The sequence below is a fragment of the Cibotium barometz genome, chromosome 42 (assembly GCF_041138505.1).
Source record: "Cibotium barometz isolate CiBa-2024 chromosome 42, ASM4113850v1, whole genome shotgun sequence".
NCBI classification, from domain to species: domain Eukaryota; kingdom Viridiplantae; phylum Streptophyta; class Polypodiopsida; order Cyatheales; family Cibotiaceae; genus Cibotium; species Cibotium barometz.
Genome location: NC_141087.1, coordinates 7,008,138 through 7,152,316, shown reverse-complemented (window position 1 = coordinate 7,152,316; position 144,179 = coordinate 7,008,138). Strand labels below are relative to the sequence as shown.

Here is a 144,179-nt window from a genome sequence, read left to right as displayed (position 1 = left end):
AATTTTGTAAATATATGCAGGGGAGGTTGAAATTGAACATCCAAACACGTATACATACCAAAGGCGTGCGCGGGTAAGTAACTACTAGAGACGGCCTAACTTTGTGACGCATTATCTAATCTTTTGGAGATGGCAGCACCGACCAATTAATGTTCTTGGAAATGACAAAAGCAACGTGAAAGGAGCCCAAAAATATGACAAAAGCAACGTCAAAGGACCACCGGGACGACGAGGGCTGCTTGGATTTGTTGATGGACAATGGCGCCAAACAGAGGGCGCTTGCACAAGCAAACAAGGACGGCGCTTGCAGCAGCGGCCGACCAGTCCGTCCACTGTAGGACGCACTCACCTTTTCAGAGCCACATCCAATAATCCAAATCCTATCCCGCATTTTTGATCACATGGGCGCACTCCATATTCCCTCCCCGCTAGCATAAAAGGACCTCCCACGTTCCGAGCAATACACCCCTTGCAATTCGTAAGCTGCTTACTTTAATTCAATTAATTAGTGCTATTGTTTCTCCGCGGTAGCTAGCAACATGCCTGCTCCAGTTTTCTTCACAATTGCCTCCACGCAGTACCCTGGTTACAATGTTGTGCAGCGTGGGTCTCACATTGTGCTTGCTGCAGAGAATCTGGACAACCCTTTCCAGGTTTATAAATCTATGAGCTGCTCTGCTGCACATCTTGACTATAGCATGCGTCCGTGTGTGTGTTTGTGTGTGTGTGTGTGAGAGAGAGAGAGAGAGAGAGAGAGAGAGAGAGCTCTATAAATTGTACTTGTGCGCTAAGTTTCCAGTGTCGCACTGATGTTTTCTGCAGCTGTGGTACAAGGACGATTCATGGAGGTTTTTGAAAGACTCTGAAGGAAACCCAGCATTTGCGCTGATTAATAACGGATCCAAAGCGGCCCTTAAGAGCAATCTGACTGCACCGCTCAAGGTAACCAATGACAAAATTGTGCTCATTGCATTATGCATGGGACGTGCTCAGGCGGCACGTCCCACTCATCAGGACGTAGTTGGTTGCAAGAGCAAATATTACGACTATTTACGAGCTGGTAGCCCCCTCCCCCCCCCCCCCCCCCCCTTTTCCAGGTGTCGCTCCATACAGACTATGGCGCGTCGGAGAGCGCCAATAACACCACACTTTGGACGTTACGCTCTGATAAGCTTGGCAGTGCCATCTCGTCCTTGGAACTGAACCTCTTGTTGGACTTGGGAGTGGGGAAGTCCCCGCCAGAAAACGGAGACGGGGTGGCCGTGATCTTGCAAAAGGCGCCAGCTAACGGCGGGACCAGTAGTACTCAGCGCTGGAAATTGAATGAGTATGGTAAGGCAAATGAAATGGAATTTTAAAATCCGTGCTGTATCAACCAAGTCTTATCATCCTGACGTGCGCCTTATATATTGCAGTACCATCCGTCTATACAATACAATCAGCATGGGTTTCCCAGATTTTGATCGTCAAGAATCCTCACGAAAATCTCACATTCCCGCCTACAAGCGGTACTATCAACGACGAGCTCACGGTTGTCGCAGTGAACTCTCAGAATCAGGATGGTGATCGAGAGGTACGTCATGACCATTAGCCCCCCTCTCTCTCTCTCTCTCTCTCTCTCTCTCTCTCTCTATATATATATATATATATATATATATATATATATATATATGAATGAATATGCGTGTCTAAGCCGTATGCCTCCTCTTTGTGTTGAAGTACACTTCTCACATGAATTCATGTGTTCGTGTTTGTAGGTATGGTATAAAGTTCCTGCTCGTGGCCGGCACGAAGATTCTAACTCTTCCTTTATAGTCATAAGCAGAAGCAATGGAAAAGCTCTGAAAGGCTCTACTAAACCAGGAGATAAGGTATCTCCATTTCATGCATGCATATAAACTACCTCTCATCTCACATAATCTTTTAGCCTCGCTTTGTGTATCATCTACTTTGTTACTAACATTTTATATAACCTTGGCTGTATGTTGCGATGACTAATAGGTCATCGCAACAGAGTTCGATCCTCTGGATGATAACTTTGTGTGGTCAGAGAATCGTAGCGTAGGCTCTCAAAGAAATTATGTTGCGATCAACCTTGCCAATGGAGATAACACACTTAGTTGGTACCTCCCCAGTGATACCGATTACCAAAATGCTGCATATTACCACCCTTTGACAGTACGCGTACCTGTAACTGCTTCAAACGTGCAGCAACAATGGCAATTCATTCCGTTTTCCTCTTCTTCTTGTGAGATCATATTCTTTCATTATATCTCTCCTTCGTTTGAATTGCAATATTTTATCAGAATGCATAAAAGTCACACACTCGGGCATATAAAATGATGTTGTATTGATGTCTCTGAGAACTAACATACGACCGCTAATGATGCTTTTTTTTTTTTGCAGAAGAACAAATAGAAGACAACCAGACGAAAAGGGCCTCTTTAATAATGTAGCCAGTAATCCCGTTTTCACAACGGTGATTCATCATCCTTGTGTACCATCCACAATAATGATGCTTTATTACAGAAGAACAAAAAGAAGACAAACTGCCAAAAAGGGCCTCTTTAATAATACTAGTAATCTCGTTTTCACAATGGTGATTCATCATCCTTGTGTACCATCCATATGCTTGCTTGGTATGGAATAATGAAGCTATATTGTTTTTGTTATTGGAAATAGGTATTATGTCAAAAGCTTCTTGCTAAGAGAAGGACCTTTTTACATTTTTTCAAGAGCTTGCATCTATTAAAATGGCCTGTAAAGAGGGCAAGAACAGAAAAAAATGTTGATATCCACCACCACACTAGATATCAGGCCTCCCTTCCTTTCTAGATTGCAGGTTGCACTTGAAACCTTCGCTTCCCATGAGAAATAATCCCATTTGTAGTAGTATAATGTGCATCTACTGCTAATTTTGGCTACACTCTTCTTCTCTTACTCTTCCATCATAGACTCAAGTAGAAGAACCAAACTAAAATCTTAAAAACAGAGAGTTAAAAACTCCTTCTGAAATCATTAAAATGGTTCTTGTTATGTGACATGTAAAACTTCTGAAAATAGTCATTAGAATCTTCTCATAATACCCATGTTATCCATAAAATATGGATACAAAACATATTCTCCTAATCAATGCTCGATTTGTTGGTCTTTCTAATTCAATGCATCAATGCTTGATTTGTTGGTGTGAGGCTCACGCTCCTGAGGTTCACGCTCATGAGGTTTATGCTTATGAGGCTCACGCCTGTGAGGTTCACACCTCAAGAGCCACACTGAGGAGACTGAGAGGTAAAGGCACAACCCCACTTAGCAACACTCAACAAGTAGAAATATGAGGGGATCAACCTAACGAATCATTATGGATTTAGAAGCATGAGGAACACACCTTGAAGGGAGGAAACACTGAGGAGGCCAGGTAATATTAGGCTCACACAAAACCGAAAGCCCAAGGAAAGAGAACATCGTAGTAGATAACATCAACTAGATAGTACTACAATAAGCGCTAAGGTATCATATTTGGTAAGCAAGAAATATCATCAAACTCTTGCACATTTGTTAGTGGCTCGTGTCCTAACAAAGAAACAACAACAAAAGAGAAGGGAAAACATAGAAAGGAAAATTTAAAGAAGAAGAAGAGAAAGAGCTAGGTTTTCATCGAAGTTCCCCTTGCTCAGGGAGAGCCTGATACAATCACGTGATCTGCCCAAGAAAGTCTATGTGTCCTGAATGTCCACCCCCCAACATGCATACAGTAGGTGCACACTAGCTAACCCTGGCATGCCCATCTTTATAATAAAGTGCACCGACCATCGGCTCTGACGTCCGGCTCAGCGGTGGGCATGGCAGCTTACGGCTGTAGCTGTCTGACCGACACTTGGCACACCCGATGGGTTGTATTCCCAATCGGATGACCCGAGCCCACAATCATAGGATCATGCCACTGTCGTGCACATAACATCATGAATCAAGTGCAAGTATAGTGAAACGATTTTATGGCAACATGCTAGGGCTAGGAACCCATCAGATACAAGGCCATCCACCCATGATCATACAAAATGAAAACAAAAAACCATGTGGTCACAAGAATGTCCACACTCCATTGGCATGGAGTAGACACACAACGTAAACATAACACTGGCCATCAAAAAGATATGTCTACTCCATTGGCATGGAGTAGACACACAACGTAGACATAACACTGGCCATCAAAATGATATGTCGATGAAGCTCCAACATTTGATACATGCTCATGTACCCCAAATGGCATAACACCCCGAGCTCGAATCAATGAACATGGCACATTCTCTCCTAAGAAATCTGTTAAATAGCACAAGAGTGTGTGCATAAGCAACAAATTAAGCACTCTATCCACATCTAGATGATGCTGTGTAGGCTCAACAAGAACACTCAATCCATGCTCCACTGCATCCGGCATACAAGCATAATCTGCATGATCCACATTCTCTTCCAGCAAGGTGTCAAACAAAGCTGCATCAACCTCTACAAGGCTATCACCATGGACAGGCACTCCATCATTGGCAATCAACAGCAATTTTGGGTACGATGGCTTGGAGAAGAGTGGGATTTTCCATGGCCTCTCGAGCACTGAAAGACTTGAAACATCCACACTAGGCACTAATTGCTAATTCAAACTTGCTCTAATGCTGGCCAAACTTTGCGAACATGTGGGGGTGTGTCCCTCCCACATCGTCGCAAAGTTCGTCGCAAAGTTCGCTCACCATCAAAACATGTTTTGGTACGATGGAATGAGGCAAAACGGGATATTCCATGGCCTCTCAAGCACTAAGAGACTTGAAAAATCCATGCTGGGTGAAAATTGCTAACCCAAACATACTCCGATGTGCTGACCAAACTTTGCAAGCATGAGGGGGTGGGTCCTCCCTACATGCTCGCAAAGTTTGGTCACCATCGGAGCAAGTTTGGGTACGATGGCATGGGGAAGAGCGGGATTTTCCATGGCCTTTCAAATACTGGTGGGTCCCCCCTACATGCTCTTGCAAAGTTTGGTCACCATGGGAGCAAGTTAGGGTACGGTGGCATGGGAAAGAGTAGGATTTTCCATGGCCTCTCGAGCACTAGAAAACTTGAAAAATTTACACTAGTGGCACTAATGGCTAATCCAAACATGCTCCTATGCTAACCAAACTTTTTGAACATGTGGGGGTGGGGCCCCCCCATATGCTCGCAAATTTTGGTAACCATTGGAGCATGTTTGGGTACAATGGAATGGGGAAAAGCGAGATATTCCATGGCCTCTCAAGCACCAATAGACTTGAAAATCCATGCTGGGTGCAAATTGCTAACCCAAACGTGCTCTCGTGCTGACCAAAATTTGCAAGCATGTGAGTGTGGGTCCCCTTTACATGCTCTCAAAGTTTGGTCACCATTAGAGTAAGTTTGGGTTTGATGGTATCGCAAAGAGTGGGATTTTGCATGGCCTTTCAAGCCAAACATGGGTGCTAATTACTAATCTAAACATGACCTGATGCTGAGAAACTTTCTAAGCATGTGGGGGTGGGTCCCCCCTACATGCTTGAAGATTTTGGTCACCATCAGAGCATGTTTAGGTGCGATGGCATGGGAAAGATTGGGATTTTCCGTGGCCTCTCGAGCACCAAGAGACTTGAAAAATATGCACTGGTCACACTAATTACTAATCCAAACATTCTCTGATGGTGACCAAACTTTGCAAGCATGTGGGGGTGGGTCTTCCCAAATGCTTACAAAGTTTGGTCACCATTGGAGCATGTTTGGGTATGATGGCATGGGGAAGAGCAAGATTTTCCATGGCCTTAAGAGACTTGAAAAATCTGCAGCACTGGTGGGCACTAATTGGTAATCGAAACATGCTCCAATGCTGACCATTCTTAAGAGAGAGAAAGAGCATGAAAGGGCCCCAAAATAAGCTCATAATTTCCCTAATGAGCATCCTGAAATCATATATTTTTGCATCACTATCACCATTGATGATCAAGTCATCCACATACATGACTAACAACATGATCCCTCTATCTGTCTTTTTCACATAGAGTGAAATCATGCATTGGTGGATATCTAAAATCTTATGGTAACAAGATAGTCATCAATCTTATTCCACCATGCTCTGCATGGGCCTTCTTTAAGACATATAAGGATTTATGTAACTTTCACACAAAATTTGGGGGTTCATTACTCTTATAACCTTGTGGTGGCTACACCATCTTTACAAATCACCATGGATCCATCTGGTATAAAGATCAACCTTTCACAATTGCCATGGCAAAATTATAGCTCTCGTAGAGATACCATTCTTGCAACCATGTTCAATGTCTCCTCTCGTGGATACCATCCTTGGAACCATGTTCAATGTCTCCTCATAGTCAATGCCATATATCCATGCACAATCTGTTCAATGTTGCCTTATACCTGCTCACAAATCCATTTGAGTTATCCATATGAGTGATGCTTCACCTTATAGAGCCACTTATTTATAGTTTCCTTCTTATCCTTAGGTAAAGGCAATAAGTAACTCCCATGTTATATTTGCATCCAATGCAACCATGTCCTCATACATGGCATCTTTCCATTTTGCATTTCCATGTACCTACTCAAAACAAGTGGGCTCTACCTCCTGTATTGCCTTAAGCATGTAGGCATAATGATAGGCTATAAATTCATCATATCTAAACTTATCAATAGGTTATCTAAATTAAGTATACGTGTGTACACATAGATCACTATCGAGTGTCCTCAAAACTATCCTGGTTCTCCGTGCTACACTAAGAGTACAACTGACATGATGCGAAGCTCCTTATGAAGGCTCTACTCTGAGCCATCAAGTTGCCATAGTAGCACCCCTATACTCTACCTCGCCACTTCAACAAGGCAACTATAGGCTGCTTTTGTGCTCCAACTAAAAGCACTCCTAAAAGAAAACACAAATCTACTAGTAAATCTTCTATCTAAGATACTACCTACTTCATTAGCTCATTCTTTTCATACATGTAAGGAGTTATAACTCTATGTAACAGCATGAAAACAATAGGATCTTGCAGAGACAAGAGAGAGATGCTACTTGCCGCTTTAGCCCAAAATTATGAGGCATATTCCATTTATACACGTAATAAATGACAACGCTATGTAAGCATAAACACAACAGGATATTTGTAGATGAGAGAGAGAGAGAGAGAGAGAGAGAGAGAGAGACTGGAGAAACAAAAACTCAGATTACTAAACATTGATAGAGTAGATGATGGCAACTAGGTTGCAGGTGGTGTCTCATTATCATGCTCCATCATGTAAGTGATGAGCCTAGTGTGATCATGTAGATAAAACTTCCTACTATATGCATGTGCATCGTGGGGTCCTCCAAAAGCTCACCTATATATGCAGAGAGCTCAGTGTTCTTGTGCATCGTGGGGTCCTCCAAAAGCTCACCTATATCTACAGAGAGATTAGTGTTCTACCTTAATGGCACATAAATAGCCTTACATACTTTTATACCATACTTGGACAACATGTTCAAGCCATAGTTTCTCTGTAATAGTAAAATACCATTAATTGATCTCGCCACCTCTATACTTAGGAAATATCACAGCTCACCCAAATCCTTCATCTTAAACTTAGGAAATATCACAGCTCACCCAAATCCTTCATCTTAAACTTTGGCATCAAGAACATCCCGATATCATATATGTCTGCATCACTATCATCATTGATCATCAAGTCATCCAAATAAATGATTAATAGCATGATCCCTCTATGTGTATTTTTCATATAGAGTGAAATCGTTCATTGGCAAATATTTAAAATATTATGGTAGCAAGATAGTCATCTATCTGATTTGACCATGCTTTAAGCCATATAAGGCTTTATGTAGTTTGCACAAAAAAATTGGGTGTTCATTACTCTTATAACTTGGTTGCTACACCATGCATACCTCTTATTGAAAATCACCATGTAAGAAGGCATTCTTTACATCCATCTAATATAAAGACCAACCCTTCACAATAGCCATGGAAAAATGATAGTTCTCATGGTTACCATCCTTGCAACCATGTGCCATGTCTCCTCATGTTCAATGCCATATGTTTGTGCATAATCCTTGGCACAACCAACATTGCCTTATATTTTCTCACAAATCCATTTGAGTTATTCATCTGAGTTATCGACCCACTTATATCTAAATGCATTGTTATCCTTAGGCAAGGGCTGTAAGTAACACCCATGTTGCATTTTCATCCAATGTTGTCATCTCCTCATCCATGGCATCTTTCCATTTTGGATTTCCAAGTGCCTGCCCTAGATACCTCTTGTATATGCCTTAACCATCTAGACATAATTATGGGCTAAAAATTCATCATATCTAAACCTATCAATAGGTTATGTAAACCAAGTAGACCTGTACAGTACACATAGATTGCCGAGAAGTGTCCTCAAGACTATCATGGTTCTTTGTGCTACACTAGGAGTACAAAAAAACAGGATTCCAAGCTCCGTATATCAAGACTCTACTCTAAGCCATTAAGTTGATGCATCAAGCTACCATAGCAACACCCCTATACTCTACCTCTCTAGTCAACAAGGTAACTATAGGCTGCTTCTTGTACTCCAACTAAAAGCAGTACTCCTAAAAGAAAACAAAAATCTACTAGTAAATCTTCTATCTAAGATACTACCTACTGTTTTAGCCCAAAACTAATGAGGCATATTACTTTTAGACATGTAAGCAATTATAACTCTATGTAACACATCAGGATCTCGTAGACCAGAGAGAGATACTACCTTCTTCATTTTCCCACAAATAATGAGACATTGTTTTTAGACATGTAAGAAATTACAACTATATGTAAACATAAACATAACATAATATTTGTAGCCAAGAGAGAGAGAGAGAGATAGAGAGAGAGATTACAGGTCTACTTAATACACAACAGAATCTTTGAGGACAAGATTGAGAGAGAGAGAGAGAGAGAGAGTATGGAGAATCAAAAACTCTGATTACTAAAAACTGATACAGTAGATGGCAACTAGGTTGGAGATGCCACCTGCAACTAGGTTGTAGGTCGCATCTCATTATCATGCTCCATTTTACAAGAGATGAGCCTAGTGTGATCATGTAGATCAAAGTTCCCACTATGTGTCTGTGCATGGTGGGGTCCTCAAGAAGCTTACCTATATCTGTAGAGAGCTTAGTGTTATGCTCCAATGGCACATAAATAGACTTACAACCTCTCATACCATACTTGGACAACATGTCCACTCTCTCTCTCTCTCTCTCTCTCTCTCTCTCTCTCTCTCTCTCTCTCTCTCTCTCTCTCTCTCTCTACAAATATCATGTTCTATTTACACTTACATAGATTTTTCATTTCTTATGTGTCTAAAAAGAATATGCCTCAATATTTTTGGGGGCTAAACAGCAGGTAGTATCTCTCTCTTGTCTACAAGATCCTAAAGTGTTTACGTTGGTACATAGAGTTATAATTTCTTACATGTCTGATAAGAATATACCTTATTATTTTTGGGCTAAAGTAGTAAAGTAGTATCTTAGATGGAAGATTTACTGTAGATTTGTGTTTTCCTTTAGTAGTGCTACTTTTAGTTGTATCATAGAAGTAGTCTATAGTTGCCTTTTTGAGTAGAGAGGTAGAGTACAAGGGTGTTTCCCGATAGCAACTTGATGCATAAACTTGATGGCTCAGAGAAGAGCCTTGATAACGAACTTGGCATCATGAGAGTTGTGCTCATGCTGTATCATGGAGAACTAGGATAGTTCTCCGTGATAACGAGCTTGGCATCATGTCAGTTGTGCCCTTGGTATATCACAAAGAACTAGGTTTGTTTTGGGACGAGCGGGATTTTCCATGGCTTGTCATGCACTAAGAGACTTGAAAACTTTGTACTAGGTGCTAATTGCTAAGCCAAATACGCTTCAATGCCGACAAAACTTTTCAAGCATGTGGGGATGGGTCTTGCCTACATGCTTGCAAAGTTTGGTCACCATCGAAGCAAGTTTAGGTAGGATAGCATTGGGAAAAGCGGGATTTTCCATGGCCTCTCGAGCACTAAGAAACTTGGAAAATCTGTACTAGGGGAGACATGCTCCGATGGTGAACAAACTTTGCGAGCATACGGGGGTGTCTCTTGCGCCCACATTCTTCCAAAGTTTGGTCACCATCAAAGCAAGTTTGGGTACGATGGCATGGGAAAGAGAAAGGTTTTCCATGGCCTCTCAAGGAGTAAGAGACTTGAAATATCCACTCTGGGTGATAATTGGGTAGGATGGCATGGGGATTTTCAACAAACAATATAATAGCCAAAGTGTTAATAAAATCCATTAACCATGAATATCAACTAAAATCCAATGATCCTCAATAATGAAAAAACTCATAATGATATAAGTCAACTAAGTACATCATAATCTAAGCTAACCCAGCTACTCTGGGTTTAGCTACTAACTCAATAGATTAGGTCATAATAAAAATGAGATACCCTAGCTAGTATGAGGTTAGTAGCTACCAATAAATCTAAGTACAATGTAAGCGAGCTAACCCATCAAATTTGAGATTAGTCACTATCAATGGGCACCCAATCAATATTGTCATCTAGTGTGGTCGATGTGCACGTCGAGATGGGTGTGCCAGCTATGGGGGTGGTCGAATATCTGTGGGGAGGTCTGCGTCAAAGGCAAGATCATAAGTTGGTGCTGGTGTACTCGGGATCTCACGAGTCCCATAAGCAGCTACATCCCTCTCCCTCTCTCTACGTCGTGCTACTATCAGACCTCCCTGTCTGTAAACCCAAAATCTATCATCAACATTGGTCCATGCTTGCCACTTTGTGTGTGTAAGCTCCTCTATTGTAAGCACACATTGCTCATGTGAAGGAGCACTTCTACCAACACCATCACCCGAGGTGCCACTGGGACCATCACCACCAACACTCGTGTGCTGTGAAATGGCCTCTTTGGTATCCATCGAACTCGTGTACACTCCACTCAATCTTTAGAGGCACCTCAGGCTCCTGATCTTAGTCATCAGCGGCATCGAGTCCTAAGTCACTAGCTGATGTAAAATGAAGCAGCCTTCTAGTCCTAGCATTGACTCGAGAGCGAAGCCTTGGTGAAGATCGTCAATGCCGAGAACTCTGCATATCGCTAGGTCGATTCATGCTCAATAAGAGGGACATCTCGAGAAACATACTAGCTCTTGGCTGATGCAAGAAAAATGGAAAAAATGTCCACATCCCATCCACTAGTACCGCATCACAGAGGAATGGTGGGGCATCTTGAGGGAGAGGTTGCCAAAAAACCTCCGTTAACAAGCCGTGGATATAAGGACAAATAAGGCATTTTCACGTCAGAAAATGCTTAGTGTTAAGAAAATTCTAATGTAGCACTAATGAAGCTATAAAACTACACTAATGATGGATGCAAGGCCCACTAATTGTGCTTCAACCCAAGAGAGCAAGGAGGGTGAAAACGATGTGAGAGAATGAGGGGGAGAAAACTTTGCGGTATTATAATCTCAATCAAGGATATGTGGCATGCATTTTATGATTTTTGGAAGATCAACGACCCGGATGTATGCGTGGTTTTAGGCCTAGTGAAACAAATGGCCCCAATGTTCATTTGATTTTAGGGTTGGTGGTGATCGACGACTTTGATTTGACATAGGTGTATCGCCTATGTATCGATTAAGATAAATGGACGGCTTTGATTTTGAGTACGTACCTCGATGAAGATACGTTGGATGGTCCCTATTCGACTACATATCTGGATCGAGACATGTCGATGGTGGCTGAGATCACATCTCGAAATGGATTTTAATGGAGGGGTTAGATTATATTATCGATGGAGATATTTCTACAGCTTTGATTGCATCTGCGTATCTCGATCAAGATATATGAATGGATTAGATTGCATCTCGATCAATATATATGAATGGATTAGATTGAATAAACATCAGAATTGTTTCTTTTCTAGATTTTTTTTATTTTCAACGTATTTATATCTTAACCAATATATATGGTTTTTTTTCTCACCTTTGGTATATACAAATACTTGTAAAATTAAATGAAACCAACAAAAAAAAGAAAGTTTATCCCCTCCAACAGGTGATTCTTGTAAAAACATATGTAGTAGCACACTCTCTGTCCACCATGTACACACACATGTAGATCATGGTCTTCACACACCCCTTTCCACAAACACATATACATTACCATAAAATCATAGGATGTGAGAATAATTCCATGTTTAAAAAATCATAGTTTATTATTATCAACTCTCTCATCTTCAAAAATATCATTGGCCCCGAAAAGATCTATTTCAAGGAAAATCCCTCCATATTTGAATCTTGTAGGAATAGAAGATGCATTATTTTTTTTGAGACATCTCCTGTGTCTAATTATTCAATCTCTATACCTTCGTCTAAGCCTTGATCTTGTTATACTTTGACATGTAGGTTGTGAGTGTGTGTGTGCTTGCAAGAGCTCAAGCTCTCTTCTCCCCTACATCTTTTCATGGTATCAGAGCCTGGTTCATGCTAAGGGGCTGAGCTGCAACAAGCAAGAGAAGCACAGGAAGCGGTACTACGAGGGTAAGAGCTTCAACTACTCTTCCCTATTTGTGTTGGCGACTACACCCTTATTGGGAGCTCTACGGGAGGCCCCGGTAAACGATCTCTGATTGAGGAGCTTTCTTCGCGGGAGTAAAGCTATAGGGAAACTTTATTGTCCTATCGAACAAACAAAATTTTTCGGGCCGAAAACGTGTTTCGGACACGTTAGAACCTCCGTTTTTTGGAAAGCAGGCGATTTCGAGCAATACGGGTAAGTCATCGATTCTCTGCAGAACTCTGTTTTAAGAACTGCAGGAAGACAGATTGGTTGTGCAAACATTGTGTGTGCTACAAGGAGGTCAAAAAGTTACCATTGGGTGTATGTATGCACATTGAGGTCACTGGTTGTGACATTTGAGTGTAGTACAGTATCGCTGTAGAAAATACAGCAATTTGTGTAGGACAAACCAGAGTGTTGTTTTCTCGTAAATTTGTGTCTGGCAAGATGTCAAATGATGGCATAAACCAGATTGTTGCTGAGAAGCTTGATAAGAACAACTTCCATGCTTGGAGGTTCAAGTTGACAAATTTCCTAATGGGAAAGGGTTATTGGGACTACATAATAGAAGGTGAGCATGAAGAGGCACTGGAGATACCGGAGATCAATCCGACTGCCTGCAGATGTGAAAGAGTTCAAGGATTGGAAACAAGAAGCCAAAAAAGTTATATATTGGCTCTCTATCAGTATACAAGACACCATGATTGGGCACATACAGGATGCCAAGTCCCCCAAGGAGGCATGGGACACCTTGGTAAAACTCTATGAAACGAATACCAAGGCACGAAAGATACAGTTGAAGAATGAACTTCATACTGTGGAGAAAAAGAGTATGTCTGTGAATGACTATGCATTGAAGATCAAGGGTATTGTGGAATCCCTTGCATCTATTGGTGTTTCAGTAGATGATGATGATAAGGTGGAAGTCTGTCTACGTGGTCTCCGGCCACAATACAAGGCGTTCAAGACATCTATTCAGACTCGGGAAAACATTCCCAATTTCACATATTTGGTGTCTATGTTGATTATAGAAGAGAAGAGCTTGGGTGAAGACCAACAGCCTTCACAAAACAAAAACAGTTCAGAGCAACAAGCCTTCTACACAAGTTCAGAAAGAGGACAAGGTAGAGGAGGCCGTGGAAGCGGCCAAGGAGGTGGCCAAATAGGTAATAGAATTATGGTCAGCAGCAGCAGCAGCAACAACAACAGTCCCAGAATTCACAACAACAACAACACGCGGGTAAAGGAGGCCAATTCAGAGGCAGGGGGAGTCAAAGAGGTCATGGAAATTGGCAAAGTTAGTATTATGGCCAGCAGCAGCAACAACAACAGTCCCAGAATTCACAACAACAACACACAGGTGAAGGAGGCCAATTCAGAGGCAGGGGGAGTCAAAGAGGTCGTGAAAATTGGCAAAGGTAGTATAATGATACACATAGATGTTTTTATTGTGGTAAGCCTGGACATGTGCAGGCAGATTGTTATAAAAGAAGCAGGCTGACATGCAAAATGGGAAATTGCAGCAAAACAACTATGCCTCCTCGGGCAGAAACAATGAGGATAATGAAAGGTTGTTTGTTATGCAGCATGTCATTAATGCCATGTCTGAAAATGTTGAAGCAGCACATAAAGATGATGTATTGTACGTTGATCCAGGTGCTTGGAACCCCATGACAAGTCATGGGGAGTGGTTCAAGGAGATGAAAAACCTTGAAAGACCAGGTTTTGTGGAAACAGGGAATTGTTGCAAACACAGACCTTTGGCATAAAAGAATTGGACATGTGAATGTGTAGAGAATGGAGTCTATGCAGACAAAAGGAATTGTGACAGGGCTGCCAAAGTTTAAAGTTGAAGGTATGTAGAAAATATGTGAAGCATGCCAATTTGGAAAGCAAACAAAGCATGTATTTCCACATGATAGAAATGTGAGCAGATATGCACTAGATGTTGTGCATTCAGAATCCAGATGTATGGGGTCCTACGAAGACCATGTCTTTGGGAGGCTGTAGGTATTATGTGACATTTATTGATGACCACATAAGGAAACTGTGGGTATACTTCATGAAGGAGAAGGGTGAGGTGTTCACTCATTTTTAGAATTTCAGAGTTATGGTTAAAAAGCAAACATGGAAATATGTAAAGTGCCTAAGGTCAGATGGAGGGGGAGAGTACTTCTCCAATGAGTTCTCTGAATTTTTGAAGAAGAATGGTATTCGGAGATAGTTTACATGCAGATACACTCCGTAGCAAAATGGAGTTGCTGAGTGTAAAAACAAGCACATTGCTGAGATTGCAAGAGCATTGATGGGAGAGAAGAATATGCCGCATAGCTATTGGGCTGAGGCTGTATCTACAGCAGTTTACATTATGAACGGGACTCCAATTGTAGCCATACATGATGTAACTCTAGAGGAGAGGTTTACTAGCAGAAAACCTGATTTGTTCTCATCTAAAAGTCTTTGGATGCATTGCATATGTGCATGTGCCAGATGAGCTGAGAACTAAGCTGGATCCAAAAGCTAAAAAATGTGTGTTTATTGGGTATTCCCTTGAGCAAAAGGGATACAGGTGTTATAACCCTGCTACACGTGAGTTAAGGGTAAGCAGGGATGTTGTTTTTGATGGGATGAGTAGCTGGTATGCTACTGAAAAAGAAGCTGTTGGGGCTGATGTGAGTGGAAATGTGGTTGCACAGAATACAGGTCAGCAATCACAGTCTTTGACTGGACCAGGAGAGTCCTCATCTAGTGGTTCAGTTGATAGACCATGGAGTGGCAGGCTGCATCATAATACCAGTCCTACAAATATGATTAGTACATCACATAAAGGCAAAGAGAAAGTGGTTGAGCTACATGTACTGTCCAAAAATTGTTCCATGTGTGTTTAGATTAAAAGAGTAGTAAACTTATCAAGTTTTCACACTACACCACTATATTGTAAAAACTATAAGAAGAAGAAAAACCCCTAGTTTCATTCTCCCATAATCCCCTACTCCCCTACTCCCTTGCTCCTTGCCCCACCATAAATACCCCTAACTTATAAGCTTAAGCCCCTAACTTATAAGCTTAAGCCCCCCCTTCAAAAAGCCCTCTCCCTTACACTCACGTGATACCATAAGATATGGCTTGTGAATCCCTCGGGCTGCAGATATAGTTGAGCTTTTGGAGGACCCCTTGATGCATAGGCAATTGGGAAGTTTGATCCACACGATCACACTACGCTCATCACTTGCAAGATGGAGCGTGATAATGAGATGCCATTTGCAACCTAGTTTCCATCTATTGTGCTAGTTTTTAGTGATCAAAGTTTTGATGCTCGATACTTTCTCCCTCTCTCTCTCTCTCTCTCTCTCTCTCTCTCTCTCTCTCTCTCTCTCTCTCTCTCTCTCTCTCTCTCTCTCTCTATATATATATATATATATATATATATCATCTTACAAATATCTTGTTGTGTTTACACTTACATAGATTTGTTATTTCTTACGTGTCTAAAAAGAATATGCCTCATTATTTTTGGGCTAAAGCAACATGTAGTATCTTCCTCTTATCTACAGGATCCTAGTGTGTTATATTGTTACATAACCATATAATTTCATACATGTATGAAAAGAATATGCATCATTGTTTTTGGCCTATAATAGTAGGTAGTATCTTAGATAGAAGATTTACTAGTAGATTTGTGTGCAGGGGTTACTTAAAGCCTTATATGGCTTGAAGTAGGGCCACCCAGAGCATGGTCGAATAAGATCGATGGCTATCTTGCTAGTATAAGATTTCAAATATCTGCCAATGCACGATTTCACTTTATGTGAAAAAGACAGATAGAGGAATCATGTTGTTAGTCATTTATTCGGATGACTTGATCATCAATGGTGAAAGTGATGCAGACATATATGATATCACGATGCTCTTGATGCCAAAGTTTAATATGAAGGATTTGGAGGAGTTGTGATATTTCCTAGGTATAGAGGTGGCGAGATCACATGATGGTATTTTGCTATTACAGAGGAAGTATGGGGCTTGGACATGTTGTCCAAGTATGGTATGGTAATGGACATGTCCAAGTATGGGGCTTGGACATGTGATATTTCCTAGGTATAGAGGTGGCGAGATCACATGATGGTATTTTTCTATTACAGAGGAAGTATGGGGCTTGGACATGTTGTCCAAGTATGGTATGACAGTCTGTAATAAGGCTATTCATGTGCCATTCCAGAGTAGAACACTAATCTCTCTCCAGATATAGGTGAGCTTTTGGAGTACCCCACGATGCACAAGAACACTAAGCTCTTTGCAGATATAGGTCAGATTTTGGTGGACCCCATGATGCACAGGCATATAGTGGGACTTTTTATCTACATGATCACACCAAGCTCATCACTTACATGATGGAGCGTGATAATGAGATGCCACCTGCAACCTAGTATATCAGTTTTTAGTAATTTGAGTTTTTGATTCTCCATATTTTCTCTCTCTCTCTCTCTCTCTCTCTCTCTCTCTCTCTCTCTCATCTACAAATATCATGTTGTGTTTACACTTACATAGAGTTGTCATTTCTTACGTATCTAAAAGGAATATGCCTCATAATTTTTGGACTAAAGCAACAGGTAGTATCTCGATCACTCGATCAAGATAAGTCCATATAATCCGACCCGTGCATTAAAATCCATTCCGAGATGCGATCCCAACCATTGTAGTCAAATCGGGACCGTCCCAGCGTATCTCGATTGAGGTACATAAACAAAATCGAAGCTGTCCATTTATCTCGATCGAGATACCTATGTCAAATCAAAGTCGTGGATCACCCCGCCAACCCTAAAATCAAACAAATATCGAGGCTGTTTGTTTCACTAACCCTAAAACCACACATACATCCAGGTTGTTAATCTTGCAAACCCTAAAATGCATACCATAGAACCTCGATCACATGATTATAAAACCATAAAGCTTTTTTTTTCCCTCATTCTCTCACATCATTTTCACTCTCCTTGCTCTCTTGGATTAAAGTGTAATTAGTGGGCTTTGAATCCATCATTAGTGTTGTTTTATACCTTCATTAGTGCTACATTAGAATTTTCTTATCACTAAGCATTGGACCTTTCACATTAGCCTTTCACATTAACATCCCCCTGTGTTAGGCTTAAGGTCTAGCCTGGAGTCATGAGCGAAGGGTTGCTCGTCTATTGTCGACCTTATCTTTGCAGAGATAGACTGTGAGCTAGCGGCTATCCATAGAATTGCTAGAGACACACCGTCTACATTACATATCGTGTTGGAGACTTGGAGGTGATGCTCTCATCCCTTCACAACCTTCACGATATTGTTTATGCAAATGAGTGGATAGCACATCACTGCATTGCTTCAGTATCACATGGCTTGACATAACATCAAGGTCCTGTGAGCTTGGTCCTATTAGGGATGGAGCATACTTGGACCTTTTCCTTGATAGCCATGGGATGTGGCCTGGGGCAAGGAAGCCCCTTACTATTTCGTGTTGTTTTCATCCTCGTATGGCAGCACATATCTATAGTCGATATGTTGTCGCATATGGGAGGATGCCGAACAACCGTCAAATCCCCATATACTTTGCAAAGCAGTTATATGCAGAGTTTGTCTTAGGGGAGCAGGTTGATTAAACTAGCCATTGGCCTAGCGGTACTGGGTCAAGGTCATCTCCAAGACTAGGGGATGCGGCCACCACCATCCCTTCATGTAATTGTTGCTACAGATCCTCCGTCTGTGCCTTTATCTTCTACTATCGAGGCGCTAGGCACTAGGCACCCTGGTGGGGATTGACATGCAGAGTAATTAAGATCTAAACTTATAAATTTATTTAAGTAATACCTAATTAGAGAGACTAAGCAATTATTTGTATGCTTTACTTTTTTAGTAGGCCGCCAGGACTAATATAGAGAGTGCTAGAGTTGAGGCAGAGCAGCACATGATTATGGAGCGGATTGCATAGCACAAGGCATAGCAATTGATCCTTCATGTTTCGGATTTCCGGAAGTTTTCTGACGTGACAGTGCCTTACTTGCCCTTATATCCACCACGGCCAGTTTACAGAGGTTTTTTGGTGACCTCTCCCTCAGGATGCACCACCATTTCTTCGCGATGCCTGCTGTGCTCTATGCCTTGAGGACATCAACAGTACTGGTGGATAAGCTCTAGGATGTGGACCATTTTTTCCATTTGTCCTACATCACCCAGGCGCTAGTACATTTCTCGGCATGTCCCTCTTACCGAGCACGAGTCAACCTAGCAACATAAAGAGTTCTTGTTGGCATTAACGATCTTCACCCATGCTTAGCTTGAGTCAATGCTAGGACTGGCAAGGCCACTTGACTTTACATCAGCTATAGTGACTTAGGACTCGATACCGCCGATGGCTAGGACTGGCAAGGCCACTTGATTTTACATCAGCTAGTGACTTAGGACTGGCAAGGCCACTTGATTTTACATCAGCTAGTGACTTAGGACTGGCAAGGCCACTTGATTTTACATCAGCTAGTGACTTAGGACTCGATGCCACTGATGGCAGAGATTAGGAGCCTGAGGTGCCTCTAGAGATTGAGTGGAGTGTACACGAGTTCTATGGATACCAGAGAGTCCTTCAGGAGAGCCGGCTCATAGCACATGAGCATTTGGATGGTGCTAGCAGTAGTGCTGCTTCACATGAGCAGCATGTCCTTACAACAACAGAGGAGCTTACACGTGGAGAGTGGCAAACATGGACCATTGTCGATTATAGATTTTGGGTTTACACGCAAAGATGCCTTGTAGTAGCAAGACATAGAGAGAAGGAGAGGGCTGTAGCAGCTTATGGGACTCGTGAGATCCCGAGTATACCAGCACTAGCTTATGAACTTGCATGTGAAGTAGACCTCCCCGCAGATATTCGATGACCCCTACAGCCGGCACATCCTCCTCTCGATGTGCACGTCGACCAGCCCCATCATAGATGACGATATTGATTGGGTGCTCATTTTTATAGTGACTAAACTCAAACTAGCTAGGTTTGCTTACTTACATTATACTTAGATTTATTGGCAATGACTAACCTCAAACTAGTTGGGGTAGCTCATTTTCATTATGCCTTGATCTATTGAGTTAGTGGCTAAACCAAGAGTAGCTGGGCTAGCTCACATTCTAATGTACTTAGTTGATGTTTATATCATTTATGCGTTTTTTCATTATTGAGGATCATTGCATTTTATTTGATGTTCATGGTTTAAGGGTTTTTTTAACACTTTGGCTATCATATTGTTTGTTGCATATCCCCATGCTATCGTACCCAAACATGCTCCGATGGTAACCAAACTTTGCGAGAATGTGGTGAGGACCTACCCTACATGCTCGCAAAGTTTTGGGTAGCATCGGAGCATGTTTGGATTAGCAATTAGCGCCCAGTGTGGATTTTTCAAGTCTTTTAGTCCTCAAGAGGCCATGGAATATCCCGCTCTTCTCCAATGGTGACCAAACTTTGCGAGCATGTGGGAGGGACCCACACCCACATGCTTGCAAATTTTGGTCACCATCCGAGCATGTTTGGATTAGCAATTAGCGCCCAGTGTAGGTTCTTCAAGTCTCTTAGTGGTCGAGAGGCCATGGAAACGTGACCAAACTTTGCGATTATCTAGGGGGGACACCCCCACATGCTTGCAAAGTTCGATCAGCATCAGAGCATGTTTTGATGAGTAATTAGCACCCAGTGCAGATTTTTCAAGTCTCTTATAGTGCTTGTTGAGAGAACATGGAAAATCCTGCTCTTCCCCATGCCATCGTAATCAAACATGCTCCGATGGTGAACAAACTTTGTGATAAGCATGTGGGGGGAACCCACCCTTGCATGCTCACAAAGTTTGGTCACCATCAAAGCATGTTTAGATTAGCAATTACCGCCTAGTACAGATTTTTCAAGTCTCTGAGTACTAGAGAGGCAATGGAAAGTCCCACTTTTCCCCATGCCATCATACTCGAACTTGCTCCGACGGTGACCAAACTTTGCAAGAATGTAAAGGGGGACCCACCCCCACATGCTTGCAATGCATATTTTTCAAGTCTCTTAGTGCTCTAGAGGCCAAGGAAAATCTTGGTCTTCCCCATGCCATCCTACCCAAACTTTCTCTCATGGTAGTGACCAAACTTTGCCAGCATGTAGAGGGGATCCACCCCCACATGTTTGCAAAGTTTGGATTAGCAATTAGTGCCCAGTGCAAATTTTTCAACATTAGAGTATGTTTGGATTAGCAATTAATGCCCAGTGCAAATTTTTCAGCATTGGAGCATGTTTGGATTAGCAATTAACACCCAGTGCGAATTTCTCAAGTCTATATTAAGGCCATGGAAAATCCCACTCTTCCCTATGCCATCATACCCGGACATGCTCCAATGGTGACCAATCTTCGTAAGCATGTGGAGGGGACTACCCCACATGCTCGTAAATTTTGGTCACCATCGGAGCATGTTTGGATTAGCAATTAGTGCCCAGTGCATATTTTCCAAGTCTCCTAGTGCTCGAGAGGCCACAAGAAATCCCATCCTTTTCCATGCCATCGTACCCAAACATGATCTGATGGTGACCGAAATTTTTTAACATGTAGGGGGGATCCACCTCCACATGCTTGGAAATTTTGATCAGCATCTGAACTTATTTGGATTAGCAAATTAGCACCCAATGCAAATTTTTCCAATCTCTTATTGCTTGAAAAGCCATGCAAAATCCCGTTCTTTCCCATGCCATCGTACCCAAATTTGCTCTGATGGTGGTGACCAAACTTTGAGAGCATGTAGGGGGGACCACCCCCACATACTTGTAAAGTTTGGTCAATATCAGAGCATTTTTGGGTTAGCAATTCGCACCTAGCATGGATTTTTCAAGTCTCTTTTACAGTTTGAGAGGCCATGGACTATCCCATTTTTTCCCATTCCATCGTACCCAAACATGCTCTGATGGTGACCAAACTTTGCGAGCAGTGGGAGGGAACCCACCCCTACATGTTTGCAAACTTTAGTTAGCACGCATCAGAGCATGTTTGGATTAGCAATTAGTGCCCACCAATGCGGATTTTTCAAGTCTTTTAGTGCTCGAGAGGCCATGGAAAATCCTGCTCTTCCTGATGCCAGTGTACCCAAACTTGCTCCCATGGTGACCAAACTTTGCAAGCATGTAGGGGGGACCCATCCCCACATGCTTGCAAAGTTTGGTTAGCATCACAGTATGTTTGGATTAGCAATTAGCACCTAGTGCATATTTTTCAAGTCTCTTAATGCTTGAGAGGCCATTAAAAATCTCGTTCTTCCCAAACTTACGCCGATGATGACCAAACTTTGCAATGATCCAGGTGCTTGGAACCACATGACAAGTCATGGGGAGTGGTTCAAGGAGATGAAAAACCTTGAAAGACCAGGTTTTGTGAAAACAGGGAATTGTTGCAAACACAGACCTTTGGCATAAAAGAATTGGACATGTGAATGTGTAGAGAATGGAGTCTATGCAGACAAAAGGAATTGTGACAGGGCTGCCAAAGTTTAAAGTTGAAGATATGTAGAAAATATGTGAAGCATGCCAATTTGGAATGCAAACAAAGCATGTATTTCCACATGATAGAAATGTGAGCAGATATGCTTTAGATGTTGTGCATTCATATGTATGGGGTCCTACGAAGACCATGTCTTCGGGAGGCTGTAGGTATTATGTGACATTTATTGATGACCACACAAGGAAAGTGTGGGTATACTTCATGAAGGAGAAGGGTGAGGTGTTCACTCATTTTTAGAATTTCAGAGTTATAGTTGAAAAGCAAACAGGGAAATATGTAAAGTGCCTAAGGTCAGATGGAGGGGGAGAGTACTTCTCCAATGAGTTCTCTGAATTTTTGAAGAAGAATGGTATTCGGAGATAGTTTACATGCAGATACACTCCGTAGCAAAATGGAGTTGCTGAGTGGAAAAACAAGCACATTGCTGAGATTGCACGAGCATTGATGGGAGAGAAGAATATGCCGCATAGCTATTAGGCTGAGGCTGTTTCTACAGTAGTTTACATTATGAAGAGGACTCCAACTGCAGCCATACATGATGTAACTCTAGAGGAGAGGTTTACTGGACAGAAAACCTGATTTGTTCTCATCTGAAAGTCTTTGGATGCATTGCATATGTGCATGTGCCACATGAGCTGAGAACTAAGCTGGATCCAAAAGCTAAAAATGTGTGTTTATGGGTATTCCCTTGAGCAAAAGGGATACAGGTGTTATAGCCCTGCTACACAAACGTGAGTTAAGGGTAAGTAGGGATGTTGTTTTTTATGGGATGAGCAGCTTGTATGCTACTGAAAAAGAAGCTGTTGGGGCTGATGTGAGTGGAAATGTGGTTGCACAGAATACAGGTCAGCAATCACAGTCTTTCACACTGGACTAGGAGAGTCCTCATCTAGTGGTTCAGCTGATAGACCATGGAGTGGCAGGCTGCATCATAATACCAGTCCTGCAAATGTGATTAGTACATCACATAAAGGTAAAGAGAAAGTGGTTGAGCCCCTTAGTATGCCTGACATTTCTACAGGGCAATCTCATGTTGATGGAGAGTCTAGTGGCTCAGATGAGCCTTGATGAGGAGCTTGGGATACCATGAGAACACCTGGTGTAAAGAAGGCTATGGAAGCCATGAATGCAAAGCTGCGAAGATATGGGAGAGTGAAGAATCTTGTGCAGAGGTTTACCTATGATGGTTATGTGGCACATCACTATGCATACATGGAAAAAGTTATCAAGGTTGTAGAGCCCACATGCATTGATGAGGCTATTGGAAATGTGTGTTGGGAGAAAGCTATGGATGAGGAGATGGATGCACTAAATGGAAATGAGACTTGGGATTTAGTGCAATTGCGTGAAGGCAAGAAAGCCATTAGATGCAAGTGGGTGTACAAAGTAAAACATAACAGTGATGGAAGCATAAGCAGGTAAAATGCTAGATTGGTAGTGTGAGGTGAAAAAAAGAAGAAAGAACCTGCCTCTATAGCTCTTCCACCTCCCAAACTTGGAAAAACTACCACGAACGGGGCACCACCAGCCACCGGCTGGAACACTCTCTCAACATTCACCACCCAACCCACGCCAGACAAACAGCATAAAACAGGGGCACCATAAACCAAGACAAACACCCAGCTTTATATTCCCAGATCAAAACATTTCATACAAGCTTCTCTCAACACAGAAGCCTTACTCACACAATCATAAAAGAACTCACTCAGGCCTGTCAGCCTGCCGAGGATACACCACATCCCAGTCACCACGAGATCCACTCGCCTGCCTACTGTACCAACCACACCAGAATGAATCCGGTCACTCTCACTCCAGAAGGCGCCCACACCAGCTTCGTATGACCAACGCAGCCTTTCACCGTTGCTAAAGGCGGCTCACATCCCTCGTCAGCAGTCACCGTTGAATCACCAGCGTGGCCTCCAGTACAAGGCGGCTATCCTCATATGTGTTGGCTCTGCAGATCACCCGCCAGGCGGTCTTCTTCTCACGCCTGCAGAGCAGCTGCGCTGTCTTCTCTTCGCCCGAGAAGCCCCCAGCAACAAGGCGACCTTCACTTGCTTTTGTCTTCGCCAGCTTTACACGCTTACAGCATTCGCCAAGCTTCTGGAGGACGTGCGCTGGCGGCCATTCCAAGCTCCACGCTGCTTTGCCAGCTGGCCACCCACTTCTTTTTTATTTTATTCTTCTAATGCCTAAAGATAGCCACCCCCCATACTTTCTTTTTCACACCAACACAGGCAACATTGGCCACATCAATGGTTGCTTTCCCATGCTCTACACACCTTCACTCTCAAGGCAACAAGGGCCCCTCTTGTCTTTAATGCCCATGCCTCCATACACACTTCACATACAACCTTTCGATGCCCGCTTCATCCTTGGAGACGCACACACAAGAGCTGCCAAATGGTTGAAATCAATCCCAACGAACCTTTCACCGGACAGGCCTGCAACCAGCCCAACACCAATCCGTCCACCCTGTACACCAAGCAACGCCCTCAAAGCCAAAACCCTCACACACGTCACGCATCCATATATACACGAGCCAAAAAGACGTCTCAGAAAAATGCCTGACATACTTTGCCACCCCCCCATCTGCTAGAGCATTCATGCTCAGCAGAGCAAAAGATAATTCCAGTAGTCATCCACCAGGATCAAAAGGAAACAGTAACTCACCATCCCATTCCCCAGTATCCCTCAAACACCATGGCTGCATCACTGCACACCAAACATTAACCACATCCATAAAACCATTTCCATGCACTTCACCCACAACATCATCCTCAATGCTCTGCTCTTCACTCACAACAGACCTCCTCTTCTTCAAAATCTGTGGCATTCCAGCATCTAGCATCCCATGCATCAACACCTGTGAAGGCCAGGTTTCAGCATCTTGACCTTTCTGCACATCAAAATCCACATCTTCTCCATCAGCAGCATCCACAAGCACTTCCAGCTCCACTGGTTCAGAATCCTTGTCATCCATGGACTTTGCTTTCAGCATTTCAGCAATCCGCAAAGAAGCCTTTGCTACACTCTCAGCCATATCAGCATCCATCTCCACCTCTGGCTCCTGTTCATCTAGGCTAGCAATTTCCCAAATATCATCCTCAGGCACAATGCTTACCACACAACGTTCTTCATCAGCCAAATCAGCATGCATACCTTCTTCAGTGTTGCCAACCCCCCTGGTATCATCGTCCAAAGACTCCCCAACACCTAATGCATCCAATGGAACAACATCCACACCATCCATCACAGGTACCATATCATCAAGCTGTCCCAGAAAATCCAGGATAATAGGATCTTCCTCCACGCTCTCCACATTCGCATCACAAGCCATCTTCACTTCATCAGAAGTCTCTACCCCATCCTCCTCCCTTTCTGTATCCAACTCCTCTTCCTTCTCATCATCAGCCAATCCCAAGGCATCATCCTCTTTGCTTCCATGTGCATGCATATCATCCAGATCACTGTCATGTACAGCCACGACCTCCAAATCCAAAGATAAATCCACTGGCAACTCCTCATCTTCACTTTGCTCCTTCACCTGCTTCTCATCCACCTGCACATGCTTTTCAAATTTTGGAAAAAAATCAGAAGGCATATAGAACATACCCCTTTGCACCTGTATCGGCCTTTGAGGTTCCTGTCTAATCAAACTTTGCATAGGACTCTTATCCACCTCAACCAAATTCACCTGCTTATCCCTCATAGACACAACACCTTCATACGGATATATACCCATCTCCATCTGCTTCAAAACCTTGCCTTCCTTTTCCCTAGCAATGCTAACAGCATCATCAAATGACCTGGGATTCTTCAACTCAACCCTGACCCTCAAATAGGGTAGCAAACCATCAACAAACAAGCTCTTCTTCAAAAACATAGGAGGAACTCCCTGCTTCAATGTCATACACCACTTACTCCACGAACATGTAAATACCTTCACAAAATCGTCCAGTGATTGCCCATGTACCTGTCTCAAGACGCTCAGCTCCTGCCAAAGCACATTAGGATCCTCCACTTGCTGAAAACGCTCCAAAAGGCCTTCTTTCAACCTGTCCAAGGTCAGAACACCAGCATTCTGTGCTTCAAAACCCTTCAGCCAGCTTCGGGCATCTCCCTTCAAGAAAATCTTTATCAGCTTCAAAACCTGCTCTTCATCCGTCACATGGTTGCTAATGCATGCCAACTCCATCTGCTCCAAGAAGTCAACCACATCTTCTCCTTTCCGGCCATGAAACTGAGGATAAGACCACATCATGACAACCTATACCAATCCCTGAGCTCTCCTCAATGGAACACACGCCCTTCTAGGCAAAGAACAACGCCAGAGCTATCCTCAGTGGGGGCACCAGAAGGATGTGAGGTGAAAAAAAGAAGAAAGAACCTGCCTCTATAGCTCTTCCACCTCCCAAACTTGGAAAAACTACCACGAACGGGGCACCACCAGCCACCGGCTGGAACGCTCTCTCAACATTCACCACCCAACCCACGCCAGACAAACAGCATAAAATAGGGACACCATAAACCAAGACAAACACCCAGCTTTATATTCCCAGATCAAAACATTTCATACAAGCTTCTCTCAACACAGAAGCCTTACTCACACAATCATAAAAGAACTCACTCAGGCCTGTCAGCCTGCCGAGGATACACCACATCCCAGTCACCACGAGATCCACTCGCCTGCCTACTGTACCAACCACACCAGAATGAATCCGGTCACTCTCACTCCAGAAGGCGCCCACACCAGCTTCGTATGACCAACGCAGCCTTTCACCGTTGCTAAAGGCGGCTCACATCCCTCGTCAGCAGTCACCGTTGAATCACCAGCGTGGCCTCCAGTACAAGGCGGCTATCCTCATATGTGTTGGCTCTGCAGATCACCCGCCAGGCGGTCTTCTTCTCACGCCTGCAGAGCAGCTGCGCTGTCTTCTCTTCGCCCGAGAAGCCCCCAGCAACAAGGCGACCTTCACTTGCTTTTGTCTTCGCCAGCTTTACACGCTTACAGCATTGGCCAAGCTTCTGGAGGACGTGCGCTGGCGGCCATTCCAAGCTCCACGCTGCTTTGCCAGCTGGCCACCCACTTCTTTTTTATTTTATTCTTCTAATGCCTAAAGATAGCCACCCCCCCATACTTTCTTTTTCACACCAACACAGGCAACATTGGCCACATCAATGGTTGCTTTCCCATGCTCTACACACCTTCACTCTCAAGGCAACAAGGGCCCCTCTTGTCTTTAATGCCCATGCCTCCATACACACTTCACATACAACCTTTCGATGCCCGCTTCATCCTTGGAGACGCACACACAAGAGCTGCCAAATGGTTGAAATCAATCCCAACGAACCTTTCACCGGACAGGCCTGCAACCAGCCCAACACCAATCCGTCCACCCTGTACACCAGGCAACGCCCTCAAAGCCAAAACCCTCACACACATCACGCATCCATATATTCACGAGCCAAAAAGACGTCTCAGAAAAATGCCTGACAGGTAGCAAAAGGATATGCGCAGACATATGGCATTGATTATGAGGAAACTTTTAGCCTAGTTGCCAAGATGGCAAAAGTGAGAGTTGTGATAGCAGTGGCTGCGTCAAAGCAATGGTCTTTACATCAGATGGATGTAAAGAATGCATTCTTGCATGGGGATTTGCAGGAAGAGGTGTATATGTTGCAGCCACCTGGTTATGAGGATAAGAGTCACCCCGAGCATGTTTGTAGGTTGAAAAAAGCCTTGTATGGCTTAAAACAAGCACCAAGAGCTATGGCTTAAAACAAGCACCAAGAGCATGGTTTGACAAGATTTCTAAATATCTTGTCACTATTGGCTTACATGTAGCCAATGCAGATTTTTTGCTGTATGTGAGACACAGTGATAGAGGGGTTGTGCTTGTTGTCATCTATGTAGATGACCTGATCATTACGAGGGACATAATGCAGAGATCTTTGATGTAAAGATCTTGCTTAGACAAAAGTTTGAGATGAAGGATATGGGGGAGCTCAGATATTTCTTGGGCATTGAGGTGATTAGGTCACCACATGGTATTGGATTATTGCAAAGACAGTATGGCTTGGATATGTTGTCCAAGTAAGGTATGATAGGCGTAAGCCTATCTCAGTGCCATTGGATCAGAATGGCAAGTTGAGTGCAGATTCAGGAGAGATTTTGGAGGATCCTACTATGTATAGGCTCATAGTAGCAAGCTTGATCTACATGGCGATCACTAGGCCAGATTTGAGCTATGCTATTAGGTTGGTGAGTCAGTTTATGTAGGTTCCTCGGAAGCTGCATTTGAATGCATTGAGATGTATACTGAGGTATGTGAGGTCTACTTTGCATTCTGGACTATTTTATGAAACTGGGACAGAGATATGTGTACATGGGTACACAGATGCTAATTGGGTTGGTAGTATCTCAGATAGAAGATCTACTAGTGGCTTCATGTTTTCTTTGGGGAGTGCTACTGTGACTTGGAGCAACAAGAAGTAGCCTACGGTTGCTCTATCCAGTACAGAGGCCAAGTACAGAGGTGCTGCTATGGCAGCATGTGAGGTAGCTTGGTTGAGAAAGCTACTTTTACAGATTTGGGTCTATCAATCGATAGACAAGTTGTGGGGTCTCGTCCAAGGTTATTTTGTTTTTCTTGTTTGTCTACGCAAACATCATTTATCGTTTCATCTACGGAAATAGAATTCAAAAGAGGGTAACAAGCATATACCTCTGCTATCTGGTCTCTGCGGACCGCTGTACACAGCTCCATAGAGGAAATAAGTGGTGTGGCAGGGACAGTACGGTCGCCCTGCAGGGTGATGACTCTACCTCCGTGCTCAAAACATAGCGTATTATGTAAGTAATTCCGAGCTAGACTAGGGCCCAAGCCATACAGCCACTCCCTGCCTAGATATACGTCTGCTCTCGCTAAGTGCATGACCTGAAAGTCAAGCGGAGCCTCGTAGTCTTGCATAGATAATGAGACCCCCAATACTACGGTATTCCATACCGTTTTGTCATATCCGTTGGCTAGGCCAACATTATACTCATGATCACTCCGGGTCTCAGTCAATCCCAACTTCTTGACTAACGAGTAATTCAAGAAGTTGTGGCTAGCTCCATCATCAATAAAAACTGTGACTCTACGGTCACCTATGGTGCCATACATGCGCACCATGTCATGCGGACCTACAGTAGGCTACCACATCGCTGGTGTCACTGAACAAGCGTGATGCTCATCACAATGACACACTGTCACCTCTCTGAACTCTGTGGAACTGAGAGGGAGTCTCTGCACTGTATGCAACTGCCTAGAAGATTTACCATCTTTTTTGGGCTCGTTGCCACTCGTTGTGCTGGCTTTAGGCTTTGGACACTCAGCCTTCGTGTGTCCTACTTCATTGCAATTAAAGCAGCGATTTTCCTTTCGCGCTTTAATATACTGGTCTTTCTTTTGGATTTCAGTGTCTCTTTTTTTTCTGGATGGTCGCGGTTTTTTAGACCAATGACCACCCTGTCCTTTCCTGGTCCGTCCTATCCCCTTGTTTTTCACTACGGAACCCTTTTGTTTTGAGGCCTGACCTCCTCTTTTCACTACCCTCGGCCCTGCTAGAACCACCACGCGCACTACGGCGCTTGATGTCATCGAATATCTGTGCATATTGAATTGCCTCTGCTAAGTCTTTAGGCTGTAGGGTTTTTACGTACTCAAGGTAATCATCTTTGAGGCCTCTCTTAAAGCCTCGCAATGTCTGGAATGCATCGATTCCCTTTAGTTTGAGTACTATCTCCCTGTAGTTTGAGATGTACTGAGTTAGGGATTTGTTGTCCATCGAGCGCTTGTCCCATAACTCCCAGCTTCTCTCTGCCTCATTAACAGGCAAAAATTCTTTTCGAAACATTGTTTCAAATTCCGTCCAAGTGGCAGGGCGAGTTGTCAAACTCATCCACCACTTGTACGCTTTGCCGGTTAATGAGAGGCTAGCCTCTACGGGCTGTATACGGCTAGGCTGTTGTCGCAGTGCGTGCAAATCTGACCACTTCGCTAGAAACATATTGACTGAGTCCTTGTTTCTCTCCTTTTCCTCGCCACCAAAACTAGGTGGCTTTAAGTCTTTTAACAACGACGAAGCTGTCGCTATACGGACGGCCCCGCATGCACATCGCGGCCTGTACTCCTCCAACCACTGGCGAGGCTACGCTCACCCGTGCTGTAGGAGCTCAGCTACCACGAGGAGTCGGAGTTCTAGCCGAGGCGGCTGTGAGTGCATCTAACCGTGTGGAGATGCTCTGTAGCATCGTGACTAAATCAGCCTATACTTTACCCATAGTGTTCAATTTGGCATTAAGATATTTAAACAGTCCACTAGAGAGCTCCGTCTCTGTCGTCAGGACACCAGCAGGGTCCAATAGGTCATAGTCGTCGTCGCGTCATAATCCAAGAGGTCCTCCTCGGTCCCCTCGGCGACGTCAGTGTTCATGTCCTCTGGCTCATCGGCCAGAAAGGGGTCATCAGCCAATGCGGCCGCTGTGGGCTCGCTGGGTCCTAAGACGGGGTCAATAGACGAGGAGGGCACTGGCGGATCACGCGTGATCGACGAGCGCACTCCGGACCGAACAACGGTCGGGCGTGTACGGCCTGACAATTCGATCGGGGTCAAACCCTGAGGACAAGAGACTGGAAAAACCTAGAGAAGTAGAAGGCGGTGGGGACACACTACGCCTAGCAGACATTTTAATTCTTGTAAAAAAATACTGCGAGAACTCGAAAATTACTAAAAGACGCTAATAAAAATGAGCAGTGGTGGAGAGAGAATAATAGTCACCCCCCTTTACGGTCGCCTGTCGATTTGTGTTGCGTTGCGAGCCTCTACAAGGACGCTTCCGGGATGCTCCGATCCACAAGAAAAATGCCTGCAACTCATAACAAAAATTTAAATGATCGAGAGGTGCCTTGTCGAGATTATTTCTTACGGGGATTATCCTTCCTCCCCAGCCGAGAGAGAGGGTTTCCTTGAATTTTCTCATTTTTAATTTCATAAAAATGAATAATAAAAATTATTTTTAAAAAAATAAATGATTTTTTTTTCTCTGGCCGCTGGTGGGTTGGCTGGCGTTTACTGGCCATTGTGGTCCTTGGCCGCCGCCCGTCGTTGGCTGGCCGGCGCCGTCGCCTGCTGGCCATGGCTCGCCTGACTGGCTGGCCGGCGCCGCCGCCGCTGGCCGGCCTGGCTGGCCGTGGCTCTGGCTTGGCTGGCCTGGCCGGCTGGCCGCCAGCTGGCCGCCTATGCCATTGCGTGGAGGGGCAAGCTACAGCAGTGCGCAAGAGCTTGCCGACGATGCCGCAGAGCTTCGCCCCACAACATTGATTTCGGCAAGTCCAGCGGCCAGCAAACAATGCGAGCTCTCCTGTGTACGCAGACTTTAGTCACGCTCCCCGCAAGGCTGTTTGACGGCGCAAGGGTCAGTGTGTTTTTTGCCTCACACAACAGCTCTTTGCCCCCCACTCTACACACGTGGGTTTTGGGTTGTTTTCAGCAGAGGAAGCTCCTCCCCCCCCGCTTTCTACACAGGTCGTGGGGGGAATGGTCGTCGCGGTGGGACTGTTGCTTCGCCCCCCCACGCAGAGTTTGTTTTAGCTAATGGTAATGGGTTTGTTTGCTCTGGGCATGCTTTGCCCCACACACACGAGCTTCAACCTTCTTTCATGGGGTTTTCGCCGCCCCACCCCCACACATAGCGTGTGTTTTTTCGCCGCCCCACCCCCACACACAGCGTGTGTTTCCAAGGCTTTCGTGGGGCTGGTCTGCGCCCCCCCACTTCAACACACAGGTTTCAAATCCTTTCATAGCCTTTCAACGCAGAGTTTTTCGCAGCCATTCAACGCAGAAAACAAAAAAACAAACAAAAATTTTGCTTACCTGCGATGCTGCTTCCTGTGTGTGACGGGGAGAGAGAGAGAGAGAGAGAGAGAGAGTTCTTCCCTTCAAAACGTATGTTTCGCCTCCCTCCACACTCTCCCTTGAGGAGATAAGGGTGAGAAGATTGTGGATGAAAACCATCGACGGTCCCCCGTTCACGCGTGGAATCTCACGATCCCCTCGAACCACGCTCTGATACCAGTGTTAGATATCCGTAACGCCACTACGGGCGTTACCACGAGAGGGGACGGCCTCTGGCTCACCACCCAGCCATAGAGGAAGAATGAGGATTGCCCCTCATCCCCCAGGCTATATAGTGTGTGGCCTGCCGTCCACACTAGCCTGGCCGCCCATGACTCCGCATGGGCGTCCTCTCCCACTGAACCCCGGATATGGCCATCCGGTCTGCCATCGATCACACAGGCATTACCGCCTACGTGACACTTTGCAAAGCAGTTATATGCAGAGTTTGTCTTAGGGGAGCAGGTTGATTAAACTAGCCATTGGCCTAGCGGTACTGGGTCAAGGTCATCTCCAAGACTAGGAGATGCGGCCACCACCATCCCTTCGTGTAACTGTTACTACAAATCCTCCGTTTATGCCTTTATCTTCTACTATCGAGGCGCTAGGCACTAGGCACCCTGGTGGGGATTGACATGCGGAGTAATTAAGATCTAAACTTATAAATTTATTTAAGTAATACCTAATTAGAGAGACTAAGCAATTATTTGTATGCTTTACTTTTTTAGTAGGCCAGGACTAAGATAGAGAGTACTAGAGTTGAAGCAACGCAGCACATGATTATGGAGAGGATTGAATAGCACAAGGCATAGCAATTGTGATCCTTCATGTTTCGGATTTCCGCAAGTTTTGCCTTACATGCCCTTATATCCACCACCCACGGCCAGTTAAAGAGGTTTTTTGGTGACCTCTCCCTCAGGATGCACCACCATTTCTTCGCGATGCCTGCTGTGCTCTATGACTTGAGGACATCGACAGTACTGGTGGATAAGCTCTAGGATGTGGACCATTTTTTCCATTTGTCCTACATCACCTTGGCGCTAGTACATTTCTCGGCATGTCCCTCTTACCGAGCACGAGTCAACCTAGCAACATAAAGAGTTCTTGCTGGCATTAACGATCTTCACCCATGCTTCGCTTGAGTCGATGCTAGGACTGGCAAGGCCACTTGATTTTACATCAGCTATAGTGACTTAGGACTCGATGCCGCCGATGGCTAGGACTGGCAAGGCCACTTGATTTTACATCAGCTAGTGACTTAGGACTCGATGCCACTGATGGCAGAGATTAGGAGCCTGAGGTGCCTCTAGAGATTGAGTGGAGTGTACATGATTTCTATGGATACCAGCGAGTCCTTCAGAGGAGAGCCGGCTCATAGCACACGAGCATTTGGATGGTGCTAGAAGGAGTGCTGCTTCTCACATGAGCAACATGTCCTTACAACAACAGAGGAGCTTACACGTGGAGAGTGGCAAACATGGACCATTGTCGATTATAGATTTTGGGTTTACACGCAAAGATGCCTTGTAGTAGCAAGACATAGAGAGAAGGAGAGGGCTGTAGCAGCTTATGGGACTCATGAGATCCCGAGTATACCAGCACTAGCTTATGAACTTGCATGTGAAGTAGACCTCCCCGTAGATATTCGATGACCCCTACAGCCGGCACATCCTCCTCTCGATGTGCACGTCGACTAGCCCCATCATAGATGACGATATTGATTGGGTGCTCATTTTTATAGTGACTAAACTCAAACTAGCTAGGTTTGCTTACTTACATTATACTTAGATTTATTGGCAATGACTAACCTCAAACTAGTTGGGGTAGCTCATTTTCATTATGCCTTGATCTATTGAGTTAGTGGCTAAACCAAGAGTAGCTGGGCTAGCTCACATTCTAATGTACTTAGTTGATGTTTATATCATTTATGCGTTTTTTCATTATTGAGGATCATTGCATTTTATTTGATGTTCATGGTTTAAGGGTTTTTTTAACACTTTGGCTATCATATTGTTTGTTGCATATCCCCATGCTATCGTACCCAAACATGCTCCGATGGTAACCAAACTTTGCGAGAATGTGGGGAGGACCTACCCTACATGCTCGCAAAGTTTTGGGTAGGATCAGAGCATGTTTGGATTAGCAATTAGCACCCAGTGTGGATTTTTCAAGTCTTTTAGTCCTCAAGAGGCCATGGAATATCCCGCTCTTCTCCAATGGTGACCAAACTTTGCGAGCATGTGGGAGGGACTCACACCCACATGCTTGCAAATTTTGGTCACCATCCGAGCATTTTTGGATTAGCAATTAGCGCCCAGTGTAGGTTCTTCAAGTCTCTTAGTGGTCGAGATGCCATGGAAAATTCCTCTCTTCCCCATGCCATCATACCCAAACATACTCCGTTGGTGACCAAACTTTGCGATTATCTAGCACATGCTTACAAATTTTGGTCACCATCGAAGCATGTTTGGATTAGCAAATCAATGCCCAGTGTGGATTTTTCAAGCCTCTTAGTGCTTGAGTGAACATTGAAAATCCCGCTCTTCTCCATGCCATCGTACCCAAACTTGCTCCAATGGTGAACCAACTTTGAGATAATGTGGGGGGGGGACCCACCCCCACATACTTGCAAAGTTTGATCAGCATCGGAGAATGTATGGGTTAGCGATTAGCACCCAGCATGGATTTTTCAAGTCTCTTAGTGCTTGAGAGGCCATGGAAAATCCCGCTCTTTCCCATGCCATCGTATCCAAACATGCTCTAATGGTGACCAAACTTTGCGAGCATGTAGGGGGGACCGACCCCCACGTGCTTGGAAAGTTTGCTCAGCATCAAAGCATGTTTAGATTAGCAATTCGCATCCACTAGTGCAGGTTTTTCAAGTCTCTTAATGCTTGAAAGGCCATGGAAAAGCCCCGCTCTTCCCCATGCCATCGTACTTGCTCCGATGGTGACCAAACTTTGCAAGCATGTAGGGGGGACCCACCTCCACATGCTTGTAAAGTTTGGTCAACATCCAAGCATGTTTGGATTAGCAATTTTCACCCAGCATGGATTTTTCAAGTCTCTTAGTGCTTGAGAGGCCATGGAATACCCCTCTTTTCCCCATTCCATCATACCAAAACATGCTTCGATAGAGACCAAACTTTTCGAGGATGTGGGAGAGGGAAAATCTCCATATGTTCACAAAGTTTGGCCAACATCAGAGCATGTTTAGATTAGTAATTATTGCCCAATGTGGGTTTTTCAAGTATTTTAGTGCTCGAGAGGCCATGGAAAATCCCACTTTTCCCCATGCCACCGTACCCAAACTTGCTCTGATACACTGACCAAACTTTGGGAGCACGTAGGGGGGACCCACTCCCACATTCTTGTAAAGTTTAGTCAGCATTAAAGTATGTTTGGATTCGCAAGTGGATTTTTCAAGTCTCTTAGTGCTTGAGAGGCCATGGAAAATCCCACTCTTCCCCATGCCATCATAACCAAACTTGCTCCAATAGTAACCAAACTTTGTGAGCATGTACGCCATACTCACGCCCACATGCTCGTAAATTTTGGTCAACATCAGAGCGTGTTTGGATTAGCAATTAGCACCCAATGCAAATTTTTCAAGTCTCTTAGTGCTTGAGAGGCCATGGAAAATCCCGCTCTTCCCCATGCCATCCTACCCAAACTTGCTCCAATGGTGACCAAAATTTGCAAGCATGTAGGGGGGACCCACCCCCACATTCTTGCGCATGTTTGGATTAGCAATTAGCGCTCAGTGCAGATTTTTCGAGCCTCTTAGTGCTTAAGCGAACATGGAAAATCCCGCTCTTCCCCATGCCATCGTCCCAAACTTTCTCCGATGGTGACCAACTTTGAGAACATTTGGGGGGACCCACCACCACATATGTGCAAAGTTTGGTGAGCATGAGAGCATGTTGGGGTTAGCAAGTAGCACCCAACACGGATTTTTCAAGTCTTTTAGTGGTTGAGAAGCCATGGAAAATCCCACTTTTTCCCATGCCATCGTACCCAAACATGCTTCGGTGAGGCACAAGGCTTGGATCATTGCCAAAACGAAAGGTGTTACTTGTTGATGTGCTCTCCACTCTATCTTTCTCTCACAAGCTACCCTTTTCCTCTCCTCCTCTTGAACTTGGTGGACAGGGTATTCCATGATGTGACATGTCGTGTCACCAAGTGCGAGGTGACATGCAAAGGTGACAAGAAGAGATGGGAAGTCAACTAGGTTGACCATGTTGACATGGACGGTGGAGGTGGCAAGGTGCTTATGTGGATCCTCTCAAAGCTGATGTGGACATAAAGTGGTATATACATATAAGATTTGTGCGTACCCAAGCCTCACACATGGAATGATATCTAGGCTTTGAAGATTACCAAGCCTAGATTTCCAAACCTAACTAGGATTGGTTTTAGACTTGAAAAGGGGAGAGTGAACACAATATGGAAATTTTCACTTGGGAGGATTGAAAATAGACCTTCCCATACTCAAATTAAGCCACATTTTTTTTAATAAATTCATGGTAACAAGTATATTGATCCTTAGAGTTTTTAGATTAAAAGATTCAATATTTGGTTTTCTAGAATTAAATTATAATTTATTTAATGGACCTCAACAGTCAGAATAAATTTTACAAAGTAAATCTATAAAAATCCAACCGTTAGATTTGTAATTTTACCTTACATTCACATTCTACTAATCTTTCCCAATCTAATCACCACCAGATCCATACAAATTGAGCATTTTAAATGGTAGATGTGGTGGGAGGATAAAATAGTATGTTTTTTAACAATTCTAATGTATTTTAAATAATATAAAAAATAGTATAACGTATCAAAAATTACTTGATAAATCAAGTTAAGCTCTATGTTATGTGAATTTGTGATATGCAAAGTGGGAACATCATATGAGTAATAATGTAAAAGTTACAGGAAATTTACTCACATTTAGTGTACCCATCTAAACCTCCAACACAGGGCCTGTATACAATTTTAGTTCCCAAAGAAAAGGGGTTATGCAATTATTGGATATTCAATCATATTATAGTTTTAGTTACCCAACTTTGCGTGTGATGTTTCATTAGAAGACCTTAAAGTGAAACTCCTTGGCTAACTAGGAGAGATTGGCTATTCTTCTTAAAAAATTACCTGTTTTCAGGCTAAACCCAAGGGCACCCACTCAATGAAACTAGATAACCTCATCTTGCAACCACCCTAATATAAAGACCAACCCTTCACATAGCAGCCATGGCAAATGATTACCATCCTTGAAAGCATGTTCAATGTCTCATCATAGTCAATGCCATATGTCTCTCCATAATCCTTGGCAACCAAGCTTGCCTTATACCTACTCACAAATTCATTTTAGTTATCCATCTGAGTTATGCTTCACCTTATAGACCCACTTACATCTAATTGCCTTATTATCCTTAAGAAAAGGCACTAAGTAACTCCCATGTTTCATTTGCATCCAGTGCAGCCATCTCCTCATCCATGGCATCTTCCCATTTTGGATTTCCAAGTGCCTGCTCAAAACAAGTGGTCTCTACCTCCCGTATATGCCTTAACCATGTCATAATGATGGGATATAAATTCATCATATTTAAACCTTCAATAAGTTATCTAAAAAAATAGCTATGTACACATAGATCACTGTCGAGTTTCCTCAAAACTATCCTGGTTCTCTGTGTTACATTAGGCGCACAACAAACAGGACACCAAGCTCCTTATTATCAAGGCTCTCAGAGCCATTAAGCTGACGCATCAAGCTACCATAGCAGCACCCCTTTACTCTACTCAACAAGGCAGATATAGGCTACCTCTTGGTGCTCCAACTAAAAGCAGCACTCCTAAAAGAAAACACAAATCTACTAGTAAATTTCTATCTCTAAGATACTACCTGCTGCTTTAGCCCAAAACTAATGAGGCATATTCTTTTCAGACATGTAAGAAATTATAACTCTATATAACAATATAAACACAGCACGATCTTGTAGACAAGAGAGAGATACTACCTACTACTTTTGTCCAAAAATAATGAGGCATATTGTTTTTAGACACATAAGAAATTACAACTCTATGTAAGCATAAACACATGATATTTCTATGAGAGAGAGAGAGAGAGAGAGAGAGAGAGAGAGAGAGAGAGAGAGAGAGAGAGAGATGTAAGAAATTACAACTCTACATAACACAAAAGAATCTTTCTAGATGAGAGAGAGAGAGAGAGAGAGAGAGAATATGGAGAATCAAAAATTTTGATTAGTAAAAACTGATACAATAGATGGCAACTAGGTTGCATGTGGCGTCTCATTATCACGCAAGTGATGAGCCCAGTATGATCATGTAGATCAAACTTCCCACTATATGTCCCTGCATGGTGGGGTCCTCTAGAATCTCACCCATATCTGTAGAGAGCTGTGTTATGCTGCAATGGCACATAAATAGGCTTACAACCTCTCATACCATACTTGGACAACATGTCTAGGCCATACTACCTCTATAATATAAAAATACCATCATGTGATTTCACCACCTCTATACCTAGGAAATATTGCAGCTTACCCAGATCCTTCATCTTAAACTTTTACATTAATAAGAGCATCCCGATATCATATATTTATGCATCACTATCACCATTGATAATAATCAAGTCATCCCATTGATGATCAAGTCATCCACATAAATGACTAACAACATGATCCCACTATCTATCTTTCTTACATAGATTGAAATCATGCATAATTTAGCAGATATCTAAAATCTTATAGTAGCAAGATAGCTGTCGATCTTATTCCACCATGCTCTGGGTGGGCCTTCTTCAAGACATATAAGTCTTTATGTAACTTGCACACAAAATTTGGGTGTTCATTACTCTATAACCTCGTGGTGGCTACACCATCTTTACAAATCACCATGCAAGAAGGCATTCTTTACATCCATCTGATATAAAGACCAACCTTTCATGGTAGCCATGATAAAATTATAGCTCTAGTGGATACCATCCTTGCAACCATGTTCAATGTGTCCTCATAATGAATGCCTTCCTTGCAACCACGTTCAATGTCTCCTCATAATGAATGCCTTCCTTGCAACCACGTTCAATGTCTCCTCATAATGAATGCCTTCCTTGTTCAATGTCTCCTCATAATGAATGCCTTCCTTGCAACCATGTTCAATGTCTCCTCTCGTGGATACCATCCTTGGAACCATATTCAATGTCTTCTCATAGTCAATGCCATATGTATGCACATAATCCTTGGCAAACCAATCTTTCCTTATACCACCTCACAAATCCATTTGAGTTATCCATATGAGTTATGCTTCACCTTATAGACCCACTTACATCTCGTTGCCTTCTTATCCTTAGGCAAAGGTTGTAAGTAACTCCCATGTTGCATTTGCATCCAACGCAGCCATGTTCTCACACATGGCATCTTCCCATTTTGGGTAAGTGGGCTCTACCTCTTGTATTGCTTAAGCATTTAGGCGTAATGATGGGCTATAAATTCATCATATCTCAACCTATCAATAGGTTATCTAAATCAAGTAGACATGTGTACACATAGATCACTACTGAGTGTCCTCAAAACTATCCTAATTCTCCGTGCTACACTTAGAATACAACTAACATGATGCCAAGCTCCTTATCAAGGCTCTGCTCTGAGCCATCAAGTTGATGCATCAAGCTGCCATAGCAGCACCCCTGTACTCTACCTCTCCACTCAACAAGGCAACTATAGGCTGCTTCTAAGCTCCAACTAAAAGCAGCCCTCTTAAAAGAAAACATAAATCTGCTAGAGTAAACCTTGTATCTAAGATACTACCTACTTCTTTAGCCCAAAAATAATGAGGCATATTCTTTTCAGACATGTAAGGAATTATAACACTATGTAACAGCATGAACACAACAAGACCTTGTAGACAATGAGAGATACTACATGTTGCTTTAGTCCAAAAATTATGAGGCATATTCCTTTTAGATACGTAGAAATGACAACTCTATGTAAGTGTAAACACATGATATTTGTAGATGAGAGAGAGAGAGAGAGAGAGAGAGAGAGAGAGAGAGAGAGAGAGAGAGAGAGAGAGAGAGAGAGAAAATATGGAGAATCAAAAACTCAAATTACTAAAAACTAATAGAGTAGATGGCAACTAGGTTGCAGGTGGCATCTCATTATCACGCTCCATCATGTAAGTGATGAGCTTGGTGTGATCATGTAGATAAAAAGTCCCACTATATGCCTGTGCATCATGGGGTCCGCCAAAATCTAACCTATATCTGCAAAGAGCTTAGTGTTCTTGTGCATCGTGGGGTACTCCAAAAGCTCACCTATATCTGGAGAGAGATTAGTATTCTACTCCAATGGCACATGAATAGCCTTATTACAGACTGTCATACCATACTTGGACAACATGTCCAAGCCCCATACTTGCTCTGTAGTAATAGCAAAATACCATCATGTGATCTCGCCACCTCTATACCTAGGAAATATCACAACATGTCCAAGCCCCATACTTGGACATGTCCAAGCCCCATACTTCCTCTGTAGTAGTAATAGCAAAATACCATACCATACTTGGACATGTCCAAGCCCCATACTTCCTCTGTAATAGCAAAATACTATCATGTGATCTCCCCACCTCTATACCTAGGAAATATCACAACTCCTCCAAATCCTTTATATTAAACTTTGGCATCAAGAGCATCGTGATATCATATATGTCTGCATCACTTTCACCTTGCAAATAACCATGCAAGAAGGCATCCTTTACATCCATTTGATATAAAGACCAACCCTTCAACCATGGCAAAATGATAGCTCTCATGGTTACCATCCTTGTCGACATGTTCAATGTCTCTCCTCATAGTCAATGCCATATGTATGTGTGTAATCATTGGCAACCAATCTTGCCTTATACTTGCTCACAAATCCATTTAAGTTGTCCATATGAGTTATGCTTCACCTTATCAACCCACTTATATCTAATTGCGTTGTTATCATTAGGCAAAGGCAGTAAGTAACTCCCATGTTGCATTTGCATCTAGTGCTTCCATCTCCTCATCTATGGCATCTTCCCATTTTGTATTTCCAAATGCCTGCTCAAAACAAGTGGGCTCTACCTCCTGTAGTATATGTCTTAACCATGTAGGCATAATGATGGTGCTATAAATTCATCATATCTAAACCTATCAATAGGTTATCTAAACCAAGTAGACCTGTGTACACATAGATCACTACCGACGAGTGTCCTCAAGACTATCCTGGTTCTCCATGCTACACCAAGAGGACAACAGACAAGATGCCAAGCTCCTTATATCCTCTCTACTCAACAAGGAAACTACAGGCTACTTCTTGGTGCTCCAACTAAAAGCCACACGCCTAAAAGAAAACACAAATCTACTAGTAAATCTTCTATCAAGGATACTACCTATTGCTTTAGCTCAGAACTAATGAGGCATATTCCTTTGAGACATGTAAGCAATTATAACTCTGTGTAATAGTATAAACATAGCATGATCTTGTAGACAGGAGAGAGAGAGATACTACGTGCTCTTTTAGCCCCAAAAATATAAGACGTTGTTCTAAGACAAGTAAGAAATTACAACTCTATGTAAGCGTAAAAATAACAGGATATTTGTAGACGAGAGAGAGAGAGAGAGAGAGAGAGAGAGAGAGAGAGAGAGAGATGTAAGAAATTACAACTCTACATAATAGTAAACACAACAGAATCTTTGTAGATGAGATTGAGAGAGAGAGAGAGAGAATATGGAAAATCAAAAATTTTGATTAACTAAAAAATAATACAATAGATGGCAACTAGATTGCTAGTGGCATTCCATTATCATGCTCTATCGTACAAATGATGAGTCTAGTGTGATCATGTAGATCAAACTTCCGACTATATGCCTATGCATCGTGGGGTCCTCCACTATATTTGGAGAGTGCTTAGTGTTATGGTCCAATGGCACATAAATATGCTTATAGCCTCTCATACCATACTTGGACAACATGTCCAAGCCATACTAGGTAATAGAAAATTACCATCATATGATCTCACCACCTCTATACCTGGAAAATATCGCAGCTCACCCAAATCCTTCATCTTAAACTTTTGCATCAAGAGCATCCTGATATCATATATGTTGGTATCAGTATCACCATTGATGATCAAGTCATACACATAACTGACTAACAACATGATCCCTCTATCTGCCTTTTTCACATACAGTGAAATTATGCATTGGCGAATATATGAAATCTTATGGTAACAAAATAATCGTCGATCTCATTCGACCATGCTCTCGGTGGTCTTGCTTCAAGCCATATAAGGCGTTATGTAACTTGCACACAAAATTTGGGTGTTCATTACTCTTATAACCTAGTGGCTACACCATGTATACAAATTATCATCATGCAAGAAGGCATTCTTTACATCCATCTGATATAAAGACCAACTCTTCACAGCAGCAATGGCAAAATGATAGCTCTCGTGGATACCATCCTTGCAATCATGTTTAATGTCTTCGAATAGTCAATGCCATATATCTGTTCATAATCCTTGGCCAACCAATCTTGCTTTATACCACCTCAAAAATCCATTAACAATATCCATTGGTTGAAACTCTTATATTGGAACATCCTGCTAAGTCACACTGTCTATGTAGGCAAATAAGCATAAAGGAGGCTCACTATACTGTTGTGAAACAATGCATAGTGCTGAGTGCCTTGAAGGTAGCAAAAGATATGTTTCACTGCCTGCTGCCAATGCCAAGTACCGGGACAATGCATAAACCTGCTCAATTGTGACACTGCATATACTGAACATCTAGACAGGTATTGCAAAGATATGTAAGGTTCCTGACAGCTTGCTGATAGGTGGCTACATCAAAAGGCTCAAAAGAATCCTCAATTAAATGACGGAGACCAAGTTCCACAGGAGTAGAAACAAGTTTGCAATTTGTCATTTGAAAGCATTCCAAGAGTTGTTGAATGTATCTTTGTTGAGATAACATGGTTCCCCCTCAGTCAGAACAAACTAAATACCCAAATAATAATGCAGAAGACCCATGTCAGAAACATCAAATGTATTTTACAGGTCAGCGATAATGAAAGCTGCTATATGTGCCCCTCATCTAGGCCTGTCACACGAGCAGGTCATCCACATAAAGATTGAAGATAAGGATATGCTCTCTATCTTTGCACACATTAAGAGTTCTTTGAGTGGAGGTATTCTGAAACAGGCAAGAGAGTAGGTAGGCATGTATTTTCTGATACCGAGCATATAGTGCTTTTGCGCAATTTATCCTTAAGTCTAGTGAAGAGGCTAAGTGATGGATTGATCCCTAGGATTCATCCTTAAGTCTAGAGCAATAGTGTGCATCGAGACCAATGAGTCAATGCCAAGTGTGATTGTAGACCGATATAAGGGCATGGCTTGAGCATTGTAGACCTATATAAAGGCATGTCTTGAGAATTGTGGGGGGATCTTTGAGTCCACTATAAACAAGATGTTTTCAGCGCAACTCTATGTTTCATGGAGCACCACGTTCATTTCCTTGTAGAAACTTGTACATAAATATAATTAAGTAATCAATGCTCGTATTGTTGTTGCTTGAGTATGATAGAATATGAAGATGGCCGATGGAACATTAGCAAGATAATGTGCTACCTTAGAAGGAATGGATATTATCATGAAGATGGCCAATGGAACACAACCAAGACGACCCATGGGATTCTATTGTAATAACTTAAACAAAAGATCTTTTTTTTGCAATATCATCACATGTTTGTAGTGATGAACTTCTTGCACCAACCAAATTTATATAATGTCAGGGTAACCTCTTTGGGAATGAGTCTGTGATGACTAATTAAACCACTTTGGTATAGGTGTGTAACCATAGATCAATCTAGATGCTAGGGAAGAAGAGGACATGATGTACACATTCCTCTATGCTCCAAATTTCAATGAAAATTGGATGCACATATTCTCAACCATTGATGTACTCCTAAGTCATGTTCAAAGTACACTTATTTGGACTTAGCGGGGTGAAATCCTTCGACCTATATCTTTATAATGAGGGTTGGGACTATTGTTGAGAGTTCAGAATTCGAGTTGTCAACGAGAGCAACAAGTTCAAACAATAATGCATTACCCAAAAGGGAAATTTCTCCGAAGACTACCAGACATTACCAAAGGGGAACTTCCAAAGACAGTGAGGCATTAGCAAAAGGGAAATGCCTCCAAATATGGTTAAGACAAAGACGGAAGCACTATCATGTCAAAGATAACGTGTTATGAAGAAAACCACACACAATGGCTAAGATATGTCGAAGCTATAATAGAGCGTTTTAAGAGTTCTCTAATAATTGGGGCGAGGACTTAGAGAAATTTATTACCCATGGTAAAGAGAAACAAGATTGAACCATACTTTTCTAGATCAAAAAGGCGCACGTGAAATAGAGACTTTTGGCAAAAGCTGAACGAGAAGCCAAGAGGATCATAGCCTAAACACAAGCCAAGAGGATCATGGCCTAAACACAAGCAGAAGAATATGATGGATCGGACTTAAGAGATCAATCCTTGAAAACTACAAATTATTTATATTGGGTGACCAATATAAATGTTTGTCTCAGAGCGTAATGATCTAAGGAAGGCAAGGAAGGTTTAGCAAAGCCTAGGGAGGAACACCAATGCTCATTGATAAGGATCTAACCTCTGAAGAGGAAAAGGAACTTGTCTCTTATCCAATGTGGGGAAAGCAGACACTCACTCTCCATGCCATTGCGCATCCATACATCATGCAATCTCCTCAATCACTATCATACATCACACAATCTCCCCATCAATATCAATTATGAATGGAATTTAAAAAGATTTGGGAATGAAAAATTAGAATCCACAGACTTGCAAGTTCCAATTACATTTATTGCCCCTAGGATTTCCATCAAATCTATGAAATCTCGTGTCTTCTTCTCAAATATCAATTTTTGAGCTTTAAACATAGTCCCATGTCCACCTTTAGAGACTTTTTCCACTACCCTCACCTCCTACTCCAAGCTCCGTGGTGTAGCCTCCTCCAGCTACTTCTCTCGCCTCTGCATACTCCAAAGCCCAGTATTTTGAGTCTACAAAGTTTCATTCATGGCCTTGGGGTGCTCGGAGAAGGCTAGGGGGGCTAGTTTTAGTGGAAAAAGCAAGCAAAGGAATCTTCTCTGGCTCCATAATCCAATTAGCAGAGCTTATTCATAGCATTCTAAAGCGAGCTATAGGTTCCAATGAGTAGAGCTTATCCATAGCATTTTGAAGTAGCCTATTTGTCATAAGTAGCAACAAACCTAGCTCAAAAAAGAAGCCTTATAATTTCATGAAGTTCACCATTGCCTTGAGTCTGTGTTTTGCTTTTTTTCTAGTTGGTTTTATTAAACCCTTAGTTCCAATGATTTCATTCTCCTTTTGTGTTTGCACATGTACAAGCTATATATCTATAAGATTGTAGTAGAAAACATTTTTTTGAAAGACACTTTTGTTTTGAAAACATTACAAGGAGGACTTTATTAAGTTAGGATCCCGCATCTAGGGCATACCTCCCCATCACAAATCAACCATGTGTGCAACCATCAATCATCTTTAGAACTAGTCACGAAGTCATCCTTCATTCTTCTAGCCACGGTCTTTCCAAAGAGTCAACATTTGGTTTTGATTATAACTAAGGTTGTGTTATAGAGCTAGGGTTTTTAAAATGACATGTCAATCCATTTACAACTTGCTCTTGAAGATGAAAGTGTCTTCTTCTAGCCATGAAGAGAGCAAACACCTTTTTCATAGAGAAATACAGAGAACCCAAATCACCAACCAACTATCATCTTTACATAGTAATGCCTTTCACAAAGACATAAGCAATGAAAATTTGCAAATGATGGAACTATACTCAAAGAAGAAAGAAAAAGGGGATTATCTTCACAAGAAATTATTTCCCCAACACCAATAAATCATGCACCATACACATGAAGAATACCAAAAAAAGTAACTATGTATTCACCAAGCTGTGATAGCTCTAGGCCACCTCCAATCATGGGGGACAAGTTTAAGCTTGAGGCAGCACTTTGACCACATAAATCTAGTCTTCCCAACCACATACAAGGCACAAAAAGTCACAAAGCACAACATAGGGAAAGCAATTGACTACAAATGACTACAATATGTGTCACCTAACAAACAGTAAGGGGTTCTAAAGCTGGACTGGATCCAAATCATACACGTTTGGCTTAACTCTCAATGATGTACAAATGCACTCACTATACATATCACATGGCTATATATATGAATACAGAAAAAAGCCTACTCACGAACAGCTTGAGAGGGAAACACCGCTTGGTCACCGTGGCTACTAAGATGATGTAGAAAAGGAGAAAGGGAACGAGACCCTAATGCCATCACTTTAAATCTAACTAGCTTAAAGTTTGCTTACAGTAGAGTAGCTTTTTTGAACCTTCATGCCAAGGTTAGTAATTGATTGAAAAATAGGGCTAGCCTTTATGTTAACAACCTTTTATTTGAATTAGACATTACATTCTAATGGTGCTACCCATGCCAAAGATGCAACACAAGGCCACGCTAATCTTCTATATATTGGCCTAATTTGTACAAGAACTTTACAACTTACTCCATTTATACGTGATTGATGGCAGCAAGGTGTTTTTTTAATCCTATATGCACGTGTAACCCTATCTATTGGAAGACTGAAAACAAAGAGGTTGAGCTTTACAAGAATCAATTCGATGTTAAGGTACCAAATTATCCATCAATGGCAAACATAGAAAACAAAAGTAAAATTGCAAACTACCATTACTTGAATATCTTACTAAAAAGGCCCAATCCTATATTTTACACCAACACTAGAGCACATGCCATTCGCTCTCTCTCATCATCATCATCATCATCATCCAGTAGCAAAGATCATACATGCATGCAACTACGACGAAATAACAATTATGGATAACTCTTGAAGTCTATCATCATCCAGTAGCAAAGATCAGACAGGCATGCAATCAGGGCGAAATAACCACCATGGATTTGTAACATGGAGACAAATAAGGTTCTTGACCATCTAAGCCCTTTACAAGTTTCTATTATCCTCTTCCTTTGTCACTTGAACCTTCCTAAAGCTCATTATGCACAAAACCCAATAAAACTTCACTGGGTGCATGCACCAAATTACAGTCCCTTGAATTTTCATTTCTTTGTTGCAATAGCTGCTTTAGGCCTATTAAAGATAGTGCTATTTTTTAGCCTCATAGGCCAATTTGACCTTCAGCATGCATTAATAACTTTTTCATTCTTTTTCAGAAAACGAATAGCTTACATCAAGATAATTTGATAACACGCAGGCATGGTTCAAAAGAAGGATGCACAAAAGCTATCAGACTTGATACAAAATCTAAAAATCAAATCCTGTCTTAAAGGAGGTACATAGTGTGGGTAATTATGTGCACGCATTACATAAATTGGCCCACTTCCAAACGTAGGATCATTGTCACTTCTATTTTGTTGCATCACAAACCATGCCACAGTTGCTGCTAGCAGTCAGCACTGCACTTAATCAAAAAGGGACCTTTTTCAAGAAAACATACCACATGAAGCCACATGGCATACAGCCCACAATAAAGGCATTCAAGATGTTGAATCCACGCTCGACCGCACCTATTCAGCCAACTTAAAAAAGCCCCTACTGATATCTAAGAAAAAGGTGTTAAACCACAGGATCAAAGTTACCCTGTTCAGTATTGACCCTAATCCACAAAAGCATAAGCTTGAGTGGCTTAACACAAAAGCACCACCCTTGTCAATCTATACCTCGTACTGACAAGACTCCATACAACGGATTTCCATCACCTCCATGATCACCCTTAGACTCCAGTCAAACCCATTCACATTCCAAAATTGTTTAACTTCCTCCATAATACAGCAGTTGCAAGGAGAGCCGAAATAAACCACAAACTTCTACATCTTAGGTGGCCTTCTGATTACCCATATTAATTCAAAATACAAAATATAGTGTTACAGCTGCACTCCACTTCCACCATGCATGAAGTTATTGTATTGCTGCTGCTCTTGAGACATTTAGTGCTGGTACGCGGACAAAACTGGCTATCATGACCAATGCACTCATTTCTTCAAGGCCCTCTAAGTTTTCCACACAAAATTTGGTTTGCCTGCCATTGTGCTGCCATTGTATCTGCAACGTCGATAGCAACAACATTTCAAGCCACTGAAGTATATGTATATCCTGTACTTCCCACTAACGCCTTCTGTTAATAACAATACAGAAAGGTTAAAATGTAAATAGCAGCATGCACCCTTACCCAAAAAATCCAGACTAAACATGTCACTCTACTACACCTCTTGGGACGAACCCTGTCCTCTTCATAGTCCATGACCAGTGCTCCCTCATCAGCAAAACCCACATCTTGTTGCCCCCGTAGATCCATCTCTGCCTGCTTACAAGTTGATGTGTGAAGGCTTCTGCCATCAAATAGACAGAAACTACGGACCACTCTGTCCACATAAAAGACTTCTACTCAAGAGTACTACATTACCAAGCATACCAAAAGACTGCTTCAAAAAATAATGCTTTACCTTGATGGTTTTGCGGATCTCCTCTGCCTTGTCTTTGACCTCTTTCGTGTGCTTGGAGTTGAGCTCATTCATACTGTCAGCCCATTTTATCTTTTCTTGGATGGTTAGCAGAAGATTATCTGAAGCACTCAAACTGTCCACAAAGGTTGTTCCCATGTCAGTTTTTAGTACATCCAACAGATATGAAGAAGTTCAAAACATTAACTAAAAAATCTTAGCAAGACAAGTTTACAGAACCACCTACATTTTCTTTTAGTATGGGATTTAAACAATGGACTAAGACTCAATGTGATGTGGCTCTGGGAAGCCCCAGTAGGTGCAGAAATCTAGAAGTGTCTGCTGCTGTGACACATACCCATTCACCAGGCCCATATTGACATCCAACCTTGTTGGTAGGGGAAGACATCACTGCACAACAAAAGGAACACAGCTTACAGCACAACAAGCCAAGAGGCCATTCAGACTGGTGTAATTGATGAGCAGCTGGGCAGAGTTCATGGCAGAAAATCAGCCCAAGTACTGGGCACATGCTGGTATGGCTTTGTCAACACTGTTGTGGGCACAGTTCCATCACTATATGTATGTACCCAAGACCCTAGGACAACGTGCATGAAATACCAACAGATTCAACACTTATCAGTCCCCCTATCCATACATATGTAATAATGTATGAGTAGCTACTACTCCGTATGTACCCTAGGCCAATCATATGTTGCAGCATGTGCATGGAATGCCTAAGTGTCGCATACGTAATCATATGCAGGGTTAATAGCCTCATTAGACCTGGAAAAGCTGCTCTATGCTAGCGTAATTTTACTAAAGACAAATCTGCACTTGGATGCTTGCAAAGGAGAACAAAATTTGGATAGACAAGTAAAGAAAAGCTAGAGATAATGCACGCAAATAACTTTTCAAAAACAACCTGACCATTCAAAGCCCGGCCAATATGCGTCATAATCAGAGTCTGAAGTCAGCTGTTCAAACTCAGCAAGTTAGCATGTCGCAGGTGCAGGCCAAGAATAAGTGGTGGTTCTCTCTTCTAATGAGGACGAAGCAGGACCTCAACCCAAAGGTTAAGGCCCACATCAGCCAAATCACCCTGGTTCTCTCTGTGCAAGTTTTGCTCGATGGCATGTTACGGTTGCTCTTCCACCTCCCATGAAGAATTTGTAGCCTTGTTGCCTTCTCAATAAAAGTTGCCTTTGCTCTCAAAAAAGGGCAGCAATGTTTTGAATTACAACTATTTACATGAGGACAACCATTAGGAAGAAACGTGTATATAGGGAAAGTTGTTAAGGAAGGTGATGGCATCGTCATATGACATCTAGTGCCACATGGCAGACGCGCAGCCTGCAGGTACTGGTTGTGAGCAGCAAGGGCAGCGCACAGCAGTCGTCGGCCATCTACAGGACAGCTGGGCAGGGCCTGGACAAGGTAGGCAGCCCACACATGTGAAATCGTCAGCCATCACTTGTGCTTGAATTTATGTTGTAATACCTTCTTCTTGTACATAAAATAGAACAGTAGTTTTAGGACTCGTGTGTGCTGTGTGTTTAATTCCGTTGCTCTCTTCTCTATCGCTGCCCTCAAACCTAGCACAAACGCACGAGTGTCCTAAATCACAGCAGCGATTTAAAATAAGAACAAACGACTAATCTTACTATAGCATCCAGCATGAATATCTTGCTCGCAAAGAGGATCAACTCATGGGCACATTTGAGACGATTGTAGTCTCATACACGATTGGACTTGTTTCTCGCATGCAAAAGCTGCTTCAAAATCTCTTAAAATACATACCAAGAAAACCCGCACACATTCCATACTTACCAGTTGGCCAGTGTTTGTATCATGCCCTCTAACTGTCCAGGTCTCAAGTCTCTTCCAGCTGCAAAGTGAACCTGGATGAGAGTTGGGGGGAACAAAGATTCAAGTGAAACTCACAAAGATAACCACAGCATACGATACAAATGGTCAAAAATAACATAAACCATCAAATAAAATCACAACAGCAAGGCTAAATTGGTGTCTAGTGGCATGGTCACATGTTACCCTGTATGCAGCTGCTATATGCATCAGTCCTCAGATGCACACCTACGACTAGGAGAGTTAGGATTTAGCACACCTTTTTGAGCCCTCACAATATGACACAATCAATCTAGTGACTATGAGACTGAGTTAGGGTTCACCACAAGGTAGTTGTAGGTGAACGCCAAGAAATGGAAATGCAAGTATTGCAAGCAAGCAGGTGCCAATTGTGTGCGAGCTCATTTGATGCATGAACCTGGCCATGATGTGGCTTTTGCCAATCCATTCCAACAAACACGGAGGAGTTATAGGAAAAGCTCGATGCACAGGTGTTTCGAGCTCCACCTCCAAGGTCTGTGGCTGTAAATCTCTCTTTTTTGCTTCTAGCATACCCATGCAGCACAAGCTAGGAGTACCAGCTCTACCCCAAGTAATCCTCTCAGGCTTTTGTTGTTCCCACGGCACCATAGAACTATTCCTAGTTCACGGGATCCTTGGAAGCGAAAAGCTGTGGATGTTGCAACGGCCAAGTTTTTCTTTCATGATCACATTGCATTCAATGTGGCAAGATCACCAAATGCTCTGTGCAATTGCTGGATTTGGACCCCCATATACTCCTTCATCAGAGACTCTGAGGTCCACTTTATTGAAAAACGAGAAAGAGACCATTGATGCAGCATCAAAGAATATTCGTGTTGGGTGGAAGAGGAATGGGGTGTCTCTGATCATTGATGGCTAGAGTGACATGTGCTCTCACACCATCTATGGTATTGTGATTTATTCACGAGGTGGAATGCATTTCTTATCCTCACATGATGCATTTGAAATAGGGAAGAGCTCTGATGTGCTTGTGGAGTAGTGGACAAATGCTTTTGACACCATTGGTCCAAAATATATGATTCGGGTCATAGTAGATGGAGAAGCATCAAATAGAGCGGTAGGGACAAACTTGGAGTTGAGGTATCCCCATATCACGGTCACTCCTTGTGTCACCATTTGGCCACCCAATTGGTCCACCCGTGCTTTCTCATCATGTATGTACATTGGACTGGTGTCCATGGCAGTTGTATATGCCGAGGATTGATGCCACTCATGTGATACTGTGGACTTGGCTTTCCGTTGGGACTTGTGCCTCTGTGTACATGCCCGGAAATGCCTGGTGGATTGGTGTTCCATTGGGTCTAGTACTTCGTGTACTTGCCTAGAGAAGGTCTATTTTGGTATAGTCTCATGAACAGGGATTGTCCATACCAATGCTGCATTGCATAGCATCTTTATGTGTTTGCTTGTAATTGAAATTGCATGCTGTTTTCATGCTTGCTTGACCAATGTGTAGTTCCGGGTAAGGATACGCCCGCCAGCGAACCGTGCGTGTGAAACTGTCTGCTAACATGGTTATGTGGCATGTGATAGGTGGTAAGGTATGTGGCATGTGATAGGTGGTAAGTATTGGTCATAAACCTAGCCTTAGGAGTTAGCACAAATTTATAAGTGAGTGTGTACACACTTCATTAAGTTTTGGGCGACCAAAACTCACTTATAAATTATGACCAGCCCGGTGTTCACACACACTGATGTCCCGAGGTGGACATAACCCAATGTCCACCGCCCAGACCTTATCCCCTTTGTACAAAGGGAGTAACCAGCCATGTGTCCACTCTAGCTTGCTCCACAAACCACCTGCCTGCCACCTACACTGGACAACTCACCACCTCACTCCTCTCTCTCTCTAGAGATTGGCGCCTCCTTCATGAGGGCTATTGGGCTGCATTTTCTATACTTTCTCCTTCCCAACTCCATTTCCAAGCTTGCTAAGGTGTTTCTCAAGCTTCCAAGTGTGTTTCCAGATGCTAATCACTCTTATACACACTGCCAATGACTGAAATTCAGCAAAACAGCTCTCTTTATTGCTGTAATTTCTGGTCTTTTTTCTGAAAACCCTAATTTCAGCCCTCCTTTTTCAAGTTGAACCATAGGGGAAGCTTTCCCAAGGTTCCCTTCATCCTCTTAAAGACTTTTGTCGCAAAGAAATGCGACAAATCGAAGATCTCATCACTCCAAGGACTTCCATCGCGAAGACTTCCACTGTCGTCGACTCTACTTACAATTGGTAAGCATTTATGCTTAAATATGGAAGCAAGTAGCAGGAGGGAGGAACCGGATTACAAGATCACATACCCTATGTAGTGTTCTCTTGTCCTACGTGCTCTCTTGCAGATTGTTGCTACCATGTGTTGGTGGAGCAATAGAGAGCAGATGGTAGGGAACATAGGCACTTGAGACGGTAGTGTGGATTGCAAGTCTACATCGACAACCACTTGTTTGCAATACTGTATTCATATGCATTGGTATAAAATCTGGTCAGAAATGCCCATGACACTATGTACTTGATTCTCCCAAGATCAATTTAGTTTATTTGAGAGAGAGGTCGGCCGTTCCGGCTCATTGTGTGTCTCTTGTCAATTCAACAAATTACTTCTTGTGTTTGAGCAAATCTTAGTGTATTTAAGTGTATTGATTTTAGCATTGTGTTCAACCAAGTTACATTGGTATCAGAGCATACGGTTCTCTTTCACTTTTATCGTGAGAGACGATCACCGTGAACACTAGCTATCTCTACACTTAGAACATTATGGATAGCCATACAATGAATGTTGAAAATGCTAACACAAGAGGCAGGGACAATGAAATGCATGCCTCCAATGCTTTACAGGATGAGCAAACTCATGTGGTAAACAATAGGGAACATGAATATGTGGGACAGCCATCCCGTGGTAAAGAGAAGATGTAGGAAGAAGAGTCCGTAGTCTTGAGGACTGAACTTACTGGTATGCAGGCTCTTCTCCATGCACAACAAGAAGAATTGAATCTCTGCCGCCGCGAGGATCCATTGGTACATGACCGTTTGAAGGCCAAGAAAGCTAAATCTTAAATGGATCATGCAATACCAATGATTGCTCAAGAGTTGCACATGCAACCGAGGGATGCAGCACGTGCATACTTGGCTCGTACCAAGGATGCCTATGCAGAAAAGGCAACCATCCCACATGTCTTGGAATCCCCACAGGTGCCCAAACAAGAACTTATGTCTAAGAGGATGAATCTCCATGCTATGGGAGAGGAACAATCAGTGACTTCACGCCATGCAAGAATACCTTATGTAGCCCGTGAAGGATACAATGTTTATGGTAGTGGTCAAAATGTATTTCAAATGCCATTGCCGGCGGCTGAAAATGTGCATGCACAACACATGCAACATGGGCTACAATTTTCTGTTGGTGCAGGTATTCCGCGTATCTCTCATGCCACTCATGCCTTTGATTGTGCTCGTGAGGGAGAAGCTATGGCTGAAAATGTATCAATGCATGTTGAGGGGCCAGCCATGCCTCATGCTTACAGGGCACATGTATCTATGCCTTATGCATCACCTTTTGGTCCTAAAATGATGCCAGTCACAGGGGCTATCCCAATGGACAAACATGGGAAAAACCATGTTGAGATGCAGGCACATGCATCAAAGTCTCGTGACTTCAAAGCTGGAGACAAATCTGTGAAGTTTGACGCATATCATGGGGAATATGATGCATCAAAGGCATTTGCTTTTCTTGCCCAGTTTGATATTGCTTTCAGTGATGAGGATTTCACTCAAAAATCCATGATCCAGCATGTAAGCATGTTCATGAAAGGCACTGTTGTCCATTGGTGGCTCATGGAGAAGCTCTCACCGAATCCTTTTAGATCATGGAAAGAGTTCAAGGAGAGGTTCTATGCTCAATTCTTGCCTCCCAATGCATCAAATGAGATAACAATGAAGTGGGATTGGATGAAGTAAAATGAGGGGGAATCAGTGAATGCATATGTACAAAAGTTTTGGAAAGTGCTTTTGGAGGTATCTCCATTTATGCATGTCACCGAGGCGGAAAGGAAGCGAAGGTTTCAATCGGGATTGCAACCCGTATACAAAGCGGGAGTATAAATGTATCCTGGTCACACCTTAGACCAATTAATCGCAGCCGCCACCACCAAGCAATTGGAACTCAAATTGAGTCGATCCAATAAGGCTAAATCCTCATTTTAAGACAAAGAGAGGGCTGTCCAAAACCTGCAAAATAATGGACAGCCACCTAAAAAGGTCCAAAACCAAGATAAAAATGGTACAAAGGCTGAAAATAACACTACCAAGAAGCGTCCCTTCAAACTGAGAGACTATGGTCTCACTCCAGAGCAGAAAAAGCAATATATGAGTGAGGGGAAATGCTTTACTTGTGGTAGTACCGAGCATATTGCAAAGGCATATCCAAACAAGAAGAAGCGTGATAATGCAAATGCATCAAAGCCTAATGTGCATATGGTTCCGGATGTGCAGGGCAGCACTTCACATGATAGCAAAGACAAGGTTGTATGTAAAGCTTGGGGACAGCTTAAGGATCAGCCTGCTTTATTCATGTTTGATGATTGTGTAGAAATTCATATCTACACAGATGGCAACTACTTTGGGTATTGACATGGAGGACATGGGTCCTCAAATTGAAGCAAGGGCTGCCTTTGGTGGTAGAGCAGTGCAAGTCATGCCTATTTTTGGCAAGTTGTGCATACACATTCAAGGCTATGTGGATCATGAGGATTTTCTTGTGGCGCTTTTGAATGGCTGTGATGTATTGCTTGAAAAGCCTTGGCATACACGTATTGATCCGTGCGAGGCTTACAAGACCAACAGGATCACCTTCATGCATAAAGGCCCAGAGCATAGTCACAGGGGACGGAGGGGACAGACCCTTGGAATGGGGGGACGCCGTCCCGGGAACACTGTGGGACGGGGACAGACGGACGTCCCCAGTTGGGCGTCCCTCACAAGGGACAACGTTCCGGGGACGGATCCAGGAGGGGACGGTTGTGGGGGACGGCTGCATGGGAACGCCGCAAGTTACTGTTTGGGCAATGGTCACATTTTTTACCTTTTTTTTGGGCTGTTTGGGAGGGGCTTTTCATGGGCCTTTAGCCTTGGCCCATAGGCATTGAGCCTTCGAGGCTTTGGGCCTTGGCCTCTCTCTTGCCTCCCTCCCTATAAGAACACACACACAAACACACACACTCCCTCTCACATTTCAAGCTTTATTGTAGCTTTGTGGACTTCCGCAAAGCATTTGATACAGTGCCCAGAGCCAGATTGATGAGGCGATTACAGGAGATGGGGGTACCCACAGAGCTCATATGGGGGATTATGGCTTTATACAGATCAGTTGCAGGACAGGTACGCACCCTAGAGGGGGTCTCTACTTTGGTTCACTCCACTATAGGAGTGAAGCAAGGTTGCCCGTTATCTCCTTCACTGTTTGGTATGTATGTGGATGAGGCTTCTGACTACATTGAGAGATTGGGGGACAGAGGAGCCCAGCTAGCAGGTACATGGATCCCACTATTGTTATATGCTGATGATATTGTGTTGATCTCTGACTCTCCTGAGGGTATGCAGCGTCATCTGGATGCTTTACATGAGTTTGCACATGATAGTGGATTGTCTGTCAACCTTGGCAAAACCAAGGTTATGGTGTTTAACACCACGCCACAGTGGGTTAGGCGATCAGCTTCCACATTTACATATGGGCAGGAGATTGTGGAGTATACAGATGCATATACATATCTTGGGGTAGTATTCAGTGGGCCAGTGTTTTCGATGAGGAGAGCAGCAGAGACTAGATTGACTAGAGCACATGCAGCCCTGGGTGGTTTGGAGAGGATGTGTTCGCAGGTTCAGTTTCAGGAACCTCGAACGAAACTCTGGCTTTTTGACACTCTAGTGACATCAGCTATGCTTTATGGAGTGCAGATATGGGGACCTTCAGTGGGCCATCACAGCGCAGGCGGGTGGAGAGGTATGGAGAGGCCTTTGGTATCTATGATTGCTAGGCTTATTAGAGCCAAGGCTGTGGTACCTCATGAGATTATTCGAGCAGAGCTGGCGGCTGCCCCTTTGGTGATTGAGGCTCTTACGAGATCAGTCTCCTACATACATGGCTTGTGGGATCTCCCCCGAGACAGATATGCACGCCTCGCCCTGGAGTCCTCCCGACAGTTGGCTTTACAGGGAGACACGGCTTGTTGGTATGGACAGATGACATCTTGGTTCCAAGCACATGGTTTTAGCATGGACAGATTGCCTCCCTTCCAGTATTCTCTGGAGGCACCCTCTCTCACTCTTACACGGACAGAGATTACCAGACTCATCCGTCAGGATTTAGTTCAGCTGGACATTAGGAGGACATGGATACAGCCGACTGAGGAGCTGGGCACGAAGATGGCTTTCTACAGAGAGCATTTTCTTCAGCTCACAGCAGATGGTTTTGTGATCAGACCCAGTTACATGGATGTACACTTGTCTCATGCAGTACGATGTGCTATTGGTCAGATTCGTACATCCTCACACCAGCTTGAGATTGAGATTGGCCGATATAGAGGTATACCAGCTGAGGCCAGGATATGCCGAGTATGCCATGGGGAGCCAGAGACAGAGCTGCATTATATATGCCATTGTACTGCATACTATGAGATACGTGGTCGTTTCCACTGTTTATTCAGAGAGGGTTTTGGACCACTTTCCAGAGTCATGGGGTACCAGGACCAGAGGTGTTTGGGATTGTTCTTGCTTGAGCTGCGGAGACATAGAGATAGCCTGCTTAGGCGCACAGAGAGCCAGACTCAGAGGCACATTACAGACTTCTTTAGTCCCGCCATCACTGCGCCAGATGGACCACAGCAGCAGCAGGACATGGATACCGCCCACACCAGGGGTACACTGATTGATCGTGCGATTGAGCTTGGGTGGTCCAGACGCCCACGACTACGGAGGAGGGCATCCCAGCATAGACGGAGGTTGCAGCGGCAGATTCGGATTATTCTTGCGAGGCATGCGAGACACCCAGTCAGGGTGCTGACCACAGAGGATATTGAGGAGATCCGCCAGTGTCCGATGCGGCACATATTATGAGATGGAGGTACCTCCATAGTGTACCTTCCAGTTCCAGTTTCATTTTCTAGGTGCCAGTAGTATCATCTTTATTTTTCATTTTCTGGGGTTTTTTATCCAGACATTGTATCAGATCCACCATGATGTAACTTTTGGTCTCATAGGTCATTATGGCCTTTTGAAGACGTTAATATAACATTTCATTTCATTTCATTTCTCCCTCAAGCGGCAAGCCTCAAGGGCCAAGGTCTCAAGTTTCAAGCTCTCACACAAGAAAGCTGTAGCCTCTCAAGACACTCTCTCTCTCTCCCTCACACACACTCTCTCAAGCTTCACACACACACATACCCCAACCCACCCTCACACTCAACTTCTCAAGTTCTCCCTCAACTTTCAAGGCTCAAGCCTCACTCCCTCTCTCTCTCTCTCTCACACACCGGCATTGATGTATGGAGCAGCAGTATGGGCGCCAGGCCTTGCTACTCATTGGTGGACACAGATAGAGAGACCACAGGCCCTCATGATGGCACGCATGATACGCAGCAAACCGTCAGTACCTCATGACATTATCCGAGCAGAGTTTGCTGCGCCTCCTATGATAGTAGAGGCCATATTTCAGACTATATGCCTGCTAGACAGATTCAGAGAGATGCCACAGGACAGATTATCATACAGAGCTTTTCAGGCATCTAGACAGTTGCTGAGGCAGGAGACAGAGGATCATGGTATGCACAGGTCACACATTGGTTCTCACAGCATGGCCTAGACATGGATCATCTACCACCATTCCAGTATGACAGGGATGCACCACATATCCGTCTCTCTCATAGTGAGAGGAACAGAGTATTGAGACAGGATCTATGGCAGCTCTATACACGAGAGACATGGATATCGCCTACACAGCCTCTTCCACCGAAGATGCTATACTACAGAGATCACTTCATGAGTATCACTGATGATGGATTTATAGAGAGGCCTAGATACATGGAGGGCTTTTTACCACACGGCTCCCGAGTGGCTATTGGTCAGCTCAGAGTTTCATCACACCGATTGGAGATTGAGACTGGCAGAGCAGCACGGATCCCCCGAGAGGAGAGGGTATGCAGATTGTGCAGAGAGGAGGTGGAGAGTGAGGAGCATTATGTATGCAGATGCAGAGCATATACAGCCATCAGAGAGAGATATTCCATTTTATTCAGAGAGCCACATTCCCTACGCCAGATCTTTGAGACAGCAGACCAGCGCATACTGGGGAGATACATTCTAGACATACAGCGCCACAGAGAGACATTATTACAGGCTCAGACAGCTCCAGAGGGGGGGCGACAGACACAGATTACTACATTTTTTCAGAGATCCATACCCCTACCAGCCCCTACACGGCAGGGAATTACTCTCCAGAGAGCAGAGACACTTAGAGCCCGCAGGAGACAGAGGACACCTGGCTTTCGGACACCACGCCTATACCAGAGAGAGATGACAGAGATCAGAGCTCAGTTTCACAGAGAGGGTGCGGAGCGACTGGCTCGCTTCAGAGCACACCCAGGCATGTTCTTCAGGGAGCTGTGGACACCCCCTTCACTGATGTATACCATTTTATACCCCCAGTATGGTACAGGATGGAGCTAGCTAGGTTGCATATCATGATTGTATACTCCATGCATATAGCTTTGCATTCTCCTAGTAATAGAGCTCCATCCCCTGCACACCCAGATTCAGCTTTTTTTATTCAGTACTTTTTCATTTTGTTGGGATGACAGAGGATACCCCATACAGGTACTCCGATTTGTCTCATAGGCCGAGTTCGGTCTTTTGGAAGACGTTAATAAAATCTTTCTTTCTTTCTTTCTCTCTCTCAAGCTATCAAGTGACAAGGAGGCATCCATCATCCATGGCATCCTCCTTGTGGTAGTGGCTCTTCAAGTTCCAACTACCTGTAGAAGGACGACGGGATGGACATGGTAGGATGAGGTCAATCACACCCCATCCCCTCATGGAGGTGGTGCACAGCCATGGACATGCAAGCTTTGCCCGTATAGGTGAGTGGGTGGTACTGACAAAGTAATTTTTAAGTGTCGTACCTACCCCCGTCCCCGTTCCCTACATATGGCCGTCCCCCGTCCCATTCCCGTCCCCGTCCCCGTCCCCCGTCCCTTGTGACTATGGCCGAGAGCATGTAATTGATGCTGGTGAAGAGGGTGATACCATTCCCCTTGTATCTCATGTACAAATTAAGAAAGTAATGAAAAAGAGTGTTTTTGCGTACTTGATTTTTGTACGAGATCATGTTGAGAGGAAAATAATGTACATGTAAACACTCTTAGTAATGATAGGCTGAAATTTTTGCAAGAGCACAATGATTGTTTTGCTAATGAGTTACCAAATGAGTTGCCGCCCGCACGACCGGAAGATCATCGCATTGATCTTGTGCCGGCTAGCTCACCACCTAATAGGCCAGCCTATCGTGTAAGTGCATCCCAAAAAGAGGAGATCATGAAGCAGGTGAATGAGCTTCTTGAGAAGGGTTTGGTTGAGCCAAGCTCTTCCCCATATTGTTCACCCGTTCTCTTGGTTCACAAGAAGAATGGATCCTTTCGTATGTGTGTGGATCATAGAGCTTTGAATAAGCTTGCCATCAAGAATCGGTTTCCGATTCCATGCATAGACGAGATCCTTGACAAGTTGGATGAATCGGCATGCTTTAGCCGAATTGATCTCAAGAGTGGATATCATCAAGTGCGTGTAGTGCCTGAAGTTGTACACAAAACTGCTTTCACGACAGCATTTGGGCTTTATGAGTATCTTGTTATGCCTTTTGGTCTTACGAATGCCCTGGCTACATTCAGTAGATAGAGACACATATACGTGCATGTATCACCTATCAAAAGGTGAAATTTGATAGGCAAAAGGCACCAGGTTTGCTTCAGCCATTGCCTATTTCCACGCAGCCATGGGAAAGTATTACAATGGATTTCATTATGGACTTGCCACGGACCCAACAGGGTAATGATGCAATTTGGACAAGTGTGGAGAGGTTTAGCAAGCAAGCTCACTTCTTGCCAGTCAAAAAGACCATCAAAGCTGAGCATATGGTTAAAATATATCTTGCACAAGTGTTCAAGCATCATGGAATGCCGAAGTCCATTGTGGGGGATAGAGATCCCAGGACAACAAGTCTCTTTTGGCGGGCCTTATTTGATAATATGGGCACCAATTTGGACTTCTCATCAACTTATCACCCTCAAACGGATGGACAAAGTGAGGCTGCAAATTCAACCGTGTTGGATCTCTTGAAATGTTATGTGGCAGATCAGAAGTCTTCTTGGGAGAAGTACTTACCGCTTGTGGAATTTGCATACAACAACACGGTGCATGCATCCATTGGAAAGGCCCCGTTTGAGATTGTTTATGGTAAGGTGGTTTTGCCACCCATCCTTCGCACAAAGGATGAGATATTTGCAGCTGATGAGTATATAAGAGACTTGGATATTGCTTTTGCCCAGGTGCACACAACCATTGCAAGGTCACAAGACAAGCATAAAAAGGCTGCCGACAAGCATAGAAGGCAATTGGATGTTAAAGAGAATGATTGGGTATTGCTGAAATTTGAGAAAGCAAGACTTGCAAAGAGGCCTGGCAAAGAGGGCGCATATCCTAAGCTTGCAACCAGGTACTATGGGCCTTTTCGAGTGATCGAGAAGATCAATGAAGTGGCTTTCAGATTGTCATTACCTAGTCATTGCCACATACACAATGCTTTTCATGTGAGTCTCCTTCGCAAGTATGTAGGACCGGAGCCCAGTGAAACAGTCATTGAGAATCCACCAGAAGTGGATGAGCTTGAGGAGATCTTGCAGCCAAAGTAGATTGTGTATCACAAGAAACGCAAGCTTGCTGTGCAGGCAAAGTTGTGAGACCTTACCTTGTGAAGTTTAAGAACTATCTTTTCATTGATGCTAAATGGGTAGATGAAGAGTTCTTCAGAGATTGCCCGCATGTGCTTCAGACATTTTGGATGCTTTTCAGTTGCGGACAACTGTTTAGAAGCCAAGGGGATGTCACCATTTGGCCACCCAATTGGTCCACCCGTGCTTTCTCATCATGTATGTACATTGAACTGGTGTCCATGGCAGTTGTATATGCCGAGGATTGATGCCACTCATGTGATACTGTGGACTTGGCTTTCCGTTGGGACTTGTGCCTCTGTGTACATGCCCGGAAATGCCTGGTGGATTGGTGTTCCATTGGGTCTAGTACTTCGTGTACTTGCCTAGAGAAGGTCTATTTTGGTATAGTCTCATGAACGGGGATTGTCCATACCAATGCTGCATTGCATAGCATCTTTATGTGTTTGCTTGTAATTGAAATTGCATGCTGTTTTCATGCTTACTTGACCAATGTGTAGTTCCGGGTAAGGAGACGCCCGTCCGCGAACCGTGCATGTGAAACTGTCTGCTGACATGGTTATGTGGCATGTGACAGGTGGTAAGTATTGGTCATAAACCTAGCCTTAGGAGTTGGAATTTTCTTACGGTTAGAAGTTATCTGAAGAAAATCCTTGGAATCAAAGTTAGAAATAAACCGAATTTATAAGTGAGTGTGTACACACTTCATTAAGTTTTGGGCGACCAAAACTCACTTATAAATTATGACCAGCCCGGTGTTCACACACACTGATGTCCCGAGGTTTACATAACCCAATGTCCACCGCCCAGACCTTATCCCCTTTGTACAAAGGGAGTAACCAGCCATGTGTCCACTCTAGTTTGCTCCACAAACCACCTGCCTGCCACCTACACTAGACAACTCACCACCTCACTCCTCTCTCTAGAGATTGGCGCCTCCTTCATGAGCGCTGTTGGGCTGCAATTTCTGCACTTTCTCCTTCCCAACTCCATTTCCAAGCTTGCGAAGGTGTTTCTCAAGCTTCCAAGAGTGTTTCCTGATGCTAATCACTCTCCTACACACTGCCAATTACTGAAATCCAGTAAAACAGCTCTCTTTATTGCTGTAATTTCTGGTCTTTTTGCTGAAAACCTAATTTCAGCCCTCCTTTTTCAAGTTGAACCATAGGGGACAACTCACCACCTCACTCCTCCTCCTCTCTCTAGAGATTGGCGCCTCCTTCATGAGGGCTGTTGGGCTGCATTTTCTGCACTTTCTCCTTTCCAACTCCATTTCCAAGCTTGCTAAGGTGTTTCTCAAGCTTCCAAGCGTGTTTCCGGATGCTAATCAGACTCCTACACACTCCCAATGACTGAAATTCAGCAAAACAGCTCTCTTTGCTGTAAATTTTAGTCTTTTTGCTGAAAACCCTAATTTCAGCCCTTCTTTTTCAAGTTGAACCATAGGGGAAGCTTTCCCAAGGTTCCCTTCATCCTCTTGAAGACTTTTGTCATGAAGAAATGCGACAAATCGAAGATCTCATCATTCCAAGGACTTCCATCGCGAACACTTCCGCTGTCATCGACTCTACTTGCAATTGGTTAGCTTTTATGCTTAAATATGGAAGCAAGTAGCTAAAAGGAGGAACCGGATTACAAGATCACATACCCTGTGTAGTGGTCTCTTGTCCTACGTACTCTCTTGCAGATTGTTGCTACCATGTGTTGGTGGAACAATAGAGAGTAGATGGTAGGAAACAGGGGCACTTGAGAGCGTAGTGTGGATTGCAAGTCTAAATCAACAACCACTTGTTTGCAATACTGTATTCATACGCATTGATATGAAAATCTGGTCAGAAATGCCCATGACACTATGTACTTGATTCTCCCAAGATCAATATACTTTATTTGAGGGAGGGGTCGGCCGTTCCGGCTCATTGTGTGTCTCTTGTCAATTCAACAAGTTACTTCTTGTATTAGAGCAAGTGTCCATCAAATCTTAGTGTATTTAAGTGTATTGATTAGCATTGTGTTCAACCAAATTACACCTTGTATCGCACATGGGCTAAATAATTTGCTGAAGGACATTGGGGATTTGCCATGGGTGGCACCTGTACTTGGAAAAGAAAGAGAGTTCACTCGTCACCACTATATTTTCTCAGAGTTCAAAAAGAGGTCTCTCCAAAAGGATATCTTAAAATACTATGAAACTCGCTTTGCCTACAATTTTATTATGCTGGAGAGACTTCAAAATGTGAAAGATGTTTTGAAACAACTTGCGGTGAGTGATCAATGGATTTGATTGGTCCACCTCTCGTTCAGTTATAGGTAGATCATGCTATAGTAATGTGATTCAAGATGCATTTTGGACTGATGTGGTCCAACTTAATGTTGTGTGAAGCCCATCATTCACATGTTAAAGATTGCAGACAGCAAGCATCCTTGCATTGGCAAGGTTTATGAGAGCATGAACAAGATGATAGAGTACATTAGAGAAGTGGAGCCTCATGAGGAAAGGCAAGAGGAGTTGAAAGCACTTTCCCAAACTCAACGGGATAACTATCATTCACGGTTTCACCCTTGCATGCAACTGGTTTTGTGCTAGATCCAAAGCTCCAAGGGTGCGGCCAAGAGACTCATGAGAAGGTCCATGGTTGTATCTCGTGCCGGTACGAATCCATTCGTGCCATGCGGTATGATACGATATCGTACAGTACGGTCCCCCCCCCCCACCACCACCACCACCACCTTGAGAAAAAAATGCCAAATGCTTTTCGGATGTTTTTATCACCCAAAAACCATTAAAACAGGTTTTATATCAATTTTCTTGCGAGAAAGAGCTTTTCCATGGTTTTCTTCATGGACAAGGCTATAGGAGTTGTGGAGATTACTCATGGGATGAGTGAGTGTTTCTTGGACTCGGACATAGAGCTTGGACATGGAGAACTTGGGCATAGAGCTTGGACATGGAACATGAAGCTTGGACATAAACATGGAACTTGGACATATAGGTTGGGCATGAAGCTTGGACATGAACATGGAACTTGGTTATGGAACTTGGACTTGGATTTGGGTCCAAACTTGGATTTGGATCTCAACTTGGATTTGGACTTGGATCTAGACATAGACTTGGATTTGGATCTGAAACTTGGACTTGGACTTGGATCTGGACTTGAATTTGGACTTGGACTTGGACTTGGATTTGGATTTGGATTCATTGGACTTGGATTCATTGGATTTGGATTTGGTACTAGCCTGGTGAGAGATACGTGTGGGTCATCCCTGTGGTGTGCCCAGCATCAGAGATCTTGTGCCTCGACATTGACATCGATATCTGTCAAAACCCCATAAGATCACCTTGTAGAACGCTCCATGCACAAGACTCGAAACCTGCAAACAAACCAAGCAACCGAAGGGGGTGCAGGCCTGACTCACCTCCCAACCGTGACAGCCGTTGGCAAGCCCACAAGTCTTGGCTACCCACTGAGCCACGAGCTAAGCTAACTAGATGGACGTACTGACCAATCTCACTCTCGTGACGTCCCATACCGCCACAAAGCTACTCTCGCAGGCCTCGAGACTACTACCGGCCTCGATTGCATAAAGCAGGTGCACGTCTGCACTAGATCTAGGCTCCTGACCATAGAGCTCTCACAAAGACACACGAGACTCTACGAACTAATGACTAACCTTGGCCACCCTTTTATAGGCTCTTGGCCAGTCATCGGGCGTCCACACTTGGGCGCCTGCCCGTCCATACTTGGGTGCCCGCCTGTTAGTCTATCCCGAACTCAGCTTGCCAATCAACCTGCCTAGCTCCAAGCTTCCCCAAACTTCAAAGCTAGTCTTATGTGCGTGTAGCACATGGTAGATACACACTGTGCACATGACATACTCCCCTTCCTCTAAGAGCTCACTCCTGAGCTCACTAAAAAGCCAAGGTAATCCCTCTGAAGGGTAGACAGCCGTGGGCAAGCCCACAAGTATTGGTTGTCCCCACCGAGCCACGAGGTGAGCTAACTAGATGGACATACCAACCAATCTCACCCTCGTGACATCCCATACTGCCACGAAGCTACCCTCGCGGGCCTCGAGACTACTACCGGCCTTTGCTGCATAAAGCAGGTGCACGTCTACACTAGATCCAGGCTCCTGACCATAGAGCTCTCACAAAGACACGCGAGACTCTACGAACTAATGACTAACCTTGGCCACCCTTTTATAGGCTCTTGGCCGGTCATCGGGCATCCACACTTGGGCACCCGCCCGTTCATACTTGGGTGCCCGCCCGTTAGTCTATCCTTAACTCAACTCGCCAATCAGCCTGCCTAGCTCCAAGCTTCCCCAAACCTCCAAGCTAGTCTTGTGTGCGTGTAGCACACGGTACATACTCACTGTGCACATGACAATATCCTACATCGACATATGTGTTTATTTTGTATTAATTGATTGTATTGATCCTGGCCAGCATGTCCGTGGATTGTTCTTGAATAAATTCCTGCAAGGGGGCGGGGCTTGTTTCCCACTCAATGTGGTGTACTATGCAAGATCCCCATTCCCTTTTCTCTCTCTCCCCTCTCTCTCTATCTCTTGGACACGTGGTTGAGTCTATCACTGTACGCCCCACTGGGCTTACATGTACCTTGGTTCCTTATCATTTAGATATGGACGGGTTTACACCTCGTCTACGTGCACATATCTCTCAAAAAGCTCAGTAGCTTGAGTTTCAGGTTCAGAAGGCAACATTCCAGTAGGCCACTGGCCAAGGGCTTATTATAGCCGTAAGTTAAATAGCACCGAAAAGAATTATTCGGTCTATGACAAAGAGCTTTTAGGGGTGACGATAGTGCTTAAACATTGGAAACATTTCCTTTACGGGAGAGATTTCACAGTTAAGACAAATCACCATGCACTTAAAGGGTTGCAAACCATGCCGGGTGCCCAATGCCCAATGGAGTGACAGGCAATCCACATGGAATCAATTGTTCTAACAATTTGGGGGAATGATTGAATACGTCCCTGGTAAGAATAACCCAGTTGCCGATGCTCTCATTCGTAAAGGCACGATTCAAACATTGCAAGAGTCCACTATGCAAGGAATTCAAGGAAAAGACTTGGAAAGCATGAAGGCATAGTATCCAGATTCGGAAGAATATGGGACTCAGTATTAGTTGGCCCTCAATTTAGAACCAAGCCACTATAGTATACAGGATGGCTGGTTGTTGTTCAAGAACCGCCCATGTGTACTCCAAGAAAAGCGCCAAGTCCTTCTCCATGATGCCCATGATTCTCTTGTCTCGGTGGTCATAGAGCTAATCTACAGTACCCTAGAGAAGTTAGAGAGGTCATTTTATTGGCCCAAAATGCGACGAGATGTCTACCAATAGATCCAAGCATGCCGGATATGTCAAAAAGTAAAAATTCCACAAATGAAACACCTTATACAAGCCATTGCATCATATTCCAGAAGTGACTATAGCATAACACCTTCAAGGGTCCTTGACTAAACACCTTTTATCTACAAATTCAACTACCAAACCTTAATAGGTTATGGCCGAGACAGAGTAGATTTTTCTTTATCCCTAGAACATACAATACATTTGTCATGCATACATTTGCACCATTGGTTGCAACAAACATGACCTTGCCTATCCCTTTCACTGGATTAGTAGAATGATCTGCACACAATAAAGATGAGATGACGAAACATATTGGCCTTCTCAGGACAGCTTGACCCAAGTGTGAAATAGCAGAAGTGATGGCTTGAAGCACCATATCAAAATACCAAATTACATCCTTACTGTGGGATGCAATCAAAGACATATCCTATTCTGTAGCACTTGGTGTGTCACTAGTGCATGTGACCAAAAATGTCCACGCCTCATGAATTACATTAGCAAACTGCTATTCTTAATACTGCATTACCCGCATCTTTCTTCTTCTCTTTTGCCATCCGTTTTCTACATTCATTTATGTAGTGGCCAGGCTTAGGACAATAGTGACATTTGCCCTTCTTTTTGGGCTTGCTAGCATCCCCTTTTTCAGATGTATCACCTCTAGAAGAGGGCTGTCCATGACCAGCCTTATTGGACTGGTGTCCTCCATGCTTGAAGCTCTTTGCTTTCCCTTTGTCCTTGGTTGAAAATGCCCTGTCACCACCAGGGTTGCTTGATAGATTTGCTCTTGTTTGTTCTTCCTGCAAGAGCGAACCCACCAAGTCTTCAAAAGTGACACGTTCACCACCTCTTCTCATAGAGAGATTGAGAGAGGTGTGAAAGCCTAAATATGAGGGAGGCAAAGAATGCAAAGTACCGGTGACCATCTATTTGTCTAGGATAACCTCATCAATGTTCAGCAATTGTTCCTGTGCAAATCTTTCACTTTGGTGAGGTAATCTGACATAGAGTCACCCTCATCCATAGAAAGAGTATCGAATTGCCTCTTCAAGTAAGCAACCCTTGCCTCGTTACGTGTACATTGCTTCCAAAGTGTCCCTTGCAAGCTTTGTTGTCTTGCAGGACCGAATGTGCTAAATGATAGACCTTTTGAGAGAAAAGGCTATCAAAGAGATGGCATGTGCATCCCTGGAATCCCATATTTTCTGCTCTTGTATAGGAGCAAGATGTTCTACCTTAGCTCATGGGGCTCTTTGAGCAGCTCCCCTTTGAGGTGTTGTTGGCTGCAAGGTAGGTGGGTGTGTGTCATCACCACACAATGCCCCAAAGCCCTTTGGCTACCAACAAATTCCAAATCATGAAACTCAACAAGGAGTAGTTTCATCCATTTAGTTTATCCTCCTGGGTTAGCACACCAAATAGATCTATCGCATTTTGAACCGTGATGTCAGATTCCACACTTTAATACCTATAGGCAAATCAAAAAGCACGTATGTGCATTGCCATGCAATCTAATGTTCCTGTGCAAACTTTCTGCCTGCAAAAATGCCAACCTCAAGCAAGATTATTCTAGCTGTTTTTTGCATACAATTTTGACTTCAATTTGTGCTGAATTACATGAATTTCAGAAAAGCCCCAGAAGTTGTATACAGTGTTCGTATGGATTTGAGAAAAGCCCCAAAAGTTGTCACTTTGTACTGTTGCACCTGCAAGCTTAAAGCATTATGAAATGACTAGATTCAAAGTGCATACCTGCATACGGCGACAATCAAGTCCGGTAGGTACAGCAGTAGGTTGGGTAGGCACAAGCAACTACAGCTAGTTGGAACAACAAGCAACGGCGATGGCGAACAGAGATGGCGGAGCTACTACAGGCCCTGGTCATGGAGATGGGGCGACGGCGAGGGCACGGAACAGCCACAACACCAACGGAACGAAAGTGAAGGAGCCAACGGTGAGGCACGGCACTCTGACCTGAGACGGACGGACGACAACAGCAAGTCGGATGTAATGAAGGCCGGAACAGCAACGGCAACGGAGGGAAGGCCCCAAAAAAACAAGCAAACGAGGCCCCTGCCACGTAAACCACAACTTCAAAGTGGGCAAGGCGCCGCCCGCTTTGCTTGCAGCTCAATGGGCGGCGGCGGTTCAGTGCGCACTAGCGCCGCCAAGGGGGGGCTGAGTGAAGGGGAAATAAGCGAGCAGAGGGTCGGCCACTACAGCAATCGCAGGCGCACAGAGTTCGTCCCCACACAGTTTCGCGGGCAGGTCCAAGCGGTTTCACGGGCGCCTCCCTCCAGGAGAGACCAGCTCTGATACCAAATGTTGGACAGCCACAGCGAGAGAGAGAGAGAGAGAGAGAGAGAGAGAGAGAGAGAGAGAGTGTTAGGGTTTCAGCTCACAGCCAAAACACAAATGGAGATAGACAGAGTACACAAAAGATGAGAGTGAGAATCCGTGAAGGTGATGGAGTCAACAATTATATGAAAGTACAAAGCAATAGATAGTGTCCTTTCACACTAAATATCCAAGTGGGAAATCAAAAATCACATGGGAAAAAGTGCCTTTGGTTAGGTCTTGTTCACACATAGCACTACCATAAGTGTGCATTTGCCTTCACCCTATGCTGGATATCCTAGATGCATGAGGATGATACCCCACACATGATCTTCCTCATGTACCACCATGATATGGAGAGACATTTTTCACATGTATCTAGATATGTCTTTTGTCATCATCATTGCACATGTAGCTAGTTGTCTATGTTTTTCGTTCTTTTCCATGATTGAGTTATCCCATGGAACTATCGTAACACTTTGTTGGGTCTCTCGGTCTTTTGAAGACTCCGCCAATCATAACCGCGGCTTTGACATCTTATCTAAGAAGAAACGCTAGACATTGTCTTTCTCCTGAATACATGCTCTTAAGCATTATGGTTTTCCTAGCAATGTATCTTTAACTTTCAACACTTGTCTATAAACTTTCAATGTTCTACTTCTTGTCTTTTGCTTAATGTAAAGCTATACACCCACTTACAACTCAATAAACCAAATTGCACCATTTAATCATACATCCATCTACAAGCATTAATATTATATATCCAAGGCTCAAGCACATAAATGGACACACTCAATGAAACACATTTCATTAGCCACAACAAGAGTGCACACAAGGTTTGAGTAGAAAAAAAGCTTTAAATTACCTCAAAATAGCGACGACGCTGATCCAGCTTGCCTTTGACTATACCCTGCAAACAAATTATGGTCAGCCTCTTTGAAAAGGGTCTTCATCAGTCACATGGGAAGCCCATCATTAAACTTAGTAACCAACAAGACTTCATATGTCATCATATACCGCAAACACCCACACATCTGGGGATGTTTTTATTAAAAAAATACATAAAAGTTACATCCATGAACAATAAGCTATGTCATCATTACAGATTGAAAAAAACAAAAAATAGAAGTGCCCCAACGCAAGGCTTCAGGAAGAGCAAAGGAATCCAAACCACCAAATGGTGATAGTGTGATGAAACAAGTACTCGCAACAGCAAGTATCAGAATGGAATCGCCTAGGGTTGAGGAGCAACCCAAGACTGAGAGCATTGATCCAAGTGGAGGAGGATGAGTCTAGTCTATTAGTTTCCATGAAGCTTTCAAAGAGTCTTTCCGAGTCCGATACAAAGGAGAATGAGGCTGTATATCTTGTGGAAGATCCAGTAACCAAGCCATGTAAGGAGCTGAGCCTAGTGATGGACCAGAACAAAAGTGGAGCAAAGGTGCGTGATTGGCACCAGTGCTCTTAAGTTTAGCAAGGCCTAATACATGGTTTCAAGTACATCCCAAGCTCCCCGTGAGGTCTTGCAAGACCAGATATGCGGTATGATTGATCACTTTACCAACAAAGCAATCAAAGCCATCGCTTGGGCATTGCGAGTATCCAATCTCTTCTACACTTGTGAGGGAGAAGTGAGTACTCCAGCTTGTTGAGCACCACGGCCAGGCGTGTTAGGTGCTATGTCAACAGGGCGTATATCTTCACTTGACACATAGCCCCATAATCCTTTGGCCACAAGAAGATTTCGGACCATGAAACTCCAAAGGGAGCAATTACTGCCATCCGATTTGTCCTCTTGGGACAAAACCCCGAATATATCGGTCGAATTTCCAGCCATTTGCTGAAATCTCTTTACCAAGAGATATGCAAACACGTGCAACCAAATATGCTGTAAAAAGCACCTGCAAGCAAAATCCCAAACGCACCGGAGTGCAATGCCAAGCAACCACAAAGTCCTGTGCAAATGTTTTGCCCCGAATACAAGGTTGTAGATAATTCCAATGCTGAAAATCCTCAAATTTCTGAGCACCAATGGGCTGATTTATGTGTCAATTGCACATAATTCACAAAAGCCCCAAAATCTGTGTACCAATGAGCTTTAATTGTGCGATTAAGCACTGATTTTAGGAAAGCCCCAAATTTATGTGTCTTGTAACTGCAATTGTGCAATTAAGCACAGATTTTGAAAAATCCCCAAATTTTCTCTGAGTCCTGCACCCAAATGTTGCCCTGCACTGCACATCTGCCTGCACCTAATTTTTGCAATGAAGCTAGAATTTCACAAAAGCCCCATGAATTCAACCAAACGGCAGGAATTGCCAGTAGCAAGTTCAGATGGCGCAGGGCAACAGTACTATGGCACTGCAGACGGCGATGGGCAACTTCTCAGGAAAAACCGGCGGGAGCCGGCTACTGTCGATGAGAATATGCAGGCGGGAGCTGCTTCTGGTGTCAAGGGTGCTACAAACGGCGGCGGCAGCGCACGTGGGAGTTGCAGACGGCATCGAAGGCGGGGTGCAGACAGAGCCGGAGAGCGCGACGAGGATGACGGAGCCAACACCGAACGGGGAGGGTTGCCAGACAGAACCAAGATGGCGACGAAATGAAGACCAATTTTCTCGCAAAAATGTGGCCTCTGCCATGTAAGCCACAAGTGTGGCGGGGCTCAGCCACTCGCCGCCCACTATGGAGGTTGGGCGATATGGAGCCCTCGGCACTAGCGCCGCCCAGACTACAGGCGAAAACGGACGGAGTAACACCGAGTAGGTGGCGAGATGGAAGCGCTCGAAAATCGACGAAACAGGCGACGGCCGGCGACAGAAGTGCAAACGGCGGCGATGGACGGAATGTTCGTGAACAAACCTGTGCGTGTAGAAGGCAACCTTGCTCTGATACCATTGTTAGGGTTAGGGTTCCACACAAACAGAGGCACACACAAAGAATGAACAGCAGCAAGAACACTCAAGAGAGATTGTAAGTGAAAACCCCTTGTGGGCACTGCTCATGGAAAAACCCCTTGCATAGCATTTGCATACTCTTTGCATCGCATTCTGTTTTTGTGTTTGGGATGCTTGTATGAATGAAAACCCAAAAGGGCATTCATGCATGTGAAAACCTCTTGCATTGTGGCATTGATCCAGTATAGCCCAAACCCAAAAGACTCTACCAAACACGAAGAGCACATGATATACACCGGCAACAACCAACCCCACATACTTCTTCATGCTCCTCTTCACCCACTTACCATCTTCCTCATCTTCTTTCATGGTCCCCTTTTGGCCTGAGAGGGAAGCAAAACCCACTTGAAGTCTTGCCCAAAGTTGAAGTGCCAAAATCAGCCCTAAACCCATGGCTTCCATGTACTTTGCCTCATAGATCTCCACAAGAAGCATGGCCTCCTTGATGGTTCCGGGTCTTTGAGCATCCACATCAACCTTAATGTTGTTTTATAGCCCTTTGATGAACTTTCTCAATTTGTACTCCTCACTCAAGCCTTCCACATGAAGTGAGAACTTCATGAACTTTGAGCATCCACATCAACCTTAATGTTGTTTTATAGCCCTTTGATGAACTTTCTCAATTTGTACTCCTCACTCAAGCCTTCCACATGAAGTGAGAACTTCATGAACTTGTGCGCAATGCGCATAATCCTTGACATTGCCCATTTGAGTGAGATCATCCCATTTCAACACCATCCTTGATCTATTACGGATTGAAACAAAGGTTCTCCTCATCTCATTCTTGAAATCTCCCCAAGTAGTGATCAATTAGCCATGAGCATTCAAGTGACACTACCACGCATGGGCATAACCTTCTAGATGCAAAGTAGAAGCGAAGGCTCGCCTCAGGGACAACGGTGGCACTGCGTGAAGATGTGAGGGCTGCGCGTGCAGTGCTGCACAAGATCAGTGTTGTGCAGAGCAAGGCGGCAGCCTGGATGGTGTGGAAGATGAAGCAGCACCGCGCAGAGCAAGTACAGCAAAGGCAATGCTGAAGATAGATGATGAACTAAAGTGTTCAACCGAGCAACTACAATGATGTGCCGCAAAGGTAGCACGCTGGCTGATTGATTGCGTTGATTGATGTCCAATGATTCAGGCAGCTGCAGAGGTAATGTCGGCTGCTGAAGTTGGTTTTTGTTGATTATATGTTGTGTTTTGCTGAATTATGAAGCACTCTTTATATTTGTGGTTGGGCTGCTGGTCGGTGTAACGGGAGGCGGACGCGTGTATTGGAATCGTATAAATGTGAACAAGATTCTGAGCACTTAACACTTGAGCATTACAACCACAAAGCTGAAAATGACAGTACACCACATAAAGGGGCCGATGATAGGCTGACCCCCCCCCTTTAGGTTATATTACCAAAAGAGTCTGCAAAGTACAAGATTACGGGTGCCTGGGGATTCACCACCAGCCTGCACCTGATTCTTCCAAATACATTATGAATGAATACATTTCAAACAAGAGAATCTGTAGGTACATCCGCCCTACACACAGGTACATCCGCCCTGCACAAGCCTCTTCACAGGTACATCCGCCCTGCACAAGAGTATCACAATCCTCACAGGTACTCCGCCCTGCACAAGATGTAAATGGATCTTTTGGCCCTGTTTCCACGCCAGAAACTGATCCAGGAACCTGTGTTCTCCGCGAGCAAGTGTCCCCAATGCTTGCCCTAAGCACCTGCTATACCAGGAATCCTTGAGACACATCCATGCTCACATATTCCATTGCTGTCCGGCCTGTTTTGTGCAATAACCAGTCCAAAACAGCAACTTTCTGTCGCGATAAATCCACCTGTAAAGGGTCCTACAGCCCTGTGGAGGTCCCTAGAGCTGTCCTGTACTGTCCAAGTTGACTTTGGACACCTGTAACCAGCCCAAAACTCGCAATAACCAGAGGTTGCAGGTCTGAAATTTACCAACCAGCCCTTTAGAAGAGTGTGGGGATCGTTGTCCAAGCTTGTGTGAGTCCGGGAAGCAAGCAACCAGCCCTGTAGCAACTCCCAAAGCTCCAACCAGCTCTCCAATATGTTGAATAATGAGTAAAACAGCCCAAAAGGGCCTCTTGAGGGAGGCACCTTTTTCAGGTGCCACGTCAGGGGCCTGGTGGGTACACATGCTGGCTGACATGTGTCCCCATAAGGTGTCCAGGTAGGTGTCCAGCCCATAGTGCTCCATTTGTCCTGTGTCTATAAGTTTAGGTCCAACCAAATAGGAAATGGCCATAAGCTGTCCGGACTTCATTAATTTTGGTCCAACCAAATGCGAACGCATTATAAGTTGTCCGGCCACTTATTAATGAGTGTGGACCTGCAAACCAATAAACCGTAGTAGTAAATGAAGTAAGCTGTAAATTGAGTGTGGACGCACTTACCACCTGCAAAACCCATAAGCCCACAGTTTTAGGCCCAAACAAGAGTGCACACACGTGTCCACAAGGTGCCCGGGCGTCCCCGGTCCCTCGGACTTCACAAGCCAAAATAACAAGCATTGTCCAGGCAGCAAGACAATGTCACACAAAGTAAAATAAAGTTATGGCACGCATCATTTATGCATTGTGCACATGTAAACTTGGAGAACCACCTATCATCATTCTTGTACTTAAAAATATTCCGCGTGCCATCATAACACACCATGTGTGCATGGCCGGAATCCACACGGGCACCGCCGGAAAGTCCACAAATGTCCTGCCATGTCCTTGGACTCATATGCATCCACTCATATGATCCATACACATGCCCAGGTATAATACATACATGCATCCGCATGTTTCTAGGCCTGACACGCATCCGCATGTCCCTAGAATATAGGGGTTTGTGACATCCCCCCGGCTTCTAATCAGTTGACCGCAACTGAAAAGCCTCCAGATAGGCCTTCAAAAGATCTGGGTAATCCTCGAAGTAGTCCTCATCCATCCATTTCGCATCCAAAGCTGAATAATTCTTGAACTTCACAAGGTACCTACGAACAAGTTTGCCTCCCGCAAGCTTTCGTTCCTTGTGAAAAACAATCTGTTCAGGTTGAAGAATCTCTTCCAGCTCATCCACCTCGGGTGGGTCTTCCAAAACCGGCTCAAACGGTGTCGGTCCCACATAAGGCCTCAATAGGCTCACATGAAAAGCATTATGCATGTTCCAATGATCTGGGAGTACAAGCCGAAATGCAACATCATTGATCTTCTCCAAGATCTAAAAAGGTCCATAGTACCTGTTGGAAAGCTTAGGGTACTTTCCCTCTTTCCCTGGCCTCTTCCGAAGGCGTGCCTTTTCAAATTTCAGCAAGACCCAATCACCTTGTTTGAATTGTACATTCCTTCTATGCTTATCAGCTGCCTTTTTAATCTTGGTTTGAGACCTCTCTATGGCTGTCCGTACCTGTGCAAATGCAGTATCCAAGTCTCTGACATACTCATCTGCTGCAAAAATCTCATCCTTTGTACGAGGACGGGTGATAGTACCACCTTGCCATAGATAATCTCAAAGGGCGCCTTGCCCGTAGAAGTATGTACCGTATTGTTGTAGGCAAACTCCACAAGTGGTAAATACTTCTCCCAATCCGATTTGCGGTCGGATACATAAGATTTCAGCAAGTCGAGGACGGCTAAATTTGCTATTTCACTTTGCCCATCTGTCTGTGGATGGTACGCTGATGAGAAGTTCAGCTTTGTACCCATATTGTCAAACAATGCGCGCCAAAATAAGCTTGTGGTTCTAGGATCTCTATCCCCCACAATAGATTTAGGCATGCCATGGTGTTTGAATATCTGTGCCAAAAACATCCTAGCCATATGATCTGGCTTTATTGTCTTGCGCACGGGAATGAAATGTATCTGCTTGCTAAACCTGTCAATGATGGTCCAAATAGCATCATTTCCCTGTGGCGTCCTTGGCAAATCCATAATGAAATCCATAGCAATGCTTTCCCATGGTTCATTTGGTATAGGCAAAGGCTGAAGCAATCCAGGTGCTTTATGTCGATCAAACTTGACCTTTTGACACACCATACATTCACGTACATATGCTTCAATATCCTTGCGAATATCTGGCCAAAAGAAATACCTCTCCAAAGCTTGTGCTATGGCCAAAATGCCTCTATGACCTGCATATGGAGGAGCATGGCACTCATCCATAACCTTATGGCGAAGGTTCCTTACCACACACATACGATTTTGCATCATGAGATATCCATCTCTTATGACATAAGATGGGACAGCAATACCCTCTTGCAAATCAGCCCATACATGTGCAAAATCCTCATCCAGATGATAAGTATTACGCATATCCGATAAGTCCTCATGGTATGCAACTGTAATAGCACGAACCTGTGGTCGTCTAGATAAGGCATCTGCCACCACATTCTTTTTCCTTGGAGTGTGTAAAATCTGAAAATGAAACATTGAGAGGAAATTTGCCCATCTCATATGCTTCTCTGAGAGCTTACTTTGAGTCAAAAAGTATCTCAAACTTTGATGATCAGTTTTGACCATAAAATCAGCCCCTAAAAGATAGTGTTTCCAAATAGTAAGGGCATGAATTACAGCCAACAACTCCTTCTCATAAACCTGTAAGTGAAGCTCTGCATGTTGCAAGCGTTTGCTCTCATAGGCAATGGCATGTCCTTCTTGGTTCAAAACAACCCCTATGCAATCCCCACATGCATCACATTCCACCACAAAAGGTTTGTGCAAATCCGGAATAATGAGTACCGGTCCCGAGATAATTGCACTCTTCAACTTTTGAAAGGCATCTCTCTCTTCTTGTGTCCATTTAAAGATTGCTTTCTTCTTCGTTAACTCATGTAACGTAGCGGCAATGAAAGCAAAATGCTTGACGAACCTCCTGTAGTAAGCACATAAACCAAGGAAGCTCCTCACTTCATGGACTGATTTCAGTTCTTGCCATTCTTGCATGGCTTGTATCGTTGCGGGATCCATGCGCACACCATCCTTTGATACAATGTGACCAAGATAGTGAATCTCTGGGAGGAAGAATTCACTCTTTTTGCATTTATGTAGAGCTGATTTTCCTTGAGCTCTTTAAACACAATAGCCAGGTGCTCACGATGTTGGGCTTCATTCTTTGAGAATACAATAATGTCATCAAAGAATATATCCGTGAACTTTCTATGCTTTTTGAACACCCTGTCCATCATCCTGTTGAAGGTAGCAGGTGCATTTGTAAGGCCAAAAGGCACCACCAAAAACTCATAAAGACCAAAGGCTGTCCTAAATGCAGTCTTGTGTACATCTTGAGGTGCCACTTTCACTTGATGATACCCACTCTTGAGGTCTATTCGGCTGAAACATGCCGAACCTTCAAGCTTGTCCAAGATGTCATCAATACGCGGAATGGGAAACCGATTCTTGATGGTTATCTTATTGAGGGCACGGTAATCAACACACATCCTGTAAGTACCATCCTTCTTTTGAAAAAGAAGTACCGACGAGCAATATGGCGAGGAACTAGGCCGAATCAAACCCTTTTCCAAAAGTTCATTCACCTGTGCCATAATCTCTTCTTGTTGACTAGCACTCACCCTGTATGGTGGCCTATTAGGTGGAGAGCTACCGGGAATTAGATCTATGCAATGATCTTCCGGCCTCTCGGGTGGCAACCTTGCTGGCAAAGCATTCGCAAAACAATCTTTGAACTCATTCAAAAAGTTAAGCTTGTCTTGATCTAATGTACTAACATAATGTTCAATGGTATCACGTACAAAAACCAAGTAAGAACAAGCTGATTTCTTTATTGCCTTATTAATTTGTACATGGCTTACAAGAGGTATGGTACTTCCAGTAGTACCAGCATCTATAGAGTGCTCACGGCCTCTATGTACAAAGCTGATTTTCTTCTCTTTGTAAGCCTTAATAGGCTCTAAACGGTGATGCCAGGGCATCCCCAACAAAACATCACAACCTGTAAGAGGAGCCACTAAAAAGCTCTCATGGTCGAGGTAGTCCTGTATTTGTACACGGAGCTTACCAATGACTGGAGTTACATCAACCTGTTTGCCCTCAAAGGCGGCATCTGCATTCATTTGCATTCCCATGTCTTCCACATTGAGACCTATGGCGGCAGCCATCTGTACGAATATAAAGTTATCTGTGGAAGCATCATCAAAAAGAAACAAAGCGAGCTGATCCATTTGCCCCAAGCCTTGCATATGACTCTACTTGTATTACCCTGCACATCGGGTACAACATTTACAAGAGGCTTTTCCACATTAGGCTCAGCATTCTTAGGATTCTGTGGGCATTTAGGATATATATGATCTTTACTGCCACACTTAAAGCATTTTCCAGCCTTCCTGTACTCTTCCAATTGCTGCTTTGAGAGCCCAAAATTGTGGCGTTTACCCCCCGGCTTCTTTTCGAAGTCATCCTTTGCATCTCGGCCATCTTTGGGAGCATTCTTAGGTGGCTGTCCACCCTTTTTCTGGTCATAACCAGCCCTGAATTTGCTCTTGTTTTGACCTGCAAATGGCTTATTTGTGGGTGCTTTTATGTGCAAGTTCTCCGCAATCATGGCTGAGTGTATAAGCTCTTGTATGGTCTTATTTGGATACACTCCCAAGCTTTGTTGAATGATGTGATGGAGCCCCGATTCAAACTTTCTCTTCTTCTCGTCCTCTCCAATATTCATGAAGGGAGTAACCTTGAGAAGGACTTTCCAAAACTTTGCTATGTATGAAGCAACGGACTCTCCCTCATCTTGGGACAGCCAATCCCACTCCTTGCGTACATCCTTTGCAAAGTTTGGTGGTAAGAATTGATCATAAAACTGAATTTTGAAAGAAGACCAAGTTGGGGCAGCACTTCCATCAAGTATTTTTGCAAGCCACCAATCACTTGCCGTATCCTTGAGATGCATTCCCACATGCCTGAGCATAGACTTTTCCGAAAAGTCTTCATTGCAAAAAGCTATCTCAAACTGTCTAATGAAAGCAAGTGCTTTGTTAGAGTCCATCCGTCCCTGAAAGTTTTCAAACTTTACATCCTTGTCACCGGACTTGAACTCTCGAGGCTTCTTCCTTCTATATGCATCCCTATGTACATCCTGTTCGTCTGCATGATGATGATGCCGCGATGAAGATTCACGATCCCTGTCATGTGCATCACAGATGCCATGGACAGTTCTAGGGCTAGATCCAGAAGAGGCAAGCAGATAAAGACTATGAACCAGTAGAGGATGGACATGGAGCAAAACTTGGAGCAAAGCATGGATCAGAAGGCTGTCGGCTGCATGGAGGCTGACATCAGCAGCACTAGAGGGCTGTCGGCTGCAGGACAGAGGGTGCTGGCAGCAGGCGCATCAAGGACATGGAAGAGATCTAGTCGGCTGCATGAAAAGGATTTTAATGAACTAGTAACTGGCCGACCAGCAGTCGGCCAGTTCACTAATTATTCCAAGGGGCTATAAATAGCCCCCTTGCTCAATGTCTTAGTCATTCACTCCCACTAGGGGTGTGAGTCACTAGGGGTCCCATAGGGGACAGATTTTAGGGTTAACAACCTTTTTATGAAGGCAGCCCATGGCTGCAAAGATCTGTACCTTTTTTGTACATAGTATATACTGAAATTCCAGCACTTCTCACTCTCTCTCTCTACTCTCTCTCTACCTGCGTTTTTGCATCAGAAGGTCTTCAAGAGTGTTTAGGGCTGAAAGATGACTACCCAGAGCTTCCACGCGTTACATTGGTATCAGAGCATCAGGCTCAGCAAAGCTAAACACTGATTCAGTCCCATATGATGGTGTACAGGTCCAAGGTAGAGGAAAGTACACGGATTCGAAGCCCAAGGCGGGAACACAGATTGGGAAGAGCTCCCAGGAGGTTTGTTGGTGGTGTTCCACAGTGCCAGATGGGGATGGCAGTTCCGTGAGCCAGATGGGTTCTAAGGGAACGGTCCCAAGGGAGGTTGATCCTCCAAGGGTGATGTGAGAGTGCCAGACTCAGTTCCAGGAACGAAGACCAAGACGGTGTTCAGAGCCTGGGCAGGAATGGATTGTGGACTAGAGGAAGACCAGATGCATAGATCTTCATCAGAGACAGAGTGGTTTGGAGAACAGACCGGATTTTCAGAGAAAAAAGGTTTGCCAGGGATGGATGATGACAGAGGGACTTCGGGACAGGATTGGGATGATGACAGTCATCCAAGAGCAGGTTGGATTCCCGTCATCAAGTTTAGCAGAGGGGGATGTCATGTGCATCACAGATGCCATGGACAGTTCTAGGGCTAGATCCAGAAGAGGCAAGCAGATAAAGACTATGAACCAGTAGAGGATGGACATGGAGCAAAACTTGGAGCAAAGCATGGATCAGAAGGCTGTCGGCTGCATGGAGGCTGACACCAGCAGCACTAGAGGGCTGTCGGCTGCAGGACAGAGGGTGCTGGCAGCAGGCGCATCAAGGACATGGAAGAGATCTAGTCGGCTGCATGAAAAGGATTTTAATGAACTAGTAACTGGCCGACCAGCAGTCGGCCAGTTCACTAATTATTCCAAGGGGCTATAAATAGCCCCCTTGCTCAATGTCTTAGTCATTCACTCCCACTAGGGGTGTGGGTCACTAGGAGGTCCCATAGGGGACAGATTTTAGGGTTTATTACCTTTTTATGAAGGCAGCCCATGGCTGCAAAGATCTGTACCTTTTTTGTACATAGTATATACTGAATTTCCAGCACTTCTCACTCTCTCTCTCTACTCTCTCTCTACCTGCGTTTTTGCATCATGATGCGTTTTTGCATCAGAAGGTCTTCAAGAGTGTTTAGGGCTGAAAGATGACTACCCAGAGCTTCCGCGCGTTACAATCCCTCTTCGTTCTCTCTTGAGCCACACTCTCCAAATGAGTGGAAAGCTCAACACGAGAACGGATATGTCTTCTTGGAGCAAAGCGGGAATGAGTAGAGGATCCCTCATCCTTACTCTTCTCTTGACCTGCATCAAGCCTAGCACCAGGGACTCTTGTCCTTTCAGCATCTGGCACTTGCTGTGCTCTTCCTGCTTGTTGTGCATCATGTGCACCATCACGGGCAGCCATGAGGGGTGGCTTCTTGAAAGCCAAACTACCATCTGCTTCAGTGTATACATCACCCTTAACCATTAGGTATGCAAGTGCAAGCTCTCGGGGTTTCTCAACATCCATTTCCTTTGCAATTGCTTCAAAAGTAACTTCATGGACCGAAGCCTTTGCCTTCGCAGCCAACACCCTTTGTACATCCGGGTCATTTTTCAATGACCTGAGCTCTTCGGTTTCAGCCCTATAGCGTCGCACTTGACGCCTCAAAGATTCCAAATCAGAATGCATAGTGTCATGAGTACCTCCATCTCCATAGACATCATTGCCTGCAGCATCTCTTGCATCCCTTGTACCATGAAATTCACGGTCCTGTGTGTTCTCCACAGTCAGAATTGTGGCTGTCCATGACACTCAAATCAGGTCACCAGTTATGATCCCAAGCCTCAGACCGTTTTCCAATGAGGGGAAAAACTGAGCTCTGATACCAATGTAACGGGAGGCGGACGCGTGTATTGGAATCGTATAAATGTGAACAAGATTCTGAGCACTTAACACTTGAGCATTACAACCACAAAGCTGAAAATGACAGTACACCACATAAAGGAGCCGATGATAGGCTGACCCCCCCCCCCTTTAGGTTATATTACCAAAAGAGTCTGCAAAGTACAAGATTACGGGTGCCTGGGGATTCACCACCAGCCTGCACCTGATTCTTCCAAATACATTATGAATGAATACATTTCAAACAAGAGAATCTGTAGGTACATCCGCCCTACACACAGGTACATCCGCCCTGCACAAGCCTCTTCACAGGTACATCCGCCCTGCACAAGAGTATCACAATCCTCACAGGTACTCCGCCCTGCACAAGATGTAAATGGATCTTTTGGCCCTGTTTCCACGCCAGAAACTGATCCAGGAACCTGTGTTCTCCGCGAGCAAGTGTCCCCAATGCTTGCCCTAAGCACCTGCTATACAAGGAATCCTTGAGACACATCCATGCTCACATATTCCATTGCTGTCCGGCCTGTTTTGTGCAATAACCAGTCCAAAACAGCAACTTTCTGTCGCGATAAATCCACCTGTAAAGGGTCCTACAGCCCTGTGGAGGTCCCTAGAGCTGTCATGTACTGTCCAAGTTGACTTTGGACACCTGTAACCAACCCAAAACTCGCAATAGCCAGAAATTGCAGGTCTAAAATTTACCAACCAGCCCTTTAGAAGAGTGTGTGGATCGTTGTCCAAGCTTGTGTGAGTCCGGGAAGCAAGCAACCAGCCTTGTAGCAACTCCCAAAGCTCCAACCAGCTCTCCAATATGTTGAATAATGAGTAAAACAGCCCAAAAGGGCCTCTTGAGGGAGGCGCCTTTTTCAGGTGCCACCTCAGGGGCCTGGTGGGTACACATGCTGGCTGACATGTGTCCCCATAAGGTGTCCAGGTAGGTGTCTAGCCCATAGTGCTCCATTTGTCCTGTTTCTATAAGTTTAGGTCCAACCAAATGGGAAATGGCCATAAGCTGTCCGGACTTCATTAATTTTGGTCCAACCAAATGCGAACGCATTATAAGTTGTCCGGCCACTTATTAATGAGTGTGGACCTGCAAACCAATAAACCTTAGTAGTAAATGAAGTAAGCTGTAAATTGAGTGTGGACGCACTTACCACCTGCAAAACCCATAAGCCCACAGTTTTAGGCCCAAACAAGAGTGCACACACGTGTCCACAAGGTGCCCGGGCGTCCCCGGTCCCTCGGACTTCACAAGCCAAAATAACAAGCATTGTCCAGGTAGCAAGACAATGTCACACAAAGTAAAATAAAGTTATGACATGCATCATTTATGCATTGTGCACATGTAAACTTGGAGAACCACCTATCATCATTCTTGTACTTGAAAATATTCCACCTGCTATCATAACACATCATGTGTGCATGGCCGAAATCCACACGGGCACCGCCCGAAAGTCCACAAATGTCCTGCCATGTCCTTGGACTCATATGCATCCACTCATATGATCCACACACATGCCCAGGTATAATACATACATGCATCCGCATGTTTCTAGGCCTGACACGCATCCGCATGTCCCTAGAATATAGGGGTTTGTGACAGTCAGCCCAAAGAAGGGCTGTCGGCCAACAGCCCAAGATAGTAAATGTCTCATAAAATGCCGTTTTTGGGCTGGTTAAATGCCTTTTGGGCTAGTTTTCACACCCCCTCTCAGGCCAAAAGGGGACCATGAAAGAAGGTGAGGAAGATGGTAATTGGGTGAAGAGGAACATGAAGAAGTATTTTAGGCAAGGTTGGTTGTCGTGGGTGTAGATCATGTGCTCTTCGTCTTTGGTAGTCTTTTTGTGTTTGGGCTGTGCTGGATCAATGCCACAATGCAAGAGGTTTTCACATGCATGAATGCCCTTTTGGGTTTTCGTTCATACATGTGTCCCAAACACACACAAAAAATGCGATGCAAAAGGTATGCAAGATGGTAAATGCTATGCAGCGGGTTTTCACACGAGCAGTGCCCTCATGGGGTTTTCACTGATTCATGCGCCCTTTACAACAATGATAAATAATCCAAATGGTGAGGATGGTCCCCCTCTCAAGATGCTGGGTGATGGTGGAGGACCGATGCCAATCTGCTCGCAAAGACGCTCGAGGATAGGTTAGTTGACGGACTTTGTAAGAATATCGGCATGGTTGTCCGCCGTAGGAATGTACTGGAGCCTAATGGTACCAAGTCAACATGTTCCCTAGTAAAATGAGAATGGAGACCAACATGCTTGGTACGGTTAGAAAAAATAGGATTGCCAGTGAGGGCAATCGCACTTTGACTGTCGACGAAGATGGTAGAAGCGGTGTCCATGGGAACGCTCATCTCCTCAAGAAGCTGATGGAGATACATAGCCTCAGTGGTGGCGTCATAGAGGACCTGGTACTCGGCCTCAACAAAAGAACCTGCAATGGTTTCCTACTTCTTGCTAGACCAAGAGAAAGGGCCAGATCCAAGTGAGTACAAATAACCACAATGAGAAAGCTGGGAATCGATATCACCGGCCTAGTCGGAGTCCGTGTAACCACGCACGGTGAACCCACGTCTGTAGTGAAGTCCAAACATATAGGTACCCACTAGATAGCGAACAACCCTCATCGCTGAACTCCAATGTGGCTCCTTCGGAGCATTGAAATACCGACTTAAAATGGATATGCAATAGATAATGTCAGGTCTAGAGTTAGTGAGCCATATAATTTTCCCAACCACGTGTCGGAAGGCTCGCTCTTCATGTGGGGGTGAGTCCTCTTCCGTTGTAAGTTTGATGGGTTGGATCCAGTGGCGTGGCCACAGGAATAGCACCATCACAAAAACAGCAAGTGATAAGTTGAAGACAGTACTTTTGTTGTGACCCAAAGATACCATCGGGAAGTTGGACCACCTCCATGCCAAGGAAATATGAGAGAAGACCGAGATCAGTCATCTCAAACGTTCGTCTCAGATGTGCCATGATATCAGCCACTTTGGCTTGATTTGAACCAGAGATGATAAGATCATCGACATACAACACTAGGTAGCTCACCATCCCCTAATCTGTGTGGATATAGATATTGGGATCATAGTGGGATGGTTGGAAACCTTGGCTGAGTAAAAATTTGTCGATGCGCTGATACCACGCTCGGGGGGGGGAAGGGGGTGTCAGAATACGCAGCGGAGATGATGACCAGATCTGGGAACACAAGAGCAAAAAACGCAAGCAGAAAAACAGCACAACAGAGAGAGAGATGTAGGCGTGTAACTCTGCTCTGATATACACAAGAAGATCCCGAATATGATACACTGAGTGGTATGGGGGTGGGGGCCTATTTATATGCCCCCACATGTGCAGTCGGCCTGCTGAAAAAGGCTCCACGACTGCATCTACAGTCGGCCAGCTCTGAGGGTCCACGACTGCATCAAGTACAGTCGCCCAGCTCCAGTACACACATCTGATGTAGTCGGCCAGCAAATGGATCCTCCTGCCAACTCAGGGCTACCTCCCAAGCCACAGAAAAAATGGAAAAAATAGGGAAAAAATGCGGGGAGTGAGGAAAAATGATAAAACACCTGATAAGGGCGGGCACACCCACAACAAAGGCCCTGGTGTATAAATCTAGACAGGAGATGACTTCTAACACCCCCTCTCAGCTCCTGGCTGTGAAACCAACCACATGGAGCTAGGGTGCCGCCTGAGCAAATCCTGAGAGAGCGACTTCGTGAAGAGGTCCACCGTACTGTCCTCCGTCGAACAGAACTCTAGCAAGATGTCATCAGCAACGATCTATTCACGAACAAAGTGCCTCTGGATGACCATGGGTTCCTCCAGTGGAAGCCCAAACTTGCTATGCAACCTCTGCATCCTCACCACCTCACAAACAGCATCACAAACAGCCCGGTACTCTGCCTCTGTTCTCGACAAGGCAAAAGATAACTGTCTCCAACTGCTCCGTAAAACTGCTCCTGGGCCTGAGGTAGATCTCCTCGTGTCCGGATCTCCTCTCCAAACTGAGTCACTCCAACCATGGAGTCGTACTCCATCCAACAATCCCCCTCCTGTGTACAAGAGTCCATGATCCTTCGCATGCCGCAGAAACCACAGGAAACGCAATCCTGTCTCCCAAAGAGTCATCTGCAACCATGAGCTCAACCGCCTCATCAGGAAGCTCCCGTCCAATCTGGTTTCCATCAACCAGATCAATGAACCATACAGCTTCTGAGTCAAAAAGGCATCACACTGCTCACAAGGATCAACACCTGTTACGGTGCACAAACAAGTCCTGGAAACCTGATGAAGACCACGCAAGGCCTTCTGAAACCTGTCAACCAGCCCCTCTGAATCCGGAACCACAAAGCCTGGAGAAACCACCTCCTTCTGCAAGTAAGCACCTGCCACCTGCCTGGCTTTCCGAAAGGTCCCCGTGGAAAGAACATCCACATCTACTGGAGGTTCTATGTCCCGAACACTACGAGACATCAGAGCATAAGTGACCTGTTCAGTTTCCTCTGACTCACGAACACAAGAACTACCAACATCAGTAATGGAAAGTTCCTACCAACTGCTGCCTTCTACTGGCAAGCTATCCACCATCTCGTCCCGGAAAGCCCGCACCTGTAGCGTATCCACACTTAAGTGGCCATTACCAGACTGCCACTCATCACAAACCTGAGGACCTGGGAGAGAGAGTGTTGAAAGCTTGTAAACTCCATTCTCCACTCCACCTTCCCAAACCACTTGGCCTGTTGCTTTGTCCCGGAGAGCAACAAAATGCTCATCAAACTCCACCCGTACGCCAGTCTTGCAAACCTGATGCACTGACAACAGATGAAAACCAAGTGCCGGAACATACAACACCTGGGAGGAATGCTTCCCCCCTCTGCCATCGGGAACTATCTCCATCCTGCCCTCACTGTGAATTGGGATAGTGGATGTATCACCAGTAAGAATATGACCAAAAAGCCTGCAGAGATCCTGTAAACCGAAACGGGAAGGAGTCATGTGCCTGGAACTATCAAGAATCCACTCCCGAGTATCCGTTGCGGAGAGTCCTCCAATCTCCTCCCTACCTGAAGAAAATGAAGCATCGGTGTCCATCACCTCCAGGTGCACAAAAGCCGGAGTCTTCATGATTGCTCCTGAGGAATCTTCACCCTTCTCGGTCTTCCGCTTGGGACACTGCCTCCAATAGTGGCCTTTCTCGCCACAATCATTACAGGTCCTCTCTGCCTTCAGTTTCTCGCGGTCAGTAATAACAGACTTCTTCTCAGAAGACTTCTCCGACGAAGCCTTCCCTTTGCCCGAGTTACAGCCTTTCGACCGTTGGCCAGTTAAGGCCTCCGAACCTCCACCCTGAGGAGGGTTCGTGAATCATTCCTCCTGGTCCAGGACCATGGGCACAAGCTTCTCCCACGTGATGGTGCTGAGCCTGCCACCACTGGTAATCAAAGACGAGTAAAATGCTGAGTACGAAGAGAGCAAATGTGACAGCATCGTGATGGCCATATCCTCTGACGATATCTCCTTCCCAGCCTGAAGAACTTCCTGCTGAAGAGCCTGCAGCTTGTTAATATGCTTACGCATCGTCGACGACTTTGCAGGGCTCATAACCCGCATCTGTACTTCCAAGGAAATCCTCTTCATGGGCGATACCCTGTTGTAAAGTGAGGCCAAATGCTGCCATATACCTCTGGCCACCGTCATGTGCTTTACATGATTGATTACATGTGGTGTGCAATTGAGAAAGATAAACGAACGGACCCTGGCGTTGACACGATCCCACATCTGTGTCTGAGCCTCCCGGTCCTTTCGGGTTGACGGTAACTCCCCTTCCTCAACTTCCGTTCGTGGAACCCCAACAATGACGAAATCAGCGAGGTCGTAGGACTCGAGAACAGATTCCATCATAACCTTCCATATGCCGTAGTTGCTCCCGTCCAACTGACGGTCCACAAGGAACGTGGGGAGTGTCGGGATCTTCACATGTCTCTCGGCCATCTCAAACAGATCTGCAATTGCGGGGACGTACTCTGAAAAGGGTGGGTGGGTGGGAACAAAGAAGAACTAAAACCTGAAAGTGGCTGTCCAGCTAATCAGCCCGCCTTCCTCTTGCTTCTCCTCTTCCTGAACAGTCCAAAACAGTCCACCAATCAGCCACAAAACAGTCCCCCTCTTGCTCACACAAATCCCAAGAACTATCTAGAGCCTAGGGCTCTGATACCATGTCAGAATACGCAGCGGAGATGATGACCAGATCTGGGAACACCAGCAAAAAACGCATGCAGAAAAACAGCACAAGAGAGAGAGAGATATAGGCGTGTAACTCTGCACTGATATACACAAGAAGATCCCGAATATGATACACTGAGTGGTATGGGGGTGGGGGCCTATTTATATGCCCCCACATGTGCAGTCGGCCTGCTGAAAAAGGCTCCACGACTGCATCTACAGTCGGCCAGCAGCATGTAGCCAGTCGGCCAGCTCTGAGGGTCCACGACTGCATCAAGTACAGTCGGCCAGCTCCAGTACACACATCTGATGTAGTAGGCCAGCAAATGGATCCTCCTGCCAACTCAGGGCTGCCTCCCAAGCCACAGAAAAAATGGGAAAAATAGGGGAAAATGCGAGGAGTGAGGAAAAATGATAAAACACCTGATAAGGGCGGGCACACCCACAACAAAGGCCCTGGTGTATAAATCTAGACAGGAGATGACTTCTAACAGGGGGGGGGGGGGGGGGGGCTTGCTTAAGCCCGGAAAGAGCTTTAGGCAGACAGAAGACTTTGTCCGCATGCTCGGGGAGCGGTCAACATAGACGTCCTCCTCGAGAATGCCATTTGGGAAGGCACTCTTGACATCCATCCGGTACACTGGCCATTTGTGGTATGCAACCAGATTGAGTAAGAGACGGATTGTCGTCATTCGAGCTGTAGGTGCAAAGGTCTTATTGAAGTCTATGCCTTCTTTTTGGCGAACGCCTTGCATGACAAGTCAGGCTTTGTACTTGTCCAAGGTACCATCGGCTTTAAATTTGGCGCAGAAAATCCATTTGGTTCCAATGACCTTCTTATGACGAGGGCGATCCACAAGGGACCACAAGCCATTATGGTTAATGCTTTCGAGTTCTTGTTCCATAGCCTATTTCCAAGCTAGCTGTTTGATTGCCTCTCTCCACGATGTTGGCCCATCATACGCCACATAGTCTGTTGAAAACACAGAGGCAAATGAGGCTTTAGGAGTGAGCCTAGTAGACCAATGAGGACCGTCCAAGGGGGTATCGCTGGGATGCATGCCTAAATCCCGTATGGTCTATTGTCGGAAATTCTTGTTCAGGTGGTATGGACAACGGAAGACGAAGTAAGTCCCGCTCATCAAAGATGAATGAAGACTTTGTTCGATCTTGGATCAAAGACATTGTAAGCTTTTTATTCAGAAGAGTAGCCCACAAAAATGAGTAACTCACTCCTTGGCTCAAGCTTACCCCTCGTGTCATTTGGTGTTACATGCGAGGGATTGATCGTAGTAGTAAAACAACCTTAGCCTTACCTGAATTGTACTTATTAACACTTAAGAGATACAGAATGGTTTCAATGCAATGCAATGCAATGCAGCTATATTAAATGCAATGGTTACAACTGAGATCATGAATAGATCTATGTCTACCATAAATGAGTATCCCTCTCGGGAAGAGAGAGAAACGTTGAATACTGATGATGAAAAAACGTTCCTTTCTCCAATACTGAGGTCGACCTGTGGGATGTTGGCTTTCCTCTATGTAGGAGGCAGGAGATGACTGAATGCTGACTGTTGTTTATGATTGTATGCTGCCTATGAATGATTCCCTTGCTCCTTAGGCTAGAAATGCTGAGAAGAAGGAGATGATTGAAATGAATGATGCGCTTTTCTGTATATATGGATTTATGCTACTAGTCGGCCAGGACACTGTTGTCGACCTGTTTGACTGGGACCTCCACGACCTAATAAATGCCAAAAAGCATCTTTCCATGTTGGCGGCTGGTTCCACACGCCCCGAACTGCTATGTTGCATGCCCTAAATGCTCTTGATGCCTTGTATACTGTTGTAGGTGCTGTAACAACCCCATAAAATGTTGCACATGCTGTAACTACTGTGATCTCTGCTTGGGTACGTGCTTTAACTACTGTAAATGCTGGATTAATGCTTGAAAGCCATGCTTAATGCCTATGAATGCCTAGAATGCCATGTCACCTGTGCACCAACTCGGTGTGCATGTGATATTCCCCTCTGCTAAACTGTAACTATGTAGTACACCTGACAACCTTTTGACTCCTCTGTTGATCCCCCTCCACTGAAACCACTGCCCCACTTTGACTTCTTCTGTCGGGACTAAGGTCGACTGCAAGAGTTGAATCCTTTGAGCCAAAGACTTCTCCACTGTGGGAACTACATGGCAAATGCTGATAAATCTACTTGGAAAAAACTTGAATCACCACTAACCTGTCAATGGAATCCTTTCACACACCATCTCCGTCATTCCTGGACCTCCGAACTTCCTGAGGCGATGTTGGAGCCACTTTCGTCTTCTTATGTGGAAGAGAACCCCTTGCTAATGCCAGTTGAAGCCCAAAACTCCATTTGCTCCTTTGATGATGGATGTCATTCTTCCCTAGAAAACTCATGGGTGAATCATGTATGCCTTGCAGATGCAAGATGCTTAGACTGACTATCTTTACTCGACTGCTAGAATGACTTCTATACTGATGCAAGCCATGTGCTACCCTATATGCTATGCAAGAATGCAAATGAATGGATTACTGATGCATGCCTAAGGGGAAAACCCTAAGGATGGCTTGCAAGATCTTGAGGACTGGATTTAACTGAGCAGAAGCGACTATTATGATGCTTTATTGAATGACTTAAGGGATGAACTAAGGCTGGTTACCCTGTAACGCTATGATACCAATGTGACATGCGAGGGATTGATCGTAGTAAAACAACCTTAGCCTTAACTAAATTGTACTTAGTAACACTTAAGAGATATAGAACGGTTTCAATGCAATGCAATGCAACTATATTAAATGCAATGGTTACAACTCAGATCATGAATAGATCTATGTCTACCATAAATGAGTATCCCTCTCAGGAAGAAAGAGAAATGCTGAATAATGATGATGACTGAATGTTCCTTTCTCCAATGCTGAGGTCTGTTAGAATTAGTGCATCTTAGTGTATTTGGGATGTGCCTATTTATTGGGCATTTATGTATTTTCTCCTCGTTTTATGAGTTGTGAACACGTCGGCCTGTTCCATTTCTACAATCTGCTCGCCCTTTTCATCATCTATGCCTTGCGTTTTCTTCCATAGCTTCTCTCGGCTGCTGATCAGTGACAACAGTTGTTGCCTTTTCTGTATACCCTGCTGCGTTTTCTGGTCCAGCCACCCTCTTGTTGTCGGCCACCCCTTTCTGGCTGCATTTTGTTCTACAGAAGCAAGTTGAGGAGTTGTGGCTGCGTTTTCTGCTCCGGCATCAGTTGGTAGTGAGTTTCTTGTGTGAGGTGTTGCCAAACAAGTGGCTCTACATCTTCTTCTTTCTCCACGAGTCCCTGCCCTTCCAGTAGAAGGTTCTCAGTGGTTCTAGGACTGTTTTGCTGCTGTCCAGCCTCTTTCTCTTAGATTTGAGAGGGAGCTGATTGGTCATGGTGCCTCGCTTCGTTGGAAAGCATCACACAGGAGGTCTCACAGGCCTTGCTAACTCTCACCGGTGCTGATTAGGTATGGTCTAAATTGGAGATCTCTTTGCTCAAGATTCGTCGATAAGGGCAATTGCTTTGCAAGGGCAACTCTACTGAAACCGGCCTTCAGTAGAAACCAAAGTGCGGTGGACAAACTATCGCCCTAACACGGCTGTAAATCAACAAAGTAAACAAACAAAAGGGAGCTAGAGTGCTCCTACAAGGAAACAACGACACATGTTGGCCCCAAAGCTTGGCGCCCCTTTCGGTATTTCTTTATTCACATTCAAAGAAGAGTTCAACTGAGTACAAGATGGCCAAACATGGCTTATACATATGCATGTCCAAACTGCATGTCCTCTGATCCTCTCAGCATAGAGGCTTCTCACAGCCCTGTGCTCAAAACACCACACTGTTCTTCACCTCTAATCTACCAAGAAGATACATCCATGAGGCCCTGAAAACGCAGCCAATTGGCCCATGCACATTGCCATAAAACAGCCCACGAACCCTTCCAAAAACATGCTAGAATTGCTCCTGTTTCTGCCCTCTTAGGCTGCAAATCCCTCCTCTCACAAGTAACCAAGAGTAGTACTCCCGAACAGCCCACGAGCCGGAAGAGAGAGAGAGAGAGAGAGAGAGAGAGAGAGAAATGAAATGAAATGAAATGTTATATTAACGTCTTCAAAAGGCCAAAGTGACCTATGAGACCAAAGTTACAACCATATATGACATTTGATACACTATCTGGAAAAGAAAAGAAAGGACTGAAGGTAAGTATCTAGCCCTACAATACATCAGTAGGGAGCATCCGGAAGCAGCAACTAGGGAGAGTGGGAAGCTAATGCTACTAGACAAAATGGGGTACATGAGTACATGGATACATGAATACATGAATACATGAATATGGGGGAGTACAAAAGTGACAGTAAGTATAACAGCATATGGCTGGAGTGGTAATCATCCTAGGAGCTCTAGCATGGGTCTCTGCCGGATGACCTGGATATCTGCCATAGTGAGATGCCTCGTCGGACGAGCCCGATGCCTCGCAATGATGCTTTGAATCCTCCGGTGTAGGCATCGTCTCTGATGTAAGGATCCGCGAACCCTCGGGCGTCTGGATCTGCCCAACTGGATAGCTCTCTCAACTAGAGTCCCACGGGGTGCCCACTGTTGGGCTGTCGGCTGTGTGTCCTCCCCGGTAGTCCCTCTCAAGAAGTCAGTGATCTGTCTCTGTGAGGACTCCCTACCAATCGGGCGTCTGCTCCTCATAATGGACTCTCTGAGCCTGCGGATCTCCAGGAGATAAAAACCCAAGCATCGCTGATCACAATAGTCCATGACTCTAGCCAGTGGTCCACCTGTCTGCGAAGCGAGAGAGAGAGAGAGAGAGAGAGAGAGAGGTCTCTCAGCTCTGCGTTTCCTGCAGCCCCACCTGTCCGCGAAGAGATAGAGAGAGAGAAAGAGAGAAGCCTCTCGGCTGTCAGCCCCTATGCGCCTCCTTCCAAGAGAGAGAGAGCACGTGAGAAGCCTTCCTGCAGTTCTGCTGTGTGCCTCCTGCAGCCAGCCCGCATGCATCCAAGCGAAAGAGAGGAAGCGTGCTCAGTCCAGCCCCGCCTCCTTGCGAGAGAAAGAAAGAAAGATATATTAACGTCTACGAGAGGCCAAAGTCGGCCTATGAGACAAAAAATAATACAACTGTGTTCTTCCGATCATCGGAAGAAAAGAAAGAAAAGAAAAAGTGTGCATGTGTTTGGATACAACTGTCAATCATCATGGATCGGTGGAGCCCATATACAAACAATATAAGGGGGGGTGGGGATGTGGATGGAGTGCTAAGGCAAGATGCATCTCTATATGCTCAAGGGGTAGTACAAGCATGCTATGCAGATCTATGTCTAACTCCATCCAGTGCCATAAGAGGGAAATAAGATATCATACATCGCCGATGCTGAGGCTGTGAATGGCGTGAACATGTACCCTGAGTCTGAATGAAAGCGAATTAGCCTCTCCTGTGTCTCCATCTGGTGTCTCATTCGGATAGCTGCTATCTCTCGGTGACGGAGAGAGAGAGAGAGAGAGAGAGAGAGAGAGAGAGAGAGAGAGAGAGAGAGAGAAAATGAAATGAAATGATATATTAACGTCCTCAAAAGGCCAAAATGACCTATGAGACCAAAAAGGTTACAACAATTGGTGGATCTGATACAATGTCTGTGTAAGAAAAGCTAAAACAACTAAACAAAGAGAGAGAGAGAGAGAGACAAGGCGGTTCAGCTCGCCAGCCTGTTGCAGAGAGGAAGAGCCCTGTGTGTGCTGCTGCTCGACTCCTCGCAAGAGAGAGAGAGAGTGAGGGCGCGTGGGTGAACCTGCTCAGCCCTTCGTTTCCTGCAGCCCAACCGCCAGCCTTCCAAGGAGAAAAAGCACACCCACGTGTAGCTGCAACCGATTTCCTCCCAAAGTGGAGTCTTTCTCCAATAATAGTGTAGAGGCCACGATCCAAAAAAAAAAAGAGGTAGTAACTTAAACCTGTGTCCCCCAAACCTTTGTCCCCGCCTAGGGTCACCTTTGACTCCAAGTGAACATTTAACCAATGTTCTGCACACTAACCACCATGCCCAATGTTCGGATACGCTGTACAAATACACAAGGTCGTGACATACCCCCCTCTTGAAAAATGGCAAGCGTCCTTGATTGCATCTTGGTGATACAGCAAGACACCAAAGTGGAATCACACTAATAACAAAGGCTGCCCATACAACAAAATATCAGCCATGTGATCCAAAAGAAAGTGAAACGTACAATATGGTAAGTTCAACGTCCCAATGTCTCTTAGCCATACGTACGCTGCGACATTCACTGCAAACCAATGGTGTAGTAATAGTCCAAGTTGTATACCACCGTGAACCATACATAACCACAACATCCAATGTGACTAGTACACATATATCACAGAAGTCCCATAAGTAGATGTACTATCAGCTGTCAATACCTTCGGGTGAGACAGAAGCTGCACCAAGCGACCTCTAGATGACATCCGAGCCTGTCTGTAACAAGGGAGCGGAGGTGCTACCCCCCTCTTGAGCATCAGGCAATGCTCCAGACCTATGCTCTTCTGAACCTGAATGAGCCGTAGCAAGCGTCGGCTCCAACTAGAAGGCATCAAGATAAAGCTGCAATACCTGAGGTGAATCTCCTAAGTCACCCTCCTCCATCCACTTTGCATCCATCGGTGAATAGTTCTTGAACTTCACAAGATAGCGACGGAAAACTTTACCTCGTACCTTTCTTTCCTTGTGTGCCAGTATCGGCTCGGTAATAAGAACCTCATCAAGTTCCTCCACTTCCGGCTGAGCCTCATCTGATACATTCTCAAGCACATCCCCTCGGAAAGGTCTAAGAAGACTCACACGAAATGCATTGTGAATCCTCCGGTGATCTCGTAGTTTCAAACCATAGGCCACCTCACCAATCTTTTCCAATATCTGAAAAGGTCCATAGTAGCGCGTGCTCAACTTAGGGAATAAGTGCTCTTTACCCTTCATCTCCTTGAGCCTGGCTTTCTCAGAACGCAAAAGAACCCAGTCACCCACTGCAAACTCTAATGCTCGCCTATGACGGTCTACTACTTTCTTTTGCTTTTGTTGAGTTCTTTGGAGTGCCAACTTAACTCTCTTGTAAGCTTCATCCATACTCTCCACATACTGGTCAGCCTGAAAGATCTTATCCTTTGTGTGCAGAATGGGTGGTACCTTTTTCCCTCCTTCCACAATCTCAAACGGCGCCTTGCCCGTTGAGGTATGGACGGTGTTGTTATAAGCGAACTCCTCCAAAGGAAGATACTTTTTCCATTGTTGCTTGTGTTCTTGTGCTCTAACACATAGCACTTGAGAAGATATAACACTGGAATTAGCCTCTTCTGACTGCCCATCTGTTTGTAGATGAAACGATAATGAAAACTTGAGAGTTGTACCCATGTTGTCAAACAATCCTCTCCAAAATAAACTCGTCATCCGTGGATCACGGTCACTGATGATAGACGAAGGCATGCCATGATACTTGAAGATGTTTGCCATGAACAACTTCACCATGTGATCTACTTTGATCTTCTTACGCACGGGAATGAAATGAGTATGTTTACTGAACTTGCATATGATAGTCCAAATGCCATCATTCCCCGTTTGTGTCCTTGGAAGATCAAATATAAAATCCATGGCAATGCTCTCCCATGGTCTATCTGGAATAGGAAAAGGCTGAAGTAACCCTGGTGTCTTTTGACGGTCAAACTTCACCTTCTAGCATATGATGCATGCCCTAACAAAAGCATCAACATCCCTTTTCAAGGTCAGCCAATAAAAGAAAGCCTCAAATTCCATTACCGTGGCGTCAATGCCCCTATGACCTGCATATGGTGGAGCATGACTTTGAATCATGACTTTGAGCCATAATTGCTTGGTAACACATAGTCTACCATGCATCAACAAAAAGCCATCCCTAAGAGTATAATGATCATGCCGCTGACCCTCAGACACCTGATCATAGACCCTCCCAAAATCTTCATCCTGCGCATACTACTCTTTCATCTCATCAAGCTCATGATGATAAGCAAGAGAAGCTGTTGAGACCTGTGGCTTGCGTTTGCCTTCCACATGCACAATCTCAAAGTGGAACATAGACAAAAAGTTGGCCCATCTCATATGCTTCTCAGAAAGCTTAGTCTGCGTGAGGAAATATCGCAAGGTCTGATGATCTGTCTGCACAGTGAAATCAGCCCCAAGCAAATAGTGTTTCCATGTAGAAAGAGCATGTATTACAGCCAACATCTCTTTCTCATAGACTTGTAAATGCTTCTCGGCATTCTGCAATATGCGACTCTCGTAAGCTATCACATGTCCTTCCTACATGAGAACTGCCCCAATGCTGTTCCCACATGCATCACATTGGACAACAAAAGCCTTTCGGAGATCCGATAGCACCAATACAGGATCCGAAGTAAGCTTTTCCTTGAGCTTCTTAAAGGCTGTAATTTCCCGATCAGCCCATCGAAAAACAATTCGCTTCTTTGTTAAAGTATGAAGGGGCAAAGCAATCTCAACAAAATACCGTTATGTACCACCTATAGTAGGAACACAATTCCAAAAAGCTGCGTACATCATGCACAGTCCTCAAATCTGGCCAATTAAGAATTGCTTCTACTTTCAAAGGATCCATACACGCTCCATCTTTAGACACGATGTGCCCCAAAAAGTGTATTACTTCCAAAAAGAATTCACTCTTCTTGCCATTTATGACCAACCTATGCTTTTGGAGTTCCTCAAACACTAAGACCAAATGTTCCCTATGCTCATCCTCTGAGCGTGAATGCACAATCATATCATCAAAGAATGAGTCCACAAACGCTCGATGAGGCCGGAAAATCCTATCCATCATCCTGTTAAAGGTGGCACGAGCATTTGTCAAGCCAAAGGACATGACCAAGAACTCATATAGCCCAAAGGTGGTCCGAAATGTTGTCTTATGTACATCCTCGGGTCTAATGCGGATCTGGTGATACCCGCTTTTCAAGTCTATCCTATCCGACTAAAGACTGTAGAGCCCTGTAAGCCGTCCAAAGTGTCATCAATCCTCGGAATAGGGAATCGATTCTTGATGGTATTCTTGTTTAACACCCTGTAATCTATGCACATGCACCAAAAACCATCTTTCTTTTGCACTAAGAGCACAAGTGAACAAAAAGGTGAGGAGCTTGGCTAAATTAGCCCCTTTTTCAACAACTCCTGTACCTAGCTCATGATTTCTTCTTGTTGGGCTGCGCTAACGCGGTATGGCGGTCTATTTGGTGGGGTACTCCCCAGAATAAGATCAATAGCATGATCTTATGGCCTTTCCGGAGGAAGCTCTCTTGGCAATGACTCGGAATAGCAATCTTGGTACTCACGTAGGAAATCGGTCCTGTATTTATCTAACATAGACAAATTAGATTGAGGTTCATCATCTTTTGCACCCTTACAAGTAAGCAAAAAGATGCTTTTTCATTACTGATGAAATGGCCGAAGCCGATACAATAGGAACAGATTCCCCTTTAAGCTTTATATCCAAAATGTGCTCTCTCTCTCTATGAGTCAAAGTAATCTTCCTGTTGTACGTATCCACCACGGCATGTACCCTATGGCAGCATGGCATACCCAACAAAACATCACACCCATCAAGTGGCATGATATAAAACTCCTCACTATCAACATAACCCTGCACATGAAGCCTCAGCTTCCCAATGATAGGGGTAACGGGTTCTGCATACCCAGGACAAGCCATATTTGCCTCATACATAGGCCCCATCTCCTCTGCACAGATCCTCAATTTGCCAACCAAATCTGGTGACATAAAGTTGGCTCTAGCACCTATGTCACAGAAAATCAAAGCAATCTGATCTCTAACCTTGCCCCATGCTCGGCACAACTCTATCTCCTCACCACCTAGCTGTTCCCCAACAAGATCAAGAACTAACCCTGCAGAAGGCTTCGATTTCTTAGGCTTGGGCTCCTCTTTAGTGTCAGAGTCCTTGCTAGACTTACGCTTAGGACAATTGAAAGACATATGTCCCTCTTCAGTACAGAAAAAGCATTTCTTGGCATGCAATAAAGCTTGCTTCTTCTCAAGACTTCTCGTAGGCATGGGTAACATTTTACGCCGCTTCTCTGCAACCATTGTTGCATCTCGAGGTGCATGAGCTAACTTCTCAATTTTCTTGCCAGTGCTTTTGCTGCCCTTAAATCTTGTTGAAACCCTAGTGAGTAACGCATTTGCTGTCATAGCATTCTCTATCATCTACGACATATTTGTTACTCGGATCTTAATGCAATAGTCACGCACTTCCTTGGGCACCCCACAACAATACTACTCAACCTGCACTGCACAATAAGAAGTAACTGGGAGTAAAGCTTCCCAAAACTTCTTGTTATAATCTCCCAGATTCTCACACTTCAATGCATCCAACTTATGCCACGCTGTCATTACATCCACCTCAAATGTAGATCTGAGCCACACAGAAGAGATTTAAAATGTACCCAAGTAGATGATGCTATGCCCTGCAAGAGAAGAGTGGACCACCAATGCAATGCATTGCCCTTGAGAAAAGTAGCAACTTTTCTCACTTTCAAGGACTTAGTGTAATTGCCACCAAAAAAAGAAGCATCAAACTGCTGTAAAAAGGTAAGAACCTTGATCCTGTCTTTTGCCCTACTAGAGGTGTCAAATTTCACTGCAGCTCCCTCTTCCTTATAATCCTTCGCCTTACCCAAAGGCGTTAGATTATCGTAAGGAGGTGGCTTTACAAGATTAGTACCCCCTGCATTCATGCCCATACTAGGGTCAACATTGCCAGTTCCCACACCCTGCATACCATGCAGTCCTGTTGATCCACCCATGTTTCCAAACATGCCACTATGCATTCCGGGTTGCATGCCCCCATACATATTTCCTTGCATTCCAAACTGCATACCACCATACATGTTTCCTTGCATTCTAGGTTGCATGCTCGGAAGGGGCCCTCATAAATTCAGCAAACTTCTCACTCTGCGTGAGCTGCATGAGCACATTCACTGCACCTACCAATCGGGCTTTAAATTGGGTATCCTCTTCCTCTTTACTTGGCATCTCTTTTGGCTGCGCTACATCCTCATAACGTGCATCTGCTTCAGCCTGTTCTTATGCATGTGTATCCTCAAATTCAGTCCTCTCAAGGGTGGATTCCTCTTTCTCTTCATCATAATCAGTCTTCCTCTTGATCAGACATCCCGCTAAAATTTACAGCAACGACTTTCCTGGAGACAACCACGAGCTCACCCCCTTGAGAAAGCTGGTGATGGTCCCAGCAACCAAACCTTGAAACTGGCCTTTAGTAGAAACCAAAGTGCAGTGGACAAACTATCGCCCTAACACAGCTGTAAATCAACAAAGTAAATAAACAAAGGGAGCTAGAGCGCTCCTACAAGGAAACAACTGTTGGATAAATGTAATCCCAACTCCTTAGTCCAATTCATTATGTGGTTGTTAGGCTAGTGGTCACTGGTTCGTGTGTAAAGCCTACAAATGGTTGGTGCATGTTGTTCATGCAACTCATGCAACTAAAAATAGGGTAGAGGAGCCTCTAAATAAGGTACAAGTCGTGATCAAGTGGTTATGTAAGTTTGGTTCATGTCTAATCATAATTAGTGTCTTCTTGTGTTAATCTCATATCAATTTTCTGCATATACCAGATTTTTATCTATCATATTCATGATGTTTTGTACAATCTTTGATCCACCTTGAGTATGTTTTGATCAATCTCCTTAGTTTAATTATCATATCCAAACATTTGGTATCAGAGCTTGACCCAATTAGGTTTAGTTTATTGGCAAAAATCCTAATTAATTTCTTAATCACCATAGCCAGTTTTTCTCTGTTTGAACCACATGCTGTAGATTGCTTCCGTGCTTGCACCTGAGGTCATGAAACCTTAATATTATGATATAGCCTTCTTGCCTTGGTCCCACGCATGCTCCAATTCGAAGCTCACACGCCAATTTCGACGCAGCTCAGCGAATTCGTCATCGCCATCAGCGCAGGTCGGTTTCTGTTCATCGCAACAATTCGCCGTGGTCTCTTCAAATTGGGCCAATTCCTCTGAGGTGAATCAAGTCCATCAAGTGAAGATTCAGCATACAAAATTTGGAAGCATATGGTCCGCTGTAGCAGCTGTACACATCGTTTTTTCAGTCGCCGGTTTTCTGCAGTTTTTGCTCCAACAACATGGTGATACCTATTTTGATTTATATTGATGATATTTTTATTATTTGGACTTAAATCATCTATATGAGCAAGATTTCAAAATAAAGTATCATATTTCATCATCATGAGTTCCAAATTTCCCGACAAATTCAACGGAATTGGGTTTCATACCTGGCAAATCAAGGTGAAGGGCTACCTCATGAAGAAGAATCTGTGGAGTACGGTCAAGCCAATTACTGAAGATGAAGCAGGTATTTCTGCTACAGTTACAAGAGCTACAACGGCTGCACTTCAAGCAAAAGATGAGCAAGCACTTGGTATTATCATTACTGCTTTAGAAGATGATTTTATTCATTATATTGATGATGTTGAGTCAGCTATGAAAGCTTGGGAATTACTAGAACGTACTTTTGGTGCAAAGGCAAAGCATTCCAAGATCAGTTTGAAGATGCAACTCTTTGATCTAACCATGGAGAGTAATGAAAATTTGGTAACTTTGATTAACAGGTTGAAGAGCTTACTGACACAATTGGTTTATGTTAAATCTCCTGTTCCTGAAGAAGATGCTATTGCTATCCTACTTAAAAGCTTACCTTCAAGCTTTAGACAAATTGTGACGGTACTTAAAGAGAAGCAGCCAGTCCCTTCTTTGGAAAGTATCATAAATTCTTTGCAAGAAGAAGACAAGAAGATTACAAAGGATGTGATAGATCCTTATGCATATACTGTTACTACGACATCGGCAAAGAAGAAGTGTACTATTTGTGGTCGTACAAATCATCTTACTAAGGATTGTTTCTCTAAACATCCTTGTGAGTATTGTGGAAAGACGAATCATCCATCCTCAAAGTGCTACCAAAAAGATCAAAAGCTAGCAAAGGCACATGTGGTTGAAGAAGTCAACCAACAAGAAGAAACAAATCTTTGTTCTAGTCTTAGTATAAAAGATGTAGATGAGGAGTATGCTTTTTAGATTATGTCATGTATGTGGTTGAGTCAAGACTTATGTTGTTCCAACTTGAGTTGTAGAGGAGAGTACACTACCCTATGTTGTTGTTAAGGAGGGACTCTTACTCATTGTGTCAAGGAGGTTTGTTAGACTTGATTCATGTTTTGTAAGAAGTTGGTCTTAAGGGGGAATTGTTGGATAAATGTAATCCCAACTCCTTAGTCCAATTTATTATGTGGTTGTTAGGCTAGTGGTCAGTGGTTGGTGTGTAAAACCTACAAATGGTTGGTGCATGTTGTTCATGCAACTCATGCAACTAAAACTAGGATAGAGGAGTCTCTAAATAAGGTACAAGTCGTGATCAAGTAAGTGGTTATGTAAGTTTGGTTCATGTCTAATCATAATTAGTGTCTTCTTGTGTTAATCTCAAATCAATTTTCTGCATATACCAGATTTTTGTCTCTCATATTCATGATGTTTTGTACAATCTTTGATCCACCTTGAGTATGTTTTGATCAATCTCCTTAGTTTAATTATCATATCCAACAACAACGACACATGTTGGCCCCAAAGCTTGGCGCCCCTTTCGGTATTTCTTTATTCACATTCAAAGAAGAGTTCAACTAGTACAACATGACTTATACATATGCATGTCCAAATTGCCTATCCTCTGGTCCTCTCAGCATAGAGGCTTCCAACAGCCCTGTGCTCAAAACACCACATTGTTCTTCACCTCGACTCTGCCAAGAAGATACATCCACGAGGCCTTGAAAACGCAGCCAACTAGCCCATGCACATTGCCATAAAACAGCCCATGAACCCTTCCAAAAACATGCTAGAATTGCTCTTGTTTCTGGCCTCTTAGGCTGCAAATCCCTCCTCTAACAAGGGACCAAGAGTAGTACTCCCAAAGTTCAAACAGCCCACGAGCCAGAAGAAAGAGGGAGAGAGAGAGAGAGAGAGGTCTCTCAGCTGTGCGTTCCGCGGAGAGAGAGAGAGAGAGAGAGAGAGAGAGAGAGAGAGAGAGAGAGAGAGAAAGCTATATTAACGTCTACTAGAGGCCGAACTCGACCTATGAGACAAATCAATGTACAACTGTCAATGTCTTCTGGATGTCCAGAAAAAAAAAAGGACAAAATGAACATGAAATAAACTATGAAAGTGGGGGGTGTGATGGATGGAGCACTACTGCTAGAGGCTCAGTATGCAACCTATATGCGCAGGGTATACAAGAATGCAATGCAGATCTATCTAGCTCCAACCAGTAACATAATGGGGGTGTAATATGTGATACATAGGCAATGGCTAGGCAAAAATACCTCGGAGCATGATCTCTGGGTGTGAGTGTAAGTGAGCTAGCTGCTCCTGGATATGGTGCTGATGTCGAGCCCGTATCTCTGTGATCTCCCTATGATGTAGTCTGGATGTCTGGTAGCCTGGTGCTCTCGGTCTCCGTCTGGCTCGAAGGTCTGCAGCACCCTGAAGTGTAACCCCCTCCTGTGTCAGGGTAGGCACTGGGATAGATCTCTGGAAGAAATCAGTGAGCTGGAGCTCTCGCCCACCTCTCCCTGTGGTATGAGTCCGTAGTAGTCTCTCTGTGGCGCGCTGTCTCTAGCAAGAACTGGCCAAATCTGCGCTGGTCTGCGGACTCCATGATCTGGAGGAGTGAGGGATGTCCACTGAAGATGGTGGTGTATCTCTCTCTAATGACACTATATGCTCTACATCTGCATACATAATGTTCCTCACTCTCAACCTCCTCCTAGCATAGTCTGCATATCCTCTCTGCTCTGGGGATCCGTGCTGCCCTACCTGCCTCAATCTCAAGCTGGTGTGATGACACTCTGAGCTAGCCAATCACCACTCGGGCACTGTGAGACATGTACACATCCATGTATCCACGTCTTTGTATGAATCCATCCGCTAAGATACGCATAAACTGATCTCTGTAGTATAGCATCTTCGGCGGTAGAGGCTGACTGGGTGTAATCCAAGTCTCTTGAGTGTATCGCTGCCATAGATCCTGCCGAAGGACTCTGTTCCTCTCACTGTGAGAGAGCTGGATGTGTGGTGCATGTATATCATACTGGAAAGGTGGCAAGTGATCTATGTCAAGACCATGCTGAGTGAACCACGGTATCATCTGTGAATACCATGATCTCCTATCTCCACTCTCTGCGAGCTGCCTGGACGCCTCAAAAGCTCTATGTGAGTCGATCTGATGGCATATCTCTGATCCTCTGTATGAAGCAGATCGTCTGGAAGAGGGCCTCTACTAGCATAGGAGGTGCAACAAACTCCGTCCGGACAATGTCATGTGGGACGGAGGGTTTGCTACGGATCATCCGTGAGAGCATGAGAATCTGAGGCCTCTCTATCTGAGACCATGTGGAGGTGGCGAGCCCAGGTGCCCATACTGCTGCAGCATACATCAAAGCAGGGGTGATTAGTGTGTCAAACAACCACCCCTTCGTGCGGGGCTCCTGGAAGTGTGCATGGTGACACTGTCTCTCTAGCATGGCCAGAGTTGCATACCCTCGTGTGAGTCTATCCCTGGCTGCCTATGCCATAGTAAATCTTCCTGGCAGAGTCGTAAATGTAATCCCCAGGTACACATATAAGTCTACCACCTCTACCTGTCCTCCTGCTAGTGTGAAGATGGCCTGTGTCGTCGAACCCGCCCTGAGGTGTGGAAAATCATGGCCTTGGTTTTCCCAAGGTTCACTGTAAGCCCCCTCTATGTGCAGAAGTCATCGAGTGCATGGAGATGGTGCTGTAGTCCCATCCGCAACTCACAAACCAGAATAATATCATCTGCATATAGCATAATGTGGACTGTGGTACCTAAGATGTCTACCCCGTCCCCACCACCGTGACCAATGAAGTCAACCACCTCATCGATGTATAGCCCAAATAGTGTAGGAGAGAGTGGTCATCCTTGCTTCACACCTATGGTGCTAGCAATAACATCAGATAGTCCCCCGGGGCATCGTATGTGCCCGAAGACCTGCTCATATAAAGCATAGATGCCCCAAACCATCTCTGATGGGATACCAAATGACTGTAGGCGCTGGAAGAGTCTCTCTTGTGGCACTGTGTCAAATGCTTTGCGGAAATCCACAAAGCAGCAGTATAATCTCTTCTCCCGCGCCCTAGCCTGGTCAATCAGACATCTCAGAGTGAATATATGGTCAATAGTGGAGAAAGCTCGTCGGAATCCAGCCTGCCCTGTTGCTCGCAGTCCCTCCTTCTCTGCAGATGAGCTCAACTCCGCCTCGTGCACTGCACCATAAAGTTTGGCCAATGTATGATCAATCATGATAGTCTTGTAGTTGCTGGGGTCTAGCATGTCTCCTGCTTTGTGGAGAGGCACGATGGTGTGCAAAGTCCACTCAGCTGGTAGGCTCTCCACTAGTGCCCCATTAAAGAGGTGAGCAACAAAAAGGGTCCCAGTGTGTTAGCTGCATAAATAAGATGCTCACTCTGTATACCTGTGTGGTCAGCCGATCTCCCATGCCCGGCGGATAGCTCTCTCTACCATCGAGGCGGTAAAGAAAGAAGAGGTGGTAGGGCGGGATTCCTGTGGCTATATGGGCGGCTGCTGAGGGATATGGTAGAGGCTCTTTGCATATGTGTGCCATGTGTGTGGATCCTCAATCAGGGTTCGAGGGCGAGGCTCTCTCATCCTGCGCCATGCAGTGGCTGCATCTCTGCTCATGAGTAGGTGGTATATATCCCAGTACTGTGCCTCCTCATATGCACGCCTCTTACGGTGGGTGGGTGGGTGTGAGGATCCTCATCTGTCGGCTCGCCTGTCTCTGTGTAATGGTCCCCAGAGCTCTCTGGGCACGGAGGTGTCTATATAGCTCTCTACACTCATCATCATACCACCGATTCTGGGGCATGCTCCCAGATCTATCTGTGTGCAATGTGTGTATGATGGGGAAAGCTGCGGGTGGCGGCCGTATGTAGTAGAGATGACACCTGGTTGTTACCACTGATAGCCCTCGACTTTGGGTAGCCCCCTCTCTGGGCTCTAGTGCATCTCTGTAAGTAGTATGATGTCCCGTCCCTCCATGACCTCCTCCATCCTCCCAAGATGTGTCCAAAGTGCTCCATTGCAGTTCCAAACCGCTATGTGTATCTGTGAATCTGGATCCTCCATAGCCGATGTCCCATAGGCCGCCTGGCGCTAATCGATGGCCTTGCCATCGATGATGACACGGCCATCACGATAGAATGCTCTCTTGCCCTCTTTCCGGGCCTGTAGGACTCTCGGCATGCATGTTTTCCTGTGTTCTATCTGCATCCTTGTAAGGTCGTCATCCAAATAGATGGGATCTCCCTGTAATCCTCGTAGAATCACCTCTTCCTCATGAAGGTGACCCTCTCCGTCTCTCCTACAAACTGTAGGATGAGGGCTCGCTTGTGTGTTGAGTCTTTCCCGGCTCTCCATGCTTTGCTGAAGGGGAGAGGGTCCTCTTCCTTGTAGCCAAGATTCATGCATAGAAGCTGTCCATCTTTCTCGAGAGTGGAGTCGGGTGTCTCGACTATACCTGTGACTCGAATGTTGAGGCGACGGGCATGCCTCATCTTCTCCTCCTCAATGGTGGTGTGAATGATTTGGTGTTCTTCCCTTTGAGTCTCCTCCCTCACTTCTTTACGGATGTTCTTCTTCACCACCTCAACCCATCCTGACTGCTTGGCTTCCCCTCCATGTCCTTTGTGATCTCCTTGGAGATCTCTTCTTTGATGGCCGTGAGAGTGTTGTCATTGATCTCCCCTTCTTCCTTCTCGGTGTTCTTGACGGCTACCAGTTCCACTTTCAATGCACTCACCTCCTCCTTGAGTGCCGTGTTCTCTTGTTCAAGGTCCGTGACCCGTGCATCGAGGGCCATGATGTGCCGGTGTAGCTTGTTCTCCACCTCAGTGAGGTTGGAATCGGATGTCTTCTTGTTCTCCTTGATTAGTGTCTTCATTGCCGTCTCGAGGGCCTCGAGCTTCTCTTGGAGACTCAGAGCCATTCCTCCAAATTACTCTGCAGCGCTTCCCACAGGCAGGGAGGAGAGAGAGAGAGAGTTATGTTGCTGCCTTGGGGGCCTGAGGAAGGGTGGGTGGGATAAGGGAGACGGAGAAACTAGCGGACAGGGAGACGGGCCAACATAGCGCGAGCAGGGCAGCGAGGCGAACAGAATAGCATAACGGGTCCAGACAGAACATAGCCAGCCCAGGCAGGAGAGAAGGCGGCGAGCAGGGGCGAAGGCGGCGGCTACGCACAGAGGCGCGAACAGAAGGCGGCGGCGAATAGAGCAAACAGAGCCAGCCCAGGCGGAGGGACTAGCAGACAGGGAGACGGGCCAGCATAGCGCGAGCAGGGCGGCGAGCAAGGGCGAAGGCGGCGGCTACGCACAGAGACAGAGAGAGAGAGAGAGAGAGAAAGAAAGAAAGAAAGAAAGATATATTAACGTCTACGAGAGGCCAAAGTCGGCCTATGAGACAAAAAATAATACAACTGTGTTCTTCCGGTCATCGGAAGAAAAGAAACAAAAGAAAAAGTGTGCATGTGTTTGGATACAACTGTGAATCATCATGGATCGGTGGAGCCCATATACAAACAATATAAGGGGGGTGGGGATGGGGATGGAGTGCTGAGGCAAGATGCATCTCTATATGCTGAAGGGGTAGTACAAGCATGCTATGCAGATCTATGTCTAACTCCATCCAGTGCCATAAGAGGGATATAAGATATCATACATCGACGATGCTGAGGCTGTGAATGGCATGAACATGTACCCTGAGTCTGAATGAAAGCGAGCTAGCCTCTCCTGTGTCTCCATCTGGTGTCTCATTCGGATAGCTGCCATCTCTCGGTGACAGAGTCGGGGTGCTCTATGTCCAGTCTGTCTAGGTCTCCTCCTGGCTCTCAATTCCTCTGCTCTCTATGCAGTCACCCCACATGGTACATCAGCTGGCACTGGCATAGCTCTCTGGAAGAAATCTGTGAGCTGGGACTGTCTCCCACCCGGGTGTCTGGAGGAGTCTCTCTCGAGAACTATGAAGCTCTAGTAGTAGTCTGCCAAGCTGTCGCTGGTCCGAGGCCTCCATCAACCGATGTAGTGAAGAGTGCTCCTCAAACAATCCTGCATATCTATCTCTGACCCCCTGGTGGGCTCTACATCTACATACAAAGTGATCCTCAGTCTCCACCTCCTCGCGGCACAATCTGCATATCCGCTCAGCTCTAGGAACCCGTGCCGCTCTCCCAACCTCTATCTCTAGCTGATGTGATGAGACTCGTAGCTGTCCAATAGCAACGCGAGAGCTGTGTGGCATGTATACATCCATGTACCGCGGTCGATGTATAAACCCATCCCCTGAGATGCTCATAAAGTGGTCTCTGTAATACAGCATCTTCGGTGGTAGTGGGCTCTCTGGTGCTGTCCATGTCTCCTGTATGTAGTGCTGCCATATATCCTGTCTCATCACTCTGTTCCTCTCATTGAGAGAGAGGTAACCCCGTGGAGCAGACTGATCATACTGAAAAGGTGGCAACCGCTCAATGTCTATCCCATGATGTGAGAACCACTGTAGCATCTGTGCATACCAAGATCCAGTGTGTCCAGCCTCGGCCAGCTGTCTGGATGCCTCAAAAGCTCGGCGGGATAATCTCTCCGTGGGCATCTCCCTCATCCTGTATATAAAGGAGATCGTCTGGAACAATGCCTCCACTGCCATAGGTGGTGCAGCAAACTCAGCTCGAACAATGTCGTGCGGGACGGATGGTTTGCTGCGTATCATCCTCGAGAGCATCAAGATCTGTGGTCTCTCCAGCTGTACCCATGTGGAGGCTGCAAGCCCTGGTGCCCAAACCGCTGCTGCATACATCAAGGCTGGTGTCACTAATGTATCAAAGAGCCACCCCTTCATGCGGGGTTCCTGAAAATGTGCCTGATGACACTGACGCTCAAGGCCAACAAGAGCTGCATACCCCCGGGTCACTCTGTCTCGGACTGCCTGAGCCATGGAGAAGCGTCCAGCTGAGCTAGTAAATGTGATGCCAAGGTAAACATAAGAGCTCACCACCTCGACCCGCCCTCCTGCTAATGTGAGAGTAGTGTGGCTCCTGACTGCGGGTGAAGTGTGGAAGATCATAACCTTGGTTTTCCCAAGGTTCACTGTGAGCCCCTGCTGTGCGCAGAAGTCATCAAGAGCCACAAGGTGTCTTTGAAGCCCAACCTGCGTGTCGGATACCAAGACGATGTCATCAGCATAAAGCATAACATGGACAATAATACCTGATAGCTCAACCCTAGAGCCTCCTCCCTGTGTGATGTAATCAACCACCTCATCAATATAGAGCCCAAAGAGCGTGGGGGAGAGCGGGCACCCCTGCTTCACACCAATGGTGCTAGCAACTGTGTCGGACAAGCCTCCTCGGCATCGAACTCTCCCAAAGACCTGCTCATATAGCCTGTATATGCCCCACATCATGTCTGAAGGTATGCCTAGTGTCTGTAGTCGCCGAAAGTGGCGCTCTCTGGGCACAGTATCAAATGCCTTGCGGAAATCCACAAAGCAACAATAGAGCCGTTGCCTCCGTGCCTTGGCCTGATCAATCAGGCACCTCAATGTAAAAATGTGGTCGATGGTCGAGAAGGCTCGACGGAAGCCTGCCTGGCCTGCTGCTCTCAATCCCCCAACCTCTGCATGAGTGCTCAGCTCTGCCTCCAAAACTGCCCCGTATAGTTTGGCCAATATATGGCCAATCATGATGGTCCTGTAGTTCCCGGGGTCTAGTACATCTCCCGCTTTATGGATCGGCACAATAGTGTGCATCGTCCACTCAGCCGGAAACCCCTCTGACAGAGCTCTGTTGAAGAGATGAGCAAGAAATGGTGCCAATGTATCAATAGCATAGATGAGATGCTCTCCCTGTAATCCTGTATGATCTGTCGCCCGTCCATGTTGGAGTCGGCATATGGCCCTCCTAACCATAGGTGGGGTGAAGAAGGTGGAGACTGTGGAGCATGGCTCTGTGGGCTGTGGTATAGGGGGCTGTGCAGGCACATCATAAAGTCTCTCTGCATATGTCTGCCAGGTCTGAGGATCGGCAATAGGTATGGGAGGACGGGGCTCTCTGAGTCTCCTCCAAGCAGCAGCAGCAGCATCTCTGCTCATGAGCATGTGATGTGTGTCCCAGTACTGAGCCTCCTCATAAGCTCGCCGCTTACGGCGGGTGAGAGTATGCATCCTCCTGCTTGCCTGCCTCTGGGTGATCTCCCCGCGAGCCCTCTGCACTCGGAGACTGCGGTAAAGGTTTCTGCACTCATCATCATACCATCGGTTCTGGGGCATGCTCCCAGATGTAGGTGGCCGTCCTGTCTGTATGTGGTATGGGAAACTCCTCGCGGCTGCGAAGTGCAGTACATGTGAGAGCTGGGAGGTGAGCATGGCCATGGGTGCCGATGGATCTAAGGCAAATAGCTGATCATGAACATGATAGTCGTACACCTCGGCTAGGTCCTGAGTGAAGTGAAAAATAGTGCGTGGTGGCTGTATGATGGGTGGGTGGGTCTCCAATAAGCTCCTGAAAGTGAGGGATAGGTATGTATGATCCGCCCCAATGGGGCATGGTGGTACGGTGAAGTGAGACACCATATCTGCTGCCTCCCGCATCCCATCACATGGAAAACCCCTTGTGGGCAGCACTGCTCATGGAAAAACCCCTTGTGGGCACTGCTCATGGAAAAACCCCTTGCATAGCATTTGCATACTCTTTGCATCGCATTCTGTTTTTGTGTTTGGGATGCTTGTATGAATGAAAACCCAAAAGGGCATTCATGCATGTGAAAACCTCTTGCATTGTGGCATTGATCCAGTATAGCCCAAACCCAAAAGACTCTACCAAAAGAGAACATGATATACACCCGCAACAACCAACCCCACATACTTCTTCATGCTCCTCTTCACCCACTTACCATCTTCCTCATCTTCTTTCATGGTCCCCTTTTGGCCTGAGAGGGAAGCAAAACCCACTTGAAATCTTGCCCAAAGTTGAAGTGCCAAAATCAGCCCTAAACCCATGGCTTCCATGTACTTTGCCTCATAGATCTCCACAAGAAGCATGGCCTCCTTGATGGTTCCGGGTCTTTGAGCATCCACATCAACCTTAATGTTGTTTTATAGCCCTTTGATGAATTTTCTCAATTTGTACTCCTCACTCAAGCCTTCCACATGAAGTGAGAACTTCATGAACTTTGAGCATCCACATCAACCTTAATGTTGTTTTATAGCCCTTTGATGAACTTTCTCAATTTGTACTCCTCACTCAAGCCTTCCACATGAAGTGAGAACTTCATGAACTTGTGCGCAATGCGCATAATCCTTGACATTGCCCATTTGAGTGAGATCATCCCATTTCAACACCATCCTTGATCTATTACGGACTGAAACAAAGGTTCTCCTCATCTCATCCTTGAAATCTCCCCAAGTAGTGATCAATAGCCATGAGCATTCAAGTGACACTACCACGCATGGGCATAACCTTCTAGATGCAAAGTAGAAGCGAAGGCTCGCCTCAGGGACAGCGGTGGCACTGCGTGAAGATGTGAGGGCTGCGCGTGCAGTGCTGCACAAGATCAGTGTTGTGCAGAGCAAGGCGGCAGCCTGGATGGTGTGGAAGATGAAGCAGCACCGCGCAGAGCAAGTACAGCAAAGGCAATGCTGAAGATAGATGATGAACTAAAGTGTTCAACCGAGCAACTACAATGATGTGCCGCAAAGGTAGAACGCTGGCTGATTGATTGCGTTGATTGATGTCCAATGATTCAGGCAGCTGCTGCAGAGGTAATGTCGGCTGCTGAAGTTGGTTTTTGTTGATTATATGTTGTGTTTTGCTGAATTATGAAGCACTCTTTATATTTGTGGTTGGGCTGCTGGTCGGTGTAACGGGAGGCGGACGCGTGTATTGGAATCGTATAAATGTGAACAAGATTCTGAGCACTTAACACTTGAGCATTACAACCACAAAGCTGAAAATGACAGTACACCACATAAAGGGGCCGATGATAGGCTGACCCCCCCCTTTAGGTTATATTACCAAAAGAGTCTGCAAAGTACAAGATTACGGGTGCCTGGGGATTCACCACCAGCCTGCACCTGATTCTTCCAAATACATTATGAATGAATACATTTCAAACAAGAGAATCTGTAGGTACATCCGCCCTACACACAGGTACATCCGCCCTGCACAAGCCTCTTCACAGGTACATCCGCCCTGCACAAGAGTATCACAATCCTCACAGGTACTCCGCCCTGCACAAGATGTAAATGGATCTTTTGGCCCTGTTTCCACGCCAGAAACTGATCCAAAAACCTGTGTTCTCCGCGAGCAAGTGTCCCCAATGCTTGCCCTAAGCACCTGCTATACCAGGAATCCTTGAGACACATCCATGCTCACATATTCCATTGCTGTCCGGCCTGTTTTGTGCAATAACCAGTCCAAAACAGCAACTTTCTGTCGCGATAAATCCACCTGTAAAGGGTCCTACAGCCCTGTGGAGGTCCCTAGAGCTGTCCTGTACTGTCCAAGTTGACTTTGGACACCTGTAACCAGCCCAAAACTCGCAATAACCAGAAATTGCAGGTCTGAAATTTACCAACCAGCCCTTTAGAAGAGTGTGGGGATCGTTGTCCAAGCTTGTGTGAGTCCGGGAAGCAAGCAACCAGCCCTGTAGCAACTCCCAAAGCTCCAACCAGCTCTCCAATATGTTGAATAATGAGTAAAACAGCCCAAAAGGGCCTCTTGAGGGAGGCACCTTTTTCAGGTGCCACCTCAGGGGCCTGGTGGGTACACATGCTGGCTGACATGTGTCCCCATAAGGTGTCCAGGTAGGTGTCCAGCCCATAGTGCTCCATTTGTCCTGTGTCTATAAGTTTAGGTCCAACCAAATAGGAAATGGCCATAAGCTGTCCGGACTTAATTAATTTTGGTCCAACCAAATGCGAACGCATTATAGGTTGTTCGGCCACTTATTAATGAGTGTGGACCTGCAAACCAATAAACCGTAGTAGTAAATGAAGTAAGCTGTAAATTGAGTGTGGACGCACTTACCACCTGCAAAACCCATAAGCCCACAGTTTTAGGCCCAAACAAGAGTGCACACACGTGTCCACAAGGTGCCCGGGCGTCCCCGGTCCCTCGGACTTCACAAGCCAAAATAACAAGCATTGTCCAGGCAGCAAGACAATGTCACACAAAGTAAAATAAAGTTATGGCATGCATCATTTATGCATTGTGCACATGTAAACTTGGAGAACCACCTATCATCATTCTTGTACTTGAAAATATTCCGCGTGCCATCATAACACACCATGTGTGCATGGCCGGAATCCACACGGGCACTGCCGGAAAGTCCACAAATGTCCTGCCATGTCCTTGGACTCATATGCATCCACTCATATGATCCATACACATGCCCAGGTATAATACATACATGCATCCGCATGTTTCTAGGCCTGACACGCATCCGCATGTCCCTAGAATATAGGGGTTTGTGACATTCCCCCGGCTTCTAATCAGTTGACCGCAACTGAAAAGCCTCCAGATAGGCCTTCAAAAGATCTGGGTAATCCTCGAAGTAGTCCTCATCCATCCATTTCGCATCCAAAGCTGAATAATTCTTGAACTTCACAAGGTACCTACGAACAAGTTTGCCTCCCGCAAGCTTTCGTTCCTTGTGGAAAACAATCTGTTCAGGTTGAAGAATCTCTTCCAGCTCATCCACCTCGGGTGGGTCTTCCAAAACCGGCTCAAACAGTGTCGGTCCCACATAAGGCCTCAATAGGCTCACATGAAAAGCATTATGCATGTTCCAATGATCTGGGAGTACAAGCCGAAATGCAACATCATTGATATTCTCCAAGATCTAACAAGGTCCATAGTACCTGTTGGAAAGCTTAGGGTACTTTCCCTCTTTCCCTGGCCTCTTCCGAAGGCGTGCCTTTTCAAATTTCAGCAAGACCCAATCACCTTGTTTGAATTGTACATCCCTTCTATGCTTATCAGCTGCCTTTTTAATCTTGGTTTGAGACCTCTCTATGGCTGTCCGTACCTGTGCAAATGCAGTATCCAAGTCTCTGACATACTCATCTGCTGCAAAAATCTCATCCTTTGTACGAAGGACGGGTGATAGTACCACCTTGCCATAGATAATCTCAAAGGGCGCCTTGCCCGTAGAAGTATGTACCGTATTGTTGTAGGCAAACTCCACAAGTGGTAAATACTTCTCCCAATCCGATTTGCGGTCGGATACATAAGATTTCAACAAGTCGAGGACGGCTGAATTTGCTATTTCACTTTGCCCATCTGTCTGTGGATGGTACGCTGATGAGAAGTTCAGCTTTGTACCCATATTGTCAAACAATGCGCGCCAAAATAAGCTTGTGGTTCTAGGATCTCTATCCCCCACAATAGATTTAGGCATGCCATGGTGTTTGAATATCTGTGCCAAAAACATCCTAGCCATATGATCTGGCTTTATTGTCTTGCGCACGGGAATGAAATGTATCTGCTTGCTAAACCTGTCAATGATGGTCCAAATAGCATCATTTCCCTGTGGCGTCCTTGGCAAATCCATAATGAAATCCATAGCAATGCTTTCCCATGGTTCATTTGGTATAGGCAAAGGCTGAAGCAATCCAGGTGCTTTATGTCGATCAAACTTGACCTTTTGACACACCATACATTCACGTACATATGCTTCAATATCCTTGCGAATATCTGGCCAAAAGAAATACCTCTCCAAAGCTTGTGCTATGGCCAAAATGCCTCTATGACCTGCATATGGAGGAGCATGGCACTCATCCATAACCTTATGGCGAAGGTTCCTTACCACACACATACGATTTTGCATCATGAGATATCCATCTCTTATGACATAAGATGGGACAGCAATACCCTCTTGCAAATCAGCCCATACATGTGCAAAATCCTCATCCAGATGATAAGTATTACGCATATCCGATAAGTCCTCATGGTATGCAACTGTAATAGCACGAACCTGTGGTCGTCTAGATAAGGCATCTGCCACCACATTCTTTTTCCTTGGAGTGTGTAAAATCTGAAAATGAAACATTGAGAGGAAATTTGCCCATCTCATATTCTTCTCTGAGAGCTTACTTTGAGTCAAAAAGTATCTCAAACTTTGATGATCAGTTTTGACCATAAAATCAGCCCCTAAAAGATAGTGTTTCCAAATAGTAAGGGCATGAATTACAGCCAACAACTCCTTCTCATAAACCTGTAAGTGAAGCTCTGCATGTTGCAAGCGTCTGCTCTCATAGGCAATGGCATGTCCTTCTTGGTTCAAAACAGCCCCTATGCAGTCCCCACATGCATCACATTCCACCACAAAAGGTTTGTGCAAATCCGGAATAATGAGTACCGGTCCCGAGATAATTGCACTCTTCAACTTTTGAAAGGCATCTCTCTCTTCTTGTGTCCATTTAAAGATTGCTTTCTTCTTCGTTAACTCATGTAACGGAGCGGCAATGAAAGCAAAATGCTTGACGAACCTTGAAAGTGAGGGATAGGTATGTATGATCCGCCCCAATGGGGCATGGTGGTACGGTGAAGTGAGACACCATATCTGCTGCCTCCCGGATCCCATCACATAATCCACTGTACTACTGCCGCCTCCCACTGGAAAGCAAGTCAACCCACCTGAATCTGGCGACTGAGTCATCCCATTATAAATAACGAGATGGTGTTGGGCTCCAGCCAAATGTTGCCCATATCCAGTGCTGTCAGCTCCTCTGTCAGCGGAGATCCGAGTGGTCCCTGTATCCTCTGTAGCTAGCGGCTCTAGTCTCAAGGGATCCTCAAAGTCATAGATCTCGCACTGTCTGCTCTGAGTCCGTGCATTGAAGTCCCCCATCAAGAAGACTTCTCCCAGTGTCGAATAGTGTAGGATCTCCTCAGATAAGACAGAGTATGGAGACTCACTAGCCTCTCCTCCACCCGGCTCCTTGAGAGAGAGAGAGAGAGAGAGAGAGAGAGAGAGAGAAGAAAAGAAAACTATATTAATGTCCTTTAGAGGCCACATCTGACCTATAGGACTAATCAGATACATCCATGTGATTACATTCCAGAGAGAGAGAGAGAAGCCTCTCGACTGTCAGCCCCTGTGCGCCTCCTTCAGCCCGCCTCCTTCCAAGAGAGAAATGAAATGAAATGAAATGATATATTAACGTCTTCAAAAGGCCAAAATGACCTATGAGACCAAAAAGGTTACAACAATTGGTGGATCTGATACAATGTCTGTGTAAGAAAAGCTAAAACAGCTAAAACTAAAAGCTAAAACAACTAAACAACTAACTGAAACTGAAACAACTATGAGGAAAAGTAAGATACTAGGAGCTCCTAATGGATAACCTTCTTGGAGTTCTCTTGTGCACCTCCGGCAGCCAACCCGCATGCATCCAAGCGAAAGAGAGAAAGCATGCTCAGTCCAACCCTGCCTCCTTGCAACAAGAGAGAGAGAAATGAAATGAAATGAAATGTTACATTAACGTCTTCAAAAGGCCATAATGACCTATGAGACCAAAAAGTTACATCATGGTGGATCTGATACAATGTCTCGATTAAAAACCAGAAAATGAAAAAATAAAGATGATACTACTGGCACCTAGAAAATGAAACTGGAACTGGAAGGTTAACAGAAACCCTTATAGGGTGTGAATATAGTGAGGGGGGGGGGGGGGGGTACGCTATGGAGGTGAGTGGAGTACAGTGAGGGGATACAATATCATGTGGGACGGGGAGGTACACTATGGAGGTGCCTCCATCTCATAATATGTGCCGCATCGGACGCTGGCGGATCTCCTCATCCTCTGTGGTCAGCACCCTGACTGGGTGTCCTGCATGTCTCGCAAGAATAATCCAAATCTGCCGCCCGCTGCAACCTCTGTCTATGCTGGGATGCACACAGAGAGAGAGAGAGAGAGAGAGAGAGAGAGAGAGAGAGAGACAAGGCGGTTCAGCTCGCCGGCCTGTTGCAGAGAGGAAGAGCCATGTGTGTGCTGCTGCCCGACTCCTAGCAAGAGAGAGAGAATGAGGGCGTGTGGGTAAACCTGCTCAGCCCTTCGTTCCTTGCAACCCAGCCGCCAACCTTCCAAGGAGAAAAAGCACACCCACGTGTAGCTGCAGCCGATTTTTTCCCAAAGTGGAGTCTTTCTCCAAAAATAGAGTAGAGGCCACAATCCCAAAAAAAAGGTAGCAACTTAAACCTTTCTCACCATGCATTATGAAAAGGGGCCTTATTAATTCCTAGGGTCACCTTTAACTCCAAGTGAACATTAACCAATGTTTAACCAATGTCCTACACACTGACCACCCTGCCCAATGTTCAGATACGGTGTACAAATACACAGGGTCGTGACACTACGGTTTGTTATTTCCTGCAGGCAGTTCTACACAGTCATTCCTCATGAAGGCCAAGGTTACCCATGACCAGTTTACTGGCAATGGGTACTGCTTTGTCCTCTACTCAGCTGGTTGCACTTATCCTCACCAAGCTTCCCCCAGAGTATGATGTGGTTTCTCAAGCTTTGCGGTGCCAGGTCACAACCACTCAATTGGATTTTGATGATCTTAGCTCCCTACTCTTGGAGGAAGAGTCCGTGTCCTCGTTTCTCGGGGTAAGATAAAGGTGTCTCTTAATAGTTCTGATCAAGCACTTACTTCAGTTCAAAAGAAAGGTCAAAGTCGCTGCTTCTCTTGTGGGAAGAGAGGACATCTGTCCAAGGATTGTTTGTCCAAGGGGAAGGACAAGACCAAGGGCAAGTCTTCATCTCAGAAAAAAGGCAAAGACGCGACAAACTACAGTGATACAGATTCCTCTAGTAACACATCTAGGACTCGTAGAGCACTTCCGACTCAGGAGGACCCAAATGGTGTACTTCTGTAAACCCAACGGGGCGTGCAGTAACAGACTCAACCATGTGTCCAAGAGATAAAGATATAGAGAGAGAGAGAGGGGAGAGAAAAGGGAATGGGGATCTTGCACAGTACACCACATTGAGCGGGGAACAGGCCCCACCCCCTTTCAAGAATTTATTCAGGAACAATCCACGAGCACGCTGACCAAGATCAATACAATCAATGAATACAAAACAAACAGATATGCCGATGTAGGATATCCAAGTAGATGTCGATGTCGAGGCACGAGATGCACACCACGGGGATGACCCACAAGTATCTCTCACCAGGCTAGTACCAAACCCAAATCCAATGAATCCAAATCCAAATCCAAGTCCAAGTCCAAGTCCAAGTCCAAGTCCAAGTCCAAGTTCCATGTTCATGTCCAAGCTTCATGCCCAACCTATATGTCCAAGTTCCATGTTTATGTGCAAGCTTCATGTTCCATGTCCAAGCTCTATGCCTGAGTTCTCCATGTCCAAGTCCAAGTCCAAGTCCAAGAAACACTCGCTCATCCCATGAGTAATCTCCACAACTCCTATAGCCTTGTCCATGAAGAAAACCATGGAAAAGCTCTTTCTCGCAAAAAACTGATATAAAACCTATTTTAATGGTTTTTGGGCAATAAAAACATCCAAAAAACAATTTTTGGGTTTTTGGAGCAATTTTAGGATTTCTGAAATTTCTGTCCATACATGTCTGTAGAGCTCCATACATGCGTCCGTATTGCCCATGCATATGCCCATACAAGTCTAGGGCTAACCGTACATCTGAAAAGCAAGTTGAAGAGGTGTTGATGGCGAAGAAGAAGCTCTCCATGATCATAATGACGCCCACACACACTCCACAATCTCCTTCAATCTTCAATGATCTTGTTCATGGTACTACAAGAGAAGGCCAATCGTTTTTATACTTGTAAGAGACCCTTCTTTTTTGCCAAAAAGCCTTCATGTTTTTGCTTTGCTTTTCTCTTTTTACTTTTATTAATAAAATATTACTCAACTTTTGGTGCTTTGCTTTTCTTGCTTTAAGGCCTTGCTTTTTGGCCTTAGAGTTGCTTTTTGAGAAAGCGCCTTTTAGCTTTTTGGTCCGGCTCAGTCTCCTCTTTCCAATTATGCCCTTGGCTCACGATCAATCTTGTTTGACTTTTTGCTTTTTCTTTCTTTTTGACCAAAAATGGTGCTTTTTCTTAATCAAACCTTATGGCAAACCTTATGGCCCTGTCCCCATGTCTTCTTCCACATGTCTCGTGTCCAGGCATGGGTTTCATCATGTGAAATAGAGTGTCATCTACTTATTTGGCAACATCTCAATGCCTTTTTTTTTTACCGATATCCTTGTTCTAGATGGTACATCTTCATTACCTGTCACATGTGTTAGATAAAATAAATGCATACTTACCTCTTGTAAAAACTAGACACAAGCTAGTGAACAAACAAGTATACATCATTCCATCTACTGGGTATTCTAGGTACTGGCCACGTAGTCTGGAGCCCAATGGACTATCACATGCCATAAATCCAAGCATTGTCCACACATCAAAAATAGCACACAAAGTCAAAGAAATTCAAACATACATCAGTATGCAATGCACAAGTAATGATCCTCTTGTTCATGAATTGTCTTGTCTGGTTTCATCGAAACCGTGCTGAGCCATCTGGCCACTAGGACTGCTCAGACTATCCTCAAGGCCATCTGGTCACTAGGACCGCCCGAGAGTTCATCAATAGTCATCTGGGCCATCTGGCTGCATTGACCGCGGTCCGCCTGACTATGAAATCCAATACAGTCATCTGGGCCATCTGGTCGCAATGACCGCCCAACTGCGAAATCCAATACAGTCATCTAGGTCATCTGGTCGCAATGACCGCCCGACTGCGAAATCCAATAGTCATCTGGGCCATCTGGTCACAATGACCGCCCGACTACAAAGTCCAAGATATCTGGCATCATTGCCGTCCAATGGGTCATCTGGCATCGTTGCCGTCCAATGGGTCCTCTGGCATCGTTGCTACCCAACTAGAGCATGTCGAAGTAACCATTATACGCAAAATAACGGTCAGTTCCAGTCCAATATATATATATATACAGTTCCAGTCCAATATATATATATACACAATGAAGAGAGCTAGAGGCACAAGCCCTCCCTCTTGAATCTGTCTTGATCGCAAGACGTCTGTATCTATACTTCAAATACATCCGGACCAACCATTTCCTCATAAGCTTGAAGTGTATCTGGATAATCCTTGAAGTCCTTCCCTAGCATCCATTTCACATCCAATAGCGAATAATTCTCGAAGTCCAAGAAAAACTTTCTGACCTCTTTCTTTCTTCTTTTTCTCACAGAATGAAACACAATCTATTCTAGCTTTTCCATCCCTGATGGATCCTTCAAACAAACTTCTTTGGGGATAACCCTCCCCAGCGTGTCGCCATTTGCAACTCCGATCCTGTTTGTCAAGAAGAAAGATGAGTCTTCTCGTTTATGTGTCGATTATCGTGCACTCAATAAGCTGACTGTCAAAGAGTAGATTCCCAATGTCTCGAATAGATTATATTCTCGAGAGGCTGAATGGGACTAAGGTGTTCTCGAAACTTGATTTAAAGAGTGTGTACCACCAAGTGAGGATTGTGGAGGCGGCATCCCCTAGACAGCCTTCCGTACGGAATGGCCCCACTATGAATTTATGGTCATGCTTTTTGGCTTTACGAACGCCCCAGCCACATTCAACCGCATGATGATGCCTGTGTTCCAGGAATTAATTGGAAAGTGTGTGTTCATATTTCTGGACGACATATTAGTATTTTCAGCTACGGTTGAGCAACATGACATTGATGTGGAGAAAGTCCTGAAGTTGCTTGAAAGCAACGACCTCTACGTCAATGAGAAGAAGTCAAAATTTTATTTGTTCGAGGTTCATTACCTTGGGTATATAATTAGTGCAGAAGGCATTCGACTTGATCCGGATAATGTGGCCGAGATTGTCAATCGGGAAGTACCTTAGACTGCTTATGACATTAGATCCTTTGTGGGTATATGCCAGGCATACTCCATCCACATAGACGAGTTTTCTGAACTCTCGGCATATCTCACCAATCTACTAAAGGGTGTCAAGACAAGAAGGCAACGGATTCGAATGACTCCACGAGCGTTGGAGGCATTCAAGAATCTCAAGGTGGCTTTATCAGAAGCTGCCTTGTTTAGCACTTGCCTCGTGGAACGAGCCATTTCAGGTGATCACCGATGCGAGTAATATCGTAATTGGAGGTGTATTACAACAGAATGGTCATCCAGTAGCTTACATGTCTCGTAAGTTATTGCCCGCAGAAAAGAATTACTCAGTCTACGATCGTGAACTCCTCGCAGTTATAAAGGCCATGAAACATTGGAAACATTTTCTTTATGGCAGTGACTCTGAGATTCGCATTGACCATCAAGCATTACGCTCGATTCAAACAATGCCAAGTGCACAGTGGAGTGACCGACAACACCGTTGGAGCCAGATATTTTAGCAATTTGGTGGTATGATTGAGTACCTTCCAGGAAAGGCCAATCCAGTGGTTGATGCTTTGAGCAAGAAGGAACAAGTAACTTTGATTCAGACCACTGGACTCGACCTTGTTTGTACGGGACTAGACAACATGAAGAAAACATAAGCGGATTCCGAGGAATTCAGTACACAATGGGAACAGGTATTGGATGCCATAGGACCGTGTCACTTTTTGATACGCGATGGTTGGCATTTTTACAAAGGCCGACTGTGTGTCATGAAGTCGTTCAAGGCAGCTCTTCTCCATAACACCCATGATGCCATTACTGGTGGTCATAGGGGGCATGAATTCAACTTTGGAGAAATTGGAACGGCAATATTATTGACCAAAGATAAGGTGAAAGCTCCTCGTGGGAAGAAGATAGGGTTGTTACAGCCCTTGCCAATTCCTAAGGGACCTTTCCAAGATATTTCAATGGATTTTGTCACGAATCTGCCTCCCAATCCGTGTAGCGTAATACTCAGTGCTTAACTATAGTTGATAGATTTAGCAAATTTATTATGCTTATTCCATGCATGGCCAATGTGACCGCCGAGGATGTTGCCCAGTTGTTCATTCGGCATTGGTACCCGATTGGCAGGATTCCTAGGACCATAGTATCAGACCGAGATGCCAAGTTTACTAGTCATTTTTGGAGGGCATTGTTTGATAACTTTGGTACTAAATTGAATTTTTCCTATGCATTTCACCCACAGACGGACGGCTAGACAGAAATCTACAACCAGTTGGCCTTTGATGTGCTGAAGTGTTATGTCCACAATCAGTAAGGTAAGTGGGAATCATATTTGTCTTTAGTTCAAGCTGTTTTGAATGATTCTTTTTCTTCGGCTATTGGCAGGACTCCATATGAGGCAACGTTTGGAAGACCATTCCAGTCGCTATTAACCAAGACCTCGTCTTCAGTACCTAAAGCGAATAGATTGGCGGAGGAGATTTTGGAGTCAGTAAAAGACAAGTTGGCTAAAGCGCAGGAGGCCTACACTCGACAGGCCAATAAAGACTGAAGGGATATGAAGTTTTCGGAAGGTATTTGGGTTTATCTTTGGATTATGAAGCAAAGGTTGAAACAAGTGGGCAAGCGATGCCCAAAGTTGTCATTCAAGAGCTTCAGACCTTTTCTCATCCAGAGAAAGATTAACAAGGTTTTAATGAAGTTGAAGCTACCTCCGAGTTGGACTATGCACGATGTGTTCTACATCAGTTAGTTAAAACCATATGCAGGTCCAATCCCTTCAGAAGTTAAAGACGAGGCGGAACCAGATATCATTGATGAAGCTGAAGTATGGTTCGAGAACAGATCCTTTTGCACCGCTTCAAGCATGGCTCATGCCGAAGACAAAGACAATTCCTCACAAAGTTTCAGAACCGAGGGACCCACGAAGCGGTATGGCTTGACAAAGAGTTTTTCGATGACTATCCGGCATTATTGACGGATTATTTGGAGGCTACGCAGCTTCCACAAAGTTAAGCAGAAGGGGATGTCACCTGCATCCCGCACTTGGATGCCACATAGACATATCTGTTTAGAAGGTGCACGACCTGGGGTGGAAAATTGGTCCCATGTGAGCCCAGTCCGGGACGAGTCAGCCGAGTTTCCACTCCAGTTATCCAAGGTCACGACTCAGGTGTGCATTGTCTTACACATGCCTCCAAGGTCACGTGTGCACTATCCTGCACATGAAACAGTGCTAGTCCATGCTCTGAGTCTCCCTCTAGAATGATGTCAGTGGTTCTGTGTATCTGGTATGACACCGGATGCCAAACCACTGTGTAGTGTACACGGGTAGGGTTTGCATATAGGAATGGGGCCAGCCCATAGGGCTTCCCCAAGAACAGTTATGTGGGCATGGGGGAGGTGTAGAACCACCCCCAAAGCGGCCAGGAGGCCCTTGGCTGTGCCCACCACCATGGGATGGGCTGGAAGGGCTGTAGGCCAGCCCTAGTGCCTCTGGACAGGAAGCCAACAGGGCATCCAGCCCACACAGGCTGCCCAGCAGCCAAAGGCCATGCGCACAGGTGGCGACTCACTGGCCAGCCCTCCATTGGGTGATGCACATGATTTCTAGCATTAAATGCTGAATAAACAGGTCGTGAGGCTTTTAATAATCAGCCGCCTGGATTCATACCAGCCGACCAGCACACTGAAGGGGTATAAATACCCATAGCATAAATTCAGTTCATTTATCTCATAATTCACAAGGTGCTGCAGCTACTCAAGGGCCACGACAGCCAAGGGTGAAGGTTTGAAGGTCAAGGGCCAAGGTTGACATATACGTACGTACGGATCCGATCCGTACCGTACGGCCGTACTGTACGGATTCGTACGTGTACGGATCGATCCGTACGTGAGGTTTTTTTTGGGGCTGAAAATCGTCGTGCGTTGTCTGATTGGGCGCCCGCCTGGCCTTTGGGTACATACTAGGCCTTTGATTAATGTACATTGTATTGTATACAATTATTGCAGAAAGCGTGCGTTACAGAGAGCAGAAAATTATCAAAAAAGACCAGGCGAAAACATTTGCACAGCGTTGGAACTTTGGCGTGCCTGTAGGTAAACTGAGCATCTTCCTCTCTCTCTCTTTCTCTCCCTCTTGAGTCTTATCTCTTTCTCCGCGTCACGCAAGACCTCTGGCTTGCCGCTTATAAGTTATTCCTGAGTCCTTTGCATATGTGCTGCGCACTTGGCAGGTGCAGACAAAAGTCTCAAGAGCCATCATGCCTAAGCCAACTAACCCGTATTGGCAAGAGCACACCAATGTCATCCGCATTGTCAACACGCCAGGGCAAGGTGGATCTGGCACGCGACGATGGCAATGCAAGTATTGCAACTTTCAGCTCACCAGTACCATTTCTCGCGTCGTTATGCACTTGACAGGCATTGGCACAACCAATAACTATGCAGGGTGCAAGGCAGTACCAAAGGACATTAGGGATAAGTTGATTGCTAAGAATTTTCCAGCAATGGGTGCAGGGAAAAAGGTGAAAGGTAGTCAACAGACACAGGATGCTCTCCATGATGCACTCTTGGGAGACTTGGGTGGTTCTTCACAGGTTCAGGAGGAGCAGCCCTCTGGCAGTAGGAAGAGGGCTCGTACCATGCATGAGCAGCAGGACTATGTGGAGGATGATGGAGAGATGCATGCACCAAGGCAGACTACCTTGCCTTCTCGAGTGGCCTCTCTTTCTTGGGTGAAGAGCGCCAGAAAGTGGCTGAGATGGAGATTGCTCGCACTCTCATAGAGTGCAACATCTCCTTTCATGTCTTGAGGACTGAGCAGTGGCAGAGGATGGTCAGAGCCATAGCCCAGGTTGGACACACAGAGGATTGGTCGGGGTTGGAATACAATAAGATGCGGACCACTATGCTTCAGGAGCAGAAAGCATTGATAGATAAGGCATTGGTACCAGTGAAGGCAGGTTGGGGGCAGTTTGGGTGCATCATCATTTCAGATGGCTGGAGTGACATTCGTAGGCGACACATCATTAATATTCTTGTGTCGTCTTGCCTTGGCACGTACTTCTTGCGTGCTGTTGATGCAGGAAAGGCTGGAGAGCGGATTACAGGTGAGTTTATCATGAGCACATCCGGCAGGCTATACTTGAGGACCAGATTTGCATATATGTATCTTGTGTTGCAGCGACTCTATGCAGTGAGGGATCCACTTCTACAGACAGTAGTGGACCCTAAGTGGAGAGAGATGCATCACGCACAGGAGGAGTCCACTAGATACATACAGCGGCGGGTGCTTGATGAGTCCTTTTGGTCGGAGGTGCAGGCTATGATAGCAGCATTGCAGCCAAATTATGTGTTGCTGCGTGTCACAGACATGGAGGGCTCCACCATGGGCCTAGTCTATCATCTCTTCTCAGAGATGAAGACACACATCAGAGGCTGCAGATCATTGGCGCTTGATCGGTATGTACTTGCTTCTGTAATGATTAATCTATTAAATATTTAGTATAATACTATAATGTATAATACTATAATCAAAATTCAGCCTGTTAACTAATGTTGCGTCAATGCTTTTACAGTCGGGAAGAGATCTTGGCTATTGTAGACAAGAGATGGACATTTATGAGTCGGCCCATTCATGCGATGGCTGCATTGCTTCATCCTTTCTACAAGAAGCCAACTCTTTTTAATGACAGGAGTCTACTAAAGGGCAAGGATGCGTACATTGGCTTGATTTGCGAGGAGGATGAGCAGTTGGACATTGATGCAGAGATCGCTAGCTATGAAAATAATTTAGGGTCATCCTTTACTAGAGCTGTGGCGTTGAGGCCGGAGGCAACGAAGTTCTCTCTTACATGGTGGCAGAGTTATGGAAGACAAGGTCTTCCAAAGCTCACTCCTATCGCTTTACGTGTCCTCTCACAGGTAAAGTTTTCTATCTTTACATTTTCCATACATGTGTTATGGACCTGGGACCATGGTTCATTGTCCAATGTCCATTGTAATTTGTCACCATTGACACGTCACATGTGACATGCAGGATTGCTCTCCTGGTGGATGCGAGCGCAATTGGAGCACTTATTCGCTAATTCACACGAAGATCCGTAATCGACTCAGCACTGCACAGCTAGAGAGATTAGTCTACTGCCGAGCAAATATGAAGCTTGTGCGAGATTACCACGTTTTGGGGACACCCAAGCAGGTTTGAAAGTTGAAACTTTGGGCTAGCGTTTATACATATTACAAGCGAATATTTGTAATTACTAATTACTACTTTCTACGCTGTTAATAATGTGAACATTGAATTGCATTTTGTTATTTTACAGACAGATCCATCAAAATTGAAGTTGGTCTCGGAGGGGAGTGCAGAGGAGACTGAGCAGCAGCAGCAGCTTGTGAGAAACGAGCAGGAGGAGATTATTCGCATGCTGCACAGAGAGCTGGAGAGTGTGGATCGACGTGTGACGAGGTCACGTGCGCGAGTTCTCAGTCTCCCGTTAGTCGGGCGAGATGCAGATCCAGAAGTTTCACGACGAGAGACCATTCGGCGAGGAAAGCTTCCGGTCCGTACTCCTCGGAGACGCGGGCAAATGAGGCTGTTCCTCTCATTCAGTCTACGGAGGATGATGATCCAGGACAGCAGAGTATGATGGCAGAGCCAGAGTATGATGAAGAGGGCAACGTCCTGACAGATGGGGACTTGCTCTCTTCAGGAGTGTCATCATCCTCATCCGATGAGGAGTTTTGAGATTCAGAGAGTCGAGTCGAGACTCTTTGTTATTGCTTAGTGTTTTTTACTTTTGAGTCTTGACATCAAACATTTATGATTTGTTATTTGTATGCTCTAGTAGGAGTCTTTTAGGTTGACATCAGACATTTGTTATTTGTATGCTCTAGTATGAGCCTTTCTACGTCTATTTTGTCTTGACAGAGATACAATGTGCCATTGTGTCAAGTATATGATGTGTGTTTTGAAATTAGTACATGCAAAGTGGTTTATTTTGATTCTTAAATGTTTTATGTACCTTAAATGTAGAAAGGTGTTGAATTTCCTATTGTTTGCCAATGGTACGTATTTTTGCGTACATAAAAAATTTTACTGTACGGAACACCGTACAGTACGTACATATACACAACGTACAGTACGTACACAGCAGGTCGAGGCTTGTTGAAAATAAAAGATTAACTGAATCTATTTTGGCTGAGATAGATCTCTGCCCTTGACAAGGTTGATGTGTACGTGCTGTACATTGTGTATATGTACGTACTGTACGGTGTTCCGTACAGTAAAATTTTTTATGTACGCAAAAATACGTACCATTGGCAAACAATAGGACATTCAACACCTTTCTACATTTAAGGTACATAAAACATTCAAGAATCAAAATAAACCACTTTGCATGTACTAATTTCAAAACACACATCATATACTTGACACAATGGCACATTGTATATCTGTCAAGACAAAATAGACGTAGAAAGGCTCATACTAGAGCATACAAATAACAAATGTCTGATGTCAACCTAAAAGGCTCATACTAGAGCATACAAATAACAAATCATAAATGTCTGATGTCAAGACTCAAAAGTAAAAAACACTAAGCAATAACAAAGAGTATCGACTCGACTCTCGAGACTCTACTCTCTGAATCTCAAAACTCCTCATCGGATGAGGATGATGACACTCCTGAAGAGAGCAAGTCCCCATCTGTCAGGACGTTGCCCTCTTCATCATACTCTGGCTCTGCCATCATACTCTGCTGTCCTGGATCATCATCCTCCGTAGACTGAATGAGAGGAACAGCCTCATTTGCCCGCGTCTCCGAGGAGTACGGACCGGAAGCTTTCCTCGCCGAATGGTCTCTCGTCGTGAAACTTCTGGATCTGCATCTCACCCGACTAACGGGAGACTGAGAACTCGCGCACGTGACCTCGTCACACGTCGATCCACACTCTCCAGCTCTCTGTGCAGCATGCGAATAATCTCCTCCTGCTCGTTTCTCACAAGCTGCTGCTGCTGCTGCTGCTGCTGCTGCTCAGTCTCCTCTGCACTCCCCTCCGAGACCAACTTCAATTTTGATGGGTCTGTCTGTTAAATAACAAAATGCAATTCAGTGTTCACATTATTAACAGCGTAGAAAGTAGTAATTAGTAATTACAAATATTCGCTTGTAATATGTATAAACGCTAGCCCAAAGTTTCAACTTTCAAACCTGCTTGGGTGTCCCCAAAGCGTGGTAATCTCGCACAAGCTTCATATTTGCTCGGCAATAGACTAACCTCTCTAGCTGTGCAGTGCTGAGTCGATTACAGGTCTTCGTGTGAATTAGCGACGAATAAGCGCTCCAATTGCGCTCGCATCCACCAGCAGAGCAATCCTGCATGTCACATGTGACGTGTCAATGGTGACAAATTACAATGGACATTGGACAATGGACATAGACAATAGACATTGGACAATGAATCATGGTCCCAGGTCCATAACACATGTATGGAAAATGTAAAGATAGAAAACTTTACCTGTGAGAGGACACATAAAGCGATACGAGTGAGCTTTGGAAGACCTTGTCTTCCATAACTCTGCCACCATGTAAGAGAGAACTTCGTTGCCTCCAGCCTCAACACCACAGCTCTAGTAAAGGATGACCCTAAATTATTTTCATAGCTAGCGATCTCTGCATCAATGTCCAACTGCTCATCCTCCTCGCAAATCAAGCCAATGTACGCATCCTTGCCCTTTAGTAGACTCCTGTCATTAAAAAGAGTTGGCTTCTTGTAGAAAGGATGAAGCAATGCAGCCATCGCATGAATGGGCCGACTCATAAATGTCCATCTCTTGTCTACAATAGCCAAGATCTCTTCCCGACTGTAAAAGCATTGACGCAACATTAGTTAACAGGCTGAATTTTGATTATAGTATTATACATTATAGTATTATACTAAATATTTAATAGATTAATCATTACAGAAGCAAGTACATACCGATCAAGCGCTAATGATCTGCAGCCTCTGATGTGTGTCTTCATCTCTGAGAAGAGATGATAGACTAGGCCCATGGTGGAACCCTCTATGTCTGTGACACGCAGCAACACATAAATTGGCTGCAATGCTGCTATCATGGCCTGCACCTCCGACCAAAAGGACTCATCAAGCACCCGCCGTTGTATGTATCTAGTGGACTCCTCCTGTGCGTGATGCATCTCTCTCCACTTTGGGTCCACTACTGTCTGTAGAAGTGGATCCCTCACTGCATAGAGTCGCTGCAACACAAGATACATATATGCAAATCTGGTCCTCAAGTATAGCCTGCCGGATGTGCTCATAGATAAACTCACCTGTAATCCGCTCTCCAGCCTTTCCTGCATCAACAGCACGCAAGAAGTACGTGCCAAGGCAAGACGACACAAGAATATTAATGATGTGTCGCCTACGAATGTCACTCCAGCCATCTGAAATGATGGTGCACCCAAACTGCCTCCAACCTGCCTTCACTGGTACCAATGCCTTATCTATCAATGCTTTCTGCTCCTGAAGCATAGTGGTCCGCATCTTATTGTATTCCAACCCCGACCAATCCTCTGTGTGTCCAACCTGGGCTATGGCTCTGACCATCCTCTGCCACTGCTCAGTCCTCAAGACATGAAAGGAGATGTTGCACTCTATGAGAGTGCGAGCAATCTCCATCTCAGCCACTTTCTGGCGCTCTTCACCCAAGAAAGAGAGGCCACTCGAGAAGGCAAGGTAGTCTGCCTTGGTGCATGCATCTCTCCATCATCCTCCACATAGTCCTGCTGCTCATGCATGGTACGAGCCCTCTTCCTACTGCCAGAGGGCTGCTCCTCCTGAACCTGTGAAGAACCACCCAAGTCTCCCAAGAGTGCATCATGGAGAGCATCCTGTGTATGTTGACTACCTTTCACCTTTTTCCCTGCACCCATTGCTGGAAAATTCTCAGCAATCAACTTATCCCTAATGTCCTTTGGTACTGCCTTGCACCCTGCACAGTTATTGGTTGTGCCAATGCCTGTCAAGTGCATAACGACGCGAGAAATGGTACTGGTGAGCTGAAAGTTTCAATACTTGCATTGCCATCGTCGCGTGCCAGATCCACCTTGCCCTGGCGTGTTGACAATGCGGATGACATTGGTGTGCTCTTGCCAATACGGGTTAGTTGGCTTAGGCATGATGGCTCTTGAGACTTTTGTCTGCACTCGCCAAGTGCACAGCACATATGCAAAGGACTCAGGAATAACTTATAAGCGGCAAGCCAGAGGTCTTGCGTGACGCGGAGAAAGAGATAAGACTCAAGAGGGAGAGAAAGAGAGAGAGAGGAAGATGCTCAGTTTACCTACAGGCACGCCAAAGTTCCAACGCTGTGCAAATGTTTTCGCCTGGTCTTTTTCGATAATTTTCTACTCTCTGAAACGCACGCTCTCTGCAATAATTGTATACAATACAATGTACATTAATCAAAGGCCTAGTATGTACCCAAAGGCCAGGCGGGCGCCCAATCAGACAACGCACGACGATTTTCAGCCCCAAAAAAAACCTCACGTACGGATCGATCCGTACACGTACGAATCCGTACAGTACGGCCGTACGGTACGGATCGATCCGTACGTGCGTATATGTCAACCTTGATGCCTTGTGTACTGTTGTAGGTGTTGTAACAGCCCCATACAATGCTGCACATGCTGTAACTACTGTGATCTCTACTTGGGTACGTGATTTAGCTGCTATAAATGCTAGATTAATGCTTGAATGCCATGCTTAATGCCTATGAATGCCTAGAATGCCATGTCACTTGTACACCAGCGGGGTGTGCATGTGACATTTGGAGTGTGTGTAAGAACGACACCCAAAGACACAGAGATGGGAAACAATCAGTTTCTCGCCATAAAATGCCTTAAACGGGATCCTGTGAGGAATGACAACCGTGGGACAACGGTTCAAAAGGTACACCGTAGTGTTGACCAATTCTGACCAAAGGCGTTCATGCAGCTCTGCTGCAAAGAGCATGGAGCGTACCATATCCATAACGATTCGGTTCTTGCACTCGACCACTCCATTTTGTGAGGGGGAGTTGGTGGAGGTGAGCTAACATTGAATGCCTTGCTCTTGCAAGAAATCGGTAAATTGATGGGAGATAAACTCACCACCATTGTCACTGCGAGCAATCCCAATCAAGACGCCCATTTGGTTAGTGACTAATCGAACCCACGTGGTAAAGTATTGGAAGGCATCGTATTTATGCTTCAGGAAATACACCCACATGTACCTCGAATAGTCATCTACAATCAGCATGTAGTAGAGAGACCCGTTCAAGGAGGGGGTTGGGGATTTTCTGTAATATGCGGAAGCTTCGGAGAAGGATCGGTACTTCAAAACTCAGAAAACAGCACTCTTTTCGCGACGGAATTAACGCACAAACTGAAAGACGATGTGCAGAAAATAGAGAGAGAAGGGGGAGATGGAGAAGGACACAGTATTGGGTCCCAATTACCCTCTGTAGGGCCCCCACCACGGATGGTGTATTTGTTTTATTAGAATGATGTAAATCTGAAACAAATACAAAGTACTTGACCTTTTCTTGGCTGGAAAACCTGCCCTTGACCTTCAGTCCTTCACCCCTTAGCTTGAGCAAACCCTTGGCTGTCCTGGCCCTTGAATGCTTGAGGCTCTTGGTGAATTGTGAGATGAATAATGGGATTATGGGCTTGGGCTTTTATACCCCTCCTATCATCCAGTCGGCTGGCTTCAGGACAGCCCACGACTGAGTAATTTTATTAAAATTCCCACACACTTAATAAAGTGTTTTCACACTTGTCTGAGGGCTGTCCAGCCTGCGCATGACTCTGAGACAGCCTCCTGGCTGCTGGGCAGGCTGTGCATAGGTGTGGGGACTGCCCCTACACCTGGCTGCCAACTGTCTAGGGCTTTTACCCTCTGTCGGCTGCCTGTCCAGAGGCTCTGGAGCTGGCCGACTGCCCCTCCAGCCCTTGCCTTGGCTGGTGGGCAGAGTCTTGGGCCCTCCTGGCCCCTTGGGGGTGGTTCTACACCTCCCCCATGCCCATCTAAGTATGCACATGCAAACCCTTGTCCTGGGGTAGCCCTATGGGCTGACCCCATCTCTACATGCAAACTACATGCCTACAGATGTCTGGCATCCAGTTGCAAACCAGATACACAGCACATCCGACATCATTCCAGAGGGAGACTCACAGCGCGGACTGGCACTGCTTCATGTGCAGGACAATGCACACCTGACCTTGGACTCATGTGCAGGACAATGCACACCTGACCTCGGACGACTGAGATGGATCCCTGGCTGACTCGTCCCGGACTGGGCTCACATGGGACCAGTTCACCATCCCAGGTCCTGCACCTTCTGTACAGAATGTCCACGTGGCATCCAAGTGCGGGATGCACGTGACATCCCCTTCTGCTTAACTTGACGGAAGCTGCATAGCCTCCAAATAATCCGTCAATAAAGCCGGATAGTCTTCGAAAAATTCTTTGTCGAGCCATACCGCTTCATGAGTTCCTCGGTCCTGAAACTTCGTGAGAAACTGTCGTAGTCTTCGGCCTGAGCCATGCTTGAAACGGTGCAGAAGGATCTGTTCTGGAACCATTACTTCTGCTTCATCAATGATGTCTGGTTCCGCTTCGTCTTTGACCTCTGAAGGGGGTGGACCTGCATATGGCTTTAACCAACTGACATGAAATACATCGTGCATAGTCCAACTCGGAGGTAGCTTTAACTGCATAGACACCTCATTAATCTTTTTCCGGATGGGGAATGGTCCGAAGCTCCTGAAAGACAACTTTGGGCATCGCTTGCCCACCTGCTTCAATCTTTGCTTCATAATCCGAAGATATACCCAATCTCCTTCCGAAAACTTCATGTCCCTTCGGTCTTTATTGGCCTGTCGAGTGTAGGCCTCTTGCGCTTTAGCCAATCTGTCTTTAACGGACTCTAGGATCTCCTGGTAAGACTCCGTCACTCTGTTCGCCTCCGGTACTTGCTGATCGTGGACATAACACTTCAGCACATCAAAGGCCAACTGGTTGTATATCTCTGTCTGGCCATCTGTCTGTGGGTGGAATGCACTGGAAAAATTCAACTTAGTACCAAAATTATCGAACAATGCCCTCCAAAAATGACTGGTAAACTTGGCATCTCGGTCTGACACTATGGTCCTAGGAATCCCACCAATCGGGTACCAATGCCGAATGAATAGCTGGGCAACATCCTCGGCGGTCACATTGGCCCTGCAAGGAATAAGCATCACAAATTTGCTGAACCTGTCAACAATAGTCAAACACTGTGTATTACGCTTACTCGGACTGGGAGGCAGATTTGTGACAAAGTCCATCGAAATGTCTTGGAAAGGACCCTCAGGAATTGGCAAAGGCTGTAACAACCCTATTTTCTTTCCACGAGGAGCTTTCACCTTTTGACAAATGTCACAACGTTGTACATACGTAAACACATCACGCCTCATCTTTGGCCAATAGTATTGCCGTTCTAATTTCTCCAAAGTCGAATTCATGCCCCTATGACCACCTGTAATGGCGTCATGGGCATCATGGAGAAGAGCTGCCCGGAATGATTTCATGACACACAGTCGGCCTTTGTAGTAAAGCCAACCATCGCGTATCAGAAAATGGCATGGCCCTGTGGCATCCAATGCCTGTTCCCACTGTGTACCGAATTCCTCGGAATCCGCGTACGTGTGCTTCATGTCTTCTAGTCCTGTACCAACAAGGTCTAGTCTAGTGGTCTGAATCGCAGTTACTTGTCCCTTCCTGCTCAAAGCATCGGCCACTGGATTGGCCTTTCCTGGAAGGTACTCAATCATACCACCGAACTGCTGGAATAGCTGACTCCAGCGGTGCTGTCGATCACTCCACTGTGCACTTGGCATCGTCTGAATCCAGCGCAATGCCTGATGGTCAGTGCGAACCTCGAAGTCACGGCCATACAGGAAATGTTTCCAATGTTTCAAGGCCTGAATGACTGCTAGGAGTTCACGATCGTAGACTGAGTAATTCTTTTCGGCGGGCAGTAACTTACGAGACATGTAAGCTACTGGATGACCATTCTGTTGCAATACACCTCCAATTGCGATGTTACTCGCATCGGTGATCACCTGAAATGGTTCGTCCCATGAGGCAAGGGCTAAACAAGGCGCTTCTGACAAAGCCACCTTGAGGTTCTGGAATGCCTCCAGCGCTCGTGGAGTCATTCGGATCTTTTGCCTCCTTGTTTTCACTCCCTTTAGCAGATCGGTGAGGTCTGCCGAGAGATCAGAAAACTTGTCAATGTGGGTGGAATATGCCTGGCATATACCCACAAATGATCTAATGTCATAAGCAGTCTGAGGTACTTCCCAGTTAACAATCTCGGCCACTTTAGCCGGATCAAGTCGAATGCCTTCGGCACTGATTATATATCCCAAGTAATGTACCTGGAACAGATAAAATTCTGACTTCTTTTCATTGATATAGAGCTCGTTGCTTTCCAGCAACTTAAGGACTTTCTCCACATCAATGTCATGCTGCTCAACTGTAGCTGAAAATATGAGTATGTCGTCCAGAAATATGAACACACACACTCCAATAAACTCCCGGAAAATACGCATCATCATGCGGTTAAATGTAGCTGGGGCGTTCGTCAAACCAAATGGCATGACCACAAATTCATAGTGGGCCCGTTCTGTACGGAAAGCTGTCTTGGGGATGTCCCCCTCAACAATCCGAACCTGGTGGTACCCACTCTTTAAATCCAATTTAGAGAACACCTTAGCTCCATTCAACCTCTCGAGAATATAGTCAATTCGAGGCATCGGGAATCTATTCTTGATAGTCAGCTTGTTGAGTGCACGATAATCGACACACAACCGAGAAGACCCATCTTTCTTCTTGACAAATAAGATCGGTGCTGCAAATGGCGACACGCTGGGGCGGATGAAGCCAGCTTGCAACAATTCTTGGAGTTGGCGGTCCAACTCCGATTCCATTGCCTTAGAAAGGCGATACGGAAACTTGCTCGGGGGTTCCGAGCCTGGGAGGAGGTCAATCTTGTGATCCTCCGGTCTGGACGGGGGAAGCTGGGGAGGGAGACTGTCCCGAAGAAAAATCTTCTGGAACTTTTCATGGAGAACCGAGTACTTCTCGGAAGCACTGGCCACCGTCTGGGCTGTCTGGACGTAAATCATCGCACATTGTGCGCCTTTCCTGACTGCTCGCTTAGCCTGCAAGTGGCTTATGAGCGGAAAGTTTGGAATACCTGGCTCACACTTAATGGTCACAGGGGTGTTTGACACATTCCGATCAATCTGGAACGTGTGCTTGTCCCACTTGACATCAGGAAGGAACTTGTGAAACCACTGGATACCCAAAATTATGTCTGCTCCTACAAGAGGGGCAACCATAAAATCACGCACAAACTCTATGCCCTGAATGACTAATTTAGCACCTAGAGCTTCATACTTGACGCTCGTTGTCATACCTGTGCTAAAACCCTCAACCTGTTTGTCCACCGGAGTGAGCTCGAAGCGGGCACGCCGAGCGGCCTCTTCCGTGATCACATCCTCCGTGCTGCCGCTGTCAAACAAGACAACGACTCTCTGGCCACCTATGTAGCCAAAGGACTTGAGCAATTCGTTGCGCTCATACTCCTGGTCATGGGCGCCCTTCTGCTTATCTTCGAGCTCCCGGCTAATAATTACTCCAACTGAAGCACCGGGGTTTGAAGAACTAGGGGTCGCCGCTGGGGTCTGTGTGGGAGCTGTGCTCACCACGGAAGCTGTGGAGGCGGCGGCGAGCTTTGGAGGCTTCTTCGGACAATCCCGAGAAGTATGTCCTTTTGTGTGACAAAAGTAACATCTACCCTCCTTCCTGTACTGAGCAAGCTCCTCAGCACTCAACTTGCCACCTGTCTTGCCTGCCTCCGCTTTCTGGTCTGGAGTAAGCTTAGACGCATTGTTCGAGTTCTTGGAGCCAGAGGCTCCCGGGCTCTGTCCTGGGGAAGACCCCGTCTGGTTCTGGCTTTTGCCCCCCGAGGTGTTAGCCTTGGGAGAAGCCGGCTGGGAAGTCTTGGGCTTGCCACCATTGTGTTTCATTTCTGCACTCTGCGCAAGCGAGAGTGCGTCCTCAAAAGTAGCTGGCCTAAACATACGCACCTCCCATTGGATGTGCGTGTCCAGGCCATACAAAAACTGCCCTTTCTTGTCCGCATCAGATAAGTCTAATTGTAGACACAAGGTCGAAATTCTATTGGCAAACTGAAGGACTGGTTGCGCATTCTGACGCGCACCCCTGAACTCATCTTCGAGTCGCTCAAGGTAGTGGGGCGGTAAAAACCGCTGCTTAAGGTCACGGACGAACTCGTCCCACCCATAAGCTGCCATACCTGATCTGGTGTGGGCATGAGCCCACTGAGTCCACCAAGGAATGGCCTCACCTTCCAAATACCAACTGGCTAAGATCACTTTGTCAATATCTGATTTCCTAACTGCGGCAAAGTAAGCTTCAAATTGATGTAACCATGAATACAGAGTAGTGGGATCGAGTTTACCATTATACTTACTGAAGTTCATTTTCTCGGGAAAATGATTCGAGGGCGCCGCCGGTGTCAATCTGGCGTCCAAAGCTCGGAGGTAATGCTCGTGTTCCACTCGTCGCATGGCTTCGTCTTCTCGTTGTCGAATCTCCAATGCCCGTATCTGCCTCTCAAGCAAGGAGCTTGACTGCGGCTGTGACCCCTCGAGAGGGTCCCTGTGACGAGGATCTGGTATCTGGGGTACGGAAGGAGAGGGAGGAGGAGATGGAAAACGCGACGCTGGAGAGCGAGAACGCACCTCCAGAGCCAAAATCCGCGCCTTCTGCTCGTCCAACTTGGTTGTCTGGTCTGCGATTGCTCGCATCATCTGCTGGAACATGTCTTGTACACTCAAGCCGGGTGCCCTAGCTAGGCTGCCTGGTGCACTCTGGTCCCATGGTTCTGGTTCTCTCTCGTCGCCGAAGCTCGCCATAGCGGGAATATGCAGTTCCTTTCCGGACCGCAATCTGACCATCCACTATCTGTGTGGGAGACTTCCGGAGGCTTCCGGAGGCTAAAAACCAACCGTCCTTCGAGGGACAGGAGTCACTCCGAAAAGGGTAGTCCACCGGCGTCTAAAAACCAACCACACGAGCGAAAAAATTTTCTGGTTTTCTTTGCTGAATCTTCGTCCTTGAAGTAGGCTCTGATACCACTGTAATATGCGGAAGCTTCGGAGAAGGATCGGTACTTCAAAACTCAGAAAACAGCACTCTTTTCGCGACGGAATTAACGCACAAACTGAAAGACGATGTGCAGAAAATAGAGAGAGATGGGGGAGATGGAGAAGGACACAGTATTGGGTCCCAATTACCCTCTGTAGGGCCCCCACCACGGATGGTGTATTTGTTTTATTAGAATGATGTAAATCTGAAACAAATACAAAGTACTTGACCTTTTCTTGGCTGGAAAACCTGCCCTTGACCTTCAGTCCTTCACCCCTTAGCTTGAGCAAACCCTTGGCTGTCCTGGCCCTTGAATGCTTGAGGCTCTTGGTGAATTGTGAGATGAATAATGGGATTATGGGCTTGGGCTTTTATACCCCTCCTATCATCCAGTCGGCTGGCTTCAGGACAGCCCACGACTGAGTAATTTTATTAAAATTCCCACACACTTAATAAAGTGTTTTCACACTTGTCTGAGGGCTGTCCAGCCTGCGCATGACTCTGGGACAGCCTCCTGGCTGCTGGGCAGGCTGTGCATAGGTGTGGGGACTGCCCCTACACCTGGCTGCCAACTGTCTAGGGCTTTTACCCTCTGTCGGCTGCCTGTCCAGAGGCTCTGGAGCTGGCCGACTGCCCCTCCAGCCCTTGCCTTGGCTGGTGGGCAGAGTCTTGGGCCCTCCTGGCCCCTTGGGGGTGGTTCTACACCTCCCCCATGCCCATCTAAGTATGCACATGCAAACCCTTGTCCTGGGGTAGCCCTATGGGCTGACCCCATCTCTACATGCAAACTACATGCCTACAGATGTCTGGCATCCAGTTGCAAACCAGATACACAGCACATCCGACATCATTCCAGAGGGAGACTCACAGCGCGGACTGGCACTGCTTCATGTGCAGGACAATGCACACCTGACCTTGGACTCATGTGCAGGACAATGCACACCTAACCTCGGACGACTGAGATGGATCCCTGGCTGACTCGTCCCGGACTGGGCTCACATGGGACCAGTTCACCATCCCAGGTCCTGCACCTTCTGTACAGAATGTCCACGTGGCATCCAAGTGCGGGATGCACGTGACATTTTCCACTCAAGTCGAAGTAAATCAACTTGAGGATACCCTGAGCACGATGAGTAGCATGATGTGGGAACAGTGAACAATGCTGCTTACCCATTTGACATGGCTAGCAGACATCCTTGGTCAGTTTGAGGCGAGGTATGCCTTCAACCAACTGGTCCCTAGACAACTCATAGAGCGTGTCATAGGGCAAGTGACCATAGCGATAGTACCATAGTCGTTCAGTGTCCGAAGGAGCTCTAGTCACATAGGCACAAACCTGATGAAACTCAGAACCCTCAAAAGATGGCTCAGATAAAAAAAAAAGTAGACATCCGGTATAAGCCATTCTTCTGCGCTTGACCTTGGACAACAACAAGGCCGGTAGTCTCATCAATCACCTCGACAACTCGCTTGTTGAAGTAAACTCCACGATCGAGTTGGGTCAATTGGGATACAAAAAGTAGGTTCATGCCCAAATTAGGAATAACATAGACATTGCCCAAAGTTGCCTGGTTGGGACCTAAGTTTGTGTCAAATAAGACGGTGCCAATAGATTTGATGGGCATCAGTGTGTTGTTGCCACATCGAACTTCACCCTTAGCAAGACACTGAGAGATGAAAATGTCAGCATTGCATGCCATATGGTGTGTAGCACCACTGTCAACTATCCAAGTGACCGGATGGCCACACGAAAGAGTTGGGTGGGGTTTGATGTGATAGGCACAAGTGGATCATCAAGTAATGCCATATGGTGTGTAGCACCACTGTCAACTATCCAAGTGACCGGATAGCCACACAAAAGAGTTGGGTGGGGTTTGATGTGATAGGCACAAGTGGATCATCAAGTAATTGACAAATCTGAACGAGGGCAGAAGCTTCCACACGCCAACTGCCTCATCTAGCCCGTTGTTTCTTCTTCCTTTTAGAAGAGTGGCTAGAGTCTAGCTCAAATGTGGCATGAGCGACATTGGCCGAGGGCCCAAGATGTGGTGTAAGTGATGACCAATCAAACATCCCTTCCGGAGTGGCGAAGGGTACTGACTAGGGGCTGGGCCTTGCGCAACCTAACCAATGGTGCGCCACTGAGAAGATCTAGGCCAACTCGTACCGGTGCCTTGTTGTTGGTTCCTTGGTGGGGGACCCTGTAGAGTAGGTGCCGGAGCATTACCCCCTCTCGACCGCCAATTTGGGGCTTTGCTGCCACCTTGGTTGTTTTGGCGATTTGAGTTGGTGGTGTTGGGATTGTTACCTCTGTTTTCCCTGGCTTTGATGCCACACTCATCATCAACATGTCCAAACATATGGCAACGAGTGTAATATCTATTCTTTTTGGGAATATTCTGCTAGTAGGGAGTGGGTGTCGAGGCAGGGTTTTTGGGATCATTGTTGTTGCCTTGTGGTTTGCCTTGATATTAGCCTCCAAACCCAGCTAAGCTTTAACCCTTATTTTTCCTCAGCCTTTACTAATCCTAGGTGAGTACGTCCCCTTAACCCTAGGTCATCAACCCTTAGTTAATTATGATCTCAGCCCAGTTTGGGATTTAACACCTAGCTAGGAGCCAAGCTTGTGAAAAGGCCAAAAGATGCTTTTTTGCCATTTCTCAAGTCCCTACAGTAGACTGGATGGGAAATTCTCACATAAAAAGGGCTCATTCTAGCGTTCAGTTTCAGCCCCAAGCATCCCAAATCCGTGCAGCAAGTCTTCACGGCCTTTAGATTTGCAGACGAAGTTGCAGTCGGAAAGAGAAAAACGGTCTATTGCTCCATTCTGGCCTGATCTGCAAAGAGCACATGCAGGTAATTTATGTTCAATTTTCATCCATTGCTTTGTCTCGTATCAACAATACTTCGCAAGGAAACTGAAGCCCCACCCGGCGGGGGAAAGGGGGGGAGGGAGGGAGGTGAGGAGAATCTGTGACATCTTTTTGCTGTCTAGATAATTCTATGCATAAAAACTTGGTTGAGAGAAAACATTTCTGCTATAGCTAGAAACTCAAGATGACACCACCATATGGTTGGCCTGTCTTGATCCATGAATGTGCAGGAGTTAACCAGTCTGCCATGGAAAAAAATCAATCACATCGGCAACAAAGGAATGTTCGGGAAAGCAGCAGATGTGCTGTTGAGGCTGCACAGAGATTGACACTCTTGCTCCAGAATACAGGACCTATTTTGAATGTCACACCTATAAAAGCAGAATTACAATTCATCCTCCGGTAACAAAGTATTTTGAATGTTGAACCATTGCTGGCAGGACAGACCACTTACAGCGTACATACAATCATTGATTAACATGTCTTCAAGTTCTCGAACGTTTGAAATGTCGAGTTGCTTCATCAAGAGATCATAAGACAAAACCTGTAGCAACACCAGCTCCATCTTTAAAGGGCATCCAAGTATAGCCTATACCACAGTTTTACCAACTTCCAAAGTGCATGGGTAAAGCATTGAAGACAAAAACCTTCGTTGTTTCTGCCAGAGTAAGCACAGTTAGCTGCTTCAGTTTCAACTCCTGCTCGCTTCCTAGATGGGGAAGCTGAGAAGCATTGTCTAGAATAATAATCAAAGATATAAGCTCATCTTAAATTGATTTATCTTTATTAAAAACAACGAGGACAGTTAATGAAATAATGTGCTCATAAATTGAATCAATGAGACTAATACAGCTTTGAGGGAATCTTACTTTTATAATCAGCCCAAGTGCCATGGGCAAACAGCCGTAACAAATCAAGAAAGTTGGAGTGCTCTGTTCCATGAAGCTGCACAAGCCGAGTAATATTATGAGAAATAATCTCCTCCTTTAATAGACATAACCCCTTACATCTACTCTACCTTCGCGCACACAAACTTGCCATGGCCCATATAAGATACATGTTGGTCAATTAGGCAACCCAGATGTTTTGCTAAGGAATATACCTAGATGAATCCAAGAACATGACCAAATTCACCTTATAAGAAAGTGAAATTTATAACCTCATGGTAGTCAAGACAATAAACCATCAACTCCATCATGCATAGTATGGACTAGATACTACAACATGACGTCATCAGTGCCCAGTTGTGGGTGTAGAACTTGGTATCAATATATGCTCCCACACACACCCCACGCGCGCGCGCACATAAGAGCATACATTCATACAAAGGTCTGTGTACTGAGCTAGGTCTATGTACTAAGTTCCTGTTAGAGCTCAGGAGATATAGGGCAAACTCAGCCATAAAGAAGCCTAGCACTAAGGATCATAACAAATAGAAAGAATTGCCCAAATGGCATATGTAATATTTCTTTGACATTCAAGCAAACTAGATGTTGCACCAAGGTGGCCCAAATGCTGTCATGTGTGGCATAGATGCATGGGTAAGCCAATTGTTGTCTTTCCTAGATGAGCGTTCTCTCCCTGCCTTTTGCTCTTATTTTTGGCTACAGCCTTTATGTTGTGTTTTCTGTGCTTTCTTGTTGAAACCAGATAGTTTTATACATGTGTAGGTAGTCTGTGCTAGACCTTTTTCTTGGTTTTGGGGGGAGGGGGGGGCAAGCAATTGGTCTCTCTTACACGACACACCTATGTTATTGACAAATCCAGCCACATCAGACAATACCTGGCTTGCCTAAGTGATGCAGACATATGAAGGGTAAATATTTTGTCAGGCTGTAGGACACCACTATTTTGAGATGAATCATAAAGCGTAAGCCCGGTACTGACCTCAAGGACATAAGGCATGGAGAGGAGCTCTGCGAAGGCGAATAAAGAACGGTGCGAAGTGGCATGTACGATGAGCTCCGCTGCTGCTCGGCCCCGCGTGGTCTTGGCCAGCGCCACGAACTGCTCCACAAGCTCCGACTGCTTTTGCTCGATCTCCATGGCTATGGCGATGACACAAACGTCAGTATATATCTAACTGTGTGTGTATGTATGAGTGAGTGGGAGTTATTTTTGCACTCTCGAAGTAATTTTAAAACATGGGCACACGTGTATGTGCATGTGAGTGACCATTGTTATGGTGGTTGGACATATTCCACAAAGGTGCGTATGTGCATGTGTGTGACCATAGTTATGGTGGTTGGTCATTTGTTTCACATGTCCATTCACTCATTGGTTTCGCATTAATTAATGGCACTGACATGGCACTAATTAATGGGAAATTGAGGGTCTTTCCTTTCCAAGGGTCCTGCCTACAAGCGGCCCCTCTCAGCCGGGGCCCTCCAATGTGTAAGTTCCCATTGCCCTCGAACCCGAGCCTCCCAACCACTTGCGCACCACTCCCAACCTAAGAACCCCTTCTCCTCCTCCTCCACCACTAGCTCGTACATGATAGAGACGAAGAGGGCTAATATGTTGCAACCCAAAGAGAGACAGAGGGATAGTATTCCCATGCTTGTCGTGCACGGTATAGAAAGGGAGAGAGCTACATGACCATGCTCATCCTATTCGCAACGTCTGCAGAGAGAGGAGGCTCACAAGACAAACACGAGACATAGAGACCTAGCAAAGCACTCACGACACATAGAAAAAGAGAGAGGGTGCAGGCCAACGCACGACAACAAAAAAAGAATAATGTTTACGCATTTAAAAAACCGAAAAAAAACTACATGAAGCATTTTGAGATTTTTTTTTGATGGAAGCAAAGAAAACCTGTCAACAGTTTTTTCTGGATCGCAAAAATAGATTTTGGTGGCCTATTCTACAATTGCGAGAATCTTATTTAACATTGATCCCCGTATGAGGATTAAGTATTGTAGAGGGAATTGACATGATGTTTTTTCTCTTTTGAGAAGAATAATTACCCCTTGAGTGTCATTTTTTTAGTTTTTTTACACACACGCACCCCCCAACCCCTTGAAATGTCACTCCTAGGTCATAGAAGCTAGCACGAATCAAACCCCAAGACCTTACTTAGATACTTTGGCTCACTTATAGGTGTGCTACATGGTTGGAGATACCCGTTAAGTGTTATTTTCATCATCGGTTGTGTTGGGCCTTGCCCTCCCTCATGTAGACTCAGGGCTTACCAGCATAGGTTGTGGTAGCCCTTGCCCTCCTTCATGTAGACTCAAGGTTAACCACCAAGCTATGATGTGAAAATAGGAGGGTCCATGTTTCACAAGATAATGGTAGCCCCCCTTGCCTCCACTCAGAAAGAGGAGAGACTAGCTATGAGATCCCTAAACCCCCCAAACTGAAAGGAAGATAGCAATAGCCCTGGCCTCCACTCAGAAAGAGGAGAGACGAGTTAAGAGATCTCTAACCCCCTAAATTGAAAGGAAGAGAGTGAGAATCATAGCATGACCCTTGTACCCACCACCCCCCACCCCTTTAAAAAAGAGAGAGAGAGAGAGAGAGAGGTGGGACTAGTGCGACCGTTCCTTGAACCATGTGTTGTATGTTAGGTTTACTAAGAAAAAGTGCAATGTGTAGGTGGAACTAGTTATCATTCCTTAAGTCATGTGTTGTATGTAAGGTTTACTAGGGAAAAACACAATGTGCATGGTCATGGTGGCCCCTTACAAAGAGACGAGAGTAGCCACCATTCTAGTCCCATTGAGTTAAAGTTGATTAAAATTTTTATAAGAATGAAAAAGAATCTACAATTTAAAAATAATGGTAAGGAAATGCCTTTATTTTTTTGGAACCATTTGCTTCTTGGATGTTAAAGGTATGGCAAGGAAATGAGATTTCGAGTCTAGTTAATGAAATGTGTTCAAGGATGATGTAGGCCTCAAACATTCATGTGGGTGATTGGTGGTACACCCCCTCTCAAAGAGATAAAAGAAATTCTAGAACCCTAGTTTCTTTATATTTTATGTTTCATTATTAGAATTAAATATTAAGTTTATTTGAATCTCCCCTCCTCAAATGATCATGCTATTTGGCAAGCATACATGAACATACTACTCAATGTGGGAAACCCATAGACTATTGATATAAACCCTGACCGATAAAAGTGTGCTCTTTTTAATACCGAGTGGCCAACTAACCACCCATAGAAATTTGGCATAAACCGTTACCCACCAAGTGCACCCTTTTTATTATCGAGTCAATTACACGTGCTATTAAGAGACTCAAAAGTGAAGAACATTATGGCTTACAATACAAATGATCACTCACGTTTGCAAGACCCTTGCACTAGTCCCTAGCCCACCTATTTTATGAGTCCATATGCCATGGCTAGGACTAGTGCAAGACACTTGCACTAGCCCTAGCCCACCTATTTTATGAGTCCATATGCCATGGTTTACCCTAGAATTGACTGGAGAATTTCACTATTTTCATTCACAAGGCACGGAACACAATGAACCCACAAAGTTACAAATGGTTGGACATACCAACATATATCATTTTAGTGATTAAATGGAGAAATACGGGATTCGAGCCATCGAGCCAGTGAGATCATTCCACACTAGACCCTTGTATTCACACTTGGAGTCATTATCAAGAAAGCCAAACATGGGGGGAAAGCTTTATTATTGCTTCATGGACTTTCACAAGACCTTTAACACGGTTACACAAGCTTGATTGGATGAGACAGTTGAAACATATGGGGGTATACAATG

At 45.1% G+C, this 144,179-nt stretch overlaps 3 protein-coding genes and 1 pseudogene across 10 annotated transcripts; 2 read left to right on the top strand and 2 right to left on the bottom strand.

Annotated features, from left to right (window-relative positions):
• The first annotated feature begins 464 nt into the window (after positions 1–464).
• Positions 465–2,728, top strand: LOC147614127 (ricin B-like lectin R40C1). 3 transcript variants are annotated; one of them, XM_086780662.1, is made up of 7 exons: positions 465–653; positions 823–942; positions 1,098–1,332; positions 1,416–1,573; positions 1,758–1,871; positions 2,002–2,248; positions 2,407–2,728. In XM_086780662.1, coding segments are annotated over exons 1-7 (990 nt in total). In that variant the 5' UTR covers positions 465–539; the 3' UTR covers positions 2,409–2,728. The 3 variants fall into 3 exon arrangements, with proteins under 3 accessions (XP_086636788.1, XP_086636789.1, XP_086636787.1); XM_086780663.1 differs by having other exon boundaries at positions 2,530–2,597; XM_086780661.1 differs by lacking the exon at positions 2,407–2,728 and having other exon boundaries at positions 2,002–2,392.
• Positions 2,729–47,516: 44,788 nt separating this feature from the next.
• On the bottom strand, positions 47,517–141,559 carry LOC147614124 (COP9 signalosome complex subunit 7-like). Of its 5 annotated transcripts, none has more exons than XR_015263069.1 (9): positions 141,331–141,559; positions 140,313–140,388; positions 140,091–140,179; positions 139,898–139,987; positions 70,218–70,262; positions 50,574–50,644; positions 48,747–48,879; positions 48,510–48,632; positions 47,517–48,418 (listed from the first exon to the last, which is right to left on the bottom strand). XR_015263069.1 is itself a non-coding variant. In XM_086780657.1 (9 exons), the coding sequence occupies exons 1-9, from the start codon at positions 141,487–141,489 to the stop codon at positions 48,202–48,204; spliced, it is 939 nt and encodes a 312-aa protein (XP_086636783.1). In that variant the 5' UTR covers positions 141,490–141,559; the 3' UTR covers positions 47,517–48,201. The 5 variants fall into 5 exon arrangements, 4 of the variants coding, with proteins under 4 accessions (XP_086636783.1, XP_086636785.1, XP_086636784.1 ...); XM_086780657.1 differs by having other exon boundaries at positions 47,517–48,345; positions 48,473–48,604; XM_086780659.1 differs by having other exon boundaries at positions 48,510–48,604.
• On the top strand, positions 124,134–127,109 carry LOC147614126 (uncharacterized; annotated as a pseudogene). Its single transcript, XR_015263012.1, has 4 exons — positions 124,134–124,762; positions 124,879–125,224; positions 125,340–125,501; positions 125,626–127,109. The product of XR_015263012.1 is annotated as an uncharacterized LOC147614126 (transcript).
• Positions 127,152–127,770, bottom strand: LOC147614125 (uncharacterized). The gene is made up of 2 exons (XM_086780402.1): positions 127,513–127,770; positions 127,152–127,388 (listed from the first exon to the last, which is right to left on the bottom strand). The coding sequence occupies exons 1-2, from the start codon at positions 127,681–127,683 to the stop codon at positions 127,191–127,193; spliced, it is 369 nt and encodes a 122-aa protein (XP_086636528.1). The 5' UTR covers positions 127,684–127,770; the 3' UTR covers positions 127,152–127,190.
• Positions 141,560–144,179: the final 2,620 nt, after the last annotated feature.

Bases quoted from the DNA above. Each gene is read 5' to 3' on its own strand.
- LOC147614127 (XM_086780661.1), top strand. From the start codon at position 540: ATGCCTGCTCCAGTTTTCTTCACAATTGCCTCCACGCAGTACCCTGGT. The intron at 654-822 runs GTTTATAAATCT...TGTTTTCTGCAG, and splicing joins ATCTGGACAACCCTTTCCAG to CTGTGGTACAAGGACGATTC. The intron at 1,333-1,415 runs GTAAGGCAAATG...TATATATTGCAG, and splicing joins CTGGAAATTGAATGAGTATG to TACCATCCGTCTATACAATA.
- LOC147614125 (XM_086780402.1), bottom strand. From the start codon at position 127,683: ATGCAGGATTGCTCTGCTGGTGGATGCGAGCGCAATTGGAGCGCTTAT. The intron at 127,389-127,512 runs GTTTGAAAGTTG...GTTATTTAACAG, and splicing joins CTTTGGGGACACCCAAGCAG to ACAGACCCATCAAAATTGAA.
- LOC147614124 (XM_086780657.1), bottom strand. From the start codon at position 141,489: ATGGAGATCGAGCAAAAGCAGTCGGAGCTTGTGGAGCAGTTCGTGGCG. The intron at 140,180-140,312 runs GTAAGATTCCCT...TTATTATTCTAG, and splicing joins CACTTGGGCTGATTATAAAA to ACAATGCTTCTCAGCTTCCC. The intron at 48,346-48,472 runs GTAAGGGTGCAT...TCGACGTTGCAG, and splicing joins GTTTAGTCTGGATTTTTTGG to ATACAATGGCAGCACAATGG.